General features: G+C 37.9%; 5 protein-coding genes across 7 annotated transcripts; 2 read left to right on the top strand and 3 right to left on the bottom strand.

The window, feature by feature from the left end:
* The first annotated feature begins 2,109 nt into the window (after window positions 1-2,109).
* serp2 (stress-associated endoplasmic reticulum protein family member 2) lies at window positions 2,110-6,112 on the top strand. Its single transcript, XM_028022551.1, has 4 exons — window positions 2,110-2,197; window positions 2,301-2,524; window positions 4,864-4,936; window positions 5,678-6,112. Exons 2-4 carry the CDS (start codon window positions 2,441-2,443, stop codon window positions 5,716-5,718), a joined length of 198 nt encoding a protein of 65 aa, XP_027878352.1. The 5' UTR covers window positions 2,110-2,197; window positions 2,301-2,440; the 3' UTR covers window positions 5,719-6,112.
* A 1,807-nt stretch (window positions 6,113-7,919) lies between these two features.
* LOC114147837 (TSC22 domain family protein 1-like) lies at window positions 7,920-37,988 on the bottom strand. 3 transcript variants are annotated; one of them, XM_028022513.1, is made up of 3 exons: window positions 34,633-37,988; window positions 10,547-10,598; window positions 7,920-9,445 (listed from the first exon to the last, which is right to left on the bottom strand). In XM_028022513.1, the coding sequence occupies exons 1-3, from the start codon at window positions 37,071-37,073 to the stop codon at window positions 9,170-9,172; spliced, it is 2,769 nt and encodes a 922-aa protein (XP_027878314.1). In that variant the 5' UTR covers window positions 37,074-37,988; the 3' UTR covers window positions 7,920-9,169. The 3 variants fall into 3 exon arrangements, with proteins under 3 accessions (XP_027878314.1, XP_027878316.1, XP_027878315.1); XM_028022515.1 differs by lacking the exon at window positions 34,633-37,988 and adding an exon at window positions 16,954-17,427; XM_028022514.1 differs by lacking the exon at window positions 34,633-37,988 and adding an exon at window positions 10,803-12,353.
* Window positions 37,989-62,856: 24,868 nt separating this feature from the next.
* Window positions 62,857-114,907, top strand: LOC114147850 (general transcription factor IIF subunit 2-like). The gene is made up of 8 exons (XM_028022547.1): window positions 62,857-62,951; window positions 63,119-63,192; window positions 63,355-63,373; window positions 64,826-64,970; window positions 107,520-107,601; window positions 109,611-109,707; window positions 112,720-112,863; window positions 114,586-114,907. Exons 1-8 carry the CDS (start codon window positions 62,886-62,888, stop codon window positions 114,715-114,717), a joined length of 759 nt encoding a protein of 252 aa, XP_027878348.1. The 5' UTR covers window positions 62,857-62,885; the 3' UTR covers window positions 114,718-114,907.
* Window positions 83,545-87,566, bottom strand: kctd4 (potassium channel tetramerization domain containing 4). The gene has a single exon (XM_028022544.1). The coding sequence runs from the start codon at window positions 87,389-87,391 to the stop codon at window positions 86,615-86,617; it is 777 nt and encodes a 258-aa protein (XP_027878345.1). The 5' UTR covers window positions 87,392-87,566; the 3' UTR covers window positions 83,545-86,614.
* A 1,607-nt stretch (window positions 114,908-116,514) lies between the features above and the next one.
* On the bottom strand, window positions 116,515-122,797 carry tpt1 (tumor protein, translationally-controlled 1). The gene is made up of 6 exons (XM_028022550.1): window positions 122,630-122,797; window positions 121,992-122,065; window positions 119,369-119,553; window positions 117,962-118,067; window positions 117,761-117,877; window positions 116,515-116,924 (listed from the first exon to the last, which is right to left on the bottom strand). Exons 1-6 carry the CDS (start codon window positions 122,655-122,657, stop codon window positions 116,922-116,924), a joined length of 513 nt encoding a protein of 170 aa, XP_027878351.1. The 5' UTR covers window positions 122,658-122,797; the 3' UTR covers window positions 116,515-116,921.
* Between the last annotated feature and the right edge of the window lie 11,996 nt (window positions 122,798-134,793).

Genomic DNA, 134,793 nt, shown 5'->3' with positions numbered 1-134,793 from the left:
TCTTGAACCCAGGTTAACTGGGCCACATTCACAGACTCGCCACCAGAGCGCCCAACACATGAATCGCTACAACTTCTACAAATAAGATCTAAAAGCCATGCACTTACCTGGACTTGAACCGAGGATGCATGACAACTGCAAAATTTGAACTTGTACACATACCACTACGTACGTTTTGCTTCGACTTGAATCCAGGGTAAATATTTTTGAAAGCATAGAAACAAACCACAGTTCCAAACAAGCAACCAATTTCTTACATGATTGAACTTGTACAAATACAACAAGGTAGGGTTTCATATAAAAGTTTAACACCATGCCAGGGCCTCTTCATGTGTGGAAGACCGCAGGATTTTTATTCAATCTCCATGGGAATTTCCCAGCACCCAGTTCAATTGGATGTCAGCTTCACTCAGCTGTAATATAATCATGAATTCATTTATTTGGCCTAACATTTACATATAAAGTTATATTTATATTGAATGCATTTATGCTGTGAACGCAGGAAAGCAAATTGAAATTATTTGCACATACAAACCTGACCAAATTTGATATTAAAATGTTGAATGTTTTATAAAAGTTAGGATGAAATACTTTTAAAAATTAGTAGAAAATACACCTATTATTAACTTCTTCAGATTTTCTCTGGCAATAGAAAATGTATTGTCAGAGAAAACAATAGATGATTCTTCATAAGGTGAAGAATCATCCTGCTGAAAACCCTTAACATTTACAACAACTATTTGAAGAAACTTGGATATTTCCAATTACTATAACATCCAGCTTCTGTTTTTAAGGTTATATTTTAAATGAATTTAAAATATTCTTGAATTTAGTTTAGCTAAACCAAACAAATCTTGAAAATGTAACAATATTCTGTCTAATACCTTATTAAATATGTAATTTTAGCAATTTCACTTCAGAATGTGTTTATTATTTATTTACTGTTTATTTACTGTACATTTTACAAGAAAAATTGTTGGAATTTTCTAGTATTTAAGTATTTAAAGTTGATATAAAATTTCTATATGCTAAAAGACTGTATTTTATGTATATTTCTATTCTATTTTTTATTTATATTGGAACATAATTTGGAATCTACTATGTTTTATAAGGTGTATTAAATATATATTCCCATGACTGATGCAATTCTTTATAAAGCATGATGCCAGTTCTTCTAAACTGGAAAATATGTCTGACACAAAGAAGGAAAAATAACTAAATAACATTAAAATGTAGACAAATCTGGCTCATGTTTTCCAACAGATGATATGAGATCTTCCACATTTTTTAAATAATTCTAGTTTTCATTGAAAAAAGAGCAAAAGAGAGCTGGGAGTGAAGATGGAAAAAATAACTTTCTGTCCTACATTCACAAATGTAAATATGTGGATTTCATGCTGTATTTTTTCTTTTCTTTTATTTTTCTAAAATGTCTCAGATCAAACGTTTCAGTGAAAAACTGGTTAGCATGGTGCAGGATCTGTCATGCTGTGAGCCGGTTTCTCTTCCAAGGGTCCAGGAACATCATGAGCTGTTTTACAAGCAGATTTAAATTAAAATCAAATTAAAAAAATAAAAATGAGTCATCAGCGGGTCCTTCAGCAGGATATTGATCCAAAACTTTAAAAGCAGCAGCCTGACCATGCAGGGGGAACATTAAGGACACATTTTTTACCTAATATAAAGAGTACACATGTTTTTGTTTTTATTTTCTGCCTCTGATGAGACGAGCTTGCTGGATGCTGAGAGCGAAAGCCGGGGAGAGGAGAGCAGCGGTTGCTTAGCAACTGAATCAAAGACTTTGCTTAGAGAAAAAATATTTTTAAAACAATAAACAAAAACTCCCAACAGGGAGGAAAAAAGGAAAACAGACGGACTTGTCTAAACAGTTGATTCATAATCAAATGATGAATATGACATTAAAAGAAATCTAATCAGCTTGTTGACTTTATGAAAACAATTTATAAGGAATAAAAGAGGGAAAATCCTTTTTATTGTTGTTTTATTAGATCAAATCCTACAGGTTTCTCTGCTAACTGACCCACTTATCTTTTACTGGTGAAACTGGAGGCCGTGGCCGATTAGCATACCCTGTCAGAATAGCATACAGTGAGTACGCATGCGTGCGCATGCGCCTTAATAGGTCCGCGACACTTATTTTCAACACTCTGGATGCCTCTTAACATGATAATACAAGGTCACTTTTATCAACGTTTTACGGTTGAAAAGTAATTTCTTCGTGTTCTTGACGCGCTGTGATTTAAAAACAAAAACATACATTCTGTGCTCTTACTTTGAAGGTTGACCCGCGAGTTTCTGGTCTCCTAGCAACTGAGCTGCGCTAGCTTGACGCGGCGGTGCTGTGGTCAGCCTGCAGCATCAGAGGAAAATAACAGGCTAAACAGAGTGTAAGCCCCTGATTGTGTCGTTTCCCTGGAAGATGGTGGCCAAACAGAGGATCCGGATGGCCAACGAGAAACACAGCAAGAACATCACGCAGAGAGGAAACGTAGCCAAGACGCTGGTGAGCCGTTAGAGTGACAGCCAGATGCCAACATGACATATTAGCCCAGACAGGTGACGTTCAGCCCGGTAGGAGGGAGATAATCATGTTCATTATAGCAGATGAGGAGTTTTGTTTATTTCCGTTAATGGATTTAGACTGCTGCTGCTTGCTACAGGTATATGCTGTTATAAAGCAGAGGCGGAACTAGGGCTCTGAGCTATTGGGGGGCTTAGCCCACCTCAGAAATCTATGGTGTTAATTTAAAGTCATTTTATAAGAAATGTATTTTATTGTGTGTAAAGATTCAACAATCAGAAGTTTGGACTCATAACACTGTTCCTAAATTTCCTTTAAAAACAAACAAAGGCAGGAGTATGAGCATTTTTTTTTTTAAATAAAATGTTTTATTTGATTATCAGCCTTTTCTAAACAAAACAAAAAACAACCAAGTACTTGCTTGTATGCTTTGTTGTGCTTCATTTCTTTCTTTTTTCTTCTTTCATCCCTTCCTACTTTTCTTCCTTGTTTCTGTTGTTCCTTCTTCCCCTGTGTCCTTCATTGTTTTTTCCTTCCTTCCTTCTTCCTTGTATACTTTGTTCCTTCTTTCCTTATGTACTTCATTGTGCCTTCCTTGTTTCTTCCTTCCTTCCTTGTGTCCTACATTGTGTTTTCCTTCCTTCTTTCCTTAAGTTTTTATGTCTTCTTTTGTTTCCTTCCTTCCCTTCTTCTACCCATGCATCTTTTTCTCTTCCCTCCTTTGTTTAACTATTTTTATTTTTCTGCGTCTCTCTGACTTTTTTTTATCTGTTGCTACTATGAATAAATTCATCCATAGTGATTAAATACAGATTTTCTAATTTAAATTACAAACTCTTGGAGTTTCTGATTCTCTTCTGTTGCGTTAAAACTGTGACAAATAACTCATCTGATATCCTCCTCGTCTTCGTCTGTCCAGATCTCATGTTGTTCCATCTGTTAGACTCTTCATCTCCTCCTCTGCTCTTTTGAAACAAAATATAAAGAAATGAGAGTTGACTTTATTCAAATAATTTGCTGTGGGAAAGAACAAATTTCACGCATCATCTTGGAGCTTTGTTCAGTTGAGTGTAAACCGGCATCTGAAGATGTTTTTGTTTTCCACCTACTCCCTCTCTTCCTCCAGCTTTGTTTACATCATCCCTGACTGACTAAAAGCTTCCCCCACAAACACGCAACAAACGCCTGACCTCACGATGACGCCGGTCCTTCGACGCACTCTGAGCCCACAGTGGGAAGGAAACGCAAACTCTGCACCAAGTCGGCACTTTTCTGTCCATAACAAGACGCTAGGGTTAGCTTGGTGCAGCGCAGAGCGTCACTGTTTCTGAAAACAAGATAAGAGCGGATTAGCAATGCTAAAAGATACTACTTTATAGTGTTGGTATATTTAAATCATCATATTTATTTAATGATTTGAAACCTGTAAGTGTGTCAAAAAAGTCAAAACAAAGACAAACTCTTTTTTACGGCGTTGTATGACTCAGTCATCAAAGGCAGAGCTGGCCCAAAGTATATATGAGTTAAGCGGCTGCTTAAGGCAGCTAACTAAGATAGCATGATAGAAATGCTGTATAATGAATAATACAAACTAAATACTATTAAACTTGGAAAAATAATTTCTAATTGGTTCTCAAACAAAACGTTAATCTCTTCCTGGTGTCGGCTGTACGGGAAATGTGAGGTATCAAACTTGTCAATTTGTTTGCTGTACATTTAGTGATTGTCAGCCTATTTTACTTTGAAATAGTTAAAATATTAATTTAAATACCACTCTGCATTTCAAAATCCAAATCTAGTCATTATTTAAGCACAGGAACAAATGTCCGATTTAGTCTCCAAGGAGGTTATTTTTATTTCTTGAACAGGAACCAAATTTTCAATAAAACCTTTGTGTTTTAGTAAAACATGTGTCAAAACGTTTTAACATAAACTATGGAGTCTATAGATAAAAATCAAAGTAACAGGGACTAAATAATATATTTTAAAGAAATGCTTTTCCTCTGTAGAGGAATCAGTTTGATGATGTCATATATGCGTGTATACATGTTAGCGGTGACACCATAAAACCAAAAAACTATTTTATTGACTTTAAATAATTGCAGAAAATATTCCCACCACAGAAACAATGGTTTGGTTTAAAACTGCAGAAGAGCTTAAACTAAATGAAAACAAAAATATTTAACCTTCATCATCATCCTTTTTATCAAACTGATTCACTTTTACTTTGCAGCGTCATGCATTTGTTTTGTGTCAGTTGTGCTAATCTACACCGTGTGTGTTTGTGTGTGTCTGTGTGTGTGTGTGTGTGTTTCCCGTAGCGACCGCAAGAGGAGAAGTACCCTGTTGGCCCCTGGCTTCTCGCCCTCTTTGTATTCGTTGTTTGTGGATCAGGTAAACCAAGCAGGAGGGAAAAAAATTATGCGTTTGGTTTAAATTTCTTTTTATAAATATAACAAAATCTGAATAGTGTGGCATGCATCTCTATTCAACACTAACAAGTCGAAACAGCAAATTCTAAGGCACTTTTACACATTCTTCATCGTAAAAATAACTGAATTAATCAATGTATAAAGAGCACCAATATTTTATTTTTGCTGCAGGTCTGGACTTTGACTAGGCCATTCTATCACATGAATATTTGTTAATTTAAAACCATTCTCTGTCTGTATTTAGTTCAGGTGAACTCCCACTCGGTTTAAAGTGTTCTGCAGCCACTAGAGATGAGAGGCTGCAGATTTTACTAACATTGTGACTCAACAATCAGGATGTTTTTGAAACGGCTCGTTTTCTAAACACCAAAAAGCCTTAACTTACTGCCAAAAATGTCTGGGTGTTTTTTTTAAACACTTGGTCTGTTTTTAGAAACAATATAGACCTAAGTGGAGGTATAAAAATGTGCAAAATGTGAATTTTGCATAATAAATCATTAAAATTTCAATAGCCAACATTGAGGAAAAGGTGGAAAATTTCAAAGGTTCTGGAGATGCCTGAACAGAACAGATCTGCAGCTCTTTAGCTAACATTTTAGTGAGTGTAAGAGTGACATATTTTCTTTTGGTGTTACTCCACAAACGTTGAGTTTCTAATGTTGGTCACGGAAACGTCCTGACTTGTGCGTCTCTGGGCTGTCAGCCATATTCCAGATCATCCAGAGTATCCGTATGGGGATGTGACACAAGGGGCGGGTCGTGACCCTTGACCCCCTCCTCATGCCCTCACTGAGCCCGGCTAGCCACCGCCTGCACACTCAAGCCCTCATCCCCCACAGAGCGACCTCTGACCCCCGATCAGCGTTTCCAGTGTTGCAGTCTGTGGTGCTGACAGCTTTTCTACGGACAGTCTAAAACCACGCCGGATGCGAAACGACTTTCATTCGTCGCTTGGCTCCTGTGTGTGTGTGCGTGTATATATATGTGTGTGTGTGTGTGTGTGAGCTGGCGGTGAATCCTGCTGACTATGTGCCATAACTGTTATTTTCTTCTGTACTGTACGAATGAAGAATGTGGGTTTTTGGTGGGGTTTTTTTTAATTGTTTTTCAAATAAATGTGAAGCAGTCGGAGCCGTCACTGTTTGTTCTGAAAACTGGGTCACATGTTGGTGGAAATGTGGTTAAAACTAAAGATCAATAAGATTTATTTCACTGCAGACTGAAGCCAGAGCAGAAAAATATATCTCAAGGTTTCTGCAGGTTTCACCAACTCAAATTTAAGTTTGTTTTTTAAAAGAAAACCCTAAAGGAAATTTCAAACCTGTACCACGACAGAAATGCACTAAAGAAAATTGCTTATTTTATTTACTAGAAGTCTTAAGACGTTTCTTTTTATCAACATTTTTGGTTAACTTTCTTAATGTTTTTTTACAATATATATATATTTTTTTCATTATTTTATTTTTAGATCTTTGTTGCACTTTGAGATATCAATATATAAATGGCATTATAAATAAAATTATTATTATTACTAGTAGTAGTAGTGCAAAGCTTTTTCACACACAATGTAAAAAAATAAATAAATCAGAGTTGGGTAGTAACTAGTTACTGTAGATGTAAGTGAGCAAACCAGGTGACGTCGTCATGGTGATTGGTGCACCAGCATATTGTGGTTGATTTCTCCAGTGGTTTGAAGGTAGGAAACAGGTAAGGCTGGGGTAGGAATGGCAGCTGGGAAGGAAGGTTGGCATTGGAGCCCTACTTGTAACCCTACTTCTGCAGGCTGCACAGTGGTGCAGTTGGTAGCACTATTGCCTTGCACCAAGAAGGTCCTGGGTTCAAATCCCAACCCAGAGTTTTTCTGCATGTTCTCTCCAACTTCCCCCCTCAGTCCAAAAGGTGTCAGATTGACTGGTCCCTAAATACTACATAGGTGTGGGTGCATGCTTGTTTTTGTCCTGGTTGCCCTGTGACGAACTGGCGACCTCTCCAGGGTGACCCCGCCTCTCGCCCGTTGGAGAAAGGAGCCAGCAGCCATCATGACCCCACTGGGGGTTTACAAACATGCACAATGGATGGAAACAGACGTAGTTGAAGGATATGAATACATTAGAAAGTTTGAATGCCGTTTGAAGCTGAAAAGTAGTTGGCTGCGAAAAATGTTTTTAGCTGAATTTTTCAGAAATTATGGGATGTTCCATTTATTTCAATGGGGCCCAGATGATGTAGACACAAAGCTTAATATTTTATAAACCGTTGAATATGTCAATACCAAAACAGGTAGTCATTTTCCTAAATGAGCAGAATATGGTAAAAGTTTAATGGTTTAAATGGCACAAAGAGGAAGTAAAGTGGTGAAAAGTTTACGGAAAAAAGTGGAGAAACTCGAGAAACTAATAATATGTAGCAACAAAAATATGTTTCCATCAACATGTGGAAAGCTCAGTGCTGTCTGCTCAACTTGGTGTAGTGCTAAGCTGGAGATTAATTTAGGATAAAATGATTAATATTGTGAAAGTAAAACTACTATTTGAATCAGGTGGAAAAACTGCCACTTGAGTCCTGGGTGTAGAAAATTTACAATCAAATATTTTTCATTTTAATTTATATATTCTTTGTAGTTTTGGCTAAACCTTTGGACTGAATGTGTTGTTCTTTCAGCAAATTACCTTTTGTAGAGAGGTTATACTTAAACAATGATTACTTTTTAACTAAATTAGGTACAACTAATCATTTCTGCCTTAGTTATGAATTAACATTTTTTCAGCTTCAGTTTGGTTAACCACTTTCTTGCATGAGCTGCAGAATAATAAAAATCTCAACAAGAGCCTATTAGGCAACATGAAGTAGGTCAAAAGATCTAAGACTTAATTTTTAAGGTTTTCCAGCAGAAAACAAATTTAATGGAACTCATCTTGTTGACTGAGACAAAGATGGCGACCAGGTTTTTACTCTTAAGCAGGTTTATTGAAAGTTGTGAAGTGTGGCTGTCAAGTGCAATTGTAGGTATTTATCTCATCCGGTCTTTGAAGAAACATGCACAGAACATGAGCATACAACTGATACACAGAATGAAAAACAATAACATCTTCAGAGCCTTTTCCTTTTTATTTTTCTTCCTAAGTTTGCTTTTTCAGATCCAAAAGGGTTTTACTGTCAAAAAAAGAGAAGAAAAAATAAACCCCAAAAGGTGCAATATTTAACAAAAAGAGCAATGAGAAATGGTGTACAGTCAGAGTTAACGTTGCAGTAAAAGAGTTGGACAACATTGTTGGTTGTTGCCAGTTAAATAACCTAACCCTCCTTCCAAAGTCCAGAAATTACAGCATTAAAGATGGCTGACACAGACTCCTCCGCATCAATCTGCGTGACCTAGATAGCATCTGTTCTTCCTTCCTCTTCCTCCTTTTTTACATCCTACTTACACTATACAGAAATGTACATCTGCCCGTTGAACTTTTACCAAAAAAGAAAAATGCAGCTTAGCCCAAAGTGTCGATGGAAGCTGAAGAAACAACATGCCGGCAACAGCGAGCTTCATCGAGGGCAAAATGACGAGCCTGAAAGGGAAATACTGAAAATAGATTTATCATCATCATCATCATCTTCATCGTAAGAAACCAGGTTTTTGTTCAACCCACAGTTTGAGTAACTTCATCAATGCTGCCGAGTGTTGAAAATAACCTCCTCCCCATTCCAGATGGGGACTTTGATGTGATAATAATAATATTAATAATAATGGCTCACAATCTTTTTCTGTCACTGAGAAGAACTTCTTCATCTCTCAAGATCTCGCCTCGGCAAAGAACCGCTTTTTATTTACATCATTCAGCAAAACAACGACAACCAGAACCACCAGAACCGCCTGCTGCTGCTGCTGTCAGCGTCAAACCCAAACACAGGCACAGTGATCATTTTAATGAAAGCGTAACGTCGTCACTGACTGTTTCTTCATGGTAGCACATTCTTGTTGATGACTGAGGGCTATTTGGCAAATGTGTGATGATTCCTGGCCGCCTCACACACACAGCATAGGAAGATTGTCCACTGCGCTCGCTCGTTCCGCTGGCTGCATCCTTCAGAGATAAATATGTGCAAATTCTCGTCTTGACAGCGTCGACCTCCGGCTGAGGAAGGCAAACTGCGGCGCCGTGGCCACTAAAACGTGAGAGGTTGCTCAGTTTGTGTCGTCGGGCTACGCAGAGGGGCCGGCGCTGTGCGAGGCGGGCTGGGCCAGGCTGGCGGCGGTGGCGCTGGGCGGTCCAGAGGGAGCGGCGGTCTGCTGGGCGGGCGGCGAGCCGGTCTGGACCTGGGCCTGGAACTGGGCCATCTGCTCTGGGCTGGCCAGCGTCTTCAGCAGCGTGTTCTCCTGCTCCAGCTGCGAGTTTCGCTCGATCAGCTCCTTGATCTGCTCCTTCAGGACCTCCACCTCCTCGCGCACGGCGTACATCAGGTGGCTCTTCACCAGGTCCTGCAGGCACACACACGGTTAGTGACACCGATTACAAGTTTCTGACCCATTACCGATCCTTAAAAAGCCTGACCTGCCCATTCCGATCTGTTTTATTTGAATTGTTGCTAAATGTAGCAAGAAAGTGGCTGAGTTGGTGACAGACGGTTGACTGTGACCTGGTGTGCGGGGCTAACAATCAAACCTCTCTAATGGGAGATAAGAGGTCAGAGGTCGATTTTAGACGTTTGCTGAGGCAGATGAGATCAGAGGATAAGATCATCTTTACGTGCAAGTATCAGCCGATCACTGATCTCCAAAAGTTAAAGGAAATTGGCGCCAATAAATCAGTGCTAATTAGTGACCAGTATATCATCCACCTGGCAGGCCACTAGGCTTAAGCACTGTTTATTTATTCAGTCTAAATTGTTTTAATACAGCAGTAACCATGACAACAAAGATGGGTTAAAGAGTTGGAAACAATGAGACGGTTGGAGTCTTCATAAAAATCAAGAAAATTATGGACAACCAAAAAAGAATTAGTGTCTTCAGTCAGAGGCGATTATCAGAGGTCATTTTTAAATTATATTTATCTTTGTCAATCTAAAAAATATATTTAAAATAGATTTTAAAAATTTCACTAATAAGCTGAAAAATATGCGAATATCTGATCCTTTGTTCTTTATTTGATATAATCTATAAATAATATATTTTTTAAAAATCAGAAAAACGGGGAAAATGAGGAAGAATATCCCTTGGCTGCCAACTCTAACTCCGCCCACATCTCGGCGCATTCAGCCAATCAGAAGGCGAGATATTTATACCAAGGCGTGAGAGTCTTCCAGTTTGCCTAGCAACAGCCCTGACAACGGAGATAGCGAAACAGAAAACAAACCGCAATTTCGCTTTACAGAGCATTTTAAAAATGATTATCTTAAATTTAATTAATTAAAAAACAATAATGAGATAACGCTACATTAAAACACTGAGACGGAATAAGAATACATATTTTCTTTTCCGCTGTTGTTGAAATTACAACTCTATTTAGTTATCGTTTGTAACAGAAGATTTAATTTAATTTTACACGGTAGAACAGACGTGAGATTAAGGAGGAAAACTCACCATTGCTTGTTCAATCTTGTTGTCGATGGCCACCACGCTGGCTCCGGACGAGCTGCAAGAGAAAAGAGAGAAAAGAGAGAAATAAATACAATAGCTTCAGCCGCGCCGCGCCGCAGTGAGGAATAAAAAGACGGGAGAAGCTCTGCTTTTCTCCTCCGCTGTAAGAATGTGGGTCGGGACCAGGAAGCATCTGGAAATTTCTCTACATCCCGCCGTCCTGCTTCACAATGAAGCCCTGTGCTGGTTGGGTTTTTACCTGCTGTCGAGCTTCAGCGGAGAGCTGTCTGCGCTCAGCAGCGACGACAGAAACGAGATGGAGAAATTTCTCAGCTGGCAAACGCCTAAATCCATCGCCACGGTGTAGCACGACGCATTCATCCTGCTGCGGGCGTACGAACTGAAACAGCCCGGAGTCCAGCCGCCGCCTCACCCACTCCTACCGGCCCGGTAGAGAAGCTGGAAGTCCCGCACAGCCTGAGCCCCGCAGCGGTACGGATGCAGTCCAAGGTCAGCTCATCTCAGCGGCACACAAAAGGACTGCGGATCTCCACAATCCCGCATAATTTATCCCGCGACAGAGCGGGGAGCTGGCTGCGGATTGGTGGAGACGGAGGCTGTTTTGAATAATTCATGCGGGGACGCCCCACCTGCCCGCTGACGACGGCTCTGCGTGAAAACTCCTGCAGAGGAGGAGGAAGAGGACGAGGAGGAAGAGGAGGAACTACCTTCAGCGGTCAGGAACTGGACCGGGACAAAACTGCTGCAAGGACAACAATCACTCTGTCATCCAGAGAGGACGGGTCAGGACTCGTTGGTGGTTCATAGTTAAGGATTTTTAAAACTAAGCTCTGTTAGCAGGGCCGGATTTACAAAACTGTGGGCCCCTGGGCTGGAAACCATTTTGGCCCCCTATTCACTAAAACATTATTTTGCTAATTACAATAATTACTGGGACAATTTATAGTCCAGCAAATTCATAACACGCCTACGACTAGGGCTGTTGTAAATAATTATTCTGACAACAAAAAAAATGTGATAACTTTATACTGCCATAACAGCAGTAGTATTATCGGATATCAACATTGGTCCAAATTTTCATATTTGTGCATCCCTAACATTTACTTTGCTGTAGTCTAGAAAATTAACCTGATTAACTTAAGAAAATTAACCTTCTTAAGTTAACATGGACAAAATATGTACAAAACTCAGAGATTTTATTCAATTTAATAATAAAGCAGCAGGCTCACAAATACACTTCTAAAAAAATCCTATATTCCAGTTTTTAGTTTATGTATTTATCTTCAGCCACTTTAATAGATTAACTCTCCAGCCATTTATAGCTTTTATGTCCATGTTAGCAACGGGATTAGGCTCCTTTGCCACACAGAAAAATATATATATATACCGCCGAAACGCGTTTGTTGCAACCGGGATGGTAGGAAATGTATTTTCTGGTTCGTCTGTAAAGCTACACTGAGCCTTAGCTACAGCAGCCTGCTAAGTTCAGTCTATCCATTCCACCTGTATAAATACTCGCTGCCCACTTCTCCGCCGGGTTCGCTCTGAACCAGGGCAGCAGATCCAGGAGGCGAAAGGCGGCCACACTCCAGGCATTGCGCCAGTCAATTTAGGAATGCTTATTTGTTCCCCGAAAAACGACAAAAACTCAGACATTACCATAACTCAATGAAATCTGAACTTGAAAACCCGGCACTATGCTGCTAGCACTTAGCTTTCGTCAACAAGTCGTAGGCGGAAGTCAGTGTTGCGCAACACAATCACTAAATAGTAAAACTTTTTTTTTTTTTTTTTACCCCTCCAGGGGTCTTTTGTGGGCTCTAGTGTCCCTTATGTGACAGTGGGCTGACAGGAAACGGGGAAGGAGAGGGGGGAAGACATGCGGCAAATGTCGTCAGGTCCGGGAGTCGAACCCGCGACGGCCGCGTCGAGGACTGAAGGCCTCCAAATACGGGTCGCGCTAACCACTACGCCACCACGGCACGCCCGTAAAACATATTTTAACGAAGTTTCGAGGCAGAAAATTTGCCTCAAGGAATTTCAATAATCAAGGTACTCGAATCAATGAGGAATCATCGCAGACTTAGATATTTGTACAAGTTCCAAAGGATTCAAGTTGTACATGATTAGCAAAAAATTCAGCAATACAGGAAATTGCCAGAAACGGACAAAAATATCTTAAGGGGAAACAAAAAACGCACATACTCAAGATCCTAGTTTTTGTTGTGGAGCAAATTTTGTGCTAGTTTTATAGAGATTTAGAACAATAAAATGAAATAACTGGCCATGACACTTTTATAAGGAACAAACTACTTATGTGACTGATTACTTGCACAAAAAAGGCTAGTAGCTTTAAAACAGAGTCTATCAGCTGTATATTAATTTAGTACAAACACAGATTAGCTTGACCAAAGGCCGAGACCAAAAGCAGACCTTTACAGTATTCAAATATTTCTATATCTGCGACAGACTGGCGACCTGTCCAGGGTGACCCCGCCTCTCGCCCGGAACGTTAGCTGGAGAGGCACCAGCACCTCCTGACCCACTAGGAACAAGGGGTTAGAAAATGGATGGAGCCACAATCGGTACTTTAGCTTTAACCTCCAGAACCAACAAATCTGGATTCTGTAATGTACCGGAGATAAAATATAAATTTATAACCTTTCAAACACTTTACATTAAAAATCCTGAATTATCCCTCTTCTGTTTTGGAAGATTTTGGAACATTTTTAGAAGATCTGGACACTACTCTTTATTACTACATGTAAAAAGTAGATTGTTTTGTAAAACTTAACATATGTGAACTGATTTGTAATCCTGTCTCACACAACAGAAAAAAATGGGAAAACAGTTTTACAAAACAGGAAGAAGAAATGGAGCGATTCAATGTGATAATGTGCAGTATATACATACACTGCCCCTGTGTGGCCAATTTCGGTACTTCACATGATGCTTTACACTTTAATGGTTAAAAACAATTATAAATATTTGCATAAAATACAAGGAAACATTACAAAAAATTAATGGGAAACTCAAATATCATGCTATCCTCTTTTCTCCAGGTGGAATATTTTTCTTTAAGGAGGATTCAATGTGATCAAACTGACTCAAACAACACACCCTAAAAGTCACAGCTTCACAGATGGGAGGATTTTGGTGAAAAATAATTTATCAGCTCAAATTTTGACCTCAGAAATTCACTCCATAACAAAACAACATTCATGCTCCTACGCAGGAGATCCTCCCTTTACAATCTGAAGCTCCACTTTTTCACATTTCCTTTCTCACATTAAGGGTTACTTCTTTCTTTTCTGACCAATCACTGCATCTCGGCTGAATTTCAACCAATCCTCTTTGCCCCTTCTAATTTCACTACCTGTTTGTGACCCTAATGGTAATATTTTCCTTTTTTTGTTGCAAATACTATTGTGAGATGTTCTGTAATAATTAATTATTAATTCTGATGTGCTTAAACAATACGTGTTAACTTGAATGACTCAATTTGCAGTTTCTCTATACATGTAATTCTTTACAAACATCAAAATACCTTATTGATACCAAAGGGAAATTAAATGGTTTTTGTTCAACAAAATCAATAATCATTTGTGCAATCACTTACTGTTTTTACTCATTTTTAATTAACATTTTGCACATTTATTTTTCTGCACTGTACTGAAAATAGTCTCTTAATGTTTAATTCACATGCAGATTGTGTAAATTCTCAGTTGTATATTCCTTGGATTGAGAGTCTTGTATCTATTTCTAAAAACTGCTTTGTATTTACTGTTAGATTGCTAATCTTAGTTCTTTACATGTTTTTAACATTTTAAGAACCGTTTGTGTGAAACTTTATATATGTTGCTGCTGTTTTAAGAAAGTACTTGAAAATGTTATTTGCATTTTAAATATCATCTATTAAAATCATGTTTGGAGAATTTATATGCAGCAATAAATATAAGTGAATTATAAGTCTGGCGGGCCACCAGGCTTTCCTTGTGGCCCCACCAGGCTAAGCATTACTTATTTTTTTAAGTCTTTTGAAAATGTTTGCATTTGTTAAGACTTTATTGTTGGTGTTCAAGTGATATCAAGCGATATTTTAAAATTTCATGTCGACTTCAAACATTTAACTCAAAAACATGACGGGTCGCAGGATGAATGACTGGTCTGGTGTCCAACCACCAGGCTTAGCAAGTTCTCTGGGGGAAACCTTGAACATTTTAGCTTAATTTTTTTTTTTACTTTGATCACAACTTTTTGAAAAATATGCCACAAAAGCAGTAATTGCAGGCTGTAATCTCAGAAAAAACAACATTGCAACATCCTGGAGGGACTGACTGAGGGTGTGGTGGTAGAAAAAGAAACTTAAGGGCATTTACTTTAAAAAGTGAGTCTCAGGCTGATTTATGCTGCGCCGCTATAAAGTCGGCTTCAAAGAGATTCTCTGCTCTCTTCTGATCCTCAAACACCTCAGGACTCTCTGTACCAGGAGTCCAGACGCTTAAATAAGGAACACTAAGCCGCCATGATCTCTTCCGGTTTGGTCTTTGACTGGAAGGCGGTTTAGCCACTTATCCACACCCAAATAGCCTGCACACCTGAAGCTCTTAAACGAGTCAACGCTAAGAATAGATCCTAAAATTGGATGTTTTTCAAAACATGTTTGTTCAGATTGTTAAACATTCTTTCAACTCTTCTCTCACAAACCCGTCTCTGAAATAGCTGAGTCTATGATGGGGGGAAAATTACACAACTTTGTCCATCATTCCTCAGCACTAATAAAATCCACTTTGTGGATTTGAACTGGTGTTTTAAACTGGTCGTAGATATTACTGGTGAACACCTGAAATATTAAATCCTGCCAAATATTGCATCCAAACATTTCTCCGAGAAAATGTTTGGATCTGCAAACATCCAAACATTTAGATCTGCAGCTCTAGATCTAAATCACTGGATGACGTTTTACTGGCAGTAACAAAGTAAAGTACATCGCTTAGACAGCGATATGGACTTAGTTTTATCACTATATATATATTCTGTGATAATATTATGATAAGGAATGATGAAAATAACTATGTATTACTTCATTTTTAGGGTGGATGTGACCTTTTGTCACAGCAATTATAGCCACACAAACACAAATACTGCTCCTGAAAAACGTTTACCTTTTCTAAAACGATTCTTTAGAACGCCAGTAAAATAAAAACAGTTTGTTTTGTATCACTAAACTGCACACAGCAACTGCATTTAATCAAATTTAAAAATGATTGGTATTTACTGATGCTTTCATTGAATAAACAGTTTTGGACTTTTTTAAACATTAATTGGAATTTATCATGATAATAAATCTAAATTATTATAACAAGTTTTTTGTGGTAAATGATGATACAATAAATACCCACCAATACTTAGACAATAAAACAAACTTATGCAGAAGAATAACATCATAAATAAATTAACTCAGAGTAAAAAGTACAGTATTATGTTCCATGTAATGCCACTGATGTGAAACTTTGAGATGCTAACATGTATATTATTGTGATTTAGACCAGCTGTGGGCCAAACTGATTAATTGATTTTTGAAATAATGGTCAACTAATTTAGTAATTGATCAATCGCTAAGAGGAGTGTACAGATTTTGGAAAAAAAACAGAAAACATTCAGAATAATAATTGAGCCAAAACTTTAGAAACATTTAGCTACATTTTGCATTTATGATAAAATCACCTACATCTGTAAATATGTTTTGAACAAATATCCTCAAATGGCAGATTTAGCTTAACTTGGTTCAGTTTCACTAAAGAAAAGCTTTATTGTAGCACTCTGGGCAATAACAGGTGTATTTTATTATTTTTTAAAAAGAAAATATTACTTATTTATTTGCTTCTTTGGAGATATTTCCAATATTGTATTATGAAGAGGTTAATAACTGATACATTAATCAATTAGCTGCAGCCACTGTAGTAACGTTATTTCTTCATTTTGGTTTATTGTGTCAGGTTAATTCAGCTACATCAGGGAGGAAGATTAGTTTTTTCTAAAGTTCATCTCAGTTTAACATCACATTAGTCAGTCTTGTGTTTTATAAAATGGAGATAAGAAAAAGGAGCATGAAGGTGAAAGAAGGAAAGAGAGTTCAATAATGTTTAAAATGAACAGAAACAAAGAGTAAAATCTGGTCGTCACCCGGAGCTAGAAAGGATTTGCTTATGCCAAAAAGACGCATTAAGGATTTGTTTTACTCATCCCTACCCAGTTTCTTTACATGTGATTCAAAGTTCAGAGAATCCAGCATTGATTGAACCTTTAAAGGCTGAACAGAGAGGACATCATAAAACCAGCTGCAGCAGCTACTGCAACATCTGACCCCTGACCTGCCTCTCCTTTACCTTTTGAGATGCTGCTCCAGCTCCCAGAACAAAAGCTTCACTGCCATCTCGTCATGGACCCGCAGCCGGATTCCCTGCACCCTCATTGAAACGTCTCGCAGCGAGAACATTTGGATCCCCTTCACAGAAACAAGCGAACCCTAGAAGCAACCGACTCAGTTCAGCCGGAGAACCGGGTTACGGCGGCGCACGCATCAGCCAGCGGAGCCGCTTCCTGATTCAAACGAGCGATTCTGATGGTCCGGTAAACATGCCTCTCATCTTTCCCTCTGTGGCTGCTGAGTGGAGTGAATTAAGTGATGCTGCTGTGCAGGAGGTGACGCGTGGTCATGTGATGCGAGGAGTTACGTAAACCTTCAACCCAGATTAGCGTTTGGGCCGGTGATTTCCCTGCTGTAGCACCAAGAACTTAACAGACGGAGATGTTCTGTGAGTAAACAGAAACACATCAGCAACTTTTACGTTATGCTGGTAGGAGTTCATCCTTCACAAAATCTCAAATACTTTGAGCAAAGTCTCTGACTTTGCAGGACAGGAAGGCCCAAGGCAACACAGTTTAGTTTAAAAAATGATTTCTGGTGTTTCTCATTACCCTGTCAGTAAAATTAGGGATGCACTGATCCACTATATTCCACTAAACCGATATTTGACAAAGAAAAATAGTGCTTAATTAACTTAAAACTTTTTTAATGGACATAAATGCTCTGAAAAATTAAAATATTACTTATTTGCTTCTTTTATGGTATTTGATATTGTATTAAAAAATCCAAACCAATCGTGTTCAGATAAACTCCCTTCCTGCTCAAACGAAATGCTTAAACTTTAGCAAATAGAAATAATTCTGGTGATTCTGACTGACATAAAACAAGAAAAGTTTAGTCTAATTTAATTTCAAACGGCGAGGAAAACTGTTAATGTCTCCAAATTTCAGCTTTCAATCAAACGTTAGATGGAACTTTATAACAAAACAGTGCAGTTTGACTATCGAGCATTTTCCACACCTTGAAAACACTTCATTGAATGAAAGCATTTTCACTCGTATGTCAAAAGGTCGCTCCGACACGCCTTCATGCTTCAGCTAGCAGAAAGCACAACGTGCACTCAGAGGGCTTCTGCTGGCTTAGCGTCAGGCAGACAAAGAATCAACAGAGCGGAGCGCGGCGGGATTTTCCTTGTCCCAACAGACATCATGTACTGGAGTGGATCAGGAAAGAACAGTGCTTCAGGGAAAGGTCCGATGGTCACATGACGCGACTTTAACACTTTCTAACACCAAAAACTAAACTCCACCCACCTGAAAATATTCACCAAGCACACCTTTACAGAAAAAAAACAAACACTTGTTTTGTTCACCTGGTTGAGTTTGACATCCAGATCTCACCACTCAGAACGACACAGTGAAAGTTTCAAAGAGTAACATCCATTTCTGAGCAACACAAGAAAGAACAATTTCATTCTAGGATATCAAATCAATGAGAATAGATTGGAAGGGAACTTATACTGTTTTTGAAACCTAAAATAAATCTGAAAAGTGTTGCATGCAAATGCATTTATCTGTGCCAGAGTAAGTCCACAGTTCACTTTAGGCTGATTTGCACATATTCGCCCATTTTCCTTAGCAAAACAGCTCAAGTTCTGCCAGTCTGGATGGATGTAGAGTTTCTGGGAGCGTTGATTCATGTCTGGACCATTTTAATATGTGAATATTCTTTCTAAAGCATGCCAGTGTAGTTCTGCAGGTTCTAAGAGGGTTTCTTCCCAGATTTCTTGGTTTTAGGTCCATGTATCTCAATAAACTTGGAACAAGAATAACAGAAGCAAGCTGTTCCTTTTCTGGACTCTATCTGCTTCTCAATACCGGATCGAACGACACTGAGATGGTCAAAGCTTGAGTTTTTCAGCCAACCCCACTTTAAAACTTCTCCAAAACGCTTCCCCTCATTTCATTCAATTTTAAAATTATGAATTGCTTAGGTCAAATTCTCAATACTGGGGTTGTAAAGTGAGAACATTTAATTGTTGAAGGAGAAGGAATATTTTTAAGTTCTCCAGTAAACTTAAAAGCACCCATGTCAGACATTAAATAATCAGACTGTAAAAATGATTTTATAAAATATACGTTTCCCTTTACTCCTCTTTTTCTCTTGTATTGTTTCATATTAATCTGGTGAGACTAATGGAGAAATAAAATCTGACTTTCCATCAGAATCCTATAACATGAGCATCAAAGCAGACAACAGGTTTGCCTGATTTTAAGACTATAAGCCTTGAAACAAGCAGAAATACTCAGAAAAACCTTGATCATCGTTCAATTAAAGTGAACTCTGGTGCATTTTGAGTGCATATGTGAACGCCAAATGGACCGAAGACCAAGCAAACTACAGCACAGGGCATTCTGGGTAAATACAGCCAAAGCAAACAAGTGACTCGAACACTAGTGGGACAAAAGAGGAATCCTACAGCCACTAAAATCTGTCAACCAGAGTATCAGGTGTGAAAACACCCTAAATATCACCATAGTAACAGAAGCACGTCAAGCAGATTTAAGTAAACTCACCAAAACCTCCAGGTAATAAAGAAGTTAAGACAGTGGCTCATATTGGTACTGGTTGCACCTTTGTGACTCCAGCTCTGAATTCAGAATCTACCATTACTTAGACGACAAAGTGCTGAATGTGGATTACTGTTGTGTCTTTGAAGGAGGCCGTTTTGCTGTGTTTCCAGAAAGAAGTGGGCTCTATAACATTGATAAAAGGGGACCTGACGTGTCAGAGCCATGAATAAAAGAAGGCCTATTGAGCCGGAGAGGCTTTGGCTGAGCTGTAGTTTGATAAAGGAGAGCACAGACGTTACCAGCAAGTGCTGGCTGTGGTTTTCCCATAGTCACACCCTGACTGTGGAGATTTCCACAGAGCTACTCTGAGTCAGAGAGGCAGGGAGGAATGATGAGTGGCCAATCTGGTCTCCATACGTAGGAGAGAGGATTGCCTTTGAAGCATTTGGGCTGACGGCAGCAAATCCTCACTGACTTACACAGACAGGTGTGAAAAGGCCTTGATTCATCGCCTCGACATTACAGTCTCAATAAAACTTTATAAACGTAGAAATTAGTGCTTCTGCAGGTTTCACCAACTCAGATCTAAGACTTTAACAGAAATGTACAAAACAAACCACCTGGACTGCCGTTGAGCCAGCTTTTATGTGCAGAATGAACCTAGCAAAGTTAGCAACAGAAGTGATCCAATGGCGAAGATGAACGTCGCCAAGTCAACTGGCAAAAAATGTGCAAAATAGACACAAAAACAAGAGGTTAGTTAGCATTTTTTTCTTTTGCGCTACCCGGCTAGCTTTCCCTTTCGGCTACCAGGCTAGCTTTCCTTTTCAGCTAACCGGCTAGCTAGCTGAAAGATACTCGGCTTTTTTTTTTTAAGCTAGCTCATTTTTTTCCTCCCTCACAGCCAATGGGTTCTAATATACCATTTCCAGTTAGCAAGGGTATATTAGCAGTTATTTACCAGTAACCTCAACCGTGTTGAGTCACAGATCTCAATGAAGAAACGACTCAAACCTGACATACACACTCAAAAGCAGCATTCAGCTTATATGCACCACGAATCAGAAAACTGCAAAACAGCTGAAACATGGAGTTCCCTTACATCTAGACTAAAAACCCACCAGTTTAGAACCATAAAAATGAGACATTGACCAACCTATTTTGTGTGTATTGATGATGGCTGTCATAAAAATGCAAAAAATGTAAAGCACTGAATTGCTGCTGAAATGTGCTACATAAACAAACTTGATTGATTGAGGAGGAAAAAAGGCTACATAGAATATACGAGGTTAAATAGTCCTGCCACCACAAAATTTAAAACCTGTGACATAACGTATTTAAGGACAACTTAACTTCTTCAAAATAAATTTAAGACATTTTAAAGGCCTTAATTTTATAAAGAATTTATTTTATTTTAAGGCTTTCAAAATCTCTGAGAAAATGAACATATTTGTAATCTATCCTGCATCTTAGACTCCTTACGTTTATCCTGTATTGTTTGTTGAGAAGCCAGAGAAAAATGGCCGTTGCTTGTTTAAGAAGACCAACGGGGGATAACTCCAGTTGCAGAGGTTTTGATGAGTGTGTGAGCATTAAGTTTAAATAATGTGAGGTGAAACATGGCTTTAACAGGATTAGAAGACAAAGAAAACACCACGTTCCAGCTCAGTCAGTGCATGGCAGAAATAATGCTAACGGCAGCGGTAAAAGACGATAAGAGGGCCTTCAGGGAGACAGTGGAGGGCCACATCTCGTTACTAAATCAATAATCAAATCTTGGCAGTTGCTCTGCTTTTCGTTTAACAGCTCCGTGTCTGCATGCAACTCAACATGTTAATATTAAGTGAATCAAAATTATGTTTTTTAGCTATATTTTCAAAAGAAATATACAATATTGGAGTATTTTCTCCGTTATGCCATTGACATCTTAAAAATCAGAATTTAAAATAATGCTTACAATCATGTTTAATTTGTACTTATTTTTTTCCCCCCCAAGTGAAAATTAAAACCATACAAAATATGACAAAACTTTGTACTTAAAACAGCATCAACTTATGCTAGAACCGACAAATTTTCAATAAATATGCCAACTAAAACCCTTCAATATTGATTATTGGCTTTGATTCAAACTTTTTGCACTGAGGGCCAAAATCCCAAGTTGAAAGTCTCTAGGGGCCACAATTGGCTTTTTCTTGCCATTAAAAAACATAAAAATGATATTATGAACAAGTAATTTTTTTTTACCAAAACCAACATTATTATGAAATTTGCCTTAATGTTTACATTTATGTAGCTTTTTCAACCAATTATTTTCAAGTTTGCAGGTCTCATCTGCATCGGCAACATATTCCGGAAGGACAAATTTGCACCATTTTCCAACTGCAATCAGGGGCCACACAAACTCATTCCAACGGTCACAAATGGCCCCTGTGCCACACTTTGGAAACCCCTGGTTTAGATTACGCCTTTTTATTTCAACTGAAGTCTCAAAGGAAGCAGAGCTGGAGCAAAGAGCAGAGAGAGAAGGAGGAGGTTTGAACCATTGATCATGTTTTCACTTCAACCGTGTTCATTCTTTTAAATAAAATGAACAGAGGCTTCTTCAGATGTGCAGTAATACAGACTGCTGCAGGAGGCCATCCCTGAACACAGCCGTCACTATCTACAGCAAATTTTTTGAAAAACCTTGGATAACATGAGTGAAAAAAACATCTTCCAAAAGAAAAATGATCAACTCCCCACTGATTTTCTGCTGACAATACCTTTGATTATCTTTGATTTATTGTCTTATTTGCATTTCCATTAGCCGTTGAGGTCAGGGAAGGTTCACCAAATCAATATGTGAAACCATTAAGGTAATGATGCTTGGCCCAGTTTCCTGAATCCATGTCAGATTACAGGTGAAGACAGAGCAGTGAGCGGATTAGCGACAGATCCATGTCAGCAGGACTAAATCTGGAAGAAAACAGGGCTATCACGGGTATGGATTAGCAACAAACATATTAACACACTAATACATGTTGCCATGGTGATGAATTCAACACAAAACTGACGCTAAATCTACTTCAAACTGGAAGGAAAAAATTATAAAGACCTGGGGCCTCATGCATAAAGGTGCTTGCGCACAAAAAATGTGCGCTGCCATATTTTACTCACAAGTCGGCATGTATAAAAATTAACTTTGTGTCAAAGTTTGCGTAAATATATGCAAACTTTTTCTGTGGACAATATCAAACGACAAAGAATCAAAACTTACCTAAATACACTGAAATCTGACTACATTCGGTGTTATTTAGACCAAGAAGCATCAAACCTGATGTTTTTCATGATTTTAATATTTTATTGTTTAAACGTAAACGATGAAACTGAACCACATTTATCCTCAGACAATAAGCTAACACGCACACAAAATAAAGAAAATAAAAATAAAAGGATGTGAAAACCTCGCTCAAATGTAAATAGTACTTTTTCTCAGGTTTTGTCTCACAAAGATGTAACACATTGGTCCGTGTGCCGAAGCGCATGAAATGCACCTATGGGGTAATTTCATTCTCACTAAAATTGGATCACCAGATTAACTCAAACCTGCTGATTAAAAATAATCAACAGGTTTGATTATTTTTAAGGTGATCAAGGTGTGTATGCAATCACACGTATATAAGTAGCTGCGTAAAGGTGAGCCGTGTAATTATGAAGCTCTTTGGCTCTGATGGAGAACATCGTCAATGGAAGGATTCAGAGGGAGCGATTGATCATATTGCTTTGCTGGGAAATGTTGATGATGGTTTATGAGCGTTTAGATGAATCCAGACTGATCATCCTGGAGCTCTGAGCAAAACTTAAAGAGCTGTGCGGTACCGGTACAGCTGCAGTCTTCATTCAGTCCAGCCGCCCGCTTTGTGAATGAGCCTTATGGACATAAAGCATCTTTATTCTGTAAATGTACAACTCATGCACACGAATCCACTATTTAGAATAAATGTCCACATTCCCACTCAAAGGACTCTCTGACATGCTGTCTGTCTTGAAACCGCGGCTGAACGAGCTGCTGTTCAAACAGGCATTTGCAGGATTTCTTTATTTTTTTAATTTGATTTTTTTTTTCGTGAGGTGACATTAGGTGTCCTCAAAGCACCTTTAAAATAAAATATATAATAATTATTATTATAAATACTTATACTGCTACAAACAAGGACGCTGCCATGGTTACTGCTTCACGTGGTGGCAGACGTCCGGGTATTTATACTAATTTACATTTGTATTTATGGGTGGCGACAGGGCGGACCAGCAGCTGCGCTCTATTTCCTACAAATTAGGATTTACAAAGGAAAGGTGTACAACCACGTGCGTGCGCACGGCTTTATGCATCCGATTTTTTGTGTGCGCCGCACCTTTCTAAATTTTTCCATACGCCAAGTTTTAGTGTGAGAACTGCGCACCCTTTTATGCATGAGGCCCCTGAGCTGGAGAAGGACCAAGCCTGGCGCACTGCGCCATCTTCTGGCCAACCACAATTTTACACATTATTTCTGTTTAACCTCTAAAAACTGTACTTTTTGTGATTTCCAAACAGTAAGAAAAGCAGGAGTTACATAAATTTTACTGCAGATGCTGTGTTTCATACTGGTGAACTGCCATTAAACTCAATCCCCATATAAAGCAGCATTAAAACGTGTCCAAGAATAACAATTACGTCATTGTTTTTAAAAGAATAAGTTGCAGAATATCTCAGTCGCGCAGAATCGACTTTTCATGCATTATTAAAACAACCCCCGCAACAAATGCAAATTAGTCTGCGATCAATAGTGCTTGCAGGCCACAACATGATGTTGCATCTGCCAGAAAACAGTTTAGAGAGCCATCAGTCCAAACGTTACAATTTAATCTTTATAAAAACAAGTCAGAAGGGCAAGAAGAACGAATTTTTCTAGATAACTATTGTTTTATTGTGAAAATGTTTCTTTTTTCAATTTTTCAGAAGCAAATGCTATCAAAATGGAATTCAGTAAACAAGAGATACAAAAGAAAATGCTGAAGTAGTATATTTTTGTGCCCTAAATTGCAACCTAAAAAACTGTAAAAATGCAGAAGTGCACGACTTTAATGGAGAAAACCGAACATGAATCTTCAAACGCTAGAAAAGAAAAAACATCCAGGTTACAGGAACTTAAACAGAAGCAGTTTCAAACTGCTGATACATCCTGGTAATACTGATTAAAAATAAGATTTAAACTAAAAATGCAAACAGAGTGAAATAAGCCCACAGCTTTTGACACTATTTTGTTTTAAACTTCCTGAAATCTTATAATAGAGTCATAATATTAAAACGTTATTTATGGTAAGACTTTATTCTCATGTTACTAAGACTTTATCATTATTTTGACTTCATTCTTGTTATTGTATGAGTTTATTCTCATAATATTTTTATATTTTGTCGTAGTACAGCCTTAATACTCCATCGTACTCTAAAAACAAAAATACAGTCCATTATTGTGTTATAGTATAATTCTCCAGATTGTACTTCTGGGTTTAGACCACTAGATGGCGGTGTAGTGAGCCATTTCTTCACATGACGTTTTGAAGACGAATGAAGTTAACCCCTTAATAAAATGCAGCTTTACACAAGAATGTGTATATATTTAAACAGTATAATGTAGCTCAGTGTTGCTGTGTGTGATATCATTACCCATCAGATCACACACATGATCTCATTACCCATCAGATCACACACATGATCTGATGTGAAGTTTATGATTTGGAATCATAAACTTCAATCTGCAGCTGACCGTGGCATTACTCCTTTCCCAGGACGGTGCATTATTGTTTGCCACATTTTACTTTTCCTTTCTACCTCCATTTGAGATTCACTGTGCGAAACATTTCTTCCATTTAGTAGGGCTCTTGTTAGTTGTTTGTTTCGCTCTTTCTGCAACAAATCCCACCAGCAGGTACGTGACGCAAGACTCCCGCAGCTGCTCTGCGCCCTCAATAACTCTCACATGATTGATTAAAAAGCAGGAACAGTCCAACCAAATCAAGATTACATGTGAAAAAAAATTACTTTTATTTTACAAAACAGTCTGTTTCACCAGCTTTGACGCTACAAATACCCTCCATTTGTTAGAAGCAAAAAGTATGCAAATTTTCGGTTTAAAAAAAACATTTAATAGCACCAAACAACATCCAGAGATGAGCCAAAGTAAGCAGGCCACAGCTTTCTAACCAGCAAGGGGCAGTATAACACTGCTGAAAGAGCTGGAAGAGCCACATGGTTTACATTAAACTACTGTTTTTATGTCAACAGAGGCCAATAAAAGTGATTTCTCAGACATATTCTGCTAATAACTTCCCCATATTCTGGGTGTTTATAAGATGCTGTTCTCTGGTCTGAAGACATGCGAATCAGGTGGAGTGTTGCGGTAAGCTGTGAATATATTTTTAGTTACTGCAGGGAGAACGGGAGCATGAGAACAGAGTGATACGAGCAACACTGAGTAGAAGCTAACCCACAGAAAGATAAGGCATTGCTCATTAATGCTGGTTACCCAAAAATATGTCAGAATACGGCTAATTTAAAACATTATATCCAGTTAAGTTCTACAAATCTCCTAAATGTGCCGATTCCTTTATGTAGGTTACTTCTGAATGAAGAAAGAAAAAAAGCCTCGGTAAGAAATCCCTTTGACCAAAAGCAGAGTCATTCATTTGGTTCTGTGCAGTGCGAGTAATGTTCCCTGAGCTGACTGGACACTGAGCTGACTGGACACTGACTGAATCATGTCCAGCCACAGGAATGCTGGACATGATTCAGCACATTGCCTGCATGTTTGGGACGACGACACCAGCAACCAAACCACTAAACCCCCCAAAATTACACTGGGAGATTCCCCAACAGGAGATGGAGCCACAATCGGTGTGATTTCTGAGAGATGAAGCAATTTGAGTGCAGATATTTAGGCGATTCTCACTGGATGAAAACAATTTCATTCTCTCATATTTTCCATGGATGTGATGATTTAAACCTCTGAAATTAGCAATGACAACCAGAGATGAACCAATCAGTCTTTACCAGGCTGATATCCAACCATCTTTAAGGTCTGACTACATTATGTTATAGGATTGACGTTAATCCCCAAAATATAAAAACATTTTAAACTAAAAATTTACATAAAACATGAACCATCTAGAGCAGGGTTGTCCAAAGTGTGGTTCAGAGGCCATTTGTGGCCCTTGGACTTATTTTGTTTGGCCCCAAATGAAGTTCAAGAATGATGCAAACTTGTTTGTTAAACTTTAATAATTTATCCTGATTAGAAGTATATTAAAAAAAATTTGAATTGGAAAATGCTATGAATAACACAAAGTATTCATTTCTTTTCTAACAAGTAGAACAACATTTATCTAGAGACTTAAAAAGAGACTGAAAAGCCAACTTTGCTCTACTAAATCAGCTTTTAACTGATTTATTTAAATTTGGCTAGGTATGACAAATGTCTTGAAAGAAATTGACCAAAATTCTGCTCTTATGACTGAAAATAAATTTGTTCAACTGAGCCTAAAAGAAATTGAAAGGTAGAGGGAAATGTGCAAAATCCTTTTTAGGTTTTGGATCTACAACATCCGTTTTTTACAAAATGATATATATATTGATAGATATTACAACTTTATTTGCAGGCATGCACCAATTGCATTGTTTTGGCCAATCTCCAATTACCAATCTTTAAAAATCCTGACCTGCTGATTCAGATTTTGGCCGATACCAATTTTTTTTGTCTGAAATGCTGCTAATTATCTCAAAAAAAAGTCGCTGAGTAGGTAACAGCGGGGTGACTGCTGTCAACTGCAAACACGCAGACATGACCTGGTGGGCCGGTCTGTCAGTCAAACCTCTCTAACAGGGGAGCAGAAGAGAACAGTGGTTGATTCTTAGACCTTTGCTGAGGTAGATAAGATTGGTGGATAAGATCGGCTTCCCGTGTAAGAATCGGTCGATCACCGATCTCCCACCGGCACAGATAAATTATCTAGCCAATAAATCAGTCCATCCTTATTTATTTGCTTAATTTTTTTTTTTTTTCCTCGGACCATGAGTACTTTTGACAACAATTTTGTCCCACTTTACTAAAAGTTTGGACACCCCCAATCTAGACTGTACAAAATACTGCAATCAGTTGGTGTGTTAAAAAAAGACGTTTTTCTAAGAACTCTGTACAAATAAGGTCTCCTCAAAAAGAAACATATCCATCTTAAACTGCAATCTGAATTTTCTTCTCTGAACCAAGCATGAAGCTGCTTCACCGCAACAGCCCAGCCAGTTGGTCATACACATTATTACATTTAATTAAAAAGTTATGTTGAAAGACAAGAACTGGCCAAGCTCCCACAGAAAAACAAAGCAACAGTGACACAACAACAAATGAGAAAGAACAGTTTGTTTACGCAGAACCAAACTGACAGCAAGAGCCGTTTCTCATCGATGTTCTCCTTTTTACGGCTCAGGCACGTTCGTTCGCACCAGCATGTTTAGCTTTCGGAGGGCAATTTTCTAAAAGATGAAAGGGACACTAAACACAATCCATTACTGTCCATTACAGGCCATTAGTTTTCCCACAGCACTCTTAAGTGAAACAATCCTGTTTATTGATGGAAAAAGGAGCAATCAGCAAGAAAGGGAGCAGACACAAACAAAAATCAATAAGGCATCTGCACAAAGCGTATCAATAGGTACAATACAGGAAGCAGCGATTAAAGACACGAAGGAGAGGAGTCTCTGCGCTAAAACTCGATTAAACAAATTACAAAAACAGTCGCATGTCTGCCCATTCATATTCTCACTGGTGTGAAAGAAAGAGGGTTAATATTTAGTCCCCTCCCCCTGAAACACAACATGCTGATGCTCTGCTGTTTTCTGGTGCTCTCTGGTTCGGCCTGTGGGGTAAACAGGCAGGGTAAAAGGGAGGCGCGAGAAACAAAACAAATACATAACCACCGTTTGCTTTTAAAGCAGCAACATGAGCAGCTGGTCATCGATACGATATGGGAATGTCAGCTGTGGTACATTTGAAAATCATTTCAAAATACAACCAATTCAGGTCTTTCTTTTTGCCCTTGACTTAAAAGCAGGGCTGGTGTAAATGCAATCAATTAATAATCAATTAACCTGATGATTAATGGGACTGGGAACTGGGACACATATTAAACAACCTAAATAAGTAAAACAAAATTGTCCTTTAAAAAACGGGCTAGTTGAGACTAAAGCACCAGACTGAAGACTTTTGTCATCCAACTTTGGTAAAAAGAAAGAGAAAAGAAAAAAACAATAAGTCATGCAAATGGAAATTATTGAGTTTCCTTTAATTTATCATAAGATTAACTGATTTATTTATCGTGAAAGGCCTAACTTCTGGTATGTGTGTTAACCAGCTTAACAACAACAAAAGGATGGATGAAAAGCTGCAATGGAGCTTATACAGTGTGTTTTGTTATCAGCGAACAAGGTTTGTGCAAAGTGTACAGCTAGCTTACCAAAGGATTGTGTTTAAAAATAATAATGGATACATTTCTTAAGACCAGGTCACTCAAAAGAAAAACTGAAGATACTATTGAAAAGAAAGAAACTGGACTACTTATATGATCGGAGGAATTCATGTCTGCAGGAATATTTTTCAGTTGCAGAACTTTTGTTTTTAAAACAGTATTATGATACACAGCATGCTACCGGTATCCAGATATAAGAAAATTTCTGTTTTTGCCAAAGCAACTCATGTCTATTTTTCTTGTATTGTGCTTCTAGATAACAAATCGCCCTAAAATGTAATAAATATACACAGAACTATTGGTAAAGACCAATTTAGTTTTTGATTTCTGTCTTTGGAAATCTAGAATCCAAACTTTCAAAAGCTGTAAATAACTCAAAATGCCCTAATTATACTTATTCATAGTTTTGTTGTGGCCAGTCACATTTACAAAACAGCACCACCCTTCTCATTAGAATGAACAAAGACGACAATAAGTGTGTTCAGATACTAATACTAATATTTTCATTTCAGGTTGAATTAGAAAGATTTATTGCGGGGCCAATTTAAAGTTAGGTGGTCTGTGAGTGTTTATTAAATGCTTTAAATGGTCCTCATCCTGACAAAGTTTGAGAAATACTATATTACATCCATGCCAATCACCACAAAATCAGACAAAACTAGAAGTGGCCAACATTTCAAGGATTTATTTTATCCCATAATGCCTATAAAGAAAAAGTTTTCAGCATCTGGATACTATTAGCAGCTAAGGTAGAAATATTTGAGGCATTACTAAAAGTTAACTACCAGGAGGGCAGTAATGAAGGAATTAGACCACGTTTTCTTCCTTCAAGGGTTTTATTTTCATTATTTCATTCCATTTTTTACATCTGGGATACTTATAGGCTATGTTCAGACTGGTTCCGTTCTGCCCTGGCTGTTTGTGTCCTCAGCAGACCTGACTAAGTTGTGTCGGGTCGGGTTAGGTCACTTCCGCTGCGTGTTGTGAATTTTGGGGATCTCGCTGATCTCCACACAATGAGCAACAGACCCAGGTCACAGCAACTCCCTGCAGCGCCAGTGGGGAAAGATTACAGCCAGCAACAGAGATAGTCATCGCACTGCCAGCCAGACTTCATTCCCCTAAGCCTCCACGCATCTGAACGCACACACACACACTCCACACACTGCTCATCCCAACAATGGATCTGCATTTACAAAAAACACGCAGCCTGTTCATTCATTTCAAAAGAGGAAAAAAATCCTTGTGCTCAGCTGTAGCTTTACCAAAAGGTGCTTTATTTGCACTCAAACACCTTTATTGCAAGGTCATGGTAATTAATAGTGACGGGATTTGAATCCAACTTTTTAGCACCATTTTCAAGCAGCACTTTGTAAAGTTAATATTCATCACACTAACAGCCGTATGTCATTTAGATGGGAAAAACTACACACCTGGACATTTGTTTTGAATCTACTTTTTTTTTTTACTGCTCACTTTAAACATATTAACCCGTTACTGTAATACAGTTTGTCGAGCTAACATCAGATCACTGTGCGTCTATAACTTCCCATAACAAGGAAATGCAATATGTTATAGTAATGTTAAAAATTATGATGAGCATAGGTTTGTCACCAAAACCAATTTTGCAAAATGATAAATTGTTCCAGAACTTATTGCAGTCAATATGAATGAAATTTAAGACCTGTATCACTTACACTACACTTTATACAATAGTGCCAAACTTTTTTGCACAGAATGCACATAGCATTATACGGTTTGGCAACAGAAGTGAGCCAGTGGCAAAGACGAACGTCGCACTGCCAACTGGAAATTACTTACACTTAGCTCGCTAGTTAGCAAGTTAGCTACCGCTAACTAGAAGCTAGTTAGCGGTAGCATCAACCACCTCGAGTCACAGAACATAATGAAGACATCTGCATACAATTCAAACTTTGTTCGACAGAAAGGAGAAAAATAAACTACACGGACTATATGAGAATAAACAGTCCAGCCAGGACAAAGATCTGTGATTAATGTATTTAAGGCTAACTTACATATTTTCTAAATAATTGTGGATACATGAAGTTAAGATTTTTTTAAGGTGCATTGTACCTCCCAATTATCTGCCCTAACTTAGCTTGTCAATAGCTTAACATCTATGCTTGCTAAAAGCAATTGCTAATGTGCAGGTGCCGCTAATTTAAACCCATCCTTAGTTGTTTCTGAAAAAACAGGCCTAACTATACAACAATGGTTTAGAATGGAATAAAAAAATAATTACAACCTAGATTAAAAATGATATTTAGATAAAAAATTATTACTTTAAAAAGACAGCAAGCCAAAAGCAGGTTAAAAAGAGAAGCTAGTACAGTGTATTTTTTTACAGGGCAATATGTTAGTTGTATTTTACAGCAATGAATTTGCAACAGAGGGCTGCAAGGCAACTAAAAGACAACTGATAATGATGAAATGGTATTATAAAATCACAAAGTGGTACAATACAAATCAATACAACTTAATAAAATAGTTTGTCTTGGGGGGGAGGGAGTGACAATAAGTTTTGTTTTTCCCAAAGATATTAAGTATGATTCATTCCAATCCAAATGTCCTTTGCTAGCCAACGAGCCCCAGGAGTCGATCGGCCGCGGCCAACCCGCGCCAACGTACACCGACTACCAGCCTGTTCAAACTCATTCCAGTAATGTCTTGTCAGCACCTATGGAGCTCGTGCACAGCTTCTCTCCTGCAAACACTGGCTGAAAAACAGAGACCAACACATGAAATGACACCCTAAAGAGCCCCTGTTGTTTGGTAGCGGTCCCTTAGAGGGGGGTGATTAATGAAAGCAGAGACATCCCACACATGAAAGCCAGAAAATATGTTGACAGAAGCCACACAGAAGACCACGGGGCCTGCACAACCGCTGATGTGGCAAACATCCAGAGCAAGCTGGGAGATTTATTAGAGAACAAGGAAAGAAACAGGTTTCTCTGCAATACGCAAGTGGAGAACCATGTCCCTGGATGCTACAATGTTTTCATCACTTAGAAGGCGGCGCAACTGAGTGCTATCCTGTCTCTTAAAAAAAATAAAATAAAAAATGTAAAAAAAATTCAGAAGATTTTAAAGCTATTGCAGCGTTTACAGAGAATGAGCAGCAGAGATGAAAGTGAAACATCAACACTCACTCTGCTGCTACGTTTAATAAGCAAAACCTTCTGGAGGGAGTTACCAAAAGTCAGCTACATTCCACGCACACCCAATTTGAAAGACGTTTCAGATGTGAACGCTTCAAAAGGTTCTGTGAAGTACCGCTGCGCAGGTTACTGCTTCGATTCAGGGAAACACTGGAGACTGTTTCCTTGAATCCAAAGCTAACATGAAAACAGTTTCAACACGGCTGTAAGTAAGCAGCTTTAACCCGACCCGCTACGATCCAGAACAGAAACCGATCTAAGACTTATCAGAAATCAGCATTAAGGCAGCAACTAGTGATTATTTTAATAATTGATTAATCCGAGAGAGGGAAAAAACAAAGATTCTGCAGATTTTTTATTTAGCTCAACATTAGAGACATTAGAAGATGCAAATTAACAAATAATTCATTTTTAAAGAGTAAAATAAACATTTTATTGCCTAACATTTGTTTAGTGAGAGCTTGAACATTTGTAGTAAAGGATGCATCTGCAGCTTAAACAATACTTTAGCATCAATATGTGAAAAGCTACTTGACTTAACAATACAATGTAGGGTTGATAAATTGCACAGCAAAAGGTTCTAAATTAAGAATTTGAACCAGGAGAAGCTAAACCTGATTTAATTTTTTTTGTACAGTTATGTCTCAATAACTGTATATTCCAGTTAACTATTAAATACAAAATAGGTTGATTTAAATAATCAATTCATCATGATTAATTGTTTCAGCCCTAATTAGCATCATATAAATTTTGCTTCTTTGTTTCTGAATAGTGATCAGTCAGAACATTAAAAGCGAATATTTTCCCCCTGTTTGTTAAATGCATCAAAATCACAAAAAAGAAGAAAAAAAACGTACAATTTTCAGCCTACAAACAAATAAACCAACAGCATCTATTCTGATGTACATTTGAGAATCATTTGTTGTTAAGATAAAGAAAATCTGCTTATTATCACTAAGATTAAAAAAGTAAACTACCTTTTTATCAAAGAAGCAGCAGCAGCACATTTTGTGCCTCTTCTGTTTTATTAGCTTTTAAATTAAATTTAAAATCCACAATCGGTTATAATCACAGTTGGCAGGACGGACCTCAAAGAAAACCACATATCATAAGTCAGATTGTTGCAATCCTGCATAAAACAAAAATAATCCAGACACCACTGCGACCTCCGTTAAAGCACTTAGAGTGCAGTTTAATATTTTCCCTTTCTACTGGATTAGCTGATAGTTTGATTGGTAATGTTATTTTCTCCACTGTTTGCACAATGAGAGCATCAATAAATATCAGTACATTTTAAAATATGATTCAATTAAGATAAAATAAAATCACACTCTTCTTAAGCAAGTGTTGTCATGAGGTAAACGAGAATACTTTTCAAGAACATATTTTTGTGTTTGTGATGGTATGAATGCTGTGACATGCAGTTATAGTTAAACAATAGCCCAAAAAATGTGTAATAAATAGGTTTATGAATATTTTTAGTTATCACATTAGCACCACAAAATATTGTGATAAAATAAGTTATCACCCAACACTACTACAGGAGAAAAAAACAGACCAATTAACAAGCCAATTAATTAATTCAACTTTTAGTGTTACTCTAAAAAAAGGGATTGACAAAAAGGCATAAGATTCTGTGCAATAAGCACTTAAAAACGAATAAATTTAGTTTCTTATTTTAGACGCAGGACTAATTTATACTTTTTAGTTTTGAAATAACTTGCATCATTTTGCAGAATATCACGTATGTTATATCCATATTAACATACTTAACTCTTAATGTTTGCGAAACAATCAAACTTATATAGTTTGCTCTTTCAACTGCTTGTGTTTAATATCTGATTAATGGAGAACTAATGTTTACAAGAAAAAGTGGGTTAGCATTGTTAGAAATAAGGCATTTCCACAAGCTGCAGGGTGATTAAAATTCCTGCTTCACCTCAGAAATTACTTCTTCAAACCCAAAGGTGGCACAATTGAAACCAACTTTACTTTAGAAAGTGAAAGTTTTCAGTAAAAGAACACGGTTAATATCTAAAAAAGTGAAATAATCTGTAGTGGAACAAGTATTTAAAAAAATAAATATTAAGAAAATATTGACTTAAAACAAGCTTCCATATCTTGCAGAAAAGTTAATTGTGAGTTAGCTTTGTCTTATTTAAAGTGTACTAAGATATTTGCACTAGAAACTTGATAAAAATTTTTTTTAAAGATTTTGTGTTTTTGCAGTGTTCTTCAAACAGAGAGTGTAGCAGCTTGAGAGCTGTCAGATTATCTTTCCTTACAGCAACAACCAATAAATGTAGCTTGTTGCGTAGCAATAAGCTACATTATATATATATATATATATGCATAGACTTTTCAATTAACAAGGAAATGCAAATATTAAAGTAAGAATGCATCTCTTACCCATCATCCTCTCCGTCTACAGTCTTGAGACCGGCTGGTGCGGTTAAGGCACTGGCGGTGTTGGCGTTGCCCTCGGTTTCCTGACCCAGGCCGATGTTTGATCCCGCCTCGCTGCCAGACAACTTCAGTAAAGACTGATGCTGGAGCAGCAGCCTCTGGGCGTCCTGCAGCTGCGTTGTGGTGAAGCTGGGCAAGCTGGCATACAAGGCGCTGGCCTGGGCGGCGTGAACCAGGGCCTGGGCACTGCTGGCGTCCTGCGATGGATGGGGGGACATTCGGCTGACGCTGGCGGCATTATGGGCTTGAGGTTGGTGATCGCTGTGAGCGTTGGGAGGCGGAGCGGCTGAGGCTGACGCCACGGGAGGAAGTTGGGTGCTTGAGCCCGGATTCTGTATTTGAGTCAGAAGGGATTGTGGTTTCTGCTGCTGAATGTCAACGTGGCTTGGTGGCTGCTGTCCGAGGCCAGCTACCCCAACATGGGGCGGCATACTGGAGACAGGAGCTGGCTTATGAAGGAGCCCCTGTGATTGCTGAGGCACCCCCATCATCTGAGTCGCTCCGTTAGCTTGAGCGGCCAGCACCGAGCCGGATTGGTTGGAGAGAGGTTGAGAGGGAGCACCTTGGGGTACACCTTGCTGTGGTTGGTTGTACCCAGGAGGTCTAGCTGATGCCGGAGATGCAGCTGATTGCTGAGGAAGGTTAGCGTAGCCCATCTTTTGTTGCTGGATGCCAACCAAACCCTGTGAGGAGCTTGGCGGTTGATTAGCGACCGCCTGGGCGTAGGTGAGCTGCTGTGGCGGGACAGCACCAATGGCAGTCTGTTGACCTGGCTGATGGAGGTTTGTGGGAGCTGAGGGGGCTGCAGTCGTCTTCACATGAGGATGGTTGATATCCTGGGTGTGCATGTGAGCTTGGGAGTGAGGTACTCCCATGATTCCTTGATATCCCTGAGGAGGGGAGGCGTAATCCTGGGCATGCTGGGGTAACGGGGAACCCACAGCCTCTCCACTGCCCAGGTTCTCAATGTAATGACTCAGCGTACTCATGGTGCTGCTCACAGAGCTGCTGCTTGTGCTTTCCCTCTCTGAGGGAAAGTTCTCCGTTACGAACTGACGCGCTGTCTGAGACGCAGCTTCGGACACTGATGGCGCAGGGGTGGGCACGTCTTTGTCGTAGAATTCAGTGCAAGTCCATCTGCCCTTCTTGAACGGCTCAGAGCTGGAGTCCAGCTTCACCACCCTGAAGCGAGAGGTGGCGGCTGTCACTGCCGGCGCCGGAGCAGGAACAGCTGAAGGCAGAGCCGCTGCGGGAGCGCTCGCAGCTGATCCAACTCTTCCCTGGATCCCGCAGGGGACTCCCACGCCTCCAGAGGCACTGACAGCAGCAGCAGTTGTAGTAGTCATCGAGTTGATGTTGACGTTAGCAGCAGGCATATGGCTACCTCCAGCTGCAACACTGCTTCCTCCAGTGCTGCTAATAACACTGTGAGGAAAGCTACCACTAGCACCGCCGCTGCTAGCACTCATGTTGATTCCCCCTCTGACAGGCACGTTGGCGGAGCTCAACATATTCACATTACTAACACTGCTGGTTGGGGGATTAACAACACTAACTGTGGTGCCTGACGCAGAGCTGTGCATTCCAGGGACAGATCCTGGGGTCACAATCCCCGCATCCTGGGGGACGATACTAGGAGCGCCAGCGGTGGCGTGGGAAAAATTCTCTTGAGCGCCACCCACGTTTGAAGGCATTTTCTGGGTGAGAGAAGGTAAAGCTCCGGTCAGAGAGTAGCTCTGAGCATGGTTAAGATGATGAGGGTGTTGGTGATGCATAGTCCCGTTTACAACGGCGCCGCCACGGTGTTGCGCCTGGGTCAAGGTATGGGGGTGAGAAGGCTGGTTGGGGGAGACGGCTCCAGGGGTCTCCGCCTCGTGGAAGTTATTTAGGGTCTCCTCTGAAGAGCTCCTCTCCGCTCCGACTACATCATTAGCTCTTGAGAGGGATACATCCAAAATTTCAGAAGAAGACAGATCCTCAGTATGCGACTCATCCAAGTCATCATAACTCTCTGTGTCCTCTGCAATACTGTTGTTGGTACTAACTGATATCTGCGCTGGAGTCACACTTGTGATCTGAAAACCACTTTTCTTTTTAATCTGAGCTCCAGTAGGTTGCGCGGGTTGGGGCTGGAGGTTCAGGCTGTGCGGAGGAGGAGGGTGATGGGGGCCCGGGGAGGACGACGCGGCGGGGGGTTGAATCAACAGGGAAGGTTGGTAGTCATCACCTGAAACGTGGCTGTTGTTGACCACCACCGGGTTGGCGGTCGTTGACAGCGTGGAGTCGCTCCCGCTGCTCGTGTTGCTGCCCCTCCTGTGGAAGACAGCCGGATGCGGCATCTTTCTGACGCTGCCAGAGTCTCCTGCGGGGTCCGGATGATGCATTCCGACTGAATCCGGGCGGTAGTTGGTCTCTGACAGTAGGTAGTAAGGTTGCAGCTCGTTAACGGCGCCGTTTTGCCGACACTACGGTTAACAGACAAGCCAGCTGAAAATAACAGAACAAATATAAATGTGTTCTTGTGATCCAGGCGATTTTAACCACCTCTAGGGCAATTTTCCCCCCCAGGAGTCAGTTAGCGAGCCAACTGAAGCTAGTGGCCGCTTGCTCAGCAGCTAGCGAGCTAACGTCAGCTGATGCCAGTCGTACTTCGCCGGTTGATTATCAGGCTGCGTCTTTGTTACACACAAGCGTACATCTCCGGTATTTTTTGTAACTAAATGTTGTCTTTCGATGAATACAAGAACTCAAAGCAAAGCAGCTGCTGAGTGAGTTATTGTTATATTAACTACTAGCTGGAGCTAGCTGCCAGTCTCCATCACCGGTTAGCAGTCTACAGTGAGCGAGTCTTAACTGCTGAATTAACTCGGAAATTGAGCAAATCAACCTTTTCAGCCGGAGTACAACGACTTGAAAGCGATGGGATCACTTAACGGTGGAGTGCAAAGGTTACATCCATGCCAGCGAATCCTCGTTTTAGTTTTGCTGTATCACCGGTGCTCTTCCCCCAGCGGTAGCGTCTCCTGCTTGGCTGCTGTGACCGGACTGGAGAGGAGGGGTGCTCCGTAATATGGCGACCGCGCATGGTCCCTGCTGCCAGACATAAAGCAGTCTGGGTGAGGCGGCGAGCTCAACATCAACACCGACGAAGAAGGACGAGAGGCGACGGAAAGAGCCGAGCTCTAAGTCAACGTAAACGAAACGGCACGAGAGATGACGGAAAGGGCCGAGCTCAAAATCAACATAAACGGAAAAGAACGAAATCGGACAGATCACAAAAGATCACGGAAAGAGCCGAATAAAACCGAAGCTGTTTTAAAAAATTCCAATACACAAGAGCCAATTTTTTCTTTTTGAAATTGTATGTAGATACACTTATGATTGATAAAATTATTTTCTTCATCTACTAAATAACAGAAAAGATATTTTTAAAAATTAATTTTAAATTAAAATATTTACTTATACTGAAATTACAAAGTCTTTAAACAATTTGTGAAGGCTAAAATAATGATGTCACGGCTTTGCACGATTGTGATAGGTTAATTCAAAAACATTTCTGTTACATTGAGGCACACTTGTCATCATTTTTTACCAAAGAAACTTATGACACACACACCACTTCCTGGAGTGACAATGTGGAACATCAAAACAAATCAGATAATCCTAATTCACCTTAACCAGAAAAAAATTTAATCTGGATTATACTTTTGTAGTGTATACAATTTCTGGTTTCAGCTGCATTTGTGCAAGAAATTTGTACATTAAGATCACCAAGAAGATAACCAATCTCTCCACCTATTAAGTTTAAATTAGTTTTTGCCACCATCAGTGACCGCGTCTTTCATGTATAAAAAAATAATCAAGTTTATATCCCTTCCTTTGTCTTTCCAACCATAACCACCTGTAGTTGATTTTCTATTGAATTAAGTGTATCATTTTTTTTATTTATTTGTCTAATAAATCAAAATAAGGTTCTTATTTGTACATAAATATGAATATTGGTTTTTGGAAAGCTTTGCCCACATTACATTGGTAAATTATTCCAATACCTGAGGTTGCTAGTTGGGATGTCAATGGATACAATGTACTAAAAATAAACATTTGTGGCAGGCTGAGCAAAACATTGCCACCACAACAGTGCTGGTCACACAAAGGTAGACAGAGCGTTGCTGGATCTCTCTGCAGACACAAGTGTTGACCACACTGAAGGATTATTCTACACACAGGTAGCGTTTGGGGCCTCTGCTCGCCCCGGCTGGGAGAAATGTCCACATTTGTTGGACGCTAAAGGTCAATGAACTTCAGGGTTCAAGCATGGTAACGTTGTCTGTTTTCTAGTGTTTTCTGATCATCACTGGATATCCAGGTTCCGTTTTTATTTGGAAGATTTGTTTTTTGATATGGTTTTAGTTTGTGTCCTGTACAAGCATTCATGCTCCTTCCACTTTTTAATAATTTTATCCCTATACAGCTACAGTTTTGGAGTATTTTAACAGAATGTTCTGCTACACACCAAACCAAAGAGAGGCAATATTCAGAAGTGGAAAGAAAACAATACTTTTTTTTTTTTTTACCAAAGTGTGGTGCACATTTGTTTTCATCTACTCTAAATCAAAATCTAATGCCACAATTCACAACACTTAGAGCTGAATTTGCACCTGTGAGTGTCTGTAAACAACATTTATCGAGTATTATCACCTATTCTCAACAGGATTTATATCTATTGAGCCATTACTTTTACTTTTGAGCCGTATTCTTTAATATAATACCTTTGTATCTCTGGCTGTTTGTTTGTAGTCGCTGTCCTGTGGGAAGACGGACTTCTGTATTTAACTCTTTTCTTCTTCCATCATCTCTTACTGGTTCCACTGCCAGATTATTTCACTTAACATGGAAAAAATGTCTTGTTAGAAATAAAATAATCTGCCAACAAAGCCTGTACTTTTTTTTTAAACACACTGGGGAATTATTGAAAGAGTCTTAAACTTAAACAACTTTATTCAACTGAAAGTTTACAAAACAGTCAAGAAAATTAGCAATTTGGAGCTTATCCTAATTTAGGGACGCAAAGTGAGCTAAATGTTTTCAAAGTTAGCAAAAATGCTAATTTGCTAAATGAAAAATTTGTTTTGCTGTTTGCACATTACTGATGGAACTGATAAAACCGAGCAAAAAAAGTGAATAAATGGAAGGCAATTATATTTTTACATAAGGCCAGTTTCATTTGGTTTTCATTTTCCTTTAATAATTGAAATCATTATTTATCAGCTGAATGTTCCTAATTACACTGCAAAAATACAAAATCTTACCAAGTAATTTGGTCTAGCTTCTGGGCCAAATATCTTATTACACTTGAAACAAGACTAACTTAAAAGTAACTTTTCAGCAAGATATAGAGGTTGTTTTAAGTAAACATTTCCTTAAAATTGATGAAAAAGAACTAGTTCTATTGCCAAATAAATTAACTTATAAAATGGAAAAAATGTCTTGTTATAAGTGAAATAATCTGCCAATGGAACTAGCACTTTTTCATCATTATTAAGGAATTATTTACTGAAAACAAGCCTCTATATCTTGCTGAAAAGTTACTTCTAGGTTAGTTTTGTCTTATTTCACGTGTTCAAAGATATTCACACTAGAAACAAGACCAAAACTATTTGGTAATATTTTGTGATTTTACAGTGTATTTCAGTTATTTTTTGATTTTACAGGTGTGGCAGTAATAAGTCCCGGATGCTGCTAGTGAAAGCAAAAAAGTAGAAGATGTGATCAGTCAGTAAATTAGTAATAAGAAGAGGGTTGGATTGGTTTGGACGGCTTTTTTTCCTCCTAATAAATTAATTTATAATGTATAAAATGTATAACACATGCAAGTGTAACAAAAAGAAGAAAGACAGATAACATCTGAAACAGAGAAAGTACATTTTCACAGTACTTTTTTTTTTACTATGACCATTTCTGTTGTTTCTCAATTGATTAAAATGTGAACTTTGTTAAAAAGCTCTGTCTGTTAAAGCTTTTTGAGAAATTTGTGCTGGCCTGCTCCAGTTTTACTAAAGTTGTACACCTGTTTTAATCTGCAGGCAAAATATCACCTGGAGACATGTACGCGCCACAACATGCAGTCTGCTGCACAACCAGTCAATGTTTCTTGTTTTTCTCCTTTACCATTAATGTGGTTAAAGGCATCCAGACTTGTTTCAACTGCAGAGTCATAAATCTAACTTTTCTTTATTTTTCATGCATAGATCATGTAGGAACTTGGATATTAGTCACTTATTAGTTTGCTATGTATTCAGTAGAACAGATTTTAATACTTATTGTACAACGTATGGAGTTAAAACATAAACCGCTCCTCAGGTAGAGACTTTATATGAAGATATGGGCTAATAAAAATCTGGATTAAAGGCTTGCACGTTTCAATGCAGTCATTACAGAAATTGCACGGATAAAGAAGCATGCAGTGAGCACAATGAATTAAACAAAGAAGTAACCTTAGACGAGCACACCTGAGCGATGAGTGAAAGGGAAACCTGAGAGGCACCTAAGTGGAAATACTGCACTTAATAATGAAGGAGAGAATCTGAGATGGCACCGACCCAGAGCCAAGTATCTGGAGATGATTTTCAAACACTTTGATCAACATGTTGCCATGAATATAATATAAAACGTTACTTGAAACCATTCTTTAAGGACCTAATTTAAGAAATTAAATCTTTTTGCCCACTATTTGCTTTTTAAATTTAGGTAAAGTGAATTGATGTTGCTTTCAAGTTTTTAATAAACACACATTAGATGTATAAAATAAATCCCCAATGTAAGGCATTCCACCAATAAATAATCATAAATAATTGCATCTTCTGATATTAAAGCAAACAAGAAAGAACTTTGATTAAGACACCCTCAACAGGCCGACCAGTGTTATTTGCAAAAAATATGTCAAAAGTCCAATATTAATATTTAATTGAAGCAGCATTATAATAAAAAATATTCTTAAAGTTTTCATGCAGATTTTAAAGTGAACACAGACAGGATTCAGGATATTTTTCTACAAAACCTCAGCCAGTTAGAAGGATTCACTGATTTTGCAGCAATCTTTCCATCTAAGCAAGCATGAGGCGACAGTGGACACATAATCAATCCAAGCTTGCAGAAGGTGAAAGATTTCAGTAGCACTTTATTTGACGGGTTGTGAATAAGACTGTCATGACACCGTCATAAACATGACATAACACCTGTCATAAACATGAGTAAGTTTTCATGAATATTTATGACTGTTGTCATAAAGTGTCATTCGGTAAACCGTGACACTTTTAATACAAAGTTGACATTATTCAAAATGTATTCCTTATGACAACTTGACATTAATCAAGAAATCATGATCTGTCATAAATTTGTTATAAAAGTATTACTGATTAAACTTTAAAAATGATGTAGTTTTATGTTATTAAAGCTAAAGTTTAATTGAAATCAATTGAATTTAATTGAAAGAAATGTGTTTGGTGTGAACGCATCACTATGGTGCGTTTACCACAAGGCAATAAGCTACTTTAAATATACAAGATTACAGTCCTGTTACCACTAAGTTACTGGTATGACTTTCATATCTGTATTGACACATTTCGAGCTGAAAAACAGGGCATGTAAATATCGGCAAGCTAATAGTTTGCTGTGCCAAAATAATAATCCCTGCTAACTCAGACAAATAGGTGTGCATAATCACACCTATTCTATGAACTACTGGTAAAAGTTTCATATCAACAGGACAATAGACAGAGGATGCAAATACTGTCAGGCTCAGATATCAAAATGCATCGTTTCCTCCTGTGTATTATAAGTCTGGCGGGCCACCAGGCTTTACTTGTGCCCCACCAGGCTAAGCATTGCTTATTTATTTAAGTCTTTTTAAAATGTTTGCATTTTAAGACTTTATAGTTGGTGTTTAGTTGTTAATCTCCCAATCTTTCAATAACACATTTATATAAAGTGATATTTTCAAATTTTCTATCAACTTTAAACCTTTTTTAACTCAAAAACACGACGGCCACCAGATGAATGACTGCTCTAGTACCTAACCACCGAGCTTAGCACGTTTTCTGAGGGAAACGTTGTTTATACATACATTTCTTTTCTCACATTCATATTTTATTTATTTTTACACCACTACATCAAAGCAATTTTGATGTAATGGTTGATTCTGATTCTATTGAGAATCAGAATCTCATTTTGATGTTGATTCTGATTAGTTGGAAATCAGTTTTGAAAGTTTATATATAAAAATAATGTATTTTAATTGGCGAACTTCTATATTTTATACTCCTAAATACTGATAAAAATCTGCAAAAGAAATGCTAATTAAAACACCAACTTGAGTGGTTTTGGGTGTTTTTTTTCCATTATTGTTTATTACATAAACATTCAGGTCTAGTGCTGGTCCAGAAAACAAGATTTTTGCAGCTGTGGTGTCTTATTTTAAGTTAGGGTTAGCTGCAAACATGCTTTTAATCCTTTTTATTTTTTCTTCAAAAATAACTTCTTTTTTTTTTCTTCGCTTCTCAGGTTGTTCAGGCTGCCAAGAAGGGGTTGTCATGACAACGGCTTTCCATTCAGCTTCAAAAACTTTTTGAAATAAAATCAGTGATTTTTTTTGCTGCTGCTGCTTTCATCCCGAAGCCCTTTAATAATTCTCATCAGCATTTGAAGGAGAAATATAAAATGAGCCTTGTTCTTGTTCAAATATATATATATATTTTATATAGATATAATTGAGCAGGGAATGTTGTTTTGTGGCTAAAACACTTTCTAAGTTGGAATGACCTTGATGGAGAAAGCCAAAACCGGGGGCGAATTTTTGCCAGGCTCATTTTATCCCTGATGAAAAGGGATTTCTGAGTCCACCAGGCGACTGGCAGCAGCTACAGAAACACTCAGCCAGGTAAAGGTGGACTTTAGCTTCATTGTGTCAGTCTTTGTGATGCTGATAAAACTGTAAGAAGCACGCTGGGAAACTTTAGAAACTGTTTCTGAACGTTGTGACCTTCCAGCAGAAAGGTTGATGTGGACGTGTTGATGGTTGGCCAGCTGACCGCAGCAAACAGTGAATGAGTCTCTGTGCTGCAGAGACGTCTCAGATCACCGTGTTGACAGACACAGAATGAAAACAGGAAGTTACTGCGCTGAGGATTTACAGCCGGCAGCTCCTTGCTCTCTATTCAGTATCCATCACAGCTAATGCATTAGCTGAGAATAAACAACTGTGTGGATCTTTCTAACCAGATTAAGTCATATTGATAACCTGTTGAGACTTGCAGACTACTTTCTTTTGTTGTTTGCAGCTTTATAGAAAACTTGCAATTATTTCTTATTGTAACAGAGTTTTATCTTCATTTTATAGATGTGAAGTTTGTCAAAATGTGGTTATTTATTCTCCAGATTCACTTTGTTTAGTCAAAATGGGTTTTTTCCCCCTGACATTTATTGGTTTATAAGTTCTGCTCCGCTGCTCTTGACGGTTGGTGGTTACCATAGCAACCGGTAACTGACAGGCCCTCTGCCTTTTTCTGTACATCTTTGAAAAGCAGAAGTAGAGCCTTCTACACAACCAACAAAAATACAGCAAGTGGTTTCTGGATGGTAAGTCAACAACAAAAGACTTGTCTTTTCCAGCAGTAAAAGGAGCTGACCAAATGTGCTGCAGCTCGGCTTGGGTTGCTAGGTAACGGAGATGGGCTTGGCTGGCGTTGCTATGCAACGGTGCAGTGCACATTGATCACGACTTAACGAAAAGGTTTGGTGTCTTAACATTCGGAAAGTTGAGACACCAAACCTTTTAGAACCATAAAACTTCCCCTTTAACACTGTAGTTTAATTTTTGTAATCCAAAAAGACAGTTTTGGACAAACCCAGTCTACGTCAGTGTCAAGTGAACAGACATCAAAGATTTGTAGAGGAAACTAACAATGAGATAACTGGTTTTGGAGGGAGTTTTCCAATTATTTTTTCAGCCTTTCTTTCATCAGACGAAAAATGAGGCATCGTGTGACACATGGCTTAGAACGAATTCAAACAGATCAAATAAAAAAACTACTTTGGAGTATAAACATATAAATCCTGCTATCTTTAATCTCCCTGATTCCTGTTATCTGCCATTTGTAAAACATATACACATTTAAGTCCCTGAATGTGAAGTTTTAGTAATATTCTTTCACTATTTCAATAACTCATTCAACCTAAGCAGTTTCACATTTGTCCACAAGATGGCAGTATACACAAACGAGCTGCTGCGGTGAGAAAGCTGCCTCGTCTGCATTGAGAAATACAAAAGAAGAGTTGTTTTTTTTTGTTTTTGCTTCAGTTAGTCTTAATGCCAAAAATAAAAAAAAGACAAGCAGCTCTGGTCTGCCAACAGAACTGCCTTTCAAAGAATGTTCCATACAAATAAAATAATTATTTAAATAAAATAATGATTTCTGTTTCTATAGCCATGTTTAAATTGGTATGACCTTCAAACATTTATTTTCTTATTGACTGTGCTGCAGACATTTGTTAGAAACGTTCTGTTATGTTTTCCTTCTTAAAAAAAGAAAGTCAGATTTTTTTATTTTTAGTAAAACCTTTAAAGTAGATGGTGTTCCACTGATTGAGAAAAAATGTAAATAGTCAAAATAATAAATTCTTGAGCACTGCAGGTAACATACAGATACCAAATTCAAATTTAAAGATACTTTATTGACCTCAAAGGGAAATTAAATGTTGTTTTAACTCATATTCATTCAAATTCTTCAAAGAGTTATTGTAAATAGTGATCGCTGTTGGCAGGAAAGAGCTCCAGTAGCAGTTTGTATTACATTGAATTTGAAAAAGCCTCTGACTGAATCAACAAGGCGTTATGGATTCAGCGTTCAGGATTAGCGTCCAGCTGTAGGTAGTTTTATTTATATAGCACAGTTTCAGCAACAAGGCAATACAAAGTGCTTTACAGGATTTAAAAAGAAATACAAACAAAATAACAAACCAAAAGGAAGAGCAAAGAAGAAAAAGCTAATAATGTTGATCCACAGAAATTAAACTAGACACACCTATTGTAGATAAGTATAAGAAAGTAATCTCTGGTCTAATTCTTTTTTTCAGAATAACTTTGGGTGGCCGTTGATTACTATTCAAGAATAATCTAAATTTGAAGTTTTCACTTTAAAATTTTAAAATAGAAAATATAAGGGGCAAGGTTTTTGCCCCTTATATTATAAATTTAATGTAACTTATAAATAATAAGTACCAAAAGCATCTGGTGGCTTTTACTAAAATTCAGACTTGGGCATGACCATTTAATAAACAAAATCCTGTTCTTGTTGCCGAAAAGGCACAAAAACAAATCTAGTAAAAGATGAAAATGTAAGATATGGTTTGTTTTTGTTTTCTTTTAAATTTGGCAAACCTGCAAGACCTGTTTTTTGTTTAAACTCTACAATAAATGTCTGCTGGACTCTAATTACTTTGCTTATTTCATTAAAATATTGAGTTGAGTTTATCCTTTATCATATTTAGCAGGTAAAAATAAAAAAATAAAATAAAATAGTTTTTGCAGTTAAAGGAAAATACAAAAGATTTAGTGGTTTCCAGAGTAGTTTCAACATGTTATGAAAAGTTTGGACATCCCTTGTTTGGATCTTGCTAAGACAGTGTTCAGGTGATAAAAGCACGACTTTGTAACAGTCTTTATATGTCTCTGAAGGTCCAGGTATGAATACATCATTTTGAGGCGAGGATAATTAAAGAAAATAACAGATTTATAGTGTTGACATCCTCTAACTCGTACTTTAAACTCTGTGACTTTATGCAAATAATTACCGTACTTTCCAGACTATAGAGCTATGTGGGTATAAGCCGCACCCACAACGTTTTTTTTTAAAAACTGGAAACGTACATATATAAGTAGGACCGGGCTGTAAGACGCTGGTATCTCCACCGCTCTCGGTTTTCCACAATTCCTTAATAAATCTACTATTAAGGACCCAGCCCTGCTTCTCCAATGCCGAATCCAATGGATTCGTTCACGCCGAGCTTAGCGGCTATTGATTTGTACTGCCAGATTGATAGCCTTCAACTTAAAAGCTGCATCATATGAACTTCTACGTGTGGTTTCCATGATGAGGGGGTATGAGTTTGAAAACATTTCTCTGTCGTGCTGCTAGCATGTGCTTGTTCTAAATGAAAATCAGCGCTTTCTTCTTTGATTTCCAATTTTGACTTCCAATGATTCACTTCCTGCTAACGAGCCCCCCGGTGGTTGAAGAAAAATAAACAGAAAAGCCGCACTGGGCTTTAAGCTGCATGATTCAAAGAGCGTGGGGGAAAAAAGTAGTGGCTTATAGTCCGAAAAATATGGCATAATAAAACCTCTTGATTTGTAAAAGACTTTTCAACATCGATGTAACGATGCCCATGTGGATGACTGGTCACATGTGTTCACACCTGGCATCATAATGCCTCCCACATATGACTAGCTCTCACCTCTACATGCTAATAAAGGCTCTAGCATCAGAAGCCAGCTGTGAGCTGAGCAATAACCACAACATTACCAAGGTTTCTGCAAAAAAAAAGATTACGAATGCCTTCAGCGACCTGATCTTCATTGTTACTCACTCATTAACATGCTCAGGATCCACCGGAGTCACATTCGTTGCCCCCTCTTTTACATTTCATTTGGCTCGGTTATGAAACAGATATGATGAGGCAGTAATAAATATCACTGCTGAATTATTATCTACCCTTTAAAATGTCACTGTTTTTAAATACAGTTAAAGAGAGTAAATAATGTTTAACACAACTTTTCAAAACATCCTACAAAAACTTGCAAGATCCCACACACAAACCAACTATTTTATAAAATCATGTGCATTAAATTTTATGGATTTGGTTAAATTAGAAACACCACAGATTATGCACAGCGAACGGCATAATCTATTACTCAAAAATAGTAAAGAAATGAAAGGAAGATTCAATTTAAGAGTAGATATACATTTTAGAAATGAAAAGCATTTCTGTATCAACCTGTGGAGTGACTTTGTGGAGCAGTATTGCTAAAGAATTGAAGCAAATATACTGTAAATATATTCAATAAATCTTTTTTTTATAAATAGTTATCTGGAAGATGAAAGATTTACAGAAAAGTAAAATAATACAGGATACTCTCTCATGATTTAGCTGTATATGTACATATATTTACATACTTATATGTAAGTTTTATTTTGACAATATTATAGATATAAAGTTTGTCAAAATTTGTTTATTCTTCGAATCTATTTTATTTAGGTCACCTTCACTGCAGCATCTGCAGAACCAAGTTTGTTACAAACATCATCAGTCTGCACACACTAAGCTTTCAGAATCGCCAAAAGATGGCTCAAAGCCCAGACCTAAATACAATTGAGAATTGTGGTAGAGATTTAAAAATGTTTGACTGAGCTTTAGCTGTTTTAGAAAAAATAATCTGCAACGTTTTTCTTGTTTATAGTCAGAAATCTGTGTGTATGAGAGGAATCTTTCATTTTAATTTTGCTGTCTTTTAATAAACGTCCAATCCCAACTTGTGTTTGCAAATTAGCCTGTGGCTAGAAAACTTATGTACAAAAAAACAGTTTATCTGTTTTTACCACACACTGTTTAATGTGCCGTCTTTGATTAAATAAATTTTAATTGAATTGAACTTGATGTAATATTCTGTAGCTGAAAAGACTTGAAGCTGTATATTTTTTCCCATTTATTCTCATTTCATTTTACTTTCCTGTGTTACCCCAGTACTTCATCTTGATCTATCACCAAAACATTCCAACAATAAGAAAAAATGTGACAATTTAAAGCACTATGGTTGCTTTTACAAGACACATCCTCATGTTTTGTGTTTATTCTATTGTGATATTCATTTACCTGACTTCTTGGTTGACATTGTGTAATATTTTAAATCTTTTGCCATGACTTTAAAGCAGTGACAATAAGCTCATTTACATTGTCAGACATTTTTCTCTTCAGACACCTTGAAATTGGTGATTTAAATGTTAGCGATTAAAGAAGCTTGTGGGCATGAGAGAGCCACCCACAACCTGGACAATTATGAAATCAGTGCGGTGCTCGACCCTGGTCTTCAGCAGCTTTGCAATCATCCTCAACAACTTCTGGCTTTTAAGGACAAATCTGAGAGCCAACAGGTGTTCTGACCGTCTGTGCTACCATGTCAGATTTTCCTACCGCAGCATGGATAGATAGCCATCTGTCAGTGCTACCCGTCTAAAACCGCTACCGTCATGTTTACAAACCGAAAATTACAACGGGTTGCGTTGATGTTAAATATTCTCATTGGATAACATTCTTTGAGTGACGAGACCGAAGCTTAGGAGTTATGGTTAGCATAGCATTGGAACAATTTATATACACGACAAAAACATCAGAATACATCCATTTAAAATGAAAAGCTATTGCAGTTTTATGCACTAATCCTTTTATGAAGATATCCTACCTTGAAAAATATTCTAAGTACAGAGGAAAGAATGAAACAGTATCAGATAGGGGAAACGGGTTTTTATTTAAATTAAATTAAACACAGACATCTACAAATACAGATCAGCACAAGTTCCTTTTTTGCACATTAATACGTTGTATGGCAGTCTGACATCAAATGCGGCACAGCCACAATAACCCACTGACAATGGTAAACATTGAAGATAAACATTGGGGGCAACTTTATTTTCACACGATTTATTAATTTGATTTCAAGTCCGCAAATCTTAGAACCTTAAAGTGTTTTTAATAAAAAAAAAAAAAAAATCTACTTAAGTTCAGTAACAGTTCTACCTTTTTCCTCTATAACTCTGAAATAAGTAATTCAATTATAGTAACGTATGTATTGTAGAAGTCCATACCAACTAGGGAAAATTGGCCATTTATCCCAGAGTGTAATGGTTAAACACAAATTAAGAATAATTTATCTGTGCAGTGACCTGCTCCGACAAATAAAAAGAAGAATCTGGAAATCAGAGATGATTTTCACCAACATTTGTTATGTTGTGGGATGGAAAATAAAAACCCGACTAAGAAGAAGAAAGCTGCTGAGTGGAGGACAAAAGGGAAGAAGTCCTCTTCTTCTTCTGGTCTTAACAGGAAGAAGACATTTAAATTTATTTTGGACATTTAAAATGTCTTCCGGTTCTAGTATTAAATGTTCATTAGAATTTAAAGTTTATTGATCTTTGAGAATGTGTTTGTAGCCACTACATTAGTTGACAATGGTATTAAAATATTATCGTTTATGGCAATGACTTCTGGGAGAATTTATTGTTCAGCAAAATTTGTGTCGACAACTGTCACAATAAGTTTTGCTGGATGATAAATTGATAAAACGGTAAAGAGACCATTTTCAACTAATGTCTATAGCATAATAATAATGTAAGAACACATTCTCAAAGATCAGTAAACTTTAAAAACCCAACTGAAAAGAAAGAAGCTGCTGAGTAGAGAACCAAAGGGAAGAAGTCCTCTTCATTCTCAAACTTTAAATTCTGTTGAACATTTAACACTGGAAATAACACACTAGGATATTTAAAATGTCCTAAATAAATAAACAGAAACTACAAAATTGAAGGAATTATGAAGTGTCTGGTCTCAACTAAACCAATTTTGTTTACAAAGCCCCAGACTGAAGACTTTATTCATCCAGTTTTTGGTAGAAACAAATCATGCAAATAGAAATTGAGGACGGGAAGGTGACAACAGGACAGGCACAGGTTCCAGGTCAAACCCTTTAACTACTCGAAAATGAATTTCCTTTTCAAAAACTCACTTTTAAATATTACTAAAATAAACGGCTAAATACCTGCAGCATTCCTTAAGGCAGATTGCCAGGAAAGTTTCAAATCAAAATGGAGATAAGGAAGCATCACCTGGGAAAACTTTCAGGGTTTCCTCTAGAAAACCTGCTGAGCCCAGTGCTGCTGGGGTCATTCACCAACAGTCTGCTGCATGTTTGGGTTAAAAAATGTTAAGTTACAGAAAGTCTGAGGTGCATGATCAGGCATCAAAACTCAGAAATAACAGTGTGTGAATCCAACGGGCAACTGATGGGACAGCACAATTGGTACACAACTCCTCAGTCAGTTCAACGTCTCAACTACAAACCTTTAGCTTAATCTGTCTTTACTGTCAGTTGTGGGAGAAAAATCCCCATTTAAAATAACAACCCATAGCCTGGTGAGGGGGAAAATAAAGCCTGGTGGCCCGCCAGCCTGATAAAACACTGGGAGAAACTGACGTCTGTCTACAGCTCTGGTTGTTAGGGGAACCCTGTCTATGTCGCCATCTCTAAATAGGAACATTCTGTGTTTATATTTCTAAGCGATCTTTGGGCTGCTCTTGGTTCGATCCCTCACCTAGGACCGCTTGCCCCGGCGATCCGACCCAAATAGAGGCATGAAGTCTCCAAAGGCTCCTAGGATCATTGGGACACTCAAACCCCTCCACCACGATAAGGTGGCAGCCCACGGAGGGGAAAAACAAAGCCAGAAACAGTTCTTTAATCTAACTGAACTGGAGAGAGGCCAGAAGGTGGCGCTCTGTCGTGGAAAAAAACTATTTCCAAGTTCAGGTAAAATCACTCAATCAAGTTTATTCATGAATTGTGCACAACTCAGAGAGCTCACAGGACAGTCAATAATGAAGCAAGTCTGAAACGGAAAGCTCTCCTAGGCAGAGACAACACATGAGTTTTGTACAAAGGGATAAGGGATCCAAAGCATGGGAATCAGACTGGTTCCCATGCAGCTGGGGAAAAACAACGTCCAACCTCGTGCATGTAGCCCAAACAGCTTTAACTTGGTGGGAATATACAGAACTTAGAATAAACATATAGCAATACAACTAGCAGGTGTAACCTAACTGTAATTTTTCCACATCATTTCCCCCCTTTTGATTATAAGTAAATATGTAATATTTAATATTAACCATTTCCCTCTGAGGTTAAAAGATACAACATAAAACCATCCTGGAAGATTTAAGAAAAGGAGAAAAAAAATAAAATTAAAACAAAAATAATAAGATAAAAAAATCCCCCAAAAAACAAACACATATACACAAGATACGAAAAACCTACCGGCATACACCAACTCAACCCTGCAACAATATCACTGTTAGGTAGGAAAACTTATCTTGCAACCCCTCCTTGCCAGGGAGACGGTTCTGTATATGTGCTAACCAGGATAGACACGGAGACATCACAACAACGATTGAAGATACGATAAAAATCACGAATAACTAAAAGAAAAGGTAACATAAAAATAAACAAAAGAAACATCGAATAGCAAAAAAACAAAAATCAATGCCGAACAAAAAAGATAAGCTCAGTAGAAAACACCCTTATGAGTAGCTAGAAAAACAATTCATACTGAAACACATATATGACTTCGAGTAATGTAAAATCAATGTCACAACAACAATGTTCAACAAGGTAAAACTCCACTAACTAAACCTATAAAAAAAAGATAACAGAATGCCAGATCAACTGAAATGCAAAATCTAAATCTAAAATGGATTTGCAGAAGATGTAGAAAGGACAGGCATTTGTTTTTGTGAAACATAGACATTTCTATAATGAGCAAAGCAGATAGGGAAGCTAAGCTAGGACACCAGCTGGAAAAAAAAACAATACACACGATCAACACCATCGAAAGAGTATAAAAAAAAAAACGTTCTACACACAAACCTCCTCATCGTCGGAGGACAAAAAAAAATCATCACTCAGGTAGACAGGGTTGTGGAACTGATCAGTTGTGCGTGTAAGGCAAGTGTATTTGAAGAGATGAACATTAATGAAACCTTCCACCAACCGTTTAAGTAGGGGAATCACACAGCAACACAAGATCATCAATATCCCCAACACAATAAACACCGGCGTGAGAAGTTTTATCATGAGTTGTTTCCAACCGGGAATGGAAAGCCACGAGAACCAATCGGACGGGGCAGCATGGTCATCACGAAGAGCGTTCTTCAGAGCTGTCAGGTTAGCCAGTGCATTAGCAATAGCACCACCGTCCTCGTCATTAGCCGGAATGAAAGTACAACAAGAAGCACCCACCAACACACAAACCCTCCCTGTAGAAGCTGTCAGTTGATCCAGAACCATCCTATTTTGAAGAGTCATCAGCCGTAAAGCAGTTAATTCAACTTTAACCGCGTAAAACTTTTCTAACTAAAAATTTAGTTAGAAACTAACCTTTTTGTTTACTCAGTTATTTCTCCTTCCACAGAAGCTACACCTGGTCTGGCGTTGATTAGCAGTGGTTTCTTCCTGGAAAAGGTCACCGGCTGACATGATGCTGCCATCACTTAACTGTTCTCCCTCTCCTTTTCATTTCCACGAACATGGAAGGTTCTCCGGATCAGTTGACCTGTTGTGTCTTTGCTCCGTCTCCTCTCACCTCCACTCAATCATGGGAGATGGCTGCTAGTACTGAGCCCGGTTCTGGTTCTGCTGTTGGTTTGCTCCTGGTAGAGGGGAGTTCTTCTTCTCCTCTGTCACTACATGCATGATCTGTATGAGGGACTGCTGTAAAGTCAACAACTCAACACAAGCGATTTGCTGTGTCCCCCTGCTGGTCAGGGAGAGTGAATGCTGCAAGTAATGACTCCATACAATCTGCTGGGTTTTATTTGGTACAAACTTTTTAAACTACTTTATAATTAAGTGAACCTAATTAATTGATAACTTGGATCAATAGTAATCTGGCTAAATTGAAATGACTTTTTGTAAAATGCCTTGATAACATTGTTGTGAATTAACATTATAATTATAGGCTTTTAACATTTTGGTGTCTATTTTTGGGGGTTTGAACATTTTGGTGTCTATTTTTGGGGTTTTGAACATTTTGTTATCTATTTTTGGGGTTTTGAACATTTTGTTATCTATTTTTGGGGTTTTGAACTTTCTCATTTTGGTTGTTGGGGTTTTTGTTGTTTTTTTATATTGTTTATTTTTGGGGCTCATTTGTTAGTTTGAAAGTTCAATTGTATTTATTGTCAATTCACAACAAATATCTCAAAGCACTTTGAAGTGATTTTAGTTCAATCACATGTACTCCAATTGCTAGTACAGCAAGCTCAGTTGATTATTAAAGTAGTTTAAAAAGTTTGAACCAAATAAAACCCAACAGATTGTTTGGAGTCATTTCTTACAGCATTCACTCCAACTGACCAGCAGGGGGCGACAGCAAATTGCTTGTATTGAGTGGTTGACTTTACCGCAGTTCCTCTTACAGAGCATGCATGTAGTGACAGGGGATAAGAAGAACTCCTCTCCAGCAGGAAGAATCCTCCAGCAGAACCAAAACCGGGTTCAGTACCAGCAGCCATGTCCCATGACTGACTGGAGGTGAGAGGAGACAGAGCAGAGACACAACAACAGGTCAACTGATCAGGAGAACTTACCATGTTCGTGGAAATGAAAAGGAGAGGGAAAAAGGTTAGGTGATGGCAGCATCATGTCAGCCAATGCCCTTTTCAAGGAAGAAACTACAGTTAATCAACGCCAGACCAGGTGTAGCTTCTGTGGAAAGAAAAACAGAGAAAACAAAAGCAGTTTAAATTAACATAGTAGAAACAGAAAATGACAAACAGCAGCATAAATACAGACAGATCACAATAAATCTCATAATAAGGCTTAGATTACCATGGTAATCTGATGCAAAAATTATGCAAGAACACATTCTCAAAAATCAATATAGATTAAATTCTAACAAATAACACTGAAATTGGAAGACATTTTAAATATATAAAACAAATAAAACAAAATTGTCCATTAAAAAATAAATAAATAAAATAACCAATGGCTAGATGAGGCCAAAGTACCAGACTGAAGACTTATCCAGAAACTGAAGTCGTTTTGATAACCGTTTTAAGTTCAGCCATTTTCCTCTGTCGGTCGATGGGGGTGGGGGGGTGAAGGGCAAAGTCCGAGACAAAAACAACATGATCCAGGAGGATTCCTGGAAGACAACAAGACAGGTGAAGGTTTAAGGTCAAACCCTTAACTCAGAATGAAACTGTCACTTTTCAAAATAATGCAACTATCCCTTACAATGACAGCAAAATACCTGCAGCATTTCTTGAGGAAGACTGCTGAACCCGATGTTAGGGTCACATAGGTCATCGATCAGCAGGGTGGCGATGAGGTTCTATTCTGTTGTTGTTGGGGCAATAATCCAGGAGGGTTCCTGAAAGACAACAGGATGGGTGCAGGTTTAACCCTTCAACAACTCAATGAATAGTTTCAAAAACTCACACTTGTAAATATCAGACAGCAAAATACCTGCAGCATTTCTTGAGGAAGACTGAGACCGATGGTATGGTAATTAAGGTCATCCATCAGCAGGCCTGAGGGAGGGCGACAAGGTCCTCTTCCGTCGTCGTTGGGGCGATGAGGGCCTCTTCCATCGGTCGATGGACGTCCAATGAAGGGCGAAATCTGAGACGAAAACCAGATGATCCAGGAGGATTCCTGAAGGACAACAGGACAGAAAGACAAGACGGGTACAGGTTTAAGGTCAAACCCTTTAACAACCTTGAAATCATCACATTTCAAAAACTCAAAATCTCTTAATTGCAAAATACCTGCCGCATTTCTTGAAGAAAACTTCTGAGCCTGATGGCAGGATCACTGAGGTCATCTATCAGCGGTGGGGGTGATGAAGGCCTTTTCCATCTGTCATTGTTAAGAGCAATCAGGGAGTGAGTGGGTCTCTTGAGGACTTTTCCCCCCAATGAGTTGTTGGCCTTGTTGTTTATAAAGGATTCTCTACACATATTTCACAGAAGAATTTAAGTTTGGTTGGTCAGTTCACACCGTTACCCGTCGATATGGTTCGTTTTCACACAAACCCGATCGAAGGGTCACTAACCTCTTACCCGTCGATATGGTTCGTTTCACACAAACCCGACCGAAGGGCAACTAACCCCTTACCCGTCAGGAGAGTTTGTTTTCACACAAACCCAACTAAAGGGCAATTAACTACTTTCCCGTCGATATGGTTCGTTTTCACACAAACCCGACCGTAGGGCAATTAACCCCTTACCCGTCAGGAGAGTTTGTTTTCGCACAAACCCAACTAAAGGGCAATTAACCCCTTACCCATCGGGAGAGTTTGTTTTCGCACAAACCCGACCAAAGGGAAACTAACCCATTTCCCGTCGATATGGTTCATTTTCACACAAACCCGACCGAAGGGCAACTAACCCCTTACCCGTCGGGAGAGTTTGTTTTCACACAAACCCGACCGAAGGGCAACTAACCCCTTACCCGTCGGGAGAGTTTGTTTTCACACAAACCCGACCGAAGGGCAACTAACCCCTGACCAGTCAGCCAGGTTCGTTTTCACACACACTCAACCGAAGGATAACCCAAGCCCTTTATCCGGGCTCTCTTTCACACCTGTACCCTTTTGTAACCAAGATCAGAACTACTTACCAAATAGCCTACCGGGTTTTTCTTGCGTAGAGTATTATGCATGGAGTGGATCGATCCTTTCATTGTACACGTTTGTTACCAAATTCCTTGAACTCATCCGATGACTTCATAGCCTTGAGGAATGGCTACCGGAAGTACCATACCACATTTCCTGGCGCTGGATTCTCATGCCTACCTTTCACAGTTTGAGGCCATCTGCTGTCTTCAGAGTCGTCGTTCCATCTCAACAAAAACTGTTGATCGGCTTCCATATACCATAGCTTCCCGGTCCATATACCATGTGTTGACAAGGCCTTAAATTCCCAACCATGAGCTCAAAACCATCATCAACCACCAAAGACACCAAGAATGCATGAAGAGAACAAAACAAACTTCCCTTCAACAGGAAGACAAACCATAAAAAAACTGCAGTTATCAAACATTGATTAAAAGTTATACAAGCTAAAGCAGAGACTCATACTGAAGATATGTGCTGTGACAGTGGATAGAAAAAAAACTTCCCTTTAACAGGAAGATTTTCCAAAATAAGGTTAACACTGCACCAATTATGTAAATTGGTTAAAAGTTAAGCTAAATTAATGACTCTTATTGAGGATCTCACCTGGTGACAGTGGAGAAGGAAAGCTTCCCTTTAACAGGAAGACTTTCCAAAAGAAGTCAACACTGCACACATTTAAATTTGTTAAGTTATACAAGCAAGCTTAGGCAATGCCTCATAATGAACATGCATGCAAGGACAGCAGAAAGGAAAAGCTTCCCTTTAACAGGAAGACATTCCAAATAAATAAATAAAAACCGGTTATCAAACATTGGTTAAAAGTTATGTAAGCTTAAGCAATGCCTCGTTGAGGATACATGTGGTGATAGTGGAGAGGAAAAACTTCCCTTTAACAGGAAGACTTCCAAAAAAAAAAAAAAAAAAAAACAATGCACCAATTATGTAAATTTGTTATAAATAAGCTAAAGTAATGCCTCCTACTGAGGATCCATGTGGTAACAAAAATGGAAAAGCTTCCCTTTAAGAGGAAAATTTTCAAAAAGAAAGTCTTCTCTTTAACAGGAAGACGTACCAAAAACCCCCCCAAAAAACTGCAGTTATCAAACATTGATTAAAAGTTATGTAATCTGAAGCACAGACTCATATTGAAGATGTATGCTGTGACAGTGGATAGGAAAAACGTCCCTTTAACAGGAAGACTTTCCAAAAACCAAGTGAACAATGCAACAAGTAAGAAAACTTAAGCAATACCTCCTACTTAGGATCCATGTGGTAAGACTTTCCAAAAAGACTTCCCTTTAACAGGAAGATTTGAAAAAATAAGGTTAACACTGCACTAATTAAATTTGTTAAAAGTTAAGCTAAAGCAATGACTCTTACTGAGGACCCCATCTGGTGACAGTAAAGAAAACCTTCCCTTTAACAGGAAGACTTTCCAAAAATAAAACCTTCCCTTTAACAGGAAGACGTTCCAAAAAATAAAACCTTCCCTTTAACAGGAACATGTTCCAAAAAAAAAGAAAAACCAGTTATCAAACATTGGTTAAAAGCTATGAAAGCTTAAGTAATGCCTCATGTTGAGGGGTAACAGTGGAGAGGAAAAACTTCCCTTTAACAGGAATACTTTCCAAAAATACAAACTTCCCTTTAACAGGAAGACTCCCAAAAAATGACGTAAATTCATTAAAAGTTTAAGCAATACCTCCTACTGAAGATCCACATGGTAATAAGAAAAAACTTCCCTTTAACAGAAAGACTTTCCAAAATAAGGCTAGACCAATTATTTAAATTGGTTAGAAGTTAAATAAAGCAATGACTTTATCCATTTGCTGACAGTGGAGAGGAAAGACTTCCCTTTAACAGAAAGACTTTCCAATAAAAGGCTAATACCTCGCCAATTATTTAAATTCACTAAAAGTAAAGTAAGCTTAAGCAAGGCCTCCTACTGAGGATGCAGGTTGTGACTGTGGAGAGGAAAAACTTCCCTTTAACAGGAAGACTTTCCAATAAAAGGCTAATACCTCGCCAATTATTTAAATTCACTAAAAGTAAAGTAAGCTTAAGCAAGGCCTCCTACTGAGGATGCAGGTTGTGACTGTGGAGAGGAAAAACTTCCCTTTAACAGGAAGACTTTCCAAAATGAGGCCAACACTGCACCAATTATTTTAATTAGTTAACAGTTAAGTAAGCTAAATCAATGCCTCATATTTAGGATGCATGTAGTGACAGTGGAGAGGATAAACTTCCCTTTAACAGGAAGAACCCTCCAGCAGAACCAGAAGTTGGCTCTGTATGAAAGGCCATCCGTCACTACCCCGGGGGATTTGAAAGGACAGAATAAAGAGAGAGACAGAAAAAGAGTTGCTCCAGGGGTGTTTCTATAGGAGAAAAGAGTGTTAGTTGTAGTAGAAGCTCCTTTGGTGGCTTCATCTATGAGGAAAAAAAAAAAGTTATTTGCAATAAAAGGTCTGCCAGTTGCTTAGTCTAGGAGAAAAAATGGGTTAAAACAAACTTAAACTCTGAAGGGCAGGTCCCAGTCAATCCTCTCCAGAAGGAAAACATGGAGTTCAGCTGAAAACAAGAAATGGTGGATTACAGTGTGGACATTACCTCTGTGACGTCTGGCCTGCAGCTCCAGAAGATCTCTCTGTTGTCATCCAGAAGAAATTAAGTTGCATGAAGGAAATTGCTCGAGGACACGCGTTTTCCGGCGCAAAAATTAATCGGTTTTCACGTTTGAATTGAACGTAAATTAAATTTGTTTGAGTTATTGAGTTATTAAAGTATGGACCCTAAATTTCAAACTAAATATTAAGTACAAAAAATAAAAAAAAGTATGCATGTTGAAATATAAAGACCTCATCTTCACCCAAAAACATTTGATATTCATTGGAAAGATAATTATCCTAATGCAGCTATACTAATGTGGACATAGCCACATTAAAACTAATAAGTAGGTATGTTATCAAGGTTTATTATTGTGATATTTACAAAGCCTAAGCTGAATGACTTCCTACAACCTCTAAACTGTATTTGCCAAGTTATTGGCAGCCATTTTTCTTTCACATTACAACTGACTTTGAGCCAGGAACTTCAGATTGTAGATATCAGATTCTAGTTACACCTAAACCTCCACAGGTCACAAGACCACAGCAACTGCTTCAAACAGCACTAAAAATTTAAAGACAGAAGGATTTACAACAGCAGAATCCTTCTCAGCTCATTGACTCTCAGCAGAGAATCAAACCAAACCAGCACACCAAGAGGCCTAGCGTTGGCCTTCAACAAACAGCGTTAGCATCAGCAGCGTAGCATAGCATAGCAAAACCCGCAACAGCTCCTACCCTGAGATGTCTTCTGGACCCGCCACTGGAACAGTTCTTTGACTTAACAAACCTTTGACGAGTTGGGCGGATCCGCCAGGCACCTTGTAGCGATTCCTCAGCTTGACGGAAGCGATCCTCAACTTCATTGAAGGGAATCCTCAGCTTGATTGTAGTATATCAATAATCGATCAACTGGTAGCTCCAGATGCTATTATATCTCCTCAGATGTTTCAGGGACGCCACCAGCCAAACAAACCGCCGCTGAGAGACCATGGTCGGGTCTCTCCTTGTGTGCTGCTCTGTTTAGACACACACACAAAATGGCTTCACTAACGACATCGGTGGAAAAAGACAAACAACTTAGAATAAGGCTTCCGAAAAGTAACTTACCGAATAACCAAGGCAGCGATTTCAAACATGGCGCTCCTGCGGCCTACTCGTAGGTCAAGTACAAGACGCCAAACTAGGCCTCGATGAAAGCTGACACGATTTCAATCGGATCCACAAAAGTTTCGGCCATAAGGCTGGGCGTCCGCTCGGATTCAGCGTCGTGGGAGATCAGAGAATATCATTTTTAATCCAGGTCCCAAAGTTCATGAGTATCAGACAGTTTCGTGTCTCTGTGCGGCCAGGTGACAGCCGCGTATTTTTTTTTTTAAAAAATGCTCACGTGCAAGCTGCATCCTATTTCTATCCAGCATGGCGCATGCGCGTCACGCTCACTAATAACAAAATGGCGTCATTCGCCTCTGTTGCCAGATTTGACATTTTCCAGTCCGAACACAGGGTAAAATTAAACCTGTAAAACCTGCCCAACTGTGCCCAAAGTCGGTCCTACAGGGCCGGCATCCTGCACGTTTTAGTTTTCTCCCTGGTGATAGTAACAACCTTTTCAGCATGTCAATGTTCGTCTTAGGCCTCTAATGAGCCATAATTGGATCCAGGTGTGTTAACCAGGGAGAGAACTAAACCGGCCCTCAAGGACCGACTTTGGGCACCACTGCAATAAAAATGTTAATACCACTATACGTTTTATTCATAATCTATTCCTAATATATTTTTAGAATAATTTAGAGAAACAGTAAAATTATTTTTTTTATATATATAATGTAGAACTGAAGAATGTTTTACTTAAATTTTCAAAATGTAATTTTTTTCTAAGAACAAACTAATAGAGTTTTAGAAAAATTTAGAAAAACAGTAAAAATTTATTTTGACCCTAAAATGAGGGATAAACTTGTTTTTGTATTTTCAAAGCTTAATACCAAACTGCTGCTCCAGTATGTCCTGAGTCCTACGGAGAGTGAAGAGTGTCAAATGACAATAAATAACTTATGTAATAATTATTTAAGTGTGTCATTATTTTATTTAAAAAAAGATCTCCATAGATCATATGATCTGTCTTTAAATAATAAAGGTTTATTCATAAATTGTTTATTAAAAATGTACAATGCAATTTAGTAAAACACATTTTTCATTATCTGTGATTAATTTATGCAAATATAAGTCAACAGATCTTAATTAAATGTTCAGCTTGGATTTAATTTAAATGTAAATCGTGATCTTCTTGTCGTTTTGATGTTTATGAACTAAATAAACCTTATTTACTGGTCAGAATCCAGAGCTGTGCAGATCATTAACAACTTCAACGCTACAAAAACAGAGACGGTCAGCCTTCAGCGAAACCACCAGTCACACCCACTATCTGTCGAAAAATCATCTAGTTTCAACCATATTTATTATCTTTCAAGTATGAACCATTTACTTAAAGAAAGTTGTAAAATTGCCAAATAAAAACAGAATTTTCCTCCACTTTTCAATTTTCTCTAATGTGTTTTGAAAAAAAAATCAGCTTAAAAAGCAGTAAAACTAAACTGATAATGTGCAGTGGTTGCATAAAACAACATAGTGATCAAATTGTGTATTAACATGCAAGACAACCGTTCAGTGTGGCTACAGCCATTAAGAACTTGCTGTCGGCTGTTATCCTGAATTATGTCACAGCGTCATGGCAGCACAGTGCTTCCCTATACATGGAGGGGAAAAATCATTGCAAGTCTCTCAGTCCATTGAACACATATTTTCTACATTATACTAAAACAATAGCTATGGTTGGGTTTAATTCTTTTTCATGCTCAGTCTTTAGTGTAAAACAGTTTAGGACGCCCCCTTGTGGATTTAAATAATCCCTTCGCTCCTTTCAGAGCCTGAGATTTATTGCTGGTGTGATTTTCAGAGAAGAAAACGGTTAAGTTTACTTTAGAGCAGTAAACTGTCACAGAAGCATGTTTTCTGATTGCTGGGTTAATACAAACACAAGTGTCAGACAAAATGGGAAGATTTCTGAATTAAAAGCTCCTGTTCCATCAATTGTCTGCAGGTAAATCTGTAAATGTAACTATCAAAAGCCAAATGACATACTCATATATTTTAAAACTCAAAAGGCACATTTCACTTTCATAAAACCTATGCACAAAAAATCATTTTCTCTATTTTTCCACATGTAGCATTCATTGTTTAATGTGCTGTCCTTGATTAAATGAATTTGAACTAAACTGAACTGAACTCTGTGTACACTTTAGAAATGAGTCACGCATCCGCAAAGCTGCTTCTTTTCAGATTTTCCTACCGCAGCACTGGTAGATACTGTTGCTGTAAACGGAAGAAAAAAAATATTCTGACTTTAATCTTATGGCGGCGTATTAGGGCCAATACAAAAAGAGGGTGAAATTTCTGCCAAAAACATCTGAAATTTAGAGATTAACATAAGAAATTTTCAAGACAAAAAAAGTGGAAATTTCTGAGTTTGAAAAGTAAATTTTTTACTTTTGGAATCTTTCCAAGTTTTTTTTTTCAAGCTAATTTTTGACATTTCAAGCTCAGAAATGTAGTTTTTTTTCTTTTTTAATCTTTCAGAAAATTTCAGATTTTTTTCTCATTACTTTCTTCCGTAGAAATGTATTTCTTCCATTTGCGTTCAAAAGAAGAAGAAGAAGGGGGAAAAAAAGAGAGAGGTTTTCTTCTTCTTCTGTTCCCTTTCTTTTGTGGTTGTTAGGAAACTAAAGGTTTGTATTACCGCCACCTACTGGTGGTAATACAGTGTAGTTGATGACGGAATAATTTCTACATATGAAAAAAGAATATAATCAAATTCTATTCCATTTTCTTTAAATAAATAATGATTTGTATATGTTTACTTCCCTTTCAGTATATCTATTATACTACACTTTCCTATATTTTTTCAAACTCTCTCCTCATATCTTCTCTCTTCTAATAAAACATATTGTATTGTTTTATTTTGAAAGTCAGGAAGCCTGATGCTTCTTCAACACGTGGAGGCGCTGTTTCCAGTTTGCAGTCAGAAACAACAATGTCCGACCAAAAGGAGGTGAATTTATCTGGAGTCCGACAGAATAAAGGCGTGTGGCTCGTTAAGGTTTGTTCATGTAAAGTAAACTGCATGTTTACTCAAAGATTCAACAAAAAATGCCTCTCCGTGTTTTACTCACAAGTTTAAATGTTTAATAATCATTTTGTGTTTTAGCTGAAAAATAAACGCTAATAAAAACCCTTAATTAGCGTTTATTTTTTACCTCCCGTCAGGTTCCCAGGTATTTATCTCAGCAATGGGAGAAAGCCACAGAAAAGGGAGAAGTTGGAAAGATATCAATAGAAAAGTATGTATCAAAAAGTTCTTTATCTGTTAAACCTGCAGATTATCAATCATATCTGATGTTTGGCTTTTCTGTGCTGCAGCTTAATTATGTAGGTAATTAAGTAAATGTTCATTTCTCTACAAATCAGTGATGCATATTTTGTTTGTTTTTGTTTTTTAACAGAAAACAAGGAAAGACAGAGGTGAGAGATTTTCATGATCAAACCATGATTTTGTTCTCCTGTCATATTTCAACATTTGTTTGGTGATAGACGGACACAATGTAGCCCCGCGTTTTCTTTGCTCAGTAAGCCACAGATTCTGCATTGCTTTAGGTGTGGACTTTGACTGAGCCATTTCATATTATTTAATTGTAACTTTGCCTATATAGTTGTTTTTCTGCTGGCACTTCTCAAGGTTGACAACTCTACTCTAAGTTTCAGTGTCCCTAATGAAGTAGGGCGTCTCCACTTTATGATGCTGCCACCACCACCAGTCATCATTGCGGGGATGTTGTGTTCTGGAATATGAACAGGGTTTCCTTTCTAATGCCAAAACGTTCACTTTTAGTTTCTATTTGCCGTTTAAAGGTGACCTGTTATGTTTCTTTGAACTGGATAGGCTTTACAAAACATGTTCATTTTTTTTTTTGCACAAAATCATTCTTAGATAATGAAATTTTTGTCTGGTCAGTTCTGCCTTCTCTGAGTTTCTTTCAGAATGATTTTATGTTTTAGGGCCTCTGTCCCTTTAAATCCAAATAAGTTGCTCTTGGCCACACCCCCATTTATATTTGCATGTGAAAATGGCTGGAAACGCATGCAAAATCTTTGAAAAGAAGAAGGGGAGCCCCATGGAGAACCAACAAGAATGCAGCAAGTAGTTCCTGAATAATAAGTCAACAACAAAATCAATCAATCAAATTTTATTTGTATAGCACATTTCAACAGCAAGGCATTTCAAAATGCTTTACATCATATCAAACACAGAAACACAATGCAGAAACACTTGCCTTTTCCAGCAGCCATTGTACGTTGCATACATCAGGAAAACTAGCTGACCAAATGTTCTGGAGTTGGAGCTTGGGTTTCTAGGTAACGGGCGGAACTCTACTGGGGTTGCTAGGTGATGGGTTGTATCTGTCAATTGTTACTTAATAATCCAGAAGTTTTTGAAACGACTCGGATTCCAGACACCAAAACGCATAAATTTATTGAAAGGAAATGGGTGGGTGGTTTCTTTCTAAGTGGTTGTGCTGGTTTTAGAAGTAGCAGAGACCCCAATGGAAGCACAAAAACGTCCAAAATGTGCATTTTGAATGACAGGTCCTCTTTAAGTGATTTCTGAGGGCAAATAAAATCCCAGTTGATGTTTGTGGTAGTTTTGTGACTAAATGTAAAGTTCACAGGGTGTGAATACTTTTGCATGGCTCAGCATGAAGCGCTCTATTATTTCGGTTTCCTGTAGTCGATATCCTCTTTCCGCTTTGTTGCGCCCCTTCTCTGTTTGCTCTTACATGACTCAACTTCCTCTCAGGAATCAATAAAAGTTCACTGCATCATTTCTGACCCGATTAAGCACAAGACAGACGATAATATGACTTGTTGTTTTGTATCGACTGAGCCGTTTGTTGTTGCTTTTTCTTTCTTTCTCAGGTGTGTTTCACTCTAAATGAGGAGCTGGCTGCCATGACGGCTGTAGGAGAGAAGGAGGAGTCCCTGCAGGCCCCGAGGGAATATCCCTTCACGATGCACACAGCGGGTGCACAGACCATGGCTGTCTTCAGCCAGACCGACGCAGGTCAGTCCCATACAAACCCTCTGACTTTAATGGGAGTAATGGTGTTTGCAGCACCTGGTTTCCTGCTGTTGGGTGGAAACTGAAGTAGATGTCAGCATTTGTTTGATGAAATGGCCCCCAGGCCAGTGAGATAAACCGAGACATTTCGCAATATTTTCACATTCAGATCCATTTTTCTTGGTTAGGAGCTTTCTCCTCTGATTGCACTGTAAAATTCATGAGAATACTGAGACCAGCTCCGTATTTGTGGAGGACATTTTGCTGCCAGGCATAATGTGTCATTCGTCCTTTCAGAGCCAGAAGGATTTGCATCAGATCAAGAGCTTAAAAATAGCTGCGACTGTATTGTTGGGGCGCCTGTTACTGTGTGACCAGAGAATTACCAAGGTTTATTAGGGTTTTGCTGTTAATTCTTTGAGTACAGGAATTAGATTTATAATTGGATGATTATAATTGATTATATAATTTAATTCATATTGAGTCAATATTTTTGGAAATTTGGGATTTTTTTTCACCAACGCACAGATCTGTCGCAATAAGCAATAAATCAATGAATTGCATGATAATTTAAAACAAGCTCAATAATTTCCATTTGGATAATTTATTGTTTTTCTTTTTCTACCAGAAACTGGATGACAAAAGTCTTCAGCTTGGTGCTTTGGTTTCAGCTAGCACTTTTTTTCATGACAGTTTTGTTTACAGAGACTTCATAAATCATTTTATTTGTTGTTTGTGTTGGTTTGTTTATTTTTATTTTTTTTTTATATTTAAAATATTTTTCATTTCCGGTGATGTTCACACAATGTTTACACAAACTGAGCCGGTTATATCTTGATAAATAATATTTTCTCTTATTCAAACAACTTTTTCTAATTTTAAGATGATTTTTCTGGTAAAATTGTGTCTTTTTTTCTGCTAATATTATCACTAAGTTCTCATAGCATAGCCCTAATACTTCATTGTAGAACACTTGTTGAAAATCTTATCTGGCATTTGTAATTTTGATTTTAGAAAATAAAGCGGGGAAAAAAAAGTATTAAAATTAGAAATCGGATCTGGTATCAAAAAATTTGAGATTTTCCTTTCACGCCACATTGCCCAGTCAAAATGTATAATATGTAAAATTAAGTTAAGCATTGAGATATTTCTCTTATTCAGTCATCATTGCAATAAATAAATAAATAGCAGGGGTTTGGATTCGAGAGCAGTCCTTCACCTGCCAGGGTGCCAGCACTCTGCGAGACATGAGTGATTTCCTCTGATGTGGAAAAAGACTCTGCATAATTGGCCGAGCTTGGCTTTAAAACAAAAAGCATATTTTGGGTGTTTCCCAAGGCGGGACCGAATTAGTTTAAAGCATGCCCTTTTGCAGACCAGAAGTCGGTCCAGAGGGGAGCGTGTGAAAATGGAGCAGTGAACAGATTTCTGGTCCAGTTTAGCAAGCAGAGAAGACGAGATTAAGAGGAGAGACGACAACAGACCAACAAACTGTAAATTATTTGTGTCATTTGTTGTTTTTAATTATAGGTTTGTTTCAGTTTAGTTAGTTAGCTACCCAAGTAATTGGGTACATATTGTTTTTGAATTTATGTATTTGTTTCTATTCCATCACTCTATGAATCCTTAAATCTGTTTCCAAATGATTATTTATGTGTAAAATAATCAAACTTAAATTACTGTAAATATAATTTTAAAGATTATTGGGATGAAGAAATTCCCCAGATTTCTTTAGAGAGGCTTAAAAAGCAAAAATAAAAGATATATATTTTTGCACGTTTTTGTATTTCCGTTTTAGTCTCATCTGCTTCCAAAAACAGCCCAAGTGCTTAAAAAAAACCACTCAGCCATTTTCTGGCAATAAGTTTCTGCTTTTTGGTGTCTGAATACAAACCGTTTCAAAAATCTCCTGATAGTTAAGTTACATTCCATGGGCACTGCGCCCCCGTTACCTAGCAACCCCACCCAGCCAAGCCCAGCCCGTTACCTAGCAACCCAAGCAGAATTCTAGCACATTTTGTCAGTTGGTTCTGAAAGGAGCTCAAAGTAAAATCTCATTATCTGAGAAAAAAAATGTGGTTAACATGTTTTGTAAAGCGTAAAGGAAGTGTTATAGGACAACTTTAATATCCAGAATATGGATCGATTATAATAAAATGTCGATGTTGTATTTTTAAGCATCATATTTTGGTTTGTTTTCTTTTAACCGATCCTGACACCATGAGTTTAACTAGTTTTCTAGTTGAGTTTTACCGAGGAATAGACCCAAAGCATGACTTTTCAAAAACAACTTGGTATTGCACAGATGGTAACTCTTACGCCAGAATCAAATTTTAATCCAACTTATTGTGATGGATGGATCTATTTTTGACACAAAAATAGGGTAAGGAATGACATTACTGCTGTCAAATGGTGACATAGCAGTAACTTTCCCACTTAGATGTTGGTTAAAGAAGCAGCTTCAAATGTAGTAAAAAGTTCTGTTGGATTTTAATTTCAGAAATCTGAGCCTGAAGCGTATTTAATTTTTTCCCCTGCTCATCCAGGTTTATTCTATCACCACCCTCATACGCTTTAGATGCTTCCACACTTTCAAGTGCTTAATACCTCCTACATGCGATAATGAATTTTTCTCATTTTTGTTTGTTTGCGCTTTTATTAGACACACATTCACGAAATTTGCTGGAGTTGACGCGGTACAATAACACGGCTTTATTCTGAAGTAACTCTACGTGAAGCGGTGTGTGGGTGAAAGTGTCTCAGGCAGTCGCTGGGTTATAATCTTGAGGATGTAAACGTGGAAATACAGCAAACAGGAGGTTTAAAAACCTTTTAGTTTTTCCTGAAAGGTGTAACTGCTGCAGATGGAGGGCTTGAACGGTGAAAGTGTGATGCTGGAAGCTAGAAGTGGGATAAAGTCCTGTGAGATGCGGTGGTGTGTAATCTGTTATTTACCTGACCGCCGCTCGGCTCCGCCCCCACTCGCCTACAGGAAGGAGCGCCGGTCTCCCACACACTGCTGCTCTCTGACACACACACATTTCACACAAGTCCTGTCAGTACCTGGACATTAACAGGTAGTTTGATTTGCACTTGTGCTTTCCACGAAGCTTTTCATAGAAAAAGATACATTTGACATTTGGCTTATAAAAAGACATAATTTTTCACATTTTTGAGATTAAACGGGGAAAATAGTGCTGAAGTGTATCCAATTTAAGAAAAATAGTGATTTATTTATCAATTTGTATCTGATAGATAGTAATTTGTTTTAATATGGTGCAAGACTGTGGACAGTAAAAGTGAAATAGTTTGGTTAAGAAGAAAAAAGAACAACCTTTGAACTTGAACACCACTTTGTGTTTTCCTCATTTAAAAACAAGCAGGCAGTTCTGAGGTGGCTGTATATAAACAGTAATAAACATTCTTGCATTTATTTGGTGTGGAGAGCTCTGAAAACAATAAAACATCTCTTTTTTAATGAAAAATGAGAGTGGTGATCGGCTTTTGTTGATTGCCTGCATCTTATGAAATATATGTATGTATTGCAAAAACGTTTGTGAGTTTTGAAACATCTTTATCTTCGTATTTTTGCCAAACAGAAACGTCCATCTCTTCCTTTCCGACTGATCCAGCGCTGTACTTGTCTGTAAGTTTGGAAATGTGATTCAGCTGTTGCCTCCAGTGGCTTTAATCTCTTTAATCCCAAACCCATTCGCTTTTCGTCCGCCCCGGTTTTGAAAGTTTCAAATGAGCCGACAACAACAAGAGGTTGCTAACGGAGACGGTCGGTGATTGATACGTGCGTGCGTTAGCGCCTGACTTGGCTTTTGTGCTCCGAGGCCGCTAGCAGAATATTCCTCCATTATTTCCTCTCCTGTGGTTCTGCATTGTTCCAGATAAGCACCAGGTATTGATTAAGAGGTTGCTAAGGAACAGGCTTCGCTACCACAAAAGAGGAGAACAGTAAGGAGGACTTAATGTTGGTAAAGTGTGATTTTTCTCTCTGCTGCCTGGGAGGATTTTCATTGAAACTTTAAAATATTTGAGTGTTAGTGAAGTGGAAAACAGAGTTTGATGACTGTTTTTATTGTGAAGTTAATTTCCTTAGAGACGTCTCACAACTTTGTATAACTTATTAACTATAACTTATTACTATATACAGCTCTGGAAACAATTAAGAGACCAAACAAACGGTTCAGTTTCTCAGATTTTACTCTTTTTAGGTATATGTATGAGTAAAATTAACCTTGTTCTTTTATTATATGAGCTACTGACAACATGTCTCCGAAGTTCTGAGCCAAAATTGAGTGTTTATTAGCAGAAAATGAGAAAAAAAAAGATTCAGTGCTTTCAGACCTCAAATAATGTAAAGAAAACAACAATACTAATGTTTTAAATCAATGTTTATTACAGGTTGCTAACGGTGACGGTTAGTGGGCTCCTTTTTTTTTTTTTAACATATATATACTTTTTGGGGAATGTAAAAAATAAAAATCATGGGAGTAACATTTCCAAAAATGTTAGCTTATCAAAGGGTCAAATCATAAACATGATACAAATAAATAACATTTCTTAGAAATTCAGACAAAATGAATAGACATGAATATCTGTGTTTTAAATCTGCTTTGCAAAAAAAATTTAGTGTATTTTCCAACACAAAATAGTTCACAAAATGATGCATGGGTCTCAAAATATTCAGCAAACTACACTGCAAAAACACTAAATCTTACCAAGTATTTTTGATCTAGTAGTTTCTAGTGCAAATATTTTAATACACTTGAAATAAGAGCAAATTGTCTTTAAAGTAACTTTTCAGCAACACATACAGGTTTGTTTTAATAAAGAATTTCCTTGACACTGATGAAAAAGTGCTTGTTCCACAGGCAAATTATTTCACTTATAACAAAACATTTTTCCCATGTTATGAGTTAATTTATCTGCCGATGAAAATAGAACTTTTTCATCAATATTAAGGAAATATTTACTCTTATTTACCTCAAACAAGCCTCTATATTTTGCTGAAAAGATACTTTTGAGTTAGTTTTGACTTATTTCAAGTTTACTAAGATATTAGTCTTTGTATAAATACCCAGAGTTTACATTTGCAGAGGAATTATGTAAAGCAAAGAGAATTTTAAAATAACCTTAATAACATTTACAGTCATACATGATAATCATAACTTGAATAATCTAACTGGGTTTGTTTCCTTTGAAAACGATCCATCACTTCAGTTTTACGCTACTTTGTGTTGCTTTGTGGCATAACATGATATTTGTTGTCATAGCATGCCTGGAAAAAGCACTAAAAAGAGAGAATTAGTAAGAACAAAAACATGACAATTGTTGTGGAAAAGTGATGTCAGATTTAAAATATGGACCAACTTGTTCTGGAAATGTAAAATGTTGCTGATCTCCTTCATTGAGAAGCTTGTCCATGGTTTTGACACATCTGAAGTAAAAATGTTTCCACACCATAAATACTTTCTCTGCGTCCTCTAATAACCAAGTTCTTCTTTTTGACTTTGATTTTCACAGCCTGACTCTCACGAAGACTGGCAGCAAACTGCGTGAGTCACTGCTGGTAAAACTTTATTTCTGTAGCTCAGCTGCCACCTAAAACACAGACGTGTCTCTCATGTGAAACCTGAAATATGCTTCACATGAGTAAGTTGAGAAATTTCTTTATCTTTAAGAGTCAATGCAAGTCTCTCTGTAAGTGTTAGATTACCTGAAATGTAGCAGGTTTCAGATAATCTAACACTTTTAGATTTGATTTAAATCACAAGTTGTTTATGATGGAGAAACGTTTTCTACAGTTTTCATGCTACAGTCCCCAAAGAAGCTGAATTTCTTATCTTTAAATCCAGGTCTAAGCTCTTATTACTCTTGTACTTGTTTGTATCTGATTGGGTCGCTGCCGTTTTTGTTTTTCCTACCTTAAAATAATTTATAGATTATTTAGGATGCCTGAATATAAGCCACACCCACTAACTGTGAAAAGAAAATAAGTTATATAATTAGGCCGCACAATAGGCATCCATGTTGTTTGAGGTTTTATTTTGGGTTTTTTAATGTTTCATAATGATTGAACTTTTAACTTTTTTCACTTTTATCATTAAATGTTAAATAATAATAAAAAAGACAAAGTATCTTGTATTGTATCTACACCCTAAATTTAGTTGGTTGACTTTTATTTATTTGTTGACCGGATCTTTTTCTACAAGCTAAAAGTGACTAAAGCTAACTAAAAATGAATAAACGGTTTATTAACCTAACTGTTAAATCTGCCATTTTATTTGTATTACTGCCATTTTAATTAAAATTTTTAATATTTAAATAATAAACATTTTAAAAACAAGCAGTCAGTAGGACAGAAAAGAAACATGTGCGTACATAACCAGAAACAAAATTATGTGTTTCACAACTTTCTGTTTGAAAAGGAGGTAGAAGCGAACACTTATTTAAGTGTTATAAATTATTTGTAATTAATTTTGAAAATGTCAAATCTCATCAAAATGTTTGCCTAAGAGAGCAGAAATGAATCTAATGTCACTTCACTCCTCTGGATGTCACAGACAAAGGGAAACTTTGTTTTCCTTTTTAATTATTTAGGGTAATTTGTAGCAAATTCTTTAAATGTGTGTCACGTTGTGCATGTTGGGTTTTGTATAGGTCAGAATGTTTTTGCCACTGTTCTGTTCTGTCCATGTTAGAGTAACACAGTTAGCAACAATAACACTGAAATTTACTTTCGATTCTCTCTAAAGTAACTTCCCGTGAAATTGGTGGCCATTTCTGCAAATCCCTCACAAAGACTTGTAGAGAAATTATTTGTTGGAGGTTTAAGGCTCTACTTTTCTAACTTCCTCTCGCAACTAGCTGTGTTCCACTGCCAATAATGTTGTGTATGTCATTCTTTTTATTTAGTTTGATTAATTTTGGTTCAGATTACCAAATGTTTTGGTAAAGTAAAACATTTGGACAGAGTGTTGGACTTTTGTAAAACTCCATTTTGGTCGATGAGCATTTCTGTAAGCTAAAATATAATTTCTGTAAAAGGTTTTACTAAATATTTGTGCAGCCAGATAAATGGCCTGATTCATTACTGGATACAGCTAAAACACTCAAACGGTGACGGCGTTCTGAATCAGCACCGACTGACGCATTCCCGTCACTCTGGGACAGAGAATATGTTAAATATCATCTATTGATCACATGTCTATCATGATGCATATTATTGATTTATTCTCCAGCCCTATCAGAAGATATTGAAATGGTTGAAAAACCTTACAGCTTTCTTGTGGTTGGGGTTTGCTTGTTTCGGGTGCTGGTGGGTGAATTTAAAACCCGGTCCATGTTTTGTGCTGTTGGTACATTTCAGGCTCGGTTCTGTCTCTGCTGCTCCACAGGGAGGCTTCACTTCCTGCTCAAACCTCTTGGGCATCTCGCTGTCAGAGCTGGTGAGAGCTGACTGCGTGCTGCTGCTGCAGTTCGTTGCTCTTACGACACCAGTGGAAACTAAGGAAATCATTTTTGTGGTAATTCGGAGCTTTTCTCTTTTGTTGCTTACATTTCCGCTTCATTTATTCGTTTCATGTTCAAACAAGCAGCTCCACTGTTGGAATGAAAAGCAAGCTACAGAGAATAGTGAAATTACAGCTTCATCTACTGTCCATGCATACAGCTGCCAGGGTTTTAATGATTAATGAATGCTTTTAATTTAAATTAGGCCAATTTTGCCTGTTTTTATTCTTCCATTTGGGTTTCTACTGCTTCTAAAAACAGTCAAAGCTTATAAAAACCCATAAAACTGTTTTTTTTTTTTAACCAAAAAATTCATATTTTTTTTTGGTGTCCAGAAAACGAGCCATTTCAAAAACCTCACAAATATTGTAGTTGATATGCACTGGTTGTGGATCAATTAATATTTAAAATCAAGATAATTTGCAGGGTTTGAAATTAATTAATCACAATTAAACGCATTTTAATGAAAAACTATACATCCTCAAAATAAGTAACATTTTCAATTCAAAAATCCTTTTTGCTGCTAAATTAGAAATGTGTTTGATAAATATATTGATTGATATTAATTTATTCTTTATGTAATCTAAGTTAATAAAATTAACCTCCCAAGAAAAGCAGCTTTTTTGTTTGTAAATGTTGCTTGTGCGTCAGATATACAGGCGTACCAGAAACGTGTGAAAACAAAGGTTCCGGCTGCACGTAAAAACACGACTATATACGTTAAAATTTATAACATATTAAAATCTATGTAATTAATTCAAATTTTGACTCAGCTGTTTAGCAGCTGCCTAATTGATCCAAAACTAACTGGTAACCCAGAGCATGATGCTGCCCCCACCATGTTTCTCTATAGGTATTCTGTTCTCTTAGTAACATTTTGTAGCCTAAAAATCAGCGTTGGTTCCATCAGACACATTTTCCTACAAGCGTTTTGGAGATTTTCTATTTTTTTTAGTTCTAATAAAAATTCAAGGAAATTATTCCAAAATGAAACACAACTTATAAAGCTTTTAAATTTTAGATTTAAAAGTCTAGAATTCTAGACAAATGCATGTAAAAATATTTGACGTGCATTTGCTTGATGATTTTGATGATTATATTTGAGAAAATGTAATGTTTATTGCTTGTTTTTTTATGATGTAAGGCACTTTGAATTGCATTGTTGTTGAAATGCAATTTCAACAGTTCAGATTAAAATAAGTCCATAAAAATCCTCCAGAAAAAAATAAAACTGAACAGTCAGAAGCTGTTTACAATAAAGAGCTTTACTGTTGTCAGATTTTTGGAGAAGCAGCCAAAGTTGACGTAACATATTCAGAAAAAATACAAAGATTGTTAACATTTTCTTCTTGAATTAAGTATTTAGATTGAAGCCAAGAGCAACTGTGTTACTATAGAGCTGAAATGTGTGAAAATGCTGCCTAAAAGCTTGTCAGTGCGACGCATCCTGTTGAAATGTTTATAGCTGCAAGTGAGAAAGTAGCGCATGTGACCTTCCCCCAGAGCGTCCGTGTGAAGGAAGCATATGGAGGCTCACTGAGCGTAAACCCACAACATGAAACCTTCAGAAAACAAAAACAGACATTTCACAAGTCCAGATCTGAAGGAAGAAAAACAAAAACATGAACTGGAAAACGTCCCCAGATAGAAATACCTCACGGTTGTCTTGTTTGCGTATTTATCAAATGAACTGATCTGCTCAATGGTTGTTTGTGATCACATAAAATAAAATAAAAACAACATTTAGGTGGAGAAAAAGTCATCTCCTGCTCTACTTCCTGAAATAAAGCTTTACCCAACTTCTGCCGCGCAGGAGACACGTGGCAGCCTGGGTAGCGATGGGGGAAATGTGCGGCTTCGTTGCCAATGGTAACAAGATGCAACCTTGTCAGAGGCTAACGAGGCTTTTAGCGACAAAAGGTGTTACAAAAACATCTGACAGGTATTATATTTTCTGTAAAGTTTCAAAACAGTCGGTTGAGTTTAGATTCTTTCCCTTATTTGAAGTTTTAATCTTCTGAGTGTGATTTTTGGAAAGAAAGTGACATCCTTGGCTTTCTGATGTGTTTTTAATAATAAGCTTTATTTGAGGAGGTTTAGTTTGTAACATATATGAGGTTCAGAAACAACCAGTTAATGAAAAACAGAGCATTATCTTCGTTTAAAGGGGTTTTAAATTTTTTTATTTGCAAAAAATAAATAAAAAATGAAATCATGCATCATTTTCATTTCACAATGAACTTGCCACGTATTGTTGGTCTTTTACTTAAACTCCCAATAAGATGAACTAAAACTTGTATTGGTAATAAAAAACATATCTTTTTTTTACTTTAGTTCTTTACATGCACTATGGTAAGACATAACAGGAGGAGGATCAAAAGTTTGCTTTTAGGAACATCATAGATTGACAAGACAATTTGGTCTCACTACTGAAGACAAAATTGTTTTTGGAAAATTTACATTTTGGACATGTTTATACTGGGTTCTACGTCTTAAAACGCGCTTTAAAAAAACAATAGAATTGCTTTAAAAACAATGAGTAACATTATTTTAATCAAATAACATCGTTTTGGTTAAAATAATGTTATTTTTCTTAGTGTGAATAAAAATAACTAACAGATTTTTTGGCTATAAGTTCATGTTCGTCTGGAAAACTAACTGTTAGTAAATCCTCCTTACGGTCGAGCCACATTCCACAGGCATTGCACTGTTACCTAGCAACCCCAGCAGAGCCCAGCTCTGTTACCTAGCAACCCAAATGGAACTCCAGCACTTTTGTACAGCAGGTTTTATTTTTGTGTGCGCTGTAAGATGTCTGCTGGAACAAACTAGTGTTTTGTTGTTGACTTACCATTCTGACACCACTTGCTACATTCTTGTTGGTTGTGCAGTAGGCTCTACTTCTACTTTTCAGAGATGTATGGTTGTGTAATTGTCAACTTCCTTAATGTCTCTGTTTTCCACCTGTTCAATCAGACAGTAGCAGGTTGGTCCCTGCTCTCTCGGTGTGCTGTTCCAAACTCGGTGAGTTCTGGTGTCGGTCTTCAACTATTTTTACCTCTTATATGATTCAAAGCATAAATGATGGTTTTCAAATGTCAATGTCTCTGCAAAGCCTGTAATTTCAGCTCCGAGTATAGAGAGCGGGAGCAACACACACTTTTACACGTGTGCCTACACACACACTTGTCGGCTGCAGCCTTTACATTTCTGTTTTCTCTGGGTGAACATCCAGCAGAAAGGTTTAGGACAGGTTGGTTTGTTTTTACGCCCTCGTTGTTCTGCCTCTGCACTTCTAGTTTCTATTTTCAAGCCTCCTTCTTTGTCTTTTGTTTTCCTCTTGTCTGTATTTTTATTCTTTTTTCTATTTTAACCATTAAGGCTGGGTGATAAAATTTTGGGGGGTTTTGAAAAAGTAATTTTTGGAAAATTGGGAGGGTTTTTGCACCAATACACTCCTTGTGTTTTCATATTTCAGAGTGAGGTCAGCACGTCCAGGGAAGCCATCTTGTTCGACAAGCAAGTTTTACAGATTCCATTTATTTGGAGTTTGAGTTTGGGTTAACTCTGTGATGAAATATTAGGACCAGGCTGAGAGGGTTTTTTTATGTGAAAAAAGTCATAATATTACAAGAATATAGCATGAAGTGTTAATTTTATGAGAACATGAAAAATAAAAAAATTAACTGAGGAATGTTGAGCTTATTGTAAATTTATAGTTTTATATATAAATATTTAATCTTTAAATACATCGACATCAAATTATCAGTAGCAGGACTTTGAAATTATTATACAAATCTATTTCAAAGAAAAAACCTCACAGACTGAGCTGCTCACGTTAGACCAGGATAACTCTAGAAATCTTTTTAAAAATACATTTATTTTTTAAGTGACTTTTTTCTCCTATTTTTAAGATGTTCTACTAAAATTGCGACTTAATTATAACCATATTCTCGTAATTAAAAAGGCAGTTTAATGTAAAATCTTTACGTCATGTTATAATGTTTTTTCCCTCATCAAAAACAAACCTGGAGTGTTACTTTGATTCTTTAATGCCTTTTTGAGAAATATTTTAGTCTCCATTGCAACCACTCGGTGGTGCCAAACGCCTGGGTGGACTTAGCTCCGCCTTCGAGGTGCAGCTCCTCCTCAGAGCTGCTGTTTCCAAGCTTCTGCCTCACCGAGCAGCTCTCCCCTACTCAGCTCCTGCAGACTAGCCAGCAGCAATTAGCAAACACCTAGTGGAGCTGCTGAGCTCATTAAATTCTCAGTGAAAAATTGATTGAAAAAAAGTTGTTAAAGGGTGAATAGGGGAGTGGTGTTGTGAAAACTCCCTGAAGGCGGAGTTTCAGAAAAAGCAGGATCTTCTTAAAGAGACAGACACCCAATTTCAAGGTGTTAAATTACAATTTAAAATTTTGTTTTAGTCATATTTGAAATATGACAAAATTTTCATAACTGAAGGCGGTATTGTTACTTGATTGTGTTATAAAATGGCACTTTGAGAAAGGAAAATGTACATTACCACCTCTTTTAAAAAAGGATAATTGAAATAAAAGCCACTTTTTAAAAATATTGTCTTTTTTTAGAAAAATAAAATTTGATCTGGTATGAAAAAAATCAAGTATTTAATTCCTAAGCCATATCAGCCATCCATGTTTAAATAGTTTTTAGTTTTGTCTTTTTTTTTAAGAGTTTAATTTGTCTCTTTCTGCTGTATGATTCTCAAAGTTAAAGTTAGCATAATGGCATTTCTTCCCCCCCATCTTCATCATCTCACCTCTGCTCCTCCGTCAGAGCTGCTGCCTTTTTGGAGACGACAGATAAGAATCGGGGCGCTGTTAGTCATTTTCTGGCTCAGCGATGCCACGCGTCTGAAGCCACGCGATAAGGACGAGCCGTTTGCCTGGCAACAGGTGGAAAGATCGGAGCAGGATTGTCGAGTGCGGCGTGGGTTTGTGCTGCCCTTATCAGCCCGTTTGACTGCCTCCGATGAGGCGCTGCTAATAAGGAACTCAGTCACTGTCATAAAAGATTCAACAGGTCGGATGTTGGTGACAGTTTCCCGCCAGGGGCTTTTATCTTTTTTCAAATCTTGATGTTTTTTGCGAGCGTTTTGCTTTGTCGTTGTTGTGTTATCACAGAGTGAATTGTGCATTTGTTTCACCTGATGAAAGTGGGAATCATAAAGGACAAAGCTGGTTTCAGAGAAAGCACAGTTGGCAGTAAAAATGAGGGATGCTGTTCATTTCAATCCAGCGGATTTCTGCTCCCCACAGGGATAATCTCTGCAATTAAAAAGTTCAAATAGGCAGCGAGAAGAAATTTAACTTCTTTCATAAAGGGTCTTTTTTCTCCTTCAAGTGGAGGAAAGGAGATTAGTCCTTTTCAAAGCTTGGGGAAAAATAAATTTAAAGGTTTTCACTCCCACAGGCCTTCCATAAATGGATCATGACACATCCTTGCTACACATTGTTTGAGAATAAGCCAGACTAGACTTGTTTTCCTCATTTGCTGTGGCGCAGACGTGGCGCAGAGCTGCAGCTTTTATTCAACAAATATTCAGCAGGAGCTTTTTCTCTACTCTAATATACTCACAGACACAGATTTTTATACATTCATTTTCACTTTACTGTTTTAAATCATAAAAAAGTTAAAATGTCAGAGAAAAACACACAATCTTACCAAGTATTTTTGTCTAATTTCTAGTGCAAACATCTTAGTACATTTGAAATAAGATGAAAATGTCTTAAGGACTTGTTTTAAGTCTTAATAGTGATTTAAAAAGTAAAAATTGGCACATTATTTCATCTATAAAACAAAATGTTTCCCATGTTATAGGTGAAATAATCTGCAAATGGAACTAGTATTTAAATCAATATTTAGATATTGACTTATTTCTTGCTGAAGAGTTACTTATAAGTTAGCCTTGTCTTATTTTATATGTCCTAATTTTCCTAATTACACAAAAAAGCCAAAATCTTACCAAGTAATTGTATCTAGTTTCTAGTGCAAATATCTTAGTACATTTGAAATAAGACAAAAAATTTTACAAGTAACTTTTCAGCAAGATACCAAGGATTGCTTTAAGTAAATAATACCTTAATATTGATGAAAAAGTACTAGTTCCTCAGATTACATCACTTATAACAAGACATTTTTCCATTTAATAACTTTATTTGCCAATCAAAGTAGTACTATTTCATCAATTTACTTAAAACAAACCTGTGCATCGTCCTAAAACGATACTTTTATGTTGGTTTGTCTTATTTCAAGTTTACTAAGATATTTGCAGTCTGAACTAGATTTTCTGGTAAGATTTTGTGTTTTTACAGTGTAATTATGAAAATGCAGCTGATGATATTTTCAATTATTAAAGGATAAAATCTAACCCAATGAAACTCGCCTTGTATAAAATATAACTGCCCTTCAGTTATTCACTTATTTTTGTTCAGTTTTACCAGGTTCATCAGCAATGCAATTTTTCATTTAGTATTTTAGCTTTCTAATGCAAGTTAAGTTCAGCTTAATTGTTGAAGTTTTTTTTCATCGACTGTTAAGAATTCAACTAAATTATATTCATGCTCTTATTTTGAAATGGCTGCAGAAGCTCCATTTCCTCTCCACCTGTGATGTGGCACAGCAAATTACATTTAATCTGTACCCAGAGTGCTTTGCTGCAGAACAGGTGAACGATTTAAAATCTACTGATGTCCTGTTAGCTTTCTGGAAGAGTTAACAACACTCAACAACTAAAACTTTAGAGCGAGGGTGTCCAAAGTGTGGCCCTTTGAACAATTTGACTACAAATTTGGCCTTAAATATGCTTTTTTTTTAAGCAGGAGAATTTTACTGACATATTTAATTATTTCGTAATAGAAAGTGTTAAAGTATTTTTCTTTTACAAGCCATGTTTACTTTTAATTTTAACTATAAGTAGTGCTATAAACATCCAGTAAAGGAAATTAATTCTTCTATTAAACTTGGTTAGTAGGAGGGTTTTTGTTATCCTTTGTCTTAGTACAAATAATGAAATTTAGCTATTGTGTTGTTTTGCTAATTGTGTTAATGTTCACTAATCTGCACTGTCCTAATCAAATACATTAAATTGGAAGAAAGCTCTCATTTTGGTTGCTGCGAAAAATGAAAGCTAAAAGATTTTCTACTAAATAAACTAAATAAACCAAATAAACGTGAACCCCACGTTTGGAGGCCTTAGTCTTCGACGCGGACGTCGCGGGTTCGACTCCCGGTCCCAACGACCTTTGCCGCGTGTCTTCTCTCCTCCCCCTCTTTCCTGTCTGCCTACTGTCGAAAAAATACGAGCCACTAGCGCCGCAAAAACTCTTTGGAGGAAAAAAAATGGAAAAAAAAAAAATCAGTTCAATCTAAAACTGATTTTAGACCAAACTGAACCTGCATTGTAAGGGAGCAAATACTTTTTTACAGCATAGTGTTTTTTTATAAAGTCGGTATTGAAGTCGTGCTTTTCACTGAGTCTGTTGAGTGTTTAAAAGGGAGTTATTTGAATTTTACATAATGACACTTAGTTGTCATGAGGTTTTTTATGTAACCAGCTGAAAGCGGTTGTTGTTATCCCTGCTCTCTGTTCTGTAAATATCTATAAATAAATAGTGGTTGGAGCTTCTGTTGGGTGAACCTTTTTCTATTTTTATTTTTAAGTTCCTTTTTTTTTTTTTAGCTTAAACTGACTAAATTTAAAGTTTTTTTCATCCTTTTAAATGAGAAACTGTTAAAGGCATTGGCATTATGCCTTTGCTTTCAACTGCAGATGTTTTGGTTGAAGTGTTTACTCAGTCAGGGCGCCAAAGCCAAACCTTTTTCATTGGTGGTCTTGCTCTTAATTGACATGTAACCATGGTAACGTTGGAAATAGAGATGCTTAATGTTAAATATTCCTAAGTGCTTGATTGCTGCTGTGACTCGCTTTCCTGTGTGGTTTTACATCTTACGGGACTTTAAATATACCAACCACTGGTAAAAGGGTGCAAGGCAAAAGTATTCAAACCTGCTGAACTTTTTTTCCAAAGTGTCACAACCAACATCTTTAAAGCTGACATATTATGCAAAATTCACTTGTCTGTATAGCTTTTAAAAACAGGGCAAGCGCATAAAAAAACCCACCAGGCTGTTTTTTCGGTGACAAGTTAATGTTTATTGTCTGAAAAATGAGCCGTTTCAAAAGCCTCCCACTTGTTAAGTAACATTCCACTGGCTTTGCGCCATTACCTAGCAACCCCAACCCAGCCGTGTTACCTAGCAACCCAAGCAGAACTCTAGCATGTAAAACACAAAATGTTACCAAGTATTTTTGGTCCAGTTTCTAATGATAATATCTTAGTACATTTGAAATAAGACAAAACTGACTTAGCAAGAAGCTTGTCTTAAGTCAATAATTTATCAGTATTGATGAAAAAGTACTAGTTCCATTGGCAGATTATTGCATTTACAACATGGGAAAAATATCATAAGTGCAATAATCTGCCAATGGAACTAGTACCTTTTCATCAATATTGATAAATTATTGACTTACAACAAAAAGTTAACTTGCTAAAAAGTTACTTTTAAGTTAGTTTGTCTTATTTCAACTGCACTAAGATATTTGCTATAGAAACTGGACCAGAATTACTTGGTAAGATTTTGTGTTTTGGCAGTGCAGTTTAGAGTTCCGCTTAGGTTGCTAGGTAACAGAGCTGGACTGGGCTGGGGTTGCTAGGTAACGGCATAGTGCCTATGGAATGTGACTTAACAATTGGGAGCTTTTTGAAATGGCTTGCTTTCCAGACAACAAAAAAATATTAAGTTATTGCCAAAAAAATGGGTAGGTGTTTTTTTTTTGCTTGTTTTTTTTTGTGCGTTTTTTCTTTTTTCGTTTTCTGTGTACAGTCGCCACTCTTACATGCCATATTATCCTTCTGGTGATGAATCAGTGCTCATCTCCCCTCTTAGGCCTGGAGAGTTCAACAGTAAACCAGCAACTGAACCCCAGATTCATATTGATCCAGAAACAGCATAAATATAAGCATCAGGTTAAGTTAAAGCTAAACTTTTAGTTAATAATAACATTAAAACGGGATTTAATCTCAGCTTCACTACTTGATATTAGTGTAGCTACTTTCACTGATGATGACACACATTGGGGTGCTGTGCAGAGATATAAAAAGAAATCCTCCTTGAGGGAAAAGGGCAGCATTTATCTCACGGACTGGCCCACTTTAGAAACGCCAAACATGTTCACAAGATCCGTTTGCGTTTAAAGGAGGCGCCTTCCTGATGACAGCCAGTTTACTGCAGGTGAAGGTGGAAATAAAACTATAAGGCTGACGTTAATGCGACATGTTTGAATTGAAAGAGAAATAAAGATGACTACTAGTAATGGATGTATTAACTAGCAACATTTACTTGAGAAACGTTTTGTGAAAATTGGCCTAAGAGAATTTTTACAAAACTGTACCGAAGTAATTTTATTATGAAGTATCACTACTCTTACTTTTCTGGATTTTCTAACTTTTCTGGATGATGAACAGGCATGTTTTTACTGAAAAATCACCAAATTATAACTGCAGTTTTTGTTAATTTATATTGGAAGAAATAGATTTTTTTTTTTCTTTTGCCTGATTTTCAATTGTTATTTTTATGAATTATTTTCATTTTGGCCCTTAAAACAGCCAAAATTTCTACATAACTTTATTTGTTTTGGTCTGTCTGATGATGTAATTTTAAATATTAAATGATTGATGCTTTGATCAGTTACTCAGTACTTAAGTTACCTTTTAAAAAACAACAACAAAAACCCAACAAAATACTCTTTTCCTTTTTACTTTTACTTGAGTAAACATATGTTGAACTAGTTTTACTCTTGAGCACAACTTTTGGGTGATCTGAATTTGATGGGCTTTTCCTACATGATCTGTGAAGCACTTTGTGATGTTATCTGTGAAAATGCAGTACAAATAAAATTTTACTTCAAATTCAAAAACACTTAATTGATCCCAAAGGGAAAATTAAGTTGTAACATATATATATTTACTTGCATTACTTTCGTCTATTTGTCTTTGAGAGAGCAATCTTCCATTATTTTATACCACCATCTACATGTTACCGGTACTTGAAAATGGTCTCAAAACAACATTATTGTTTATCTATTTTGAACAGACGGTAAAAAGTAAAAACAGAAATAGCAGATAGATAGCAGCCGTTAATCATAATGACTGGCAGCCCTCGGTGTTAACCGCGGATTTACAGCGAACACTTTTTACAAGGTAAGAAAATTAACGTTCATATACTTTATAGATAAGTATAATTAGAAAGATATGACATGTTGCATTATGGCGAAGGTACGCGTCTAACCGTTAGTAACCATGGAAACAGTGTCCCACCGTCGTGTAGCCTAGCATGTATGAAAAACCTGGTTAGCATCTCGTGTTTTGTAGGTTTTTAAGGCTGCTACTATTTAAGCGGAAACGCTGTTTATTACATAGTGACATAAATCATGTGGTGAATTTAGACAAAGTCGGTAATTTGATCAACACGTCAGCAGGGAGGAGGTACGGGTCGGTTTCTAAGCTAGCTGTTTCAAGCTTCTGTAAATATCGCCGTCTATGAGCCCCAACCAGGTGAGTTACGTTCACAGACAAATTAGCTCGACCCGAACAGGTAGAAACCACGAATAAACTGGCAACAGTCGCTTTGTTCAATACTGCCGATCCTCATTTCCGACGGCCATCATGGCGCCTCGAATGATTAAGTGACGTAGTTGCAAATAGTCAATAGGAGAGGGTCTGAAGAGCTGCTCTGAAACCAATAGTAAACCACACTCTGTCTTTAATATTTGCCGTTTGCAGATCATTTAGAGCACATGCATTCACTTAATTTACTGTCTAGTAATTTTGTTGTGTAAATGGATCAACAATGTTGCTCTTCAGATGGCTCCAGGGTAACGCTGTAGGTCGGTGTTGTCACAAAAAGCAGCCTTGTTACATTCTGACATCACAAACTGCACTGGGTTTTGCAGAGACAGTCGAGGCAACAGTTGGAGATAGTTATTTTTATTTGTAAAATATTCACATTTAAAAGTCATAGAGTTGTGACAAGTGGCTTTCACAGAGGCTCACAGCGCTGACAACCACGCGGATTATTCAGTGCACATGCATCATGCTGCATTCAAAGCCCTTACGATCATCACAGTTCTTTGCACTTAAACATTTTGGTGAAGTTTTATTTTATTCTGTGCTTTGTCTTCCCCCTTCAGGCTCCAGAGAAGCTAATAAACTGAACACAAGCCATTACACCAGCAGAGCACACACACACACACACACACGCGCGCTCACACCGAGGCTGTTATAAAAGCTGAATGGCACAACAGTGCACATCACGGCTGGTTGTGAAGGCTTTTGCAAGCAGAAACTGATCCAAAGCTGGTCAGGACGGATTATCCGGATTATTTTGAGTTGTAGAAATGGAGAGTGCAAATTTTTCATATTGAAATGCTGTAAACTTTGTTTATAAGCCACCACTGTGCAGGATGCATGGGCTGGTTACAAGTTTCAACGTGTTCACACCCTTTTAAAGTCTTTGTAATGAGATCCCAGAGCCGTTTTCTCCTGGCTTAAAAGCTCCCCTCCCCCACCTGTTGATGATTAAACACTTATGAATTCTTGCAAGTAAGACAGACTTGGATTTTGGAAATATTTCCTGTCATGAAACCACGGAGTGGAGCAGCAGCCTTGACTCTGATTGGTGTATGAGAATAGGTAGTCGGACCAATAAGTCCCTCCAGGAAGGTGCTATAGCAGCTATTAATGTAAATGCAATTAATAACTTTCAAACTTTGCACAGACTTGCAATTTTCACAACATGCAACTTTTCCACAAATCTAATTCCTTAATGTTTTCTGTATTTCCTTTTTTTTCTGACCAATCACTGCAACTTAGCTGAATTTTAACCAATCAAAATGTAACTTCCTGTTTCACAGTGTCTCAAAAACTCTATTTCTTCTCTCTTTTTCTTCATTTCAAAAATAATTTTGAGACATTCTGTCAGATTTCATTATACTGTGTTCACGTTGCCTTCAATGGCCAGTATTTAATTCTTCTTTTTGCATTTGACAACTCGTCTGAAAATGTTTTTATTTGTTGTTTTGCTATTTGAACTTGAACATTTTATTTGCAGTCTTAATATTAACTCTGTCTTTTTTGGGAAGGTCAGGTGCAGCAATATATTTATATTTTTTTTGGTAAGACAAAAAAAATAAAGCTTGATAAATGTAAACCTTTTGAAAAAAATGCTTAAAACCCAGTAATTTTAAGCTGCAATAATCATAAAAAACCATCGCATCATCCTGGAGAGACTCACTAATTCACCAGCTAATATCAGTTTGTTGACCTAATAGTGTAAAAGCCAGAATGATAAAAAAGGAAAAATATCATATTTTTCTTAAAATCTGTGTCTCAAAATTAAATGACCAATTTTAAAACCCATATTGATACATTTTACAGCAATAGATTTTTTTTCTTCTTTTTAATTATTTCAAATTAATGAACTGTATTATGTTATACACTTAAGTTTGAAACTGTGCGTAGTTACAAACCAAAGTGTTTTAATTAAGATTACCATATCAAAAGAAGCTGTTACCAGACTGTACACTGCAAAAACATAAAATACCACCAACTGTTTTTGTCTAGTTTTTAGTGAAAACAAATTACTACTCTTAAAATAAGACTAAGCTCAATTACAAGTAACTTTTCAGCAAGATATTAAAGCTAATAAGACTTTAATGGAAAAAAGTTCCACTGGCAGATTATTTCACTTATAACAAGACATTTCTCCCATGTTACAAATGAAACCTTTTCCATCAATATTAAGGAATTAATGACTTAAGACATCTGGATGCAGATAATTAATCTCTGAATGTAAAACTAAGCAGAATAAAACCAGTTTTATTTTTGTTGCTAGAAGTTTCCAAAGTTTGATTTTATATTATTCTTATTTTTTCTGGTCCTAATGAAGTATTGAACACATTTAATCATGTTATGTTTATATTTCTTGTGTGTGCGCCTCACCCCACTGTAAATCTATCGGTACAAAAATAAAGTTGATTGAAATAAGCTCCTATTTTTTGCTGAAAAGTTACTTGTAAGTTAGTTTTGTTTTATTTCAGGTGAACTAAGATATTTGAAGTAGAACTAGACAAAAGTACTTAATAATATGTTGTTAATCAGACAGTCAAAGTTCTTACTACTTATAATTTATTTAAAGAATTGGTTCATAACACCTCAGATCTGTCAACATTTTGAATATTAAGTACTTTCTCCTAATCCCACTATGTGTTGTTTTGCCATCTAGATGAAGGATTAATTTGGTTTTAGTTACTTTGTATACTTTTTTTTATAATGACTGTGTTTGTTAGTTTTTTACACTGCAAAAAAAGACAGAAATTTGAGCTTGTTTTCAGGCTTCAGGCTCTTTGTTATTAGCTATACTAATTACTAAGTTTCTAGGGAAAAAATAGGCTTTTCTAATTCTGGCACATTCACAAAAATGTTAATTAATGTAAAGTTTCCCTAACAAATAAATTTTAAAAAATCAAATTCTCTGTTTATGCAGAGTCTTGTTTGTATTCATTGACAAAATTAGAACAATTTTGTCAATGAATTGTATCATTGTTTGTTTTTAGGTAGAAAAGTTACTGGATTTCTAGGAAAAACTAGCGTTTTGGCTAATTCTGACCCAGTTACAAAAACGTTGATGTACATAAAAAAATTAAAACTTTATGGTTTTGCAGTGTACTATTTATGTTTATTGACAAAATTTGTATAAAGTCATTTTAACTTTTCTTTTTTAGCTAGACCAGTTACTCACTTTCCAGGGACAACAGATGGAAAAAAGCGTTTTGGCTAATTTCGGCACATTTACCAAAATGTTAATTAATGTGCATCGTCCCTTCAGAATAAATTAAAAACTTAAATGGTGTTTTTGCAGCGTATGCTTGCTGTTCAGTAAATACATACGACTCAATCCGTCAGTCTTCTACCACGTTACACAGAACAACACCTACAGTACCTGGTGGCTGTTAACCCCTTCCTGCCTATCCTGCTTCCTTCCTATTTGACGAAGTGCAGGGCCTCTGCTGCCACTACCGAGCCCTTGCTGCTGTCTAGCGCAGTGACCAGCTTGAAGCCCGCCTTGAGCGCCAGCATCACCGTTTCCAGTTTGAGGCAGTCCAGCGTGCACAGGAAGGTGCTGTCCTCCTTCAGGACGAGCCGCGAGCCCGGCTCCGACTTGATGAAGTGGCGGAACTGGATGACGTTTGACGACACGATGAACTCCTCCGGGAAGCCGTCGAGCCGGCTCTTGGAGATCTGCACCAGCCGCCCTTTGACCTTGTCGATGAAGCCGGCGTCGCTGCAGTACACCTTCAGGCCCTGCGACCTCTCGTGGCTGTCCGTCACCTCCAGGAAGGCGGGTTCACGCTGGGCGGCCCGCTGGTTCTCCCACTCGCTCACCGCCTCCACCAGTTCGCCCAGGCGGTAGAAGTCCGCCTCGCGCCGCAGGAGCCCTGCCTCCCGGAAGTCGTCAGGCAGCTGCAGCTCTCCGGTTCGCAGGTAGTTGAGCACGTGGCGGAAAACGGGGCCGTCCCTGTCGATGAACGGGTTGCCCATGGAGTCGGTGTGCTGCACCGCCTTCTTCCCATTGGCCAGCTCCTCCAGGAAGGAACCCAGGTGTTTGGAGAGCGTGGTCCGGTGGGCGGTGTACAGGAACCCGCCGACATTGAGGGTGATGGTGCCTGATGATGGCTTCTTGAAGCTTTTGCTGGGCTGCAGCAGGTCCGGGTTGATGTGCTTCAGTTCACTCTCCATCCTTCTGAGGTTCCATTCCATTCTCCGCCCGGCGTCTCCCCCTCCGGCTCGGCTCCTGCGGTTTTGCTCAGGCTGGAAGGTGCTGTCGGCTGCCGAGCGGCGCGGTTCGGCGGTGGATGGGAGAGCGCTGAGTGGCGGAGTAGGAGCTGAGAACAGAGCGGCTCCGTGTGTCGCTCCTCCTTCCCTCCGTCTCTCTTTAAGAGTGGGAGTGCGGCGGCGTCACATTCAGGGAGGAGAAACAGGGAACAAATAACAGAGAAGTGTGAAGCTCTCTTTCTTCCTTTCTTTCTATCATCAGTCCTAAATTATCTTTGGGCAGAGGAAAACAAAAACAGTCACCGCTCACCAGATGGAGAGGGGGCTTCTATAATGTTTGAGGTGTGAAAGTGTCAGACTACTTGTGAGTCTGAATATAAATCTCCCTCCTTGCAGCTGAATCCATCTGTTTACCACACATTACTACGTGAACTTGAATCTGTTTGAGGGGAACGCCAGCCCGGCGTGGTGCGGCTCGGTTCAACACGTTTCTCTGGCCATGAAAGCCAGGAGTGGGATTGAAGCGTTGCATAAGTAAAAGAGAGTAACTGGAGATGGATTTATATGATCAGTCCCAACTGCAAATCAATAAAGGATCGGTCTGTCTGTCTGTCTGTCCGTCCGTCCGTCCGTCCGTCCGTCCGTGAGGCAGAGCCTCACCTGTCATCATGGAAAAATAATATATAATCATAAAATAATTTATATTGCCATTTTCGCCCTGTTGTTTGTACTATAAAGTACCTATTTTTCATTTAGCTTTACCAATTCTGATTATTTTTTCTTCAAAATCGCTGAATTTTTGCATTTTCCCATTCAAATGCTCGGAAGCGAAGCTGGTGAGGCAGCAGGAAGCTGAGCCTCACCTGGGATTGATCAACCTCTTGCTAACTGCACTGGCTGCCAGTCTATGAGAGCATGCTCCCCCTGTCTGTACGCCGCCAATAAAATGGCTAAAAAGCATTTAATATATGAACTAATTTTCCATAATTTAGCTTATGTATGTAATGTACAGTGTTTTTTTTGTCACCAACTGTGAGTGTAACGTGATTTGTAAGCTGAGTGATCAGAAACGGCAGAGAACAGATTCGAGGTGAGGCAGGCAGTTCTCTTGCTTCATGGCAGGGGGCGCTCATGATCCCAGACATTGTGACTCCACAACTGCAGAGTAAGAGACAGTAACAGTACTGTAGTTAGCCATACAGTAAAGTGCAGCGATATATTTATAGTTTTCTCCTCTTACCACAGCAATCACTTATTAATAGTCGCAAAATAAACATTAAGTCTAAAACTATACTACTGCAACACACTGAATGTTCTGCTCTTTGTGTGGGAAATATCTGAGTGTTTTTTTTTGTGGCATTGTTGTCAGTTGCTATGGCAACGAGTATGTGTAGCCTGGCCAACGCAGAGCGAGAAAGACTTGGTTTTGAGTTGTACTTTAACGGTTTGTCCCTTTGCTGTGGAGCACAGCACAAAATTAATATCGTCTACATGTCCAAGTTTAATTGAGTTAACAGAATTATTCTACGGCGGCAGCGCTGCTGTGCATGACATGTAGAAGAATTGTCTTTTTGCCCTCCAGCTTGTCCGCATGCGCGAAATTTCCATGTAAACAATAACATGAAGGGAGTTTTTAAGTTTCATTTTTAAGTTTGATGTGATATTTATTTTTAAACTGTGTTTTTATTGTGCAACTAATAATTTTGATGAAACATTTTCTTAAACAAAAATCCAAATATTTTCCCCCTTTTCTTCTTTCTTTTCCTTTGATTTTCCTTTCTTTCCTTCCTCTCCTTTCCTTCCCCTGCCTGTTGCGGCCGTCCATGTTTTGGCTGGTCGCTCCTTGTTGACAGAACTGCGGCGTGAGGCGCTCGCAGCCTCAAGCCGCAGTTCTTCACTTTCCACTCTGCAATTTCATCTGTGTGTTTCAGGCTTCCAGTACAACTGTAAAAAATCACACTTCATATGAAACATGAGAAAACACACAGAGGGTCCAGCAGCGCTGTGGGCTCGTTTGATGGGTTTGGTTTCCGACTGGCGGAAATCTGTGACAAAATCATAAAAAATGCATGGTTGGCCTGCAGGAGGTTGTTTTTGGTGTTAGCAAAGTGGCTGTGCTTCATTTCATAGGTGAAAAAGTAACATGGTGGAGTATTGTGCTTTGTGTTGCAGCACCGTTTGGGTTTATTTCCAAGAAAGTCTGAATCTTTGGTCACTAGCCACTCCTTTACTGACAACCAATGTGTACCGATTTCACGCTTCAGTGGCCACACGGTGATTTTTAACCAATAATCCCTCTTAAAATGGATATTTCTTTCCATTAAGTGAAGAATTAGATAGATAGTAATTCAATAAAAAAATTAAGATATTAATGATGGTTATAAGCAAAGTTGCTAGAAATGCAGAAATCACAGCGCTGTATATTAGTATACACAGTTGAAACCAACTATTTTTAGTCTGTAAAACAATATTTGTTTTGCTTTATAACAAAACACGTTAATACTTTATTAAGGGTGAGCTTCTGCTACTCATGTTAAAAATATCAGGTATGAATTTGATCTGCTTTGACCTCTGAGTTATTTTACTTTTTGAAGCTACAATCTCACTGTAAAAATGTCTCTGTTCTGCAAAAATCTTCCAGTGCACTGCAAAAACCGAAAATCTGACTATTCTTACCAGTATTTTGGTCTTGTTTCTAGTTCAAATATTTTAGTACACTTGAAATATGATAAAACTAACTCAGAAGTGGAATTGATGGAAAAATACCAGTTTTCTTGTTATAAGTGAAATAATAAGACAGTGGAACTAGTAATAAAAAAAAAATCAATTTTGAGGAATTGACTTAAAACAAGCTCAGATTTCTTGTTGAAAAGTTACTTGTTACTCAGTTTTGTCTTATTTAAAATGTACCAACATATTTCTACTAGAAACTAGACTAAAAAAACTTGGTAAAATTTAGTGTTTTGAAGTGTACAGACATTTTGTAACCAACGTATTGCTGTTTGTTCACCAAAGAGAAATGCTACACCAGTTTGTAGAGCTTACACAAAAGCTACTTTATTTTCCTTGAGTTTAAAAAAGGACATGCTTGCTCAAATAACAGGATTTATTACTTTTTCAGCAGCTTGTTGGCATATTTTCTTTAAGAAATTTCTTTAAAATATGACTTTAATTACATGATAATATCACTATTTTAATATTTAGATCCCTCCCATGAACTTGTGTTGCCCCCATTTGCATGCTGCCCTGGGCAGAGAGCCATAGGTTTCATATCAACAGAGTTTGCAAGCATGGCGATCAAAATATGACATCCAAACATTGATATCGCCATGGCGATTGCTGTTAAATATGTTTGTGGAGCTCCAGTATTCATGGTTCCCAAATGATTTGCTATGGTGGCCAAGCTTTTAACGATGTTGTACTGTTTTTATGTTCCTGTAAATGAAATGAAGATTTTCAGAAGAAATTTTCAGTTTACTGGCTTCAGGCGAGGATCATGAAACGGACGCTTGTATCAAAGCAAAAAGTATGTCATTAAATTTTCATTTGATATCCAGCACAGCTTGGAAAATACCAGTTACCCTGGGTAGAGCAAAATGAAGGAATATTTATGGATTTTCTTTCTCCAAACATCGAGTGAATCAGAGTAACAGGTGTGATTCAACAGGTTAGAAACCACTTTCGCCCCCCAGAGCTGCCGCTACAAATTAAAGACTGGAGATTCACTTGAGCAGAAGCGCTAAATTTAAACACGTCCTGCATGAATTGCTCCAGGTTACAGCTTTGAGCTCCCAGAGAGACGGCTCTTTGAATCTCCGCTGTGATTTTCTAATGGTGGGTGATTAGTTGTGTCATCCTCAACAACACTTGATTGGAATTGCAAACGAGGATCAGGTTGTGGGAGGCTAGACCTGGTTCCTTCCTCCTCTTGATTAAAACCGTTTCATTCAGGAGGATTATTGTTTCAGTTTTTCTGGAATAATGAGATTAACTCCGAGTTCTTCCTGGTTGTTGTTGTTCTTGTTGGATTTCAAATTTCCCAAAATGCTATTAGCGAGGACTCTCCTCTGCTGTTAACAGCGGTGAATTATTCATAGCAGGGCTTTAAGAGCTTGTGGTTTAATATGGAGTCACTGACTGCTGTGGAGCTGGCATGGCAACCACTTTATTAAAGCCTTACATGAGCTCAGAGTTGTCAATCTCTATATTCATTTATTATGGGGATCTACAGTTTGTGCTCTTTGCAGTTTGTCTCATTAGCTCAAATTCAAGAATTATGCTGCTTAGGAAAAGCAATTTCACAACAAGCAGGTATTGACCACACAATTATTTACCTAAAATGTTATTTTTTCTGGATGAGAATATAATTAATTTCATCCTTTTGGGTGTTTTCAAAACAACAACTAGGTGCAGAAGTTTGACGTTAATGCAGATTTCTGAAGGTGACTGCTCCTTGAATAGGTTAGGACAGTTTTATGGGCTATACAAAACATGTTCAATACAGTTATTGCACAAAATCATTCTTGTATAATGGGATTTTATTCTGTTCAGTTCTGCTGCCTTGAACTCCTTCCAGAATGAGTTGTTTTATGGCCTTTGGTGACTTTAAATCCAAATAAGATGCTGCTCACCGTGACCCCCAAATCAACGTTAACTCGTACGTAAAATTCCTGCTAACAGATGCCCTGTTACACAACTGTAATCGCGTATCCGATACATCCAACAAGAATATATCGGTAGTTTCTGACAACCAAACACTTGTCATTTCCGGCCATTGTTCAAAGCATGCAAAAGTAAAACTAACTTACCAAACCTTCTGGAGTTCCGTTTGGGTTGCTCTGACACAGGACAGAGGGTAGAAGGAGTAATGACCCCTTGTATTTTTCTCCATACTTATCAGGTCAAACCACATAGTGCAATACGATATCACTGGTCAATCTATCCGCCAAATTCTTATATTTTTTTTGCGTTGTATTTATATTTACTTATATTCTTATATTCTATATTCTTATTCCTTGTTTCTTGCATAATTTAAGGTTTTTCTTGCATAATTTAAGGTTTTGGTTACTCACATTTGGTGTGTAACTTAGTATTTAATTTGTATTTTGTATTCTTTTGCACTTTTGCTTACTGTGTGTTATCTTTGTTTTTTGCCTGGGAGCTGCTGGTAACTTCAATTTCCTGAGGGAGTCTTCCCAAGGGATCAATAAAGTACAAGTCTAAGCCTAAGTCTAAGGTAACAGGGCTGGGCTTGGCCGGGGTTGCTAGGTAACGACGCAGTGCCAGTAGAATGTGACTTAATAATTGGGAGGTTTTTGAAACGGCTTTTATTTCAGACACCAAAAAGCATTAACTTACTGCCAAAAAAACAACTGGGTTGTTTTTGTTGTTGTTGTTGTTTTAACACACAAAGCATTCATCCAGGTTTTTGCTTTGAATTTAATTTATTTTAATAGGAAAAGAGATAACAAACATTCAGTGACTTTTACTAAAATTAAAACTACACTTTGCAAAATAAAACAAGAGTTTGTCATATTTTGTTCTTGTTTCTGAAAGGACAAAACAATATCTAGAAAATTTCAACTTGAAAAATTTAGTATATAGTTGTTTTTTTTTAATCTGACAAACTTGTGTGACGTTTTTTTAAGTTTCACATCTAAAATGATTTATAATTATTTTAGATGTTCCTAGAGAAATCTCACTGGTTTTCTTATTACATTAAAGTATTGTGAGCTTAGGCTATAGTTGAACAAGTAAAATTATAATTGTTATTAAAAATAAAACTACAAAAAGTTCTACTTTCAACTTGATATTTTTGGCTTACAAGGCACAAAGTGTTGGCACCTCTGTTATAAATAAAGTCAAATATATATTCTGCAGATATTTTCACTCATCGCTCTGGAAATAAGAGTGAACTGAAGAGATACTGAACCCAATATCCACAGGTTGCTGGTCCCCAGTTCAGGTAATGGAAAAAGGACAGCAAATATCACTGAAAATGTATATATTGATACAAAAATGAAAGGTTGTGTCACTTTAGTGTTTGAATAAAGTGTGCTATTTATACTGGAAAAAGGGAATCAGAACTCGTCTGTTCAACTTTTACATTGAATCATGCTCTGAACTGAAATGTTCATTAGAAACAAACACTTACTGTTATTTTTTAAAATCAAGATGAAACAGTAGTGACCTGAATCAGTAGCAGTATGTAAACAGCCCACCAGCTCCCTCTTCATTAGCCGCGCATCAAAGGTGACTTTGTTGCATATGGATGCTGCTTTTTTCCTCGTTTAAAATCAAAACGAGTGGGCGCAATACGGCTACAAAGGTCGGCAAATCACTATAAAGTTAACGAGGGGAATCATTATATTTTCTTAATGAAGCAGCCTCTGGGCTCGGAAAGGATGAGCGCTAATGGAAAATTATATTTGGAGATCCAATCAATGTGACCCTTCCTTTATTGCTTCCGTGTTGTCAATATATCTGTCGTAAGAGTTCAATTTACCTTATATTTTAATTATAAAGTGTGAAATCAAATGTAGTCTCAAGAATAATCTTCATTAATATGAGATACTTTATGAATAATCGGCTTTAATGCGAAGAACTGCGGCTGCATTCATAATCTTGCATGAATCTCAATAATTATAGAACAGAATGCACATGGACACAGTTAGTTATTTATAGAGGAGCTATTTAATTTAGTTGTGTTAGTCTAATTTCTCCAATAAGCCTGGAGCTGCAGTCATTATGTGCACAGCAGTGCCTTTTTATAGCTGTAGCATCATTAACTCGTCAAAAGGCATGGTAAACCATAATCAGCAGTTCAGATTTCAAAGGGACGTCAACACTAAGCGAAGAGCTGAAAATGTGTGCATGCCTCAGACACGAATGTGGAGGAATTTTACTCGGATTAAAGATCTGAAGAAGTGAATCTTTCAGCAGGATAGTGATCCAAAGAACAGGGGATGAATGTTGAGAGAATATTTCTGCAGGAGAAATCAGTTTCTGAGCGATTTTCCCAGACCCAAATACCAAAAACCACCTAAGAGGTTACTTTCTTTTCACATATTTCTGCAAACTGAATTAAAGGACAAGTACATTTTTTCCCTATAAACTTGGATTTTGAGAAATGTGTTTGTGCCATTTTGTCTTGAAAGAAATACCATTTTCCTCGACATTTAGTGACTTGATGCGTTGACATTTAAGTGATCTTAAATGTGGCAGGAGTGCTCAGACTTTAACATCAGGATTTATCTTTATTTAACATAATCATGTCTTTGATGTGAGATTGCTAAATGTGTCTTAAAATCAACAGGAAGAAATTACGTCTAAACCACTCAAATCTAATGGGTCAGTTTTAAAATGTTCTATTGACAAAGATCACTTCACACCAATTCTACATGAGGAAAAGTTGATTAAAAAATGATTATTCATTTAGCTCAAACAGCTTCTGTTGATTAGATTAGGAAACATGTAGGGAAAGAAGTGGCTAGTCGTTTATTTAAAAAGTATCTACTATGCAAAATTCACACATTGCACGGTTCTGTTTCCATTTGGGTCTGAACTGCTTCTGGAAATGGCCCAAGTGCTTAAGAAAACAACCAGCCTTTTTTTGTCAATAACTTAATGTTTTTTGGTGTCTGGAAAACGAGCCGTTTCCAAAATTTCCCTGTTGAGTCATTTTTGATAGGTATTGTGCCGTTACCTGTCAACCCAAGCTGAGCTCCAGCATGTTTGGTAAGCTGGTTTTACTGTTGTATGCGCTGTACAATGGCTGCTGGAAAAGAGAAGTGTTTTGTTGGTGATTTACCATTCAGAGACCACTTGCTGCATTCTTGTTGGTTGTGCAGGAGGCTCTACTTCTGCTTTCCAAAGATGTACGGTTGTATAGTTGCACATCTGTTTGCAGCCATTTTCACATGCGAGTGTAAACGTTGAGTTGGGGGGCGTGGCCAACAGCAGCTTATTTGGATTTAAAGTGACAGGACACCAACAGCTCATTCTGAAAGGAATTTAAAATAATTAGAACTGAGAAATCTAAAATTTCATTATCTACGAATGATTTTTTGCAAAAAAATGTAATGAACATTTCTTCCATAACCCATAGACCTAAACCAACATTTTTTTTGTACAGCCAAGATTTTAATTTAATAATCCCAGAGTAAAAAGTGTCGATGAGACAGATTGATTTTTCTTGATGAGGAAAAACTCCACCCTTCATTTTTATCAGCCTCACTACTTTCCTACATAGATAATCTTTTGATAGATTCGCCTTTAAAATATTGGTGTTTTTAAGAAAATAATACATTTTCTGTTTAGTATGTCACTTATAAGTCAAATTTATTTGTATATCACACATGTAATAATGGTAGTTTAAAATGTTTTACACCATAAACACATAACACATGACAAACAATAAACATTACACTTTGTCAAATGCCTTCTTCTAAATATAAAATTGAGAATATTAATCAGTGTTCTAGCTGTTTTTAATCTAAACTGGTGTTTTCTAGTCTAGATTTAAAGGAACTCAGTGTTTCAGCTGTGTTGCTGTTTGTTCTAGATTTGTGATTAATCCTGGAAATGTTCTTCAGGTGATAGAAGGCCGACTTTGTAACTTTCTTTATGTGGCTCTGAAGGTTCAGGTCAGAGTCCATCACTACTCCCAGATATCAGGCCTGATCTGTAGTTTTCAGCTGTAATAACTGAAGCTGTGCGTTGACTCTGGATCTTTCCTCTTTAGGTCCAAAGATAATAACTTCAGTTTTGTGTCTGTTCTGCTGGAGAAAGTTTTGGCACATCCACACATTTATCTGTTGCATTGTAATGTAGAGCTGTGTATCATCTGCATAGACATATAGCTATTCTTATTACTTATAACCTGAACTAATGGGAGCATGTTAAATGAGAGGGATCCCAGGGTTGGACCTTGCGGTACCCCATATGTAACTTCTGTTCGCCCCACTGAGAAGTTTCCTTGAAACAAAGAAGTTCATGTAAGATTTAGGTAAGAGTTATATACGCTGTATTACAGAGGTGGGGACTCGAGTCACATGACTTGGACTCGAGTCGGACTCGAGTCCTTAAAATCACGACTTGAGACTTGACTTGAAAAAATGCTCAAAGACTCAGACTTGACTTTGACTTTCATGCCATTGACTTGGGACTTGACTCGACTTGAAGCTGTTTACTTGAAAAGACTTGATATTTTTTACTCAAAGTCTTAAAATTTAAAACACATTATTTATAAAGTGGCGTCATTAATTAATGTCACTCATTCCGCATCAATATGCGCAGACCGTCACTATGGTTTTCCTCTCTCCTTATGTATGTATGTGTACGTAGCTGCAGCACAACCAATCAAATTAACAGGATTTGGACGTTTAAAAAAACGCTACAGAGCTCAGGGAACGAAATACGAAATAACCGCTCGAATATGCTTCCGCGAGTAATTTCTTTTGGCTACGTAGGTTATGAACTTTCGACTAAAAAACGAACTGCAACTTGTAAAACATGCAAGAAGAGAATATCGGATGGAGATGCCACGACGTCCAACTTTGTCCGGCATTTGAAGCTTCACAAAGATCGGTAGGTGGCGCTTTTCTTTTGCTGTAAGATAGCTGACTTTAGCTAACTTCGTGTTAGCATGTGTACTCCGGGTTAAATTGGTGATTATTTACCATAAATCCGGTCCTTCAAATGCCTCCACAAATAATGTGCACCGTGTTAGCTCAGGAAGCCGGTGGATAGTGAGCGGGGCTCCGGAACAGAAAGCAGATTCTGGACCTGAACACAGGGAACAGAGTCTCTCTGTCCCATCATGATGATGAGCCGGGTCTAGTATCATCTAAGGATGGTTGGTGTATTTGAAGACATCTACGTTGGGAAATTATATTGACAATATATTGTTTACTGCAGTCAGTGCATTAAGTCAACTGCTTTTGACTTAATGCACTGACCGGCGTGACTGTCACATGTCGCACAGAACCCATTTCCAAGTAGTATAGCTTTGCTGGGGAAAAAAAAAAAAGACCAAATACAGTGACTGTCCCAAATAAATTTTGTGTTTAGAATATCTGTCCCATACTTACGGAGGACTGAAACTAACATACTTAGAAATAAAAGCAGAAAAATAAATGCACCAGACCTTTCTGAGTTTACTTGTGATAACTTCATTTATACTTATTTCATTTTTTGAAAACTATGATTGTTGTAGTGTTGATGTTTATTTATGAATAGAAGGAGTAAACTGAAGTCAAATGTAATTCATGAAAGGCTGTAATTTATTTTCTGACATCTGTTTACTTCTGACAGATTTGAAGAATACCAGATGAATAAGAGGATCACAAATGAACCTCAAATACATATTTTAAAAAGAACAAATGGTCTATTATTTGAATTTTATGTATAATTGCAAATTATAAAAAAAAAATAAAATAAAAACGACTCGAAATGACTTGAAATTAAAGGTTCCTGACTTGAGACTTGACTCGACTTTTGCCTGTCTTTACTTGAGACTTGACTCGGACTTGAGGACAAAGACTTGAGACTTACTTGAGACTTGCAACACAGTGACTTGGTCACACCTCTGCTGTATTATCATCGATATGTAATAGTGTGTTCCTGTGTTTCTGCTTTAATAAAATGTCAATTCTCTAGAATATATCTGTTCAGATATCTCAGGAAAATTTTATTTTTTAAAACATGAATTTTAAACACATTCCCCCAAGAAATTGGCAGACCTTTTGTGACCAGGTTGAACCTTTTTATTTTGTAAAAATACGAGAATCATAGAAAATGAGAACAGAGACTGCGTGACCTGCCTCCGGCTCACTGAAAAAGGTTACTTATGCAATCGGTTTAAAAGATGCTGTACAGAGTTTTAAATAATAGTAATAAAAAAAGATAGTTTTGCTTGAATTAAAGAGCATTGTGAGTGCTGTATGATCAAATTAGCGCGTATGGCTCTGACTCTATATGTTGTGGCGGCGAAGCGCGAACGGGGACTGACAGTCGGAGACAGTGATGGCTGATGGGAGGCCTGGTGGGCGGCGAGCTGTTTGTTGTTTTAACATTAGTGAGGTCGCAGCTTTGAGGAAAAGGGCTTGGAAGCAGATGGAGGTAAGAGATGGGCTCGAGTGGGTGGATGACCTCGCGTTCGCCTCTCTGTTCTCCAGCTGCCTTCACTTCTATGCTCTTTAAGAAATGCAAATTAACTGTATTTGTGGCTCAGATTGCTTCTTTATTGGTCTGTTTACTCACATCCTGCTGGTTTAATGTTAATTTAGCTGCGTTTAATGTTGTAGAGACAGGAATTAAGCGTCTTTAATTATTTAGAATTCAAATGATAAAGGAACTTGGGGTTAAATTTTTCGCATTCTGCTTTTCTTCGTCTGTTTTAATTTTAGTGCTTGAATAAAAACAGAATATAACCCTCCCATTACTCGTTGACTAAAAATGTAGCCATGTTGGACATAATGTCATCAGAGCTTTTATTCCTCTCTGCCGTCTCTAAATCACAGCTCTGTATCTGAAACGGGAAAATGTGTTTGAATAGCTGAACGTGGTACAAAAGGAGGTCAGGACAAATGAAATATGTGAGCGGATGAAAGAGCAGATTAAAAGCAGGATGTATTTATAAGAAACATTGTCTGATTTAATACAAATTTACAGTGAAAGGCTGAGAGACCCAAGGAGATGTGTTCATAAAGATAACGCAATAAATCTTACTTTGGATTTAATAATGTTTATATAAAAGCCATAAGAACCAGGCTGGTTAAACGAAGATATATTTGGAAAACAATGTTCTCAAAAGATTCAAAAAGCACATTTTTATCTTTCATATAATATTATCTAAAAGATAAAATGTTATATAAGTGTTATTTATATTAGAGTTCTATCTGAACACTAATATAAAGCCTGAGAGAAGCTTTAATGTTTGTCCTTCTGTAACATTTTCCATCTCCGTTGAATCAGCTCACAGTCACAGCAATGGCAGGAGAGCAAAAGCTGTTTACAACAGATAAAACCCACTTTTTTACCTTTCATATTCCAATAATATTGTAAAATTAAAAATCTGTAACATGTTGTTTTGTATTAAAGATTTATCTTTCTCCATATTTAAACATTTTGTATGTTTCCCAAACTGTCAGATACTTTCTCAATTGCCACTAGCCCTTTTAATTTAAGAATTAAATTAATCTTTTATTCCTGCAGCGCAATTTAATCCTGGAAACGACTTATGTTTGTTAATAGGGGAAAAAAATAGAAACTAAACTCTCTGTTATTACAACTTCCCTGTTGCCAATAAAATGACACTTATAATATTAATAAATTTGTTCTAACAAGCTCTAAACTACAAATACAGTAGACCTACAAAAATGTTCTTAATCTACATTGATTAATATCCTTTAACTACAAAAAAAAATGTAAAAACCAAACTTGATTTTAGTTTTTAATTTCATTTTAATTACCTGCAGGTACTTTTTTGACTTTGCGATTTTGTCCCACATGACGAAAAGTTTGGACACCCCTGATTTAAGTAAATAATTTCTTAATATTGGTGAAAACGGCAGATTATTTCACTTATTTCACGATTGACCTGCGCTGTGCCGTTACCTAGCAACCCCTGCCAAGCGAAGTCTGTCACCTAGCAACCGAGTTCTAGTTCCACTCATGACATGGAAATAATCTTCTTTTTCAAAACAACATTAAGGAATTATTTACTTTAAACAAACTTTTATATCTTGCTGAAAAGTTACCTGTAAGTTAGCTAAAATATTTGCACTAGAAACTAGAGGAAAATACTTGGTAAGGTTTTGTATATTTGCAGTTTGATCGGGTTTTCAAGGCCTTTGTAAGAGAATTAGTCGCTGTTACTGTTACTGTTTTAAAGTGTTAAAATGTCTTTTACTATGGTGAATATCCTATGAATATACTGTATTTCAGTTGTTTTGGTTTTCTAATAACAAATATGATATAAATTGCACTTTATCAGCTCATTTCAAATCGATTGTATTTTTATCACCATTTGCACCTTGTCTGTGAAAGACAAGCCGCCTGCTGTGACTCTGTGCATCGGCTTTGTCTGATAATTGTGCCGTTTACAGTGTGTTTGACCTTTTAAGCTGCTGCCCACGACTTCAGTGAAATCTGTTAATGGTCCTCCCATCTCATAAAGCCTCACGATGCCCTTTGGCTGAAGCTTTGTGTTTCTGTTGAACCCTTAATCCCTTTATAAGGTCTGCAGTCATTAGCTCAAACATGGCGGTAAAAGATGTCCAGAGTCACATTTGAGGCGTCACTTAAAGCACAAATCACTTGATCTTTTCCTAACGAGGATTAACTGGCATGTGTCTGCGCTGGTTGGGGTTTTATTTTCGTTAACGTCAGACAGAAAGCAGGTATGTGCAGCAACGTGGGTTGAAAAGTTAATTGGGTTTTAAAAATGTATCGAACCACACACTTACAGGCAGTTGATGTTTCTGCTCTTTGCAGGTGTACCAGAATGTGTAGATAAAACCAAATAAACTGTTAAAATTTTAATAAATAGCTGCCTCTGCATTTAGTAAGCACTTCTAAATAAATTTATTTTACATCAATCACACTGTGGTAAATGCTGGATTTGGAAATTTTGTGATTTTTGGAAATCTCTGAAGTTAAGGATCTTCCTTTTCTTGAATATTTAGATTGAGACAGTAGTTCTTAATAATGGTAACGGTGCCAGTCAAGCATAACGCTAATATAAGATGCTAAAGACAATTTAACATGTCAACTCTGTAATCATTTATTTATAGTAAATAATAGATTGGTGAAAGCAGAAAGGCTGGAAATAAATATTTTGAAATCTGTTCTTATATTTTTATATTATATCAGAAGTCAGAATTGCCTAAAAACTACATATGGGGGTCAAACTTTATAAAACCAGACCAGAAATGGCTCCCAAATTTCTACAGAGAGCACTTAATAGAAATGTTTTTACAGATTAAAATGAATTATGTCTTTCTTGTTTCTTTAACTTTTTAAAAGGTGCGACTTTTCCTTATAATTTCTACCATAGAATAATTGTCCTGTTCCTAATAAGCACTTTTTTATTGCTCTTGTTTTGTCAAAAAAAATATTTTCAACAGCCATCAAATGCATCTCAAATTCTACTGAATAAAAAGAACAGTTCATATGTTTTTAAAACTCAAATTACCTTTTTTTTCCTGATTTAAACTCATATGGCAGTATTTACAATAAGAGCAGCTTCTAAATCTGCTGGAAAACTTTTCAACTCCACTTTAATCACAAGTTTATATTTGGGGTCAAGTATTTTTAAATGCTTTGCCTTGATTTCTGTTCTCAAATCTGTGTTTGATTGCAAAAGAGCTCTGTGGGTTTTCTGACACAAAAGTCATGAGTCTGTTTGATTACATGAAGCATTCTGTACCATAGCTTAAAATATAACTGAGAGCCAGCACATGTTTTATTTCCACCATGATTACTTCTACTTATGTAAACTTGTTTTAAGTTCTTTTCAGACAAGCCAACTTGTTGTTTTGTTATGAAAGGCATTTTTAAATATTACATCTACATTATAGTTTTCTATGAAGCATTTATTAAGCCAGTATGCCATTAGAAATATTTGTACCACTTTAAGTTTTTACATTGGTCAACATGATAGATTGACACAGAGTTGGACATAATTGTGAATTGAAAGGAAATGAACATGTTCCTTTTTAGACAGTAGTGAATAAATTTTATTATTGTACATCTTGTCTGAGTTTGGTCTGTTTTTACAAAGAGCAGGATATAAAATCAGCTTGTAAAGATGTAAAGCTGGTAGAAATAAGCCCTAAATGGAACATACAAAACATGTCCATAGCATTTACTATACAAAATCATTCTTGGAAAACAGGATTTTAACCTGGTCAGTTCTGAATATGTTGAGCTCCTTTCAGAAGGAGCCGAAACTGGCTGGAATTCCGCTTGGGTTGCTAGGTAACAGGGCTGGGCTTCTGGGGTTGCTAGGTAACGGCACAGTGCCCCTGGAATATGTGACTTAACAGTCAGGAGGTTTTTGAAACAACTCCTTTTCTGGACATAAAAAACATTAAGTTATTTAAAAAACAGTTGGGTGTTTTTTTTAAGTGCTTGGACTGTTTTTAGAAGCAGTTGAGACCCAAATGGAAGTACAAAAACAGGTAAAATGTGGATTTTGCATAATAGTTGCGTAATGTGAACACATCAAAAGCATGCATTTGGACAGCCCTGATCTATTGCACAAAATCATAATAAAAGCGTTGGATTTTATTGGTATCACAAAAATTGTGAAAAAGCACCTTTTTCATTGTATGTCATTTTTTTCTCGTTTGTCCTCTTTATGCATTAATGTAGTCTTGGCGGGAGGAAGAAGGGATACAAATATCATTAAAAAATCTAGGAAAACGAAATAACCAATGAATCATTCATGTTGGCTCTTTTTGCTGAGGGTCGCTGTGTTTGATCTCACCAAAGTCCCAGTTTCTGCACCGGCAACAAAGCAAGAGAGGTTTATGAAGTCCTGAATGATAAGTGCGTAGGAGAATTAGGATATTGAATGTCTGCTGAAGGTGTTGACCACAACATTGATGTAGTATTTAAGAGTTTCAATTTGAATCCAGTCAACTGTTTGTCTCGAGTGTCCCTCCCACACGCAGAAGCCTTGAGCTACTCTTGGCTGTGCTCTGTCTTTTCTCTCGTTTCTTTCTTTGTGTTCTGAAAGAACATTTTTTCCGTTTAAAGCTTGGGAAAACCAGGTTGAATGGAAACCAGGGACGCGGATCTCGTCTCCTTGACCTGCTGACTGTAACTTTGTGCAGCTGAAAGGGGGAAGACGTTTGCTGCATCTGTGCATACATGTTCCTCATGTGTGTGGGTTGTGGGGGTTTTTTGTTTTGTTTTTTCAAGCTCTGGCACTTGCCAGCCAATAATTGCACATAATTGCATCCATTTGTGGGGAAAAAGGCAAAGATGAGCATTAGTGAGATCACTGACATGTACTGCAAAGTGTTTGCTGCCTTAAGAGAGTCCTGCGGGCGGTCGACGAAATGTTGTGCTACACATGCTGGCAGGTGGTTACTATGGCGACTGAGGCCAATGCATCTGCCTTTTTTCCTGTATTAATTAACACCGAGTACCTTCGTTATATGTATATGTATCTGTATTTTATCAAGTAATTTTCAGGAGCTCTGAGTCCCAAAAACAGTCTGTTTGTCACAAAACTGGTTCTTTTTTTCTTCTTTGCAAATTTTTCAGCTTTTAAGAAGAAATGTTTTCAGCAATCAAAGGAAACAAACACAAAGCGTCAATCTCTAATCAAGCTCACCCTTTTCTTCAAAAGTGGGGAAAAAACAAACATGTTGCACAGTTTTACTCTGATGATTTTCTTGTGTTTGTGTCAGTATCTGCCGTAGTTATTCATGGGCTGTCAAGTATGTGACACTTCTTCAAGAACAATAATTGCAGCTAAATTACATCAGCTTGAAGGGATCCTATTTCTTTGTCCTCCGAAGGGAAATTCAAATGCAGATGATGTAAGCATGTTTTGAACCATTTCCATCTTTCCACAATGTCTCTGCATGCATATTTATAAACGTTTGCCTACGTCTTTAGATATTGTATTAGGCAAATTAAAGTTTGTTTTGAAGTAATATTTTAAATATTCAACAACGAGATTAGCTACAGAAACTGAGTTTATTAAAAGTATATCCATTCTGTTGCAAGAAATCATTTTTATTAGGAGCAGAGGCGACGTCACACTGTGTGAGGGAGCTGTTAAAAAGTTTTACTAATGTTTTAAGACAAAATGGTTTCAAATTTAGAAATTTCAGTTGCTGGTAGTTCATATTAGCGATATTCATGGTTAGCACTCGTAGCTTTATCACACTCAGAAAAGAGCGACAATTGTCTACAAAGTGACAATATAATTAAAGAAGTTTAAACTGTATGACTTGTGTTAAACCGTTTGAAATTTGTCTTTATTCAGTTACTGACGATAGCGAGGTAAAAAAACAACTTATCTAGTTATTTCTTGTCTGACATCTTATAACTATTATTGCTGTTACTATTTAATTACTATCATTAAACCCTTTTTAAACATAGAAACTATTATTACCATTTTATCACTGAAACATTTCTAAGCACAGAAGTGTTTCTTGAGCAGTGGAGTGAATATATTTAACTTGTTCTCACATTTGTATACGGAGTGAATCGGGTCAACTGTGGATCTGCTGATGCTTGTCGGGGCCAATGTGCCACCACAAATATTTTTTTACACTGTTTTGACATGTGGGAGGACATCTGTAAAGCAACAAGTGCCTGAGCAGCAGTGATACGCTGCCTTGTTGTTATGTGGACAATGCGCCGCATCATCCAGGCAACAAAAGACGCCGTGGCGCAGTGGCTGCTGGCTGGCAGGTGATCCTGCTGAGCCGCCGTCGCTTTGGCTGAAATATCTTTTCGCCCATGTGTTTTAAGCAGGAGAGGTTAAAACAAACACAAAAAGAGGAAAGGAAATGAGAAGACGGAACAGATTGATCAATCAGGAAATCACAGATGAAGATGCGGGAGTTTCTTAACACCCAGTCTCTCTCCTTTGTGGTGTAATTTGAGCCAGAGACTTGTTTCTCTTCTGCTTTTATCAGATGCTGAATGTGAAATTTCTGGGCTTTTTGTGCCCTTTATTTGTCCACATAACAGACTTAAAAAAATGTTGCCAAATCCTCCAACAATGCACAATAGGGTAAGCAGTTGCCAAAGAAACGCCGACGCTCACCAACTGGACGCCGCCGTTTCCTGGCCGGTTTATTGAAAACTAGAAATGGAAAATGATGATCGGAGAGGAGCAGAAGAGGCAACTTGTGGGCTGAATGGTTGAATAATCGGCCGAAGCACCTTCACAAAAGCACAGCGTGGAAAATTTTTCAAGGTGACTCAGATGTGACAGTAAATGTCAGGATGTGGGTTTTGATGGTTTTATTGCAGCCTGTTTGAATGATTACTGGTTCAAAGCTGGGAACAACAATGTGACCTCATCCTTTTGCAGTGGGTAAATATTGAGTGTTCATGCAGGGCATTCAATTGCAAACTTGGTCATTTTGAAATTAAAAGGCAGAAAATGGTTCCATCTATGGATAGTTGAGTTTTGGTATTTGAATTATCTCATGCTTGAGCACCGAAAAGGTTTGTTTTAGGGCATATTAAAATTCTAAAATACTTTATTGATGCCAAAGGGAAAATAAATGTTGTTGTAATTCATATTAATTCCAATTCTTCAAATACTTATTGTAGCTGGTGATGGCTTTTGGCAGGAATGATCTCCTGTAGCAGTCTGTTTAACAGCAAATTTGAAGAAGCCTCTGACTGAAGACACTGTTTTTGGTCAGACAGCCTCATGAAGACAATGTCAGTAATGACTTTTTTCCTTTTTTACATTGAAATACTAATATTTTTTGCAATCATTTTTGTTTGTACAGCTAAATGTGAATATTTTAACATGCTACAGTAATAATGAAAACCACCTGATGGCAGTGTTGTTAAATTTTCATCTGGTGCAGTTCGCTTTCACACTGCACTGAGTCAAACGATCCAAACCTTTCTTTTTTTTAGTAACTGTTCCCCTCCTTGCCTGTGGGGGCGCTGCACCAAATACTGAGAACACAAAAACCTCTGAAGAAGACAAGAGTACAACTTCCTCCTTCACTAAATGTAAACAGAAAATGGAGATTTTAGCAGTTTTTTTTCTTTAATACATTGTGGTTGTATCTTCCTGGAATTTAATGGAATTAATTATTTTAAGTTTATTAAGTCGTCATGTTAATCAAACATAAATAATGTAAGTTTGACCATTTTAATTTCTTGTATGTAACAAATTAACAAATTTTTTTAAAAGTGGGAGCTCCATTCTCCTTTTTCAGTGTGTAAGTTTATGTACAAAGCGATTTTTCCAAAGCAGGAAGACAAAAACAGGTGTCGATAAAAGAAGTTAAAGCTCTTAAATCAACATGGAGTGATTTATTGAAGCTCACTGACTGCTGATCTGATTTCCTCAGGGAACTCCGTCCAACATTTAGCTTTAATCGCTAAAAGCTCCTCACCCAAGCATCAAAACCAGACTAAACTGCTTTCAGTACAGCCTGTGGATGGATTAATTTATTTACAAAACAAAACATGGTTTTGTTTTTCATACTTGTCCTAGTACAAGGCAAGCAACAAGACTTTTACAGAAGCCAAAAGTTGAGGAATTTAAAGCACATAAAATGGTCTATGGGCCTTTGAAAAACATTGTTTGGACTTATTTTACTTTCCAATAAAAGCATGATAATTTTGTTAGAGTAAGATTATTCTAATTCACTAATTAGTCCAAAGAAATTTTAAAATCAGCATCCATGTATTCATGGATACAGTGAAACTTCCACCTCTTTCTTGTGTAACATAACTCCAAATTATTCATGGAAAATTTACCTATTTGCAGACCATTTCATAAAGGATATCTAAAATATTTGAAAAAAAAAAAAATGCAGACTGGAAAAATGAAGTCCAAAGGTGCAATGCTACTTGACATGTTGGCAGCCAATCAGCAGTGCCATTCAATTTTCTTGGCTCTGATTGGCTGAACCCCAAAGAGTGGACGTATGGAAGACCATAGATGTCACCATCTGTAGTGGGGGCAGATAGTTCTTACTGTGATTGTTAAGGTATATTTGGGGTTTGAGTTATTAAAATTTGTTGATGTAAATCTTTTAGAGGAGATCCAGTTTTAAGGCTGTGGTTTCTAATCTAAGTTCACTGTGAAAATGTAAATATGAAATAACTTTGAGTTATTTAAAGTTTTGAGCATATGTATGGTTAAAAAACAATAAAAAGAAACAAGAAGGAGCTAAATCCAATAATAAAAGATATAAATTTAAAACAAAGCCCAAAAGTGAACCCTGCGGGACACCGTGTCTCCCAGCAGAGATCAGATACTTGAGGTGAGATTGATAAATTCATGTTTTTTATCATTTCCGAAACTTTTCTTTATCATTTCCATAACAGTGCATCTGTGTGTGTGAATCACGATGAGGCGGCTGAGTCACAGTTTGTGTTGCAGATGAAGTCAGTCTGGAGGGGACGGTGTTGCACAGAGCCGAGTGCCGGCCCGTCGTCTCCGACAGCTACATGAAGGTCAAGAGGTCAGTGAAGCGCCAAGCCGTTGGCTCTCTGGGTTTTGACACGCATCGTTTACATTTGATACAGAGTGGAAATAAATAAATGTATCATTTTAAACCATTTTCTGCAAGTAATAACTGCATATATTCAACTGGAGAGCTAATTAAACCATTGGAGAAAAAATACAAACAAGCAGAAAATAAACACCGTTGAAATGTTTTCTACCTAACTAAAAGCTGAAACCCATTTTTCATTGGTTCTGCTCTTCTGACTATGGAAGCCCATTTCTGCCAAGACAGAAAAAATAAAGGTCCAACAGGAAGTTATGATTACAAGAGTAAAAGTCTTAATCACTTTTATTGTCATAATTATTTTATTTTTTTTAAAACTTGAAATTGACTGTTTCTCCTTTAATTTGGGCTGCGTTCACACGGCAGCCTGAAGTGACCCAATTCCGATTTTTTTTGCCGGGGCCGATCACACTGCCACACATACTGTATGCGACCTGTATGTGTTCTGCAGTCTGAACGGGCAAAGGACCTGAAAGTGTCCCGCATGCGCAGTAGAGGGCGCAATAGCATCAGCGTTCTCAGAGTTCTGCCAACCTCCATAAAAAGAAGAAGTGCTCAGTGTTTGTCGAAGTAAACATGGAGGTGAACGGTGGAGCATTTGAAGTTGTTGTCCGACCGGAGCAGCATATTAACAACTTAATCCTCATTATAGTCTTTCGTGGTTGTTGTTATACGTCCTGCTAGCGCATATCAGGGCGCAGAATAGTGAGATCTTTCCAGCATCAGTGACGTTCAGTTCGGATGAATATGACCTGAACGTTTTGAATCACATTTGAATCGGATACCTGTCGGATATGGGTTTCATTCAAAAAGAATCCAACCTGTGCTGTTCAGACTGTCATGAAAAGATCAGATACAGTTTGCAGTTAAAAACAATCAGAATTGGGTCACTTCAGGTTGTAGTGTGAACACAACCTATGACTTTAAAGCCTCAGGTTATTGTAATTATGGCTTTTATTCTTGTTAAATTTGATATCAAAACTCATAATTGACTTTAACAGCCAAAATGTACTTTTATTCTCATATTTGACACTAAAACTCATAATTACGACGTCAAAATCTGTAACTACGACTTGGTTTAAATTAATAATAATGTCATTTATAATGTCATTTAAACATCAAAGTGAAATCTTAAATGGCACAAATTAAGTCGGTGTTTCGGCTATTCTGCAGTTTTCTGGAAGTTTGTTCTAGATAAAAACTGCATGAATGGCATTAAAACAATGTCCAGTTTATTTAACTTTTGCAGCTTACATAAATGTCCTGTAAACACACAGAGAGAGGAGATTGATCTGTTGTGTAACCAAAGTTGCTTCTTTCATCACTTAGCGACTAAAAATCAAGAGATTTGAACTGATTTTATGTGAATTACAGCTGCTGTTGATTGGTGTACAGAACAACACTCCACTCTCCCTGGGGTTTTTTTGTACTGGTCTTTGTGTCCTCTTCACTGGAATATGTTTTTCCAGCCACATTTAGTGGATGGCATCGCTATAGCAACAGCATCTCTGTGGCAGATGCAGCGCTACACTGCGACCCGAGGCGAACAAACGGTTTGTATCAGTGTGTCAGCTCTCAGAGCGGCGAGGAGCAATTTAAAGGGAAAGACTTCAGGGATGGAAATGTTGACAGTTGGAGCTCCAGAAATGTCAAATTTGTGATACTCCTCACAATTAGCTCTGTTGCAGGCAAAGATAACGGCACGTCTGTCCCATCTGCAAATATTCCAGTGGAAATGTCCCCACATGTTCACTGTGATTACATAAAACACGCTGTGGGTATGAATGTTACGAGACAGAAAGTAGCAGATCTGTAAGGAAAGAAGCTGCCAGGGTAGATTTGAGGAGTTGAACCTGAAGACGCTGACAGCTGCTGCCCTGCCTGCCACCAGACACATCTGTCAGTTTTCCCACAGAGACTCAAACCGCCTCGCTTTGCTTCGTCTGCTGTGTGTCTGACAGGCTGCAGGTCGAGTCCGTCAAGCCGCGGCGTTTGGTGCAGCAGCTGGACCGAGCCGTCGCCACCGTCTTCAAGCCTGTGGCCAACCACGACTTCAATGTAAGGAGGACGCTGCAGGCGTGAAGGAGTGGCACCAGTTTGGGTCAGAAACAGAGTTTACATACACTCACCAGCATCAGTGATGCGTCAAGGTTATGCATTAAACAGTGGCAGAAAATGCTCATGGGGGGGCAGTAAAAACTTTAGTTTGGCAAAACATATATATTGTATATATACACATATATATATAATTTTTCTAATACTTTTTAACTCCTGATTTTATTTAAATTTTTTCTTGTTAATATCGTTTTCTTTTTTCATAAATGTTTCACTCCTATTTCACTGAAATATTGTTTTTTTTTCAGAGATAAAAATCTTTTCTTAAATATCCACTTCTTTTTTCTTTTGTTTTTCATTTACATATTTTTTTCTAATTTTTTCACTCATTCTTCTTATATGTTTATATATATATTTCAAATTTTTACAACAGTTTCTTTTAATTTTATGTTTTTACTAATTTTTTTATTTTCATATTTTTCTCGTTTTTATATAATATTTTTACACCTGTTTCTTCTTGTATATTTCTATTTTTTTCATATATTTATTTTTTCAATTTTTACTTTGTTTCTTTCATATATATATATATATGAAAGAAACAAATTCTTCCTTCACCTCTTTTTCTTGTAAATATTCAGTCAACACTTATTGACTGAATATTATTCAGTCAATAAATGTGTTATAGATTCTATTGTTATTATTTCTGTTTAGATCTCATCTCTTGTTGTGATCATAAAAATGGCAGTAGGACATTTGAAGCTTCACCCTTTTTTGTAAATTTAACTGAAATATGTTCTTGTTGTGCTGTGATTCATTAGGCAGCACAAACGAAGCACCGCGACCTTTAAGGCAAAGTGCTCTCAGCGCTGTCACTGACTGTGGCTTTTAGCGATGCTCTTTAGTCGACTTTAATCCGTCTCTTGGTTAAAAAAGCGAATATTTACCTGCTTATTCACAGATGAGAGCAAAGCAGATGAAGATTTGATTGGTCAGCCCTGCTGCAAATATAGAAATTATCTGTTTTTTTCAAATGTTATTCCATCACAACCACAAATTTCAATGTAATTTAGAGTTTAAAGGGATTTAAAACAGTACTTTGTTTTTGGAAAAAACTTATCAATAGTAATCTGAAAAGTGTGGCGTTTATTTTCTGAGTCAATATTTTATTCTTTTGTGATTACAGCTGAAAGTCTTGTTTGTTTTTTCATTGCAAAATACCATAAATTCTGTCAGATTGGACGCAGAGATGTTCTGGTTCTGGTCTACTCAGCATACACAGAATCAGAACCAAACACGAAGAAGCAGCATTCAGCTTCTAGGCTCCAGTAGCCATTATACAGCGCATAGAACAGTAGAACCAGCTGACCAAATGTCCTGGAATTCTGCTTGGGTTGCTAGGTAACGGGACTGGACTTGTCTAAGGTTGCTAGGTAACTGCGCAGTACCCACTGTGACTTTACATTTGGGAGGCTTTTGAAATGATTAATTCTCAAGAGACCAAAAAATATGAACCTATTGTTAAAAAACGGCCCGGTGTTTTTATTTTTAAGCGCTTTGGCTGCTTTTAGTTGCAGTAAAGACCCAAACGGATGGACAAAAACATACAAAATGGGGATTTTCTCTTCATTGGTTTTGATTATTTTTCTCTTCAAGACTAGTTTTGAGATGCTTTATAACTACATTAAAATTCTCCATATTTTTATAGCAGTACTATCTGCTGTGTCCCTTCGTCTACATTTAAGTCTGAAGCCGACATTTAACACATGCCACACTTTTCAGATTATTGCAATTTAATAAACTTAATGTCCGTCACATAAGATCCAAATAAAAGATAATTCAGTCCATGAGTTAGTTTGGGGTTTTTCGTTATAGTTTAGTTTTATTTCGTTGGAACTTTTTTGTTTTTGTCTAATTCAATTAGTTTTGGTTTTTAGTGTGTTTGCCAGATTTTACTACTTATTAGTTAAGTATTGTTTAGTTTTTACAGTAGTAATTTTAATTTATTCAAACTTTGGTTAATTTTTAGGTGCAGAATCCATAAAGCAGAATCCATAAAGGTCAAAGTTTTGCATTGTGACGGGACTAAACTGGCGTTTTGTCCCAACTTTTGCTGTTGCCATTTTGCGGACTAGCTTAAGCGCCGCCAGAAAGAGTGCAGAGCGTCGTAATTTGTCAACAGCTTGTTTGTTTGGGGGGAAAGAAATCAATTTTACATCAGTTCGAAAGATTTCATAAACGTGAAAACAAAGGATATTATATCTATTATTTATTTTAAAAATGCACAATGTTACAATTTCTTTTCCCATTAGTTATTGTTTCTGCTTATTTTAGTTTATGAAAAACGTTAATACTAAATTTTGACATAAGAAATTGCAGAAAAATGAGTGTGCCTCATCTATACAGTCTAGTGGAACAATTTCACACTGATTTTGAGTTAATGGGGCACACGATTTGGAAGCTATTGAAGAAAACATCATTTATTATTAAAATTATTTAAAATATTGAATATTACTTTAAATTTTAATAGAGGATACTGTGTCTCATGTAATAGCATGAATTACCACTTTTTGTATCCGTTGGTCACAAGGCAAGGCATTATTAACATTTGTTCGACAGGAGTGTTTGGTTCGGATATTTGATGACGGTCCCTAAGTGAACCTCCGAGAGCTTGAGGAGGGAGCGGTAAAGAACAGCTGGCCGAAATTAGCGTTCATAAAACGGATCAACCTTGAGCTAAACGCCGCTTACTCCGCGGAGCGCGAATATCCAATGTCCAACTTGGAAAAAAACCGAATAAAAATAAAAACACCGGAATAGTTTGCTTCGGTCTGTGGCCTTTAAAGATGGCGCCGAGCGACTGCGCGAGACGTAAACGTCATACGCAGTGACGTTGGTTCCACGGTTCTATTTCAGTTTTTGTTATTTCTAGAGTTTTAGAAAACCTTGGTGATTACATGTGAAGAAGTCGCTGTTAATGTAAAGGATGGTTAATTTTTTTAAAAACTTTTTTTGAAGTTGGAGTACGAGAAGAAGAAGAAGTCTGAGGGTAAGATGGTGAGGGCGGATCGGCAGCAGGTGTTGGACCTGCTCTTCTCTGCTTTTGAGAAGCACCAATATTACAGCTTCAAGGACCTGGTGGACATCACCAAGCAGCCCGTGGTGAGCACACACACACACACACACTACACTTAGCATTATCACTGAAGGCACCAAAAACACACACACACCTGCCCACTTTCCACCTTGCATTGTTAAATTCGAACCAGCCGCCCACAGCATGACGTCTGTGGCTATTCACACAATCTGTTGTGGCGGAAATTTTAGGCTGGAGTGTGCACACAGACACACACAGTGCAAATCGATACCGCGCTCTGGATTCGTTCCAGCTCTCAGAGAAAAAGCAACGTGTAGGTGCAAATGAGACCTCCAGGTCCTCCTCTAGCTCTGATTGCCTCTGATTGCATAACCATCGGTTGAGTAGGAGTCAAACGCCCCGATACACTCCACTCCAGCGTTTCCCTCCCAAAGCACTTGGCCAACACTCAAATTAACTGAACTAAAGTAATCGAAATGTCCATTATGAGAAGTTTTGAAGCAGATCTCTGGTGATCGGCTAGCGGAGCGGCTGATGGGTTGGAAGCTCAACAGAGACACCTTGTGGTCACTGTGGGGTGTAACATCTCACAGACGATTCCACGTCTTTAAGAATGTTTTGTGTATTTGTGTCATGTAAAAAAAAAATGACTGATGCTAAAATGGCTCAGATATGCATGTAGGCAGAGTTGGCTGGTTACATTTATTTAAGCAGAACAGAATAGAAACAACCTTTATTGTCCTGCAAGGCGGAAATCCAGGCACAAAGTCTTTAAAGTTTTAAAAAGATTATGTAAAAAAAAAAACAACAAAATTACAACAATAATAGTAATAATAATAATATTTTGTAATTTTTGGAAAAAAATTGCCTACGCTGTGCTTTTACTTCAGTAATTTTATAATGAATTATCAGTACTCTTGAGTAAAATTTCTGGTCACTTTGTCCACTGTGAGAAACTTCACTGAATGAAAAACGAACATATTTTCTTACTGTAAATAAAAAATATGTCTGAAAAAAATAAAATTAAAATAAAAATCACTAGACAAAGAAGCACAGCTGCATTTTTAGTAAAGTTTCTCCAGTTTATTGAACTAAATTGATTTGGAAAAATGTTTTTTTTTTTGTGATTATTTACATGAATTACTTTCATTTAGATTTTTTTCAATACCACAAGTTCCACATAACTTTATATTTAGGTATTTTTTAAATATTAAACGATTAATGTTTTGGTCAGTTACCCAGTACTTGAATGGCTTTGTTTACCAAATACTTTTTCACTCTTTAGTAATTTCTTGGATAGAAATTACAAAATTTTATTTTTACTTTATTTTTACTGGAGTAAAAATTGACTTTGCACCTAATCAGAAACCATGCGACCCATTAAAACACGGACCTCCTGATCTCTTGTAAAAGAGCCACAGAATGATTTTCTGTCTGTATCTAAACTGTTTTATCTCATAAAACTGCAATGGAAACACTTTCTTCGCATCACATGATCAAAACCCAGAAGACAAAGATAACAGGAAGTAGCTGGAGGATATTGTTTAATGACTTATTGCTTGAACAAACTTTTTAATTATTTAACAGAAATACCAAAATTTCAAATTTGTGTTTTTTCTTTCAACGTAAGAACATTTAGAGACAAACATTTGTAATGGAAAAGCAGCTAATGACTTTGTTTCTTCTGTTTTTCTCCTATGATTCTCTTGTTTTTGACATTTTTGATTCCAACTAACTTTATTTCTGTTAATGCTGCATCTTATTGGAGTTTGTCCTGTGCGTTGCAGACATATCTTAAAGAAATCATGAGGGAAATCGGTGTATGCAATCGCAAGGGAGCGCACAAATGCACCTGGGAGCTGAAGCCAGAGTACCGTCACTACCAACCGAGTGAGGAAGAGGAGCAGAAAAGCCCCTGACTCCATCAGAGACATCTCACCTCACAGAAAATGCTATATGGGTGTAAAAGTTTATTTATTTGTTTACAATTGGTGGAGAATCATGTATAATATTCAGCATGATGAATTTAAGTTGTGGGCTTGAGTCAATTTTGCTTTCCAGTAATGTTGCCATGTTTTCTGTTCTCTGGATTAAAGCTGTTGGAAAACAGTGTCTGTCTCTCCTGAACTTGTTCGTTCAGCAGGTGTTTTTCACAGCAGACAAAGCAGTTGGAGCTAACAACAGCTATCTGCTCCAGCTGTTACCACAAAGCTGCGCTGCAATTAGTCATGTAATCACCCACACCTCTGTTTGACACGTGGAAATGTCCTTCTGTGATAAAAAACTGATTCGATCCTTACTAAAACTGAGGATTTAGTGGCTGATAAACTGGAAACACATTAGAGGAAATCAAAGATGGCTGAAAACCTGCGGGGTGTCGCAGGATACAATCTATCCGGAAACAGCTTTAAAAGATTTTTACACTCAATTACACGAGGCAGAAAAACCCGCAGACCAAACCCGACAAACCTTTGTGGATCAGCAGCGTCGCCTGATTAGGGTGAGATTACTTACTGCGTTCACACTGCAGGCCAAAGTGGCCCCAACTCCAATTTTATTATTTTTTTTTCACCGTAACAAGACCTGATTGTTTCATGACAGTCTGAACAACACAGGTCGGATTCTTTTCGAATGAATAAATAAATAAAATGATTTGACAAAAAGATCGAAATTGGGTCATTTCAGGCTGCAGTGTGAACATCGCCTTATAAGTTTATAGATTAAGCTATAAACCTTTAGCTTAGTCCATCTTTACTGCCACTGGTGTAAAAAATACCTGTTTAAATTAAATGGCCTGCATACTGGAGGCCCGCCAGGCTGATAAACCACTGGGGGAATCCTTGACCTCTGTCTATATTTCTAAGGGGTCTTTGGGCTGCTCAGTCTGAATCACCTGTATCACCTGTGCCACTGGTCAAAGAAAAAAAGTGAAATGTGAAGTCTGGTCCTGGTTCTCACAGCAACTGAAACACTTGGTGAAAAAACACCCTAATCACCTGTTTGCTTTAACAAATCCCTCACTTTTCCGGTACAGCAGGATCTTTGGATGAAGTTTTTTCACACAGGCTTGTTCAGTCTTTTTAAATGTTTTTTTCTGTTGGCTTCTTGCATGAAAACCTTATAAAAATGTAAAACTCTGGGCTTTGTCAACGCAGCTTCATGGTAGTTTGTTTCAGAGGCAACGCTTTCTCTAAATATATTTGTTTTGAGAAACTGCAGTTCAAGCTTTTTAGATTTTCAGCTTCATCTTGATCTTTTCATTGGTAAAACAAAAAAATGGTTAAATTGTATAATTAAATCATTGTACTGATGACTCAGGATTAAAGCAGGGTACAAATATAAACCTGTTATATCAGCACTGAGATTATGTAAACATGTAAAACAGAAAATTATTTTAAAATATAAATAGCCAGCTGTACTTTTTGTAGCAAAAGTAGCTAAAACTAAAAGTATGGAGTGACTTTTTACAGCTGTATTTTAATCACTGAACCAAACATTTCTGCAATAATTTTTTTGGTAGGCAATATTTAGAGAAAATTAAATGTGTTTATTGTAAAACACTTGAATCATCTCATTGTAGTTTAAACTACATTTGTTTACCTTTTTCCTTGCCAGATGGGATTTTATATGAATCTTTTGAGTCATGAGAGTCAAACATGCAGGATTTGTAGAAAACACAGTAAAGAAAAGTTTTCCCCCCAGAAAATGAGATAAACTTAAAGTAGAGGTACTTTTTATTTTCAAATTGAACCTGAAGTCTTTGCATTGGAGATGGACTCGTTTAACACAACCAGAAACCCAAGCATGATGAAGGCCATGGATGTCAAACTTGATGCTAAAACAGAAAAAAAACTGCTTTGCAGCCAGAGTCGGAGCTTCACTTTCTGTCCTGCCGTTTCGTTTTCAACATGAGCGCTGGCCCAAAAGGAAAACAAGAAAGTTAAAAACTGTATTTGGTGACCAAATGGCAATAGATTCCCCACAGTTTTAGTGGTGCTGCGGGCCAGTGTGGACAGGACGAGGATCCGTTCAGACATGATGTAGAGTAACGCTCCAGCAGTCTGCGTTTGGGGGCTTTTTGGGGAGCAGCAGTCAATTACACAGCAGATGATGTTCCAGGTAGTTACTGTGAACACAAACAGAAAGTTAAGAGTTATTTCTGTTGCTATGGAGTCGATTGTTAAAGGGGCGGCACTATGCGTTTGTGCTATAAAATGGCACCATGCTAACTTCAGTTGTTCAATAGTAACTAGTTAGATTTACTTTTAAGGAGTTTTTTTTTCTACTCTACTTTTACTTGAGTAAAATTGAGTCTCTACTCACTGAATGAAAAATAAACAAGTTTAAACCAAAAATTCACCAGATACAGACCTGCAGTTTTTATTAAAGTTTTATAAGTTCTTTTATTGAAAGAAATTGATCAGGAAAAATCTTCTTTTGTCTTTTTACCTATCTTTTGTTACTTATCATTTTCGTCCTTAAAAAAGTTTGTATTTTGGTCTGACGATGAAGTTTTTAAATATAAAATGATTGATAAATTGATCAGTTACTTTTTACCAAATACTTTTTTGCTCTTTCTTGAGTAATTTCTGGCTACTTTTTACTTGAGTAGAAATATGTTGAAGTAATACTACTCTTACTTAAGTACTTTGCCAAATTCTATGTCAAATAAGACTTAAAAGTAATTTAACTCCTTGAATTGTCTTTAAAAACTTCTCTCTCAAGAAATGTCGTTTTAGTGCAACGTTTTCACCAACACTGCACTGAGAAGTAGCTTGTATGCGTTTGCTAATTATTGCTGGCTAGTCTGAAGGAGCCGAGCGAGGCAGCTTTGGACAGCTGAATGGTTGCCATGGAGATTAAAGGATTTCTCAAAGCAACATATAACATGATGTAAAGCTCAAACATTTTACATGGTGCTGCCCCTTTAAATGAGTTTTCGTCATCATACGAAGTACGTACACATTTCTCAACCAGCAGGCCGTCTTTGAAGAAAAGCATGTACGGTGTGACGCCGTCCTCACGGTAGTCCAGCAGGCCCACCATGCCCTCCGGGTTCATGGACTCCCCTGTGAAAAACTGAAGAGAAAACGTGCATCAGGAAAACCCAAGTTTCTGCAAAACAAAGAGACAAAACGAGTCGTTTCGTCAACCTGGAGCTACCTGATAGTTCTTGATGTTGCCGAGGATCCTCTTGACTTCTGGCTGGACCTCAGCCATGAAGCTCTCCACTCTGTTAGGGTTGGTCTCCTGCAGCTTGGCCTTCACCCTGCACACACAAACACCATCAACAACCTACAAGTAAGAGTTTTCAGGCCTCAAAGGTGGAGAGAAGATGAGGAAAAACATACAAAATGAGAAAGAAAAAAAAAATCTTATTACACTTTTCATCATAATTTTTATTTTCTGTCTTAATTTATAAAAAGCAAGTTAAAATAATTTATTTAAATGTTATTTCTGATGTTTATTTTCTGATTGGCTGCCAGTCAAATTCATCAAGCTGCTTTGCTCCTAAAACTAGCATAACTAGCTAGAAATAGAAACGTTTCTGCAACAAGGGGAAAAAACAAAAACCAATGAAGCGTCCAGCAGCCCCACTGTGGAGGCAAAAAAACATAACTGATGCGATTAAAATATTACATATTTTTTAGAATCATAAGGGAAATTTTGTTGAAAAGTTGTATTAGTTGGTAATAAAGTCATATTTTATTATATGATAATAAAATATTCCACTGCAGAAATCATGGCCATCTAAAGGCAGAAGGTATGAGGTTAGCGTTTGTGGTAAATTAATAATTATGAAATATTTAAGAAAACATTGTAAAGTTCAGAGCCTTTTCTGAGGGTTTTATAAAGGCGGTCTCCAGACTGACATCGACGCTCTTTGTGGAACAAGGAAAAGAAAAGTCTGGGACCTTTTGCTCTAAACCACGTGTGTCAAACTTGAGGCCCGGGGGCCAAATCTGGCCCGCCACAGCTTTTTATACGACCTTCAGATGCCAAATTTCACCAAGCAGTTCCTCCAGTTTTTGGTGATTCCTTGATTCATGCAAAATCTGCAGATGGCAACATTTTTTCCTGCTGAGTTTATTACAAATTTCTTTGCAAAAATAGTCTAAAACATTGGACTTGAGGGATACAGACTCCGACCTGCAGGTGGCAGTATTTCTTACTTTTACTCCACCGCTGCCTCAGCTCAGCCTTACTAGATTTCCAGTTAGTTTGTAGTCAATGTGGCAGGTACCAAAAATCTCACATTCATAGATAAGTGCAAATATTGCAGAATTCCTTGTAAATATTTCTAAATTAGTTATTTTGATCGCAAAAAAATAATCAGAAATAATCATGAAAACCTGGATGTTCTACAACATTTAATTTGAGGAAGAACTTATCGAATACTCAGGTGTTTATTAATATTTTAACAGCTTCTTAATGGGTTTTATTTTACACATTCTTCCACAACTGGCCCTTTAAGAACACCGATGAAGCCCAGAGTGGAAATGAGTTCAACAGTCCTGCTCTAAACCAACATTTTACTCTCATTTCAAGTGATTCACAAACACAACTCACGTCTTGACGTATTCCTTGATGTAGGCCATGTACTGCTTCTTGTCGAAGCCGGTCTCCTGCAGCTTGTGGTTGAGGACGATGTCGACGCCGGAGACGGTGGCCGAATCGTTGCCTTCGCACGCCTCCTCAGCAGAGGCGTTGGCTGAAATCAAAGCGTCGTCGAACCCTTCTGTCCTGGTCACCGTCTGGGAGGAAGACAAACGGCGGCTGCATCATTTTTACAGATTACGTCGCTTCTTGGTGGCTGAAATTTGGGTTGTCACCATCTCCAGATCTTGTTTGAATTCAGATCGACTCTACGAGGCAGGCTACAATTTTTTTATTTTATTTTTTATCTTAATGATGAGAATAAAGTCATAATATTATAACAATAAAGTGGAAATAATGTGAGAATAAAGCGATTATTACCAGAATTAAGTCATAAAATTCTAAGAATTAAGTAATTTTATGAGAACTTCAACATGAAAACTAATAAAAAATGTAAAATAGGAATGCTGAGCATCTTTTGAAGTTATACTTTGGTATCAGCTTATACAGATAGGGAATCATTTCATCTTTTAACATTAGCATCAAATCAGCAGTAGCAGGACTTTGAAATGATTCTGCAAACTATTAAATCTATTTAGAAGAACAAACCAAGATCTGAGCTGCTTACATCAAACTTTAATGACTAAATAAACTTGACATTTTTATGGTAAAATTACATCTTTATTCTGTGAGTATTTTGGTAATATTCCTGTAATCAACAATTCTCATACAGCTCAGATACAATGAATGAAATATATAAATATTCATCTGCAACTTCTCTTTTGTTGTTTTTAAAAAGCATTAAAAAGGAAGAATAAAATTAAAATTGGATCCGGTATGAAAAAAACATATGAGATTTTCTTTTATTATTGGTGTTTAACATCTCAAACCAATAAAAATAGCCAAGCTGCCCTTATTTTCACAATCTTCACATCAACTCAACTCTAACAAAGAAAATGATTAAAAACAAAAAATCTGCTATAAACTGTTACGAGTTTCTTCACTTCATATGCAAATTGCATTTTATATTTTGGCTTTTAATTAGCAACATTTACTTTCTACAGACCTCAGTTTAAAACCAGCTGCCAAAAACTAAAAATAAAGTCAGATCATCAGAAAGACATTATGGACTAAAATGAGCCGTCGACAACAAAATGATGCCATATATTAGCGATTTCCCAGTAGTTTTACTGTTTTAAGGGTTTTTGTATTGGAGACGGTTAAATGGTTCCTATGCTGAGGTTTCAAGTGAATTAGGTTTTAAAAAGTAAACTCAACTTTTTTTTAAAATCATTTTTGAGTTAAACGAGAAACAAGAGAATGTCTCACGTTACGTTAGTTTCCAGACTCCTACACCGTTCACTAGAGCCGTCACTCAATTAGAGATTCACCAATAAGAAAATTTGGGCCCATATTGATAGATATTAATGCTGCTGTGCTGAAGCCAAAAATCAGATTAATCGATTATTCAGTCGTCAACTAATTGAGTAATTGTTAACTGGAGTATATAGACTCTAAAACAGACTGTATGCTAAAATCACAGCAGTAATTAATGCAAAACTGCAGAAAATATGACATTTAAGATGAAAAACCTCCCTCATCTGTAAATATGTTCCACCCAAAACTCCTCAAGTGTCAGTTTTAACTTCACCCTGTTTAAACTGAGAAAAAACTATCTCCCTTTAAGTATCCAATTAATAACTAGTTAATAAAAAAATAAATAAATTACACTCTGTTATTGTTCAGTAAAGCAGAAAAGATTGAGCTTTTCACTTGTTGATGAAGTATTTCTAGCTGCAGATGCATCTTTTGCTACAAATCATCAAATTTGTAAAAGGTAAAAGGAATGACACTTCATTACATTTTAGGCAATATAATGTTTATTTTCTTATTTAAACAGGGATTTCAAATCTTTATCGGATTAAAATAATTTTTACATTTCCTCACACTTTGATTACTTTGTTAAAGTGATCACACTACCTGCACCTAAAAAAGATAAAAACAAAAACATCTGTTTTGCTCATCATTTCAACACAGATATAAGAGACTAACATCAGTCAATGTGGATGTAAATAAACGACGCATCACTGACGGCTTCAGTTTCGATCTGAGCTCTTCTCTGTTTTTAGCGTCTGCGTTATGTTTGGTGTAAAGTGCAAAAAGAGTGAATCAATAAAAATGTCCCAACAGTTAACAGAGTGTTTGTATTTTTAAACAATTTAAAGAATAGTAGGACAATCTCAATTTGCAGAATTTCTTCAAATATAACTGGACAACTTCAAAACTAAGTAAAAATGCTAGTATTTTTATTCAAGATGGTCATACACCTAAAGCCGCATACCAGCCCCGTTGCTAGTAAAGACTTTAAATGCGCATTGGGTCAGAGCTGTAGAACGGGTTTCAGACTGCAGAGGAGCAGAAAGTCTCACCCCACCCCAAACACTACTGCGAAAAGTAAAATCCCAATAAATGTGGGCCAAACACACCAATAAAGTGATTTTTTCCCCATAACCGCAGCAGTTATCTGCTGCTAATAGCGAGTTAAAATCAGTTTCAATTGTTACAAGTAATCAATTAGATTACATTCTGAACTCACCTTTCCTTCAACTTCATAGAAGATTCCGCTATCAGTTTCTTTTACTTTGAAGGTATCTGAAAACATCTCATCATCTGTTGGAAGAAATGGGGAGGAAAAAGAGAGGAAACTTAAAACAAAGCCAACAGCTGGGCGCGCCGTCCGACAAAAGGGAAAGACGCTCCCTGCTTGTGAAATAAATTTATTACGCGACCCAAGTCATACTTTGTAGCACACCCCCAATGTAAAAGTCATAAAATCTTCCGATGGCTAACAGCAGTAGCAGTTACGTGCGGCAGAAAGGCCACATCATTCACTGAAACTAACCCCAATTAAAACATCCAGAGCAGCCGCTCCGCTAAAACTTAGCCACCCAACTGCTTCCGATACCGTTTTATACACTTGTAACTTTATAATATTGCTTACAGAGGTGTAGTTAAAGCCATAATATAAATCTACGAGCCAAAAAGGGTGGGCGATCCTATGATTCACCAGTGATTTTTTTTTATCTCCGTTACCGCTAACTTCTCAATTGATACACACGAGTTAGCCGGCTAGTTGAGCTAACTCAAAACCACACACTGGAAACTAAATTAAACTCCTAACGGCCGCAACAGCGACTAACAACGAACAAAACATCTTCGACGGCGGCTACTTACTGCTGATGATGCACTTGTAGATGATCATTTTGCGGCTTGGGTGTTAAAATCTTCAGAGACAGAGAGCAGGCCAACCGCTCCTACAGCACGGCAGAGGAAAAAGAGCGATCAGGCCGCGAGCCGCTGCATTTACATCCTGCTGATGTCACCGAGACTCAACCGCGGCTCCGCGCTCTACCGCCACCCGGCAGTGGTGGCCGACAGTGGTACGACAACGGTGTTTCCCCGAGTACCGAAAAAACCGCACCGATATGATTTTAAATGTCCAAATCTTACATTTAAAAATTCAAAGGTCCAACACAGAACGGTTAACTTAAGGAAAAGCAGTAGGGCCACTAAAAAAAGCATTCTGACTTTTTTTTCTCTCTCAGATTAACAACATCCAGGGGAACTGCTCTAAAACAATATAAACAACCAACGGGTTTTGACGCCATTTTATGTATTTTTACAAGTACATACACATTTTTAAAATTGCAACTAAAAGTGTAGTTAAAGCCCTTACCCCAAAACAGTGGGAAATTTCGAAGTTTGGAAATGTAAAATTTCCAAGTTCCAAAACAAAAGGTGAACATAAAACATTCTGGTTAAAAAAAAAAAAGTTCAAGTGAGCATCACTTAATTGTCATCAACTTGTTATTTGTACTCATCTTAAACAAGTGGCAGAAACTTTTGGATAAAGAAAACAAATATAGTAATTCTTTATAAGTTAATCTATTTAAATTGAGTCCATGCAACAACTAAAATAAAATAAATAGTGAATTATTTGAAAGTGGTGAGGATTTCGGGTGGTAAAAGTTTAACATTTTAACAAACCCAGACACTACGCCATTTCTGCTGAAGCAAACGGAAAATGAGACCATGAATCTTTAATGTATGTAGTAAATATATTGCTGCTGTTGTAGGCAGAAAAAAAAAGAAATGTTGCTGAGAATAATATTTTAGATGAGTTTAAGAATATTTTGTACCATGGAAAAGTCTTGACCAAATAGATTATTCGCATTTAACTTTTAATGTCAAGATTTACTATTTAGTTTATGTACAACTAAATGCATTTTAAAAAACACATTTAAAAACAAAATTGTTCAAGTTATTTTAGGATTGCAATACTTAAATCACACAATGTAATTTTACTTGTCTTTTATATGTTGCAGTAGTTGAGAAAATTGGTTTGTATAAATTTAAGTAAATACAATCTATTTTTCTGCTTAGCCAGCAATTTTCCAGTTAGTTCCCCAGTCTGAACTTGTGAACAGTGTCTTGATTCAGTCAAATCTTCTATCCTGTATCTCCTGAACTCTGATATTCTACTACATCCACTCTGTGAATGTTTTGCTTGCTGGTCTTCATCATGCTTTGAATGCAGTATCTGGTTTCTCTTACTTTAACCTGCCCAACTTGCACCTCATGTTAGCCTTTTTGATACCCGCCCTGTGAGGCGGTGCTTCACAATACCCCTCCTGGTTGTTTCAGAAGATGAGAAGACATGGTGACTGAGTTTTAGACACCAGTAGCCAGCTCATGCAGCTTTTACTAGATGGCAGTCCTAAAAGTACATACCTTTAAAATATGAATAAATACATAATATTCCATAATTCTTTGATCCAGCAGTGATAGAAGTTTAGTAATAATGCAAATCTTTCATCACATTTGCCCCACATTCCCTCCTAATTCAGGGATTGTGGTTTCTTAATTTCAGTGTTTATGCTACTGGACGAGAAACAGAGTTAAAATTGTCTTTTGTTCCTCACAGCACCTGTGCAGATCGATCACTGTGCGGTTTGAAGAGTTGGGTAGGAACTGTGTTTGCAGCCCCGGCCCTCATAATGAAGAACGGCTCTAGGAGCCGGTTCCCGTGGTTCAATTCAAAGAACCGACTCTAACAGCCCAAACATTCAGGACCGACCCATCAGCTAGATTCAGCAACCTATCTGTTTTTATTACGGATACGATAGTTTATAAAAACAGACAGAGTATAAAACATATTTACTGAGATTACATTATAGAGTTCCAATTATAGCAGCATATTTTATGTTTCAGGTCAGTGTTGCTTCATAGACTGTCAGTTCCATCAGTATCAACCTCCAGGTAAAACAGCCGGTGTTGTTGCACAGGTGAGAGATCTCCTGCTGCATGTTTCATTGGTAATCGTTCTGCACTGATTGCTGGAGAACTCAGACTTCAATCATAGTAGCAGGCAGAAATGAGGAACCTTTACTGGGGTCAACAAAATGGAAGACACGGCGTGTCTTACCTCTCAAATATCAAATATCTCTACAAAAGGAAGAAAGGAGACCAACAGATTATTCCACCAGCTTTAGCTCTGTAGAGCAAATAATAATAATAATAATAATACAAAAGACTTTGAGGCATTTTTTTTTAATCACATCACAAAAGAGAAAACTTTTGTCTAGATTAGTTCTGGAGAGCCGGTACCTCAGGCCAAACGGATCTAAAGAGAGACAGCAGACAGAAGCAGCACAAAACCAAGAGTAAAAAAAAAGACAAAAAGAAACAGATAATATTTCTGTGGGGACTTAATGGACCAAGAACTGATTGATGGATGTAAGCTCCCGCTGATCTCGATCATCGCTGAGTGTTTGTGCTGCCGAGCCTCTTGAGGGGTTTAAAGAAAGGCCAACAGGAAAACATCTAAACGCGAAAATGAATGTACAGAATCACAGAGGAGGACAAAAAAGTCCCAATACAAACAGATAGCCAGCAGCGACGCTACATATTAAAACAAAGATTTAAAGGAGAGTATCATTTTTCTTTGCAACTTTCAGGTTTGTAAAAGTGTGAGTGTGTGAATACTTTTGAAAGGTTTTATGTTTCATTGGACACAATGAAACAAATCTGGAAATCTAAATTCACACATTTTATGTAAATATTGCCAAAAAAAACGTCTCTCCATAAACTGCTTGTATAACAACATAGATAGTGTAACCAACGGTAACACATTCCAAAGATGAAGGAAAACTCTGTGATGTCACAACTAGAGTCATGCTTGTGATGTCATCAGCACTCTATCTATGTAACAAACTTCTACCTTCTTGTCATTGCTTGCTGCACTACTGAGGAATTCAGTAGAGCAAATGGTTTAAATATTCAACTTTTAGGTTACTTTGCAAATTAGTTGCTTAAGTCAAATTTCCTGTTGCTATGTGTTGCACTGCACGTTCCTGGGGAAAACTCCAGCAGCTGAATCAACCAACAGCCGTAGTGAGTCTTTTTCTTTTCTTTTTTTTTGTAAGAGGCTTGTTTTCATGACGAAACTAAGTTGAACCCTGAAGCGTAAAGGGACTGAGAGCGGATCTGCACTCCAAGAAGCGTATCGTAACATTGGACAATCGTTCTAATAACACAGATATCGTGCTTTCTATAGGGGCCATGCGTAAGTCCAAAGCGCCATCTGGTGCTGGCTTACGCAGAATACACGACCACTTGCTATATTGTGGTCAGACGTTCTTAGTTCAGAGTTTTAAGTTGGTGAGGTGGGGAACGCCGAAGCCTAAATCTTATAGGTCAGTTTTCTTTTTCTGTGAGTTAAAAATGATGACTGGAGTTTGAACCACTCATCATTTGAACCTCAGGTTCTGCCTGAGCTTTTTACAGTGCGCGGTTCTGGCGGGTTGTCGGTTTATTAGCTTTTTTGTGATTTTGTGAACTGAACAGCTGACGGGTCACCTGCGGGCTGACACAAGCAGATGTCGAAAAAAAATGTCTGACAGATTGGAAGGTACAAAACTATCACTGCACCTGACCTGCAGGAGCACAACCACCTCTCCAACGCGCAAACATCGGCACAAAACTAAACCACTAAAGCAGCGCACCCTTTTATTTCTTTTTTCTTTTTTTTTACACAAACGATGCTAAATAATAAAGACATTGAAGCGAAGCAGTGAGATCCACGGAAAGAGGAGGATTGGCGAAATCTTATAACTACGGGAGGTTCAAACTCCACTCATCATTTTTAGCTCACAGAAAAAGCAAACTGACCAATAAGATTTAGGCTTTGGGTGCCCTTTGACCCCCACAGACTCACACTGATGCGCGCTACATACAAGATGTTTTGGCACAAAATAACTTTTTCTTCTCCATAATTTTGATATTAGTAAACAGGGTTGGATAATAGAAATACAATAACTTTTCTTTTTTTAATTTAAAGGAAAATCTCTCAGTGCGTCCAGCTGTACAGCTGCTGCTGCAACAATCCAAACTCTCAGTCACTTGTGGGCAATTTAGAATCACACAGAAAATCTCCAAAAGGGAATCAAACTCAAAACTCTGAACTAAGAACTTCTGATCACATAATAGCAATTAACCATAGCTGCCATGGTAAATTATTACTGATAACTACTGTCAGTAGTCCCTAACATTAACATGATCAGGCAGCATGTAATCATATATATATATATATATATATATATATATATATATATATATATATATATATAGCCAAGACAATTTATGTCTGTATCAGACAAGTAGCCCTTCGTGTTACTCTGGATCCGTGAAGTAGCTCCCAGTCTCTAAAAGGTTGGTGACCCCTGATCTAAGGAATCTGGGTGAATGAGAAAGACAACGGTATACTTTAAACTTCTACTTTAATAATTCTGTCTTTTCCACTTTTCCTTCTCTAATGTCTCCTCCCACTTAGTTAATTAAGAAAACAGAGAAATAAATATATGGTAAACTGCTCTAATATTCCCTAAGTAAACATGCTCTGATCTGCATCCAGAAGAGCTTAGAAAGTTCTCAATTAACTATTGTTCTATTGTCTTTTCTGCAAAGAAAATATCATAAAGCAGTGGTGTCCAAAGTCGGTCCTGGAGGGCCGGCATCCTGCACGTTTTAGTTCTCTCCCTGGTGGTACCAACAACCTTTAGGTCTTCTAATGAGCCATCATTTGAGGCAGGTGCGTTAAACCAGGGAGAGAACTAAAACATGCAGGCTGCCGGCCCTCCAGGACCGACTTTGGACACCCCTGTCATAAAGCATAACTTATTTTAAATACTTCATGTGAATAGCTGCACATTTAATATGCATGTCTTAAAAGTCTTAACTGTGACATTTGTAAAGCATTTCTTGAGGAAACAATGATAGTTTCCCTCTCTGCTGTCGCTATCCCCAAACATCCTGGTACCAGCAACCCCCCAAGCTCCCCTCTCTGCTGGCGCTATCCCCAAACATCCTGGTACCAGCAACCCCCCAAGCTCCCCTCTCTGCTGGCGCTATCCTCAAACATCCTGGTACCAGCAACCCCCCAAGCTCCCCTCTCTGCTGGCGCTATCCTCAAACATCCTGGTACCAGCAACCCCCCAAGCTCCCCTCTCTGCTGTCGCTATCCCCAAACATCCTGGTACCAGCAACCCCCCAAGCTCCCCTCTCTGCTGGCGCTATCCCCAAACATCCTGGTACCAGCAACCCCCCAAGCTCCCCTCTCTGCTGTCGCTATCCCCAAACATCCTGGTACCAGCAACCCCCCAAGCTCCCCTCTCTGCTGTCGCTATCCCCAAACATCCTGGTACCAGCAACCCCCCAAGCTCCCCTCTCTGCTGGCGCTATCCCCAAACATCCTGGTACCAGCAACCCCCCAAGCTCCCCTCTCTGCTGTCGCTATCCCCAAACATCCTGGTACCAGCAACCCCCCAAGCTCCCCTCTCTGCTGTCGCTATCCCCAAACATCCTGGTACCAGCAACCCCCCAAGCTCCCCTCTCTGCTGGCGCTATCCCCAAACATCCTGGTACCAGCAACCCCCCAAGCTCCCCTCTCTGCTGGCGCTATCCCCAAACATCCTGGTACCAGCAACCCCCCAAGCTCCCCTCTCTGCTGTCGCTATCCCCAAACATCCTGGTACCAGCAACCCCCCAAGCTCCCCTCTCTGCTGTCGCTATCCCCAAACATCCTGGTACCAGCAACCCCCCAAGCTCCCCTCTCTGCTGGCGCTATCCCCAAACATCCTGGTACCAGCAACCCCCCAAGCTCCCCTCTCTGCTGGCGCTATCCCCAAACATCCTGGTACCAGCAACCCCCCAAGCTCCCCTCTCTGCTGTCGCTATCCCCAAACATCCTGGTACCAGCAACCCCCCAAGCTCCCCTCTCTGCTGTCGCTATCCCCAAACATCCTGGTACCAGCAACCCCCCAAGCTCCCCTCTCTGCTGGCGCTATCCTCAAACATCCTTGTACCAGCTACAAGGATGTTTGTAGCTCCCTTACTTTCCTCGTGACCATCTTAGTTTCAGATCCTTAATTGGGACTCAGCTCTGGGGCAAGTCCAGACATGTTCGGACTTGCCTTTTTCCCTTGCCTCTGTATCTAACACATTGTTTGATTATTACTTCAATTACAGTTTTATATATGGTGTATGATCATCATAAGTAAATTCAAAATATCTTGTCCCATAATCATCAAAAAATCAAAATGCAAGATTCACTTGCTCAGGCCTTCATGATCTGTTGTCTGCATTAGTCTGGAATGATCCCACCTCCTCATACCAGTTTTCACAACACAGTGACCCCCCAATACTTACGTCCAGTTACCTGAAATTTTTTTCAGTTATTAAAAAATCCAGGGTGGCACCCAGTACCTCAGCGTTCCCGAATTATACATGTCAACAAAAATACGCCCAACTCTCCGGAATATATTCGGTTTTGGTGTTTCTTCCTCCTGTGTTTCATCAATTTGTGGCTCAATCTTGGTTTTTTCCACCCTGGATTCCATTCTGTCTATCTTGATTTTTAAAGTCACGATCTGCTTATTCAATTCCTCGTTCTCCCTAGTAAGGCACAGCAGTTTTTCTGACTTTTCTTTTAAAGATTTTTCCGCGTCATTTTTTGCCATGGCCCGCTTCCGTTCTAGTTTAATTGTTAATTGTTGCATGTTGCAATAATCATTTTGCATTCTTTCAATTGTTGTTCTCGCTTCCTCCAATTCCAAATTAACTTTAATCATTTGTTTTTTATAATACCCATTCGAACTTATGAGTTTGCAATTCTCTACATGCCAATTTGTTGGGTCGTTGGTCCTGTTCAGTCTCTCTAGTTTCCTCTTCAGACTCTCCACTGTTTTCTGAAGCTGCTCATTTTCACTGTTCAGCTTCATCTGGTTCTTCTGGAGAATCTCTAACTTTTGTAACGTGAAATCTTTCTCCGCCATCGTTTCTTTCTCGTTCGAACCTTAAACTGCAAATGAATTTCTCTGTGGAATCTGGGAATACAAAGACAGTCACCAGTGATGTCACAAACAGGATGTGTGACATCACAGTTCAACATCATAGCCACAAGAAGTCTGTTGGGTGTGGGGGGAAGGGGGGATGTTTTTAAAAAAAACAAAAAACTTTATTAACACTGTATAACGACAGAGAGAAACATTTGTTCTGCCTCAAGAAAAAACAAATACAGATAAACATGTTCAAGAAAAAGAAAAAGCTAAGGGGCTTCGGTTCCCAACTGTACATTCAAAGCAATACAGATTTCAATTGTTTTAATATCTATTTTTTGTCTTTGATGGTCGGGATATAAAACTTAACTTCATGGTAAAATGCAGCAAGGCATGGCTTCCCCTACCTGGAACAGTGAATATGATATTTAGCTAGTGACAATAAAGGATTTATCAGAAACTCTGAATTGTTGAGCTTCTAGTGAGGCCAAGTAAGAATCTTCCCATAACAGCATAAATTGTGCTTCTATGTTGTTGTGGATAAAGTCACATGTATTGCTAACTAAGGCTAGGCGCCTGACTACAAATATGGTAATAGGCAGTCAGAAAGGTTCGGCTGAGGAGCCGAGTGTGAATAAAACACCAAGAGACAGGTAGTAAGTTTAAGTTATTGTATTCAAGCTTACAGTTTTACATAAATTTATGGACCAGTTCGGCAAACATCAAAGAAGCTCATAAACCGACGACCCACCAGAACCGCACACGGTAAAAAGCTCTGCCAGGATCCAAACAACTGCTCGGCACTTCCAATCCATTGAGCCAAATCCGTGCAAAAGTTCTGACCGCGGGAATTGAGGCAGCTGTTAAGTGGTGGCGCAGTGATCCACTCCCCCCACCTGAGGGTTGTTGACTTTAGCAGGGAGAGACACTGAGCAGGAGCGCAGAGCCGTGTGAGTGTGTGTGTGTGTAAAGAAAAACCCGCCTGTGCGCTCCGGAGCTCCCCAGTCTCAGGAGGCGCCCACCCACCCACCGCTGTCACTCCCCGGTTTTTACTCGAAACTCGGTATTTGGCGCTGAAAGAGGGATGTGGAGCTGATTACTCTGCCTTCCACCCGGTGTGATCCCCGCAGGAAGAAGAGATGAGCGGTAAGAAACGTTTTTTGTAAAAGCGCAAAGCGCTTTTACAGTGAGATTGTTAGCAGACTGATTTGAACAAGTATTATTTTGTCAAAACATGGCACATCAAAGCCAAAATTGTTCCATCAGTGAGGTAGCCAAAGGACGTCAGTATGGGTGGGTAGGGAACAGACCTCCTCCCTTTGATTTCCACATAGAGATACAACGACTTGCCTCTCTTTTAAAAATGGAGAAAGCAAAATTATTTGACCAGAACCAAAAGCTGGACGACACCCAAACAAAACTGGAGGAAACAAAAGCTGAGGTAGAGAGGCAGAGAGCTCTTAAGGAGATTTTCATCGGCAGGAACATCGAGTTGAAGGAACAACTACAGGCAATTGAAATGTGCAACAATCCAGAGACTCTCAGCCCAGCAATTATCGATTCTGAGGTGGACAGCGAAACAAAACAGCAGCTGCAAAAGGACCTAGACACAGTGAAGGTAGATCATATTGCCACAGAGCGAGCGTTCATGTCAAGGATTGAGGAATTAAAAGACAAAAACAGTGCACTCCAACAAGAGCTGGACGACATGAAGGCTAAATACGAGGAGCTTCAGTCCAAATCTGAAGCAGACATTAGTGAGAGGAAACGTCAGGCTGACATGCAGGTGGTCAATGAAGACAAGATCATACAGAACCAAAATTTAATAGAGAAAATGTCCAAGGAGATCAGCAGCTTCAAGGAAACCGAGAAATACCTGTTGAGAGAACTGGAACAGATTAATGGTTCATACCTAGAACTAAACTCGAGGTATGAAGCAGATGTGACTCATATGACAGAAGCTAATTTGGAAAAAACCAAGCATGATCTTATTGAGCTCATCAAGGCACTCAGAGCAGAGAAGGACAACCTCAATCAGAGAAAGGCAGAAGAGATCTCTTTCCTGCAATGGCAATCAACTAAGGCAATGAAACATCTGCAATCTGTTCTGGAATTCGCAACAGTGACTTACCAAGAACTAAAAGCCAGATATGAAGGAAAGGTTTTGACTCTAATACAGCAGTTAGGAACAATTAAGCAGCATGTACATAAAGAGGTTAAAACGTATTCAGAGCAAATGATGAGTGACCTGAAGATTATCACCGAGCTTAAAGCTGAGAAAGACAGTCTCCTAAAACAACTGACTGCTTTTCAACAACTTCCCTCCAGCTGTGAGCTTAACTCACAGCAGGAAAACACAAAAACTGATCATCAACTCAAACACGAATTAGGACCTGCGAGACAAAAAGAACCAAACGAGAAAGACACTACCCCGGAAAACAAGGTTTCTGACACTGCGTCCATGGATCAGGACCGTCTGACAGAGGAAACCCTGTCAGAAAACATTGATGTTCCTGATGCCTCTCCCAACCAGGTAAATGACTTTATGGAAAACATGCCGAGTAACATGGAATCCATGGACGTGACGGACCGCTCTGTGGAAAATCTGTCACAGGAACCAGTGGGGGCAGTCGCCAAGGAAAAATCATTGTTTAAGAAGATACGACACTGTTTGGGGCTCAGAAAACCACAAATGTTCAAGAAGAAAAGCAAGAAAGCCTCTGAATAAAGCGATTAGGAAAAAATGTAATTTCTGAACCGTTTGCAAAACCCCAAAATATATTTCTTATTTTAGATCCCCCCCAAAAAATGACCGTGGGTTTTTCTCCGGGTGCTCCGGTTTCCCACAGATTTCCAAACCATATAAATTATTGTTATTGACCAATGTAAATTGTCCTCAAAAAAGGTAGTATTGATTTCTGGAAAATTTAATTTGCAAACGGTTCCGATTGGAGAAACATTTGTGGTGAGAAAAGCAAGAAAACCTCTAAAACAAGCAACTAGTTAAAGAGTCCAGGTCAGTCCTGAACCATTTTCAAATCCCCAAATTACATTTTACATTTTAGACTAAAAAACAAAAAAGGACAACACGGTGATGCAGTGGTTAGTGCTGCATCTTCACAGAAAAGCGTTCTTCATTCTCAACCAGGCGCCTCTTTCTGTGGGAGTTTGTCTGGTCTCCCCGTGTTAGTGTGGGGTTTTCTCCGGGTGCTCCGGTTCCCCCCAGGATTTCAAAAATGATGTAAATTGGGGTGATTGACTAATGTACATTGTCCTCAAAAAGGTATTAATTTCTAGAAAACTGAATTTGCAAATGGTTCAGATTAGAGAAACATAGTGAGAGTTGCTCTCCGCAGGTTGCTCTCCACAGGTTGTCCTCTACAGGTTGCTCTCCACAGGTTGCTCTCTACAGGTTGCCCTCCACAGGTTGCTCTCCGCAGGTTGCTCTCCACAGGTTGTCCTCTACAGGTTGCTCTCCACAGGTTGCTCTCCACAGGTTGCTCTCTACAGGTTGCCCACCACAGGTTGCTCTCCACAGGTTGCCCTCCACAGGTTGCCCTCCACAGGTTGCTCTCCACAGGTTGCTCTCTACAGGTTGCTCTCCACAGGTTGCTCTCTACAGGTTGCTCTCCACAGGTTGCTCTCCACAGGTTGCCCTCCACAGGTTGCTCTCTACAGGTTGCCCACCACAGGTTGCTCTCTACAGGTTGCTCTCTACAGGTTGCTCTCTACAGGTTGCCCTCCACAGGTTGCTCTCCACAGGTTGCTCTCTACAGGTTGCTCTCCACAGGTTGCTCTCTACAGGTTGCTCTCTACAGGTTGCCCACCACAGGTTGCTCTCCACAGGTTGCTCTCCACAGGTTGCTCTCTACAGGTTGCTCTCCACAGGTTGTCCTCTACAGGTTGCTCTCCACAGGTTGCTCTCCACAGGTTGCTCTCTACAGGTTGCTCTCCACAGGTTGCTCTCTACAGGTTGCTCTCCACAGGTTGCCCACCACAGGTTGCCCTCCACAGGTTGCTCTCTACAGGTTGCTCTCTACAGGTTGCTCTCCACAGGTTGTCCTCTACAGGTTGCTCTCTACAGGTTGCTCTCCACAGGTTGCTCTCCACAGGTTGTCCTCTACAGGTTGCTCTCCACAGGTTGCTCTCCACAGGTTGCTCTCTACAGGTTGCCCTCCACAGGTTGCTCTCCGCAGGTTGCTCTCCACAGGTTGTCCTCTACAGGTTGCTCTCCACAGGTTGCTCTCCACAGGTTGCTCTCTACAGGTTGCCCACCACAGGTTGCTCTCCACAGGTTGCCCTCCACAGGTTGCCCTCCACAGGTTGCTCTCTACAGGTTGCTCTCCACAGGTTGCTCTCTACAGGTTGCTCTCCACAGGTTGCTCTCCACAGGTTGCCCTCCACAGGTTGCTCTCTACAGGTTGCCCACCACAGGTTGCTCTCTACAGGTTGCTCTCTACAGGTTGCTCTCTACAGGTTGCCCTCCACAGGTTGCTCTCCACAGGTTGCTCTCTACAGGTTGCTCTCCACAGGTTGCTCTCTACAGGTTGCTCTCTACAGGTTGCCCACCACAGGTTGCTCTCCACAGGTTGCTCTCTACAGGTTGCTCTCCACAGGTTGTCCTCTACAGGTTGCTCTCCACAGGTTGCTCTCCACAGGTTGCTCTCTACAGGTTGCTCTCCACAGGTTGCTCTCTACAGGTTGCTCTCCACAGGTTGCCCACCACAGGTTGCCCTCCACAGGTTGCTCTCTACAGGTTGCTCTCTACAGGTTGCTCTCCACAGGTTGTCCTCTACAGGTTGCTCTCTACAGGTTGCTCTCCACAGGTTGCTCTCCACAGGTTGTCCTCTACAGGTTGCTCTCCACAGGTTGCTCTCCACAGGTTGCTCTCTACAGGTTGCTCTCTACAGGTTGCTCTCCACAGGTTGCCCTCCACAGGTTGCTCTCCACAGGTTGTCCTCCACAGGTTGCTCTCCACAGGTTGCTCTCTACAGGTTGCTCTCC

The sequence above is a fragment of the Xiphophorus couchianus genome, chromosome 7 (assembly GCF_001444195.1).
Source record: "Xiphophorus couchianus chromosome 7, X_couchianus-1.0, whole genome shotgun sequence".
In the NCBI taxonomy this organism is placed as follows: domain Eukaryota; kingdom Metazoa; phylum Chordata; class Actinopteri; order Cyprinodontiformes; family Poeciliidae; genus Xiphophorus; species Xiphophorus couchianus.
Note: the sequence above shows the minus strand (reverse complement) of the source record. Positions and strands in the feature narration are given on the sequence as shown.

Bases quoted from the DNA above. Each gene is read 5' to 3' on its own strand.
- serp2 (XM_028022551.1), top strand. From the start codon at position 2,441: ATGGTGGCCAAACAGAGGATCCGGATGGCCAACGAGAAACACAGCAAG. The intron at 2,525-4,863 runs GTGAGCCGTTAG...TGTTTCCCGTAG, and splicing joins GAAACGTAGCCAAGACGCTG to CGACCGCAAGAGGAGAAGTA. The intron at 4,937-5,677 runs GTAAACCAAGCA...CTGGGCTGTCAG, and splicing joins ATTCGTTGTTTGTGGATCAG to CCATATTCCAGATCATCCAG.
- LOC114147837 (XM_028022513.1), bottom strand. From the start codon at position 37,073: ATGCATCATCCGGACCCCGCAGGAGACTCTGGCAGCGTCAGAAAGATG. The intron at 10,599-34,632 runs GTAAGAGATGCA...TTTCTCTTGCAG, and splicing joins GTAGACGGAGAGGATGATGG to CTCGTCCGGAGCCAGCGTGG. The intron at 9,446-10,546 runs GTGAGTTTTCCT...GTGTGCCTGCAG, and splicing joins ACAAGATTGAACAAGCAATG to GACCTGGTGAAGAGCCACCT.
- LOC114147850 (XM_028022547.1), top strand. From the start codon at position 62,886: ATGTCCGACCAAAAGGAGGTGAATTTATCTGGAGTCCGACAGAATAAA. The intron at 109,708-112,719 runs GTAAGGAGGACG...CTTTTTTTGAAG, and splicing joins TGGCCAACCACGACTTCAAT to TTGGAGTACGAGAAGAAGAA. The intron at 112,864-114,585 runs GTGAGCACACAC...TGTGCGTTGCAG, and splicing joins ACATCACCAAGCAGCCCGTG to ACATATCTTAAAGAAATCAT.
- kctd4 (XM_028022544.1), bottom strand. From the start codon at position 87,391: ATGGAATGGAACCTCAGAAGGATGGAGAGTGAACTGAAGCACATCAAC.
- tpt1 (XM_028022550.1), bottom strand. From the start codon at position 122,657: ATGATCATCTACAAGTGCATCATCAGCA. The intron at 122,066-122,629 runs GTAAGTAGCCGC...TTCTTCCAACAG, and splicing joins CTACAAGTGCATCATCAGCA to ATGATGAGATGTTTTCAGAT. The intron at 119,554-121,991 runs GTGAGTTCAGAA...TCTTCCTCCCAG, and splicing joins TCTATGAAGTTGAAGGAAAG to ACGGTGACCAGGACAGAAGG.